Source organism: Miniopterus schreibersii, assembly GCF_964146895.1.
Source record: "Miniopterus schreibersii genome assembly, chromosome: 1".
Taxonomy (NCBI): domain Eukaryota; kingdom Metazoa; phylum Chordata; class Mammalia; order Chiroptera; family Miniopteridae; genus Miniopterus; species Miniopterus schreibersii.
This window is the reverse complement of record NC_138101.1, coordinates 66,385,483-66,529,661: the sequence shown is the minus strand read 5'-3', so window position 1 is coordinate 66,529,661 and position 144,179 is coordinate 66,385,483. Positions and strand designations below refer to the sequence as shown.

Here is a 144,179-nt window from a genome sequence, read left to right as displayed (position 1 = left end):
TTTTGTAATGGAGCAGCATCCTCCTCATGTCACGATATGGACAGAAATTACAGAAGAGCGTGAGGGGCTGCATGTGTTCAGTGTCAGGGCCAGTGGCACCGCTAGTGTGAGTCTGATTCAGCAACAGTGTCCCATAGCTGCACAAGGAGGTTTTGAGGCAGCAACAGCTGTGTTGCCGCAGTAGTGGCATGCACGTGGAGCTCTCCTACTTAGAGAGCTCTGTAGATAAAGGGTTGGACTTAGCACTTCTAGAATGTGGTCTCCTTGGAGTTTGGGCTAACCGACACACGACAATCTGATGTGAGGCATTGCTAAAGATAATATTCCTTAACTGCACCAAACGACAGTTGAAGACATAAAAGCAGTTATTGGGAGTACTTTAATCCTTCTAACTGTGCAGGCAGAGGTTGATGCCTGGAGGAAAGTGCGGAAAGTGGACAATCTGTGTGGAGAACATAGGGGAGCATATAAAGTTTCTGGTTATCACGCACAGGGACTTTGTGGTCACCTGTACCTGGCCTTCTCCTTCCAGAACCAGGCGGGGAATGAACTGGTTGTTCTTCTGAAGGATGGTTGAGTGGCCAGGGCTGGTTACAATCTCTGGATGTGAGCCAGCTCTGTGACAATGAAAAGCACATCCTGGTCCTTTTCAAAAACTTCACCGTAGGGCAGGGACCTAGAATCTGGAAAATGGTTGGCCAGTGTTCTAAGCCCTTTCCTCCTGGCAAGCAGTGTGGAAGTGAAGTTTGTTTTTGCAACTAATATTTATTTACTGAGTGTTCGCTACGTGCTAGTCGTCAGGATCACCATGGCGAGAGACCCAGACTACCTTGATGGAGTTTGTCATTAGCCTAATGAAGAGAAAAAAACTGTAAAACCAAGTCACAAAAATAAGTATGTATTTTCAAGTAGTGATATGAAAGAGATATACTGGATAAGTTGAAGCATTGTTATAGGACAGCCTAATTTAGATTTGGAGGTTGGGGAAGACCATATTTTGAGTAAATGACATTAAACTGAGACTTGAAAGCTGGAGTTGGAATTAGAGGAGAGAGGGAGAAAGGGGGGAGGAGTATCCTGAGCTGAAGGACCAGCAAAGATCTTGTTGGGGGAACTTGGCTCTTTTGAGGAACTGAAAGAAAGCCATGGTGGTTGTCATGTGTGCCTGAGGCAGAGATGGGTATGAGTTGACATTGAAGGTAGGCAGGGGTCCCTCCAGCTTAGGGCTTTGTAGACCATGATGAGTGTTTGTGATTAGATTCTAAAGATAGAGTGTGTTTGCTGGTGACCTGCAGTGGGCAGATGGATTGAGTTATGTACCCCAGCTGCTCACCTGAATGGTAGTGTTTCTCAGCAGTGTGGTTCTTTAACGTGAACAGGGATTGGAGTGTGACCTTGGGTACAATGCCAGAGAAACTGGGTCACATCTCATTACACACTTTGTAGGTTATCAATGAAGGTGATAATGCTTTATCAAGGCTGTGAGAAAGGTATGCAATCATGTGCCTCAAGTGCCATGATCACATGTGCAAAAATCCACAAAGGTAGAGCCAGGGAGCAAGGAGGGTCCCTGCTGAAAAGGGAACTGAGGACAATTGTTCACCCAACAGAACAATCTCCTTGTAAGCTGCTCCCTACAACACTTCAGCTCAAGAAGTAGGAGGGGATTTTAAATACCTCACTCACTGGACCCTTCCTCTAACCTTAAATTTTTTCCCCCTGAATAATTGCTAAGGAAACAGTCACCAAAAAATACCAAGCTGCAAAATCTTTAACATTCCAAAGAATGCCTGTGACACTGCCCACATTTGCAAAGCCTGGGCTAGGATTTTGTTTTAATTAAAATCTTGATAATAATCCCAAGAAGAATGTACCTTATAAGGTGCTTTCTGGAAGTATGTAATTCAACATGTTTTGCATTTCATCTGGGAAGTGATTTATTGTTCTTTTAAATTTGGTGTATGGGAAGCATATATACAATTATGTGTCGAGGAACCAGGAGAAACCTTATGTACTAGTAGAGGAAAGGGCTACCATTTCAAGTTATGTTTTTACGAGTTTAACCATCAAATATTAAAAAAAGAAAATTGTTGGGTAAAAGTTTTATTTATAGACTACCAGATAGATTATATAATCCATTGTTTACAGGTGTATTAAGTCAGAAGAATAGTACGTTCTTGGCTTTAAGTAAATATTACAGATCACAACCATGACTGCTACAGAATGAATCTGAATGGGCTGAAGAGGCAGTGGACTCATTGTTTCAGAAGATTGAGAATAAGAACAAAGCCCAGCTGGGCGTGGCTCAGCGGTTGAGCATCGACCTAGGACCCAGGCGATCGGGGTTCGATTCCTGGTCAGGGCACATGCCCGGGTTGTGGGCTCGATCAATGACTCTCTCATCATTGATGTTTCTCTCTCTCTCTCTCTCTCTCTCTCTCTCTCTCTCTCCTGTCCCCTCTCTGAAATCAATAAAGATATATTAAAAAAAAAAAAAGAATAAGAACAAAAATGTGCTAGAAATGCACAGTATATATGAACTCTGTATACTGTTCAATAGATGACCAACAGCTTCCTGTCCTAAGGCAGTAAATGTGAAGTAATACTTTCCCTATTAATTTGCTTTTGTGTTATTGTTAGAACAATAACTCTGTCTGTCCCACTTGCGTAATCTTAAGAAAAGTGGGAAAATAATGGTAACCTACTTGACAGCTAGAAGTAGGGCAATGAAGAAAAATGATTCTAAAGCCATTGGCAGATGGCCGCTAGGTCCACAGAACTGAACAGTATGAGCGTTGAACAAATATTTTTCAATTTCTATTTGCCACGGGATTGTGAAGTTGGTCTCTAGAGAGTGTAGCCAGATTGTTTTATCCCTGAGCTAGTCTTGGACCATGGAGAATGGATATAGCCTGCTAAACTAGACAGTTAATTTAACCATAAGATGTTACGTACAGAAAACCATTATAGACTCAATGTTACATAAATACTTCATTACTATTACTGATTCGTGATTGCTTATTGAGTCCCATTTTATTTTATTTTAAAATTTTTATACATTGATTTGAGAGAGAGAGGGAGAGAGAGAGAGAGAGAGAGAGAGAGAGAGAGATTTATTGTTCCACTTACTTATGTATTCATTGATTGCTTCTTGTATGTGCCCTGACCGGGAATCAAACCTTCAACTTTGGCATGTAGGGATGATGCTCTAACCAACTGAGCTACTCTGCCAGGGCTTGGGTCCCAATTTAAAAATCCAGATGATTCCATCCTAGAGTACAAGGAAAATGAGACCTTCTCAGCTGTGAAATGGCATGCTCCCAACAGCTGCCTTTATCTGAACACCCTACGTGGGACACAGTGAAAACTGGAGGAAAGGATGTTGACTTGCAATTGTTTCTTTGGATTCTTTGGCAGAGGAACAAACTCACTGCCTAAAATGTTATAAGTTCTTTCCGTGAAGCAATAATAATACCTTTTTGATACAAACCACGATTATTTTAAGGTACTTAATACATTTTATTTGCTGAAAGAGTAGGCCTCATTAACAAATGTTTTTTTTGTGTTGTTTACAGCCTGAAGCATAAGAACATAAACTCTATCTCCTAACTGTGAGAATTAACTTCAATTCATTAATTTTACAAGGCTTAAAAGGATTTAAGACTTTTTAGACTTTAGAAAAAGCACAGTAATGTGATTTCTAGTCTACGGATTAATTTCAATACCTGAGATTATGTTTCCTGCAAGGCTCTATGCTTGGACTTTGGATTGGAGATTTTCCTCAACCTGTACTTTTACATCACCCAGTTCTCTGGAGGTCATTTTATAGATTGCTAGACTCTATTAGAAGGAGAAAAGTTAATTCATTGTTTTACTTCAGGAGCTCTAGTTATTGAGGAGATAAGAATAGAAAACTGAGAAGTTTCTTTTATTTTACTATTTCAGGAGTTTTTACCCACACTTCTTTTTCCCCCTTCATTCTCGATATTATTTCTGCACAACTTTTGCAGTTTGTACTAAGCGATAAAATAATAAAAGTGTAAAGATATGGTCCACGTGTTCCAGGAAGTGTCTCTCTAAAGCAATTAGTAAGAATATCTGGGACTTGGCAGAGCCTACAAATGGGGTTTGCCTCAGCCATGCTTTAATGAGCAAACTGGTATCAGTGGTTTATGTAATACTCTTAGGTTTTCAAACTATTGAACAAGTCTAGCTTTGGCCTGTAATTTACTTCTGGGACTCCAAAGTGGGTTGTCATTCTGGATAAAATAAGCTGTGTAAATAATAGGTAAGGTGGAGACTGCTAGCTGTTTACCAAATTCTGTTCCATCCTTCTAAATTATAACGTTGTAGGTGGGCCGATGGCTTACAAACTGGGAGTGCCATTTCCAAACCCCTTACAGCTAGATATGGCCAGCTTTCTAAGCTCTCCTTAATAGAATATAAATGGAAGTGATGTGTGCCATTTCCAGGTTCAGACCCTGAAAGCCTGCATGTACACCAGTCCATGCTCTTTCCGATTTCTGAGTGCTAAACATGGACCATCCTGAGACCAAGTTCCAACCATGTAGGGTAGAAAAACACCCTAGACAGTAGAGGAAGAAGAAGATTCATTCATTCTTGCAACTAATATTTACTGAGTCTACTCCATGCAAGCAACATTCTAAATGCTGGGGATATATCAGTGAATAGAGATATATTCCCTGCCCCTCTGGAGCTCAGATAGACAATAAAAAATGGTAAAAAAAGTATAATGTATAGTTTGCTAGAAATAAATGCTAAGGAGGAGAATAAGGCCAGGAAAGAAGACTTGAAATGTTGACTGGGTCTTGAGCCATTATAGGAAACTAAATGAGACCAAATAGTGGTCTAGACAAAGTAATGGAAGAAGTAGCTGTTGCATTCTGGGTGTGTGTTGAAAGTGGAGAGCTGAGAGGATGTGCTGAGAGACTGAATATGGGGCGTGAAAGAGAATAAAAAAAAAGTCAAGGAAAACACTCAGATTTTGGCTTGAGGAACTTGAAAAATGGGGTTGCTGTTCATTTAGATTGGGAAGACCGTAGGAGGGTTTGGAGGGAAATATCTGTAACTCAATTTTGGACAAGGCTGTGATGCCCATTATAGTCCAACTGGGGTGTTAAGTGACCAGTAAAAATATGGGTCTGCAGATCAGAAAAGGAATTCAGATTAAGAGTATTCATTTAGAAATCATCAATGTAGATGTTATTTAACATCACAAGAATGGATATAGGTGTTACTTAACACCTAGAGAGTGAGTGATATAGAGAAAAGAAACAATCCAAGGACTGAACCCTCTCCTCTAACCATTAGAGATGGGGTTGATGAGGGAGAACTAGCCCTCCCCAAACTGAGAAGTGAAAAAAAAAAGATAGGAGATGTGTTGTTCTGAAAGGCAAATGAAGTAAGTTAGAAAGATGGAGAGAACTTGGATCCCTGAATGGCTATGTGGAGCAGAGCAACCCACTTATTCACCCTGGGGGACTGTTAAATGAGAGAAAAATAGACTTCATTATTTTTAGTTCACTGAAGTGTTGTTTCTTTGATACAAAATTATAAACTTTTACCCTAACAACAGGTAAATAGCAAATAGTATCACTAGATAAATCTTCAACAGCAAAATTAACATTTATAAAAAGTATCAAGCATTAACTTAGAAGTGTGTGTGTGTGTGTGTGTGTGTGTGTGTGTATACAGGCCCATGTGTATGTATTTGGAAAAGTTTGAATATTTTAATAATTAAAAAAACACATAATTTGGAGTTGACTCTACTACCACTTTTCTGGTCTTAGCCAAAGAAGACTTATTTCTGGATAAACACCTAATAAACACTTCTAGCTTGATTTTCTTGAACACTATCCAAAGGGGAAATTGAGAAATAATTTATTTGAATAATTTATTGTCATTTTTGTGATCTTTGACCTTAGATTTCCCCTGGTTTTGTTATATCAATTCTCTTGACTTTCAAGGGCCAAGAGTTCTACCTCCTCAACCAAGTTCTACTAATACTTCTGCCCGAAGAAAATGAACACAGAAAGATAAACTCTCTTTGATACCCATGAATTTGTTAGGTAGTAGCTTTCAAATGTTGTTTCTGTGACTAGGTATTTTACAATGGGCACATATTTACAAAACAACTAAGTACATGAGGAAACCACTAGAAGATTTTTAGACAAAGTCTATTTGTTGTTATGCCTTTCCTCCCACATCCTGTTATTATCTTTTAATCTAGAGACTATGAGGATCTTTGCCATTATTTTATAGCAGTGTTGATTTTTTACTCCCATAATCTTCTCTTTTGACAAATAATTTCTAGCATGGTTCAAATGTTTTGCAGGATCTGAATGCTATAAAATGCTCCCTTTAAAAAATGACAGAGAATCCAACAACAATAAAAACAAAACAGAGTAAAGTTGCAAATGCAAAGCTGGCCTCATCAAGTGTATAGTAGCAAATCTTGAATAGGGGCCACACATTTAGATCTGGCCAAAAAGGAAAGATCCTAACACAGAGAAATGAAGAGGAGAATAAAAAATACTCTGAGTAGTAGACTGCCAAATTTCTTAACCGTCTATCCAAGAACTGCAGCTCTCTAGAGTTTAAATGACATCACATATCATGAGTCAGAAGACCCGGGTTCCAGTGTCAACCTAAACACACACCAGCTCTGCTCCTTAGGCTTCAGGGAAACACCAACATCAAGGGAGTAAGCAAAACCGAAGGCCATGGTGGGGGCCCATTCAGTCCGAAGGTAAGTGGTATCTATTCAGGTTGCCAAGACTGAAAGGCCAGCAGCATTTCTCAAAGCTCAGCTTGTGTAACCAGAAATGTGAAAGTCAGAAGAGACCAAGGGCAGAAGCTGAGCGCAGTCAAGAAGGAGAGAACATACCAAGGAAATTGTCTAGAATAGGTGTTGCCAGTGACCCTTATGGGCCAGTGGTGGGGTGATCCCTGGGTGGGCATATTCTTTTCACATGAGACAATAAACCTATCCCATTTACACTGATTCTTCCTTCACTTGTACATTTATTCCTTCACTCATTCAACGGACACTTTGATGAGCAAGACAGAACTGGGCACCACACATAAACTGGTAAGCAGAATAGACATGATTTTATTTTATCCTCATGGATTTTACAATATAGTAGAGACCACTGATTTTAATCAAATCATCTATTTAACTTTCACTTACAGACACATATTGCTTAGTATTTTGCCAGTTACGTTGTCCTAAGCACTTTGTAAATATTAACTTACCTAATACTCATAACAACCTATGAGATAGGTACTGTTTTTATTCTTGTTTTATAGATGAGGAAACTGAGAATAAAGAAAACTTGCCCAAGGTCACACAGGTAGTGTGTGTTAGAGCAGGATTTGAATCCAGGTAGCTTGACACCAGGGTCCATGCTCTGGAGCACTTATTTACAAACTCTCATAAGTGTTCTCTAGAAAAAGTATAGGGTGCTATAAAAGGTTTTTTAACTAGGAGAGCTGATCTGATTTAGGGGGAAGAAATGAAATTAGATCAGAAGTTCAAAAAAAAGGTGTTGTCGTTATTGTCAAATACTCCAGGTAGGTCAAGCAATATAAAATTAAAAAACAACAACACACAGGACATTGATTTTTGTAATAGGGAGGTCAGTGGCAAACATAGCAACAGCTTCAGAGGATATGTTGTTTTTAGTTCAAGATTAATTGTTAGAGCCCAAGGAGGAATGGACTGTTTCAGGAGATGGAGTTTTCGTCTGTGTGGAGATTTTCTTCAGAATAGGCTAGAAACCACCTACTATGGCCTTGGCACATAGTATATGCTCAACAAATACATGCTTGTATATGCATATGACTGATAGGGATATTATAGAATGTTGCATGGTTTAACCAGATAAACTTTGAGATCTCTTCCAACCATAAAATTCTACATTTTCACTAATTCTAAATTTGTGATAACACAGTGGATTTGCTTATGCCAAGATTTCCCTTTGCCTTATCAAAATGGCTTTAATATGAATGTAAAATTTGAGAGACTGTTTTAAGGCAAATTGCTTTCAAATCCTGGAAATCCCATTTACATATGATTAGTGTCTTAATCTAGAAAAGAATACTCTGTATCCTTTGTTAAAATTTTTGGCATGATTCTTACAGTAGTTATACATATATTACTATATAAAAGTAATAAAATCATATTTATTTAATTTGCAACCTCAGGCAAATTTTAAAATCTTGCTTAACCACAGTCTTCTCATTCTTAAAATATGAATAAAGAAGTTAATTGTGAGGATTAAGTGAGATAATATATAAAAAATGTGTAGTGTGCTTTAAGGACCTGGTACACATATATAATAGGGTCCAATGAATGTATCATCATCATAATCATTGTTATTACTACTGGTAGTGATGGCAGTAAACACCTTCTATATACAAGTAGGAACTCTTCCGAAGGTGTCAGATGATAAGAACTCCTTCAGACGACTCCTAATTCAAAACGCATCGCAGTCCTCAGGAAACCAAGTTCGAAAAGACTAAACATAAATGCTACAGGTTTCTCAAAAAGAGTGCTTTTTCCTAGGTGGCCTTTGACTAGAGATTTGTTTTAAATCTAAGAAAACTTTTTGTATTTGTAATCAATACCTTGTGACAGTGATATGTACTCTTTAGATTTTCCTCATGAAACATAATTATTAGTTCTCAAAGATCTGTGGTGTTTGACTGACAATGCATAAAACTTCTTCATGTTTGTAAATAGTCTCAGAAAATATTCTCTTATCAGTGTTTCATTTTTGGGGCTATTTCCAGTAATGTTATAGTGAACATTTTTGTATGTAGATTTTTAAAGAATTAAAGATGTTCGTATTTGAGTATCACTGAAAACCATAACCATATGTAAGATTGTAAAGCAAGATATTCTACATTAGCCTTTAAAAAAATCTGTTATGAAGATGGTTATGAACATTTAAAAGATCTGTGGTGTTTGATGGATGATGCATAAAATGCTGTAAAGCCTTTATTAAATAAAATTGTTACTCCAAAATCAATTCGTGTATATAAATCTGAAGGGAGGTTTTTGACCATCTACTTTAAAATCATAATTCTAGTGTTGCCCTGAACCTAGAGCCATCAATCCTCATTTTTTTATTAGTAAATATTTTAATTGTTATTGCCATTTATGTTCTTATACTTCAAATTATGGATTACTTGCAAATCAATCTTGGTGCTTTTAAAGATTTTACTTCATCAGAGATATATGTTGATGTACATACCATTTACAGGAAAATAGGTGGAAGATTTTTTTAAAGACTACTTTTTTAGGAATATGAACTGCAGATATGTTATGAAGTCTTTAATATTCAAATATTTTTGTATCCTCAGAGCCTAATACAGTCCCTGGCACTGTGCAGGCCCTTAGTGAGGGTTTAGTTAAAAATCTTCCTAAGTATTGATTTGGTAAGATGCAGATCTGTGTTATCAGGTCTCCTGCACATTAAAACCATCTTCATGATTTAAAAAAATTCCAGTGCTCAGGCTCTATGGCAAGACAATTAAGTCAGAATCTCAGGCATTTCATATTATTTAAAAGTTTTCTAGCCCTGGCCAGGTAGCTCAGTTGGTTAGAGTGTCATCCCAATATGCCAAGGTTGTGGATTTGACCCTGGTCAGGGCACATACAAGAATCAGCCAAAGAATTCATAGATGGTGAAAGAACAAATCGATGTTTCTCTCTTGCTCTCTCTTACTTCCTCTCTCTCTAAGATCAATGAATAGAATTTTTTAAAAATTAAAAAAAAATTTCCAGATCATTCTAATGTGTACTGGGGCTGAGAACCACGTATGCAGGTCAAATATTTTGGAAGTTTCTTTGAACGTTTACCTGATTACATTTTTTCATTTTGCAGTCATTACATTAATATCTAATAACCTAGGCTTTCCTTGAGACGTAATGTAGGCATTTCCCAATCTTTTATAAGCACCCCCCCAAAAAAGTTTCTCTCCTTCCTTTTCCTTTCCACTTTCATTTAGTACATTTTAAAATCCAACATAAAAAAGATAGAGATCTTGAAGGTAATGGAGTTTTGCTCTCTCAGCCTTTGTTCTACCCACTGAGTTTATTATAACCTTACCCTTTGGTCACTAGTACAGAAATTGGCTCTAGAAACGGTAGTTGGCAAGTACATGTACAGTGCAGTTAGTGAAGGGCCTCTCTTACAAATGCTATTTGGAATCCAACAAATAGTGGCTTTGGGACTTGAAAAATTCAATGAGAGAGTAGAGTTAAATTTTAAAAGCTATTTAAAGTTCCAGGAGTCTTTGCCTTCAAAGGCAAAACAAAGTAAAATGAAAGGGTTTAGAATCATAGTTCTGAGTGTGATGTTTTTAAAAGGACATTCTTTTGTAACTAGTTTAGGGTATAGTTTTGCCTAAGATTATAAACACTGCCTTCTAATCTTTTTTCTTCCATAACCCTAGCTTGTTTTTTAATTCATGGGTAAGTACTACCAGAATTAAAGGCATTTTTGGTGTTCTTTGTAGTAAAACACTGTATTCATACCATGGTAAATAAACAGCCACAAAAATTATCATCCCACTTGTTAGATAAATACATGGATAATTAGAGTGCTTTTAAAAAGAACTATCCCACCCAAGAATATAAACAAGAAAATGTTAATTTAGTACTAAAAATATTCTATCAGTAGAACACAGAATTTTGAGAAAATATTTGAAAAATATTTTTAGAAAATATTTGTTCTGTAGGAATTCGCATTACTGGAAAATCATGAAAAATATCTCACTTCAAACTATAAACAAATACCTTTGTAATAAACTCATCAGATATAAAATAAGGAGAAAAATTATTTTACTAAGGGAAGAGCAAGTCAGCCAAACTAGTTTATTTAGACCACCCAAATTTATTTTCATTGTATTTAGTTAAGTTAGCAAAATAATTATGTTTTAAATTTATTTTTACATTTGATTACATTATCACTCTTTTTTTATTACTATGTATAATTATAATTTCACTATCCAGTAAATAATTGATTTCAAAATGTAAAAGTATATCTCAAATGAAATAACAGTCATAGTTCTTGTTAAGATTATAAAACTTTTAAGTTAACAAGTTAAACTACCTAATTGCTCGATACTTATCCATGGAAATGCTTTGAGGTAAACAAATCTAAAAACTAAACTTTAAGTTAGCCTGTGTACATGAATTTCTGCTTCATTCTATGTTTTTCCTCGTACTTTCAATGTTTGTGTGTAAACTAAATACTTTAAAATTTTGGGAAAGTTAACCAGAAAGCTGTCTGTAATGCATTCAAACTGTTGTTATTGTACATCTATATCGAAAGTATTAAATAAGTAGATTTAGAAAAAGAACAATCACATTACCTGTGAAATTAATAGAAGAGTTCTATTGCCACTGCAGTTTATTATTGGTTTTCTACCCCGGACTATAAATTTTCAGCTTTATTCCTTTTATTTCCTCGGCTGCTCCCTCTCCTCCCCTCTTCTCTCCTTCTTTCCCTTCCTCCCTCCTTTCGTTTCTTCCCTCGCTTTCTTCTTCCATAAAACACGTAGTGAGTGGATGCCATGCGCTGAGTAGTGTGCCAGGTCCCGGACATGAGCAAGACAGACCTAGTCCCCACTTAAAGGCAAACTCATATTCTAAATTGGAAGACTTAGATGAAAAATTGGGAAATTAAATGAGAAATTACAATAGTATTAAATAGTAATAATAACTAGCAGATGTTTACTATGTGTCGCTGCAGTTCTAAACATTTTACTTGTATTTTCTAATTAATCTTAACAACAACCCGGTGAAACTAGTAGCTCTTCTATAGAAGGTGTAACTGAGGCCCTGAGAAAGTTATGTAACTTGGCCGGGGCGCAGAGCAGCAAGTGCTGGGAGGTGCGATTCAAATTCAGGAAGTCTGGCTCCAGAACCTGTAGTTTCAACCACTACACTGGCCCACACACTAGAGAAATTCCTTAATTGAAGAGAAGGGAGGAAATTAAACAGTTTGGTTGGTTTATTTTGACCATAAAAATACAAAGAAATTTTTTTCTGTGCTCTTTATATAAATATAATTTTAATCTAGCTGAGCAGTGACTCTTTCATCTTGATCATGTGGTTACTATGGCTTGTTTTACCAAGGTTTAGTTCATAGTTATCTTTTTATATTTGGGATCCAATTTGGATTGAAAATACGGTACAGTTTTGACTGCAGAACTGGAAGGTGTCTTGGCTGCAAACTAGATTGATCAACTAAACCTTCCAAATGAATGGCTTCTCAAGTGGGTTTGGCAAAGGATATGCGTATAGTGCAGATAAATGCCACGTCTAAGCATTGGTAGTGTTCCCTTAGGAGAGATGGTTAATATTGCACAACTAGCATTTCCCACTCCAATTTTGAGATAAACAAGGAAATCTTTCAGTTTGGGAACTGATGTGCTATCTATAGCTATAGCCTTATCCAGTAGCTCATATTTCAGATTCTAAAGATAGATGATGCACTTACAGTGTGTTTGTGTGTGTGTGTTATAGATGTATCAAATGATTTCTAAGTTTTTTTCATGTGTAAATGTGCCAAACATCCTAGAAGAAAAAAAAGAGAATTCTTTGTATATTTTGGATAACTGTCCTTTATCAGATGTGCTTTTGCAAATATTTTCTCTCAATCTGTTTCTTGTCTTCTCATTCTCTTGACATTTCCTTTCACAGAGTATAAGTTTTTAATTTTTGTGAAGTCCAGATTATCAATTATTTCTTTCATGAATTGCACCTTTGGCATTGTATCTAAAAAGTAATCTCCAGCCCTGGCCAGTGTGGCTCAGTTGGTTGGGCATCATCTTGTGTACCCAAAGGTTGCAGATTCGATTCCTGGTCAGGGCCCATGCTGGGGTTGCAGGCTCGATCCCCTGTAGGGGGCGTGTAGAAGGCAGCCAATAGATGCTTTGCTCTCACATTGATGTTTCTCTCTCTCTCTCTCCCTTCCTCTCTCTCTAAAAATCAATTAAAAAAATCTTCCTTTAAAAAAAGTCATCTCTATACCCAGGGTCAATTAAGTTTTTTCTTATGTTAACTCCTAAGAGTTTTATAGTTTTGCATTTTACATTTAAGTCTATGATCTATTTTTAGTTAATTTTTGTGAAAGGTGTAAGGTCTGTGTCTGATTCATTTTTGCATGTGGATGATCAGTTGTCGAGCACCGTTTGTTGAAAACACTATCTTTGCTCCACTGTCAAAGGTCAGTTGCCTTTACTGACAATATGGAGTCTTCCTATGCATGAATACAATTATCTCTCCATTTATTTAGTTATTCTTTGATATCTTTTATCAGAGTTTTGTAGCTTTCCTCATATAGCTCTTGTACATATTTTGTTAGACGTATATGTATTTCATATTTTAGTTACTAAATGGTAATATGTTTTAAATTTAAAATTCCACTCTTCATTGCTGTATACAGGAGAGCAACTGACTATTGCATATTAACCTTGTATCTTACAACCTTACTGTAATTGCTTACTAGTACTAGGATTTTTTTTTCCAATTCTGCCATAACTTTTACATAGATAATCATGTCATCCCAGCACTGGCTCCCTTGCGGGTGTCTGCACTGGTAAATTGTGATTCTCTGTATCTGCCTGTCTGCCCAGCTTTTAGCACAGTGGTTTGCCCTGTGACTTCAGTTCTCTGAAGAATCTAAGAAGAATCGTTGATTTTTCAGTTTGTTCAGCCTCTTATTTACTGTTAGGACAGAGTGGTGACTTCCAAGCGCCTTACATGCTGGATCAGAAATCTAGGTTTTCTCCCTATTATCTTTTTAAAAATTTTTTGAAATTATTGGGGTGACATTGGTTAATAAAATTATGTAGGTTTCTGGTATACAGCTCTATAATTCATCATCTGTATATTGTATAGGTTGTTCGCCACCCCAGGTCAAGTCTCCTTCCATCACCATCTATCCCCCCATCCCTCTTCTACCTCCCCCCACCCCCTTCCCCTCTGGCAATCACCATACTGTTGTTTGTGTCTATGTATTTTTGGGTTTTTTCGCTTAATCCCTTCACCTTTTCTACCCAGCCCTCAACCTGCCTCCCCTCTGACAGCTGTCAGTCTGTTCTCTGTATCTATGAGTCTGTTTCTATTTTGTTTGTTAGTTTATTTTGTTCATTAGATTCCACATATGAGTGAAATCATATGGTACTTGTCCTTCTCTGACTGGCTAATTTCCCTTCGCATAATGCTCTCCAGGTCCCTCCATGCCGTCACGAAGGGTAGGACTTCCATCTTTTTTCCCGGCTGAGTAGTATTCCATGGTGTAAAAGTACCACAGCTTTTCTATCCACTCATCTACCGATGGGCACTTTGGCAGCTTCTAAGTCTTGGTTATTGTAAATAACGTTGCAATGAACATAGGGGTGCATATATTCTTTCAAATCAGTGTTTTGGTTTCTTTGAATATATCCTCAAAAGTAGAATCACTGTATCATAAGACAGTCCCATTTTTCATTGTTTGAGGTAAGTCCATACTGCTTTCCACAGTGGCTGCATCCATCTGCATTCTCACCCTCAGTGCCTATTATCATTTAATAGTTGATTCTGTCTCATATTCCACTGGAGTGGGCTTTCAGTTGCAAATATTTTAAGATAAATGCATTCCTGTCACTATTAAAACTACATATTCTAATAAACAGCTGCCATTATTTATTAAATTCAATTGATTGCCTCTCCATTGTTAGAGTGATTTTTTAGTACAGACATTTATGCTGGTGAGAAATACTTATATTCAAATGTAAGTACAAAATCACATTGTAAGGCCACACATTATTTTGAAGAATCTGTCACTTTGCCTTCCTATTTCTGTGAACTGTGAATTAGTTAAAAAATAAGAAATTTAAGCAATAAGGTCAGATAAAGTAGTAATTAAATTCTGACATGACTAGAAATGAATGAATCTCCTACCCTCAGGGATTAAAAAAAAAGCATTTTGATACTAGTTGGTTATCTACTAACAAGCTGATTTTGATTCTTTTAGCAGCAGAGGAAACATGGCTACTCAGAAGTTCAATCTTCTGTTTAAAAAATATAAGGTAGGCGTTCAACATATGCTCACACAACCTTTTTAAATGAAACTATTTTTTTTTAAATACTTGCATAAATAATAGTAGAAAAACTCAGAAGTCTCCAAGGAGCATCCAGTGTAAACTATGTTATCCCTGACCCCCCAGCCACATCTTTGTCCAGTGGAACCCACTGTCACGAATTTCCTTATATACTTTTCCAAGGATAGTCTATGAATAATGTATTTCCATAAAGGATGGTGATGATGGTGATCACAAATGGCAACATTTTTGCAAAATACCATTCAAAGCATTCTACATAAATCTATTTAATCTTCCTGCTAGCTGTACGATACGTACTTAACCCTATGATAGTACCTTTTAGAAATAAAGAAATGGAGGAACCGAGAGGTTAAGTAACTTTTCCAAGGTCCCACCTTCTGATTGATCTGGTTAAGCCCTCCTCTTACCTGGAATGCTAACACATCAAAATACAAAGCTGACTTTCATTTACCGAATGGCCATGCTGGTGACCCAGAACGGGTTCAGCTCTAGAGAAAGCCGAGCTCTCCTCATTCCCCCTTGGGGAGAGGACTGACCAGCCTGGCTGAGTCTCCTGTTCCTTCTGGAGCAGTTTTAAAAAGCTACCAGAGTGGGCCATCTAGGAAGATTAAGTGATAATTCCTGAATGAGTTTTATTTAGACGTTATATTTCTGGTTTTTCAAAATAACAAAAGTAATACATGTTTATGGCAATTCAAGTAATGCTGAAGGATGTAAGGAAAAAAAGTTTCTCTTACTGCCCGACCAAATCCTGCTTCCTAAGGATAATCACTACTAAGAGTTTGTTATGGAGTCTTCTAGATCTGTTTCTTATGTATGTACAAACACCTATGCATGTTTTATTACAAATACACACATATAATATTTTCCCACACAGCTGAGCTCTATTTATCTAAAACTTATTTTCCCACTCCCACTAGTGATTTATTGGTGTATCATGCATATCCTTCAAGTCAAACCCAAACAGATCTAACGCAATATTTTTAATGGCCATATAATATGTTATATATAGGTATACCAAAATTTATTCAGCTATTACCCTACTGTGGATGATTTAGGGTAACTCTTATTTTTACTGTTAGGTATCACAGCAAATAGTACATATATGCTTACACATTTCTTTAATTGCTTCTCAAGGATAGATAGCAAGAGATAGATTTGCTAGGTCAGAGGGTTTGTGCATTTTAAGTTTGATAAGTATTATCAGTGCATAAGAGTGCCTATTTGCCCACAGCCTACTATAAAAGATTGGAAAGAATTATAAATGACTAATGACAGAGACACAAATAATTATGGTACTGCAATAGGTTATTTACTATACAGATTTTAATAGGTAGCTTATTGTAGAATACTAAAATGTTAAGTATAAAGGAGGCTTCACAACATGAAATCTTCATAGCATATTACCAAGGATAAAAAGTAGAATGCTTTACATGTAAAATTATATATGCAAAAGGAGGAGAAATAAAGAGTGCATGGAAGAGTGAAAACAGTTTGGGTGGTGGAAGTAGAAATAACTCCCCCCCCCCTTTTTTGTTCTCTGGTATTATTATGTTGTTTGTGCAATAAATACCACCCCCCAAAAAAACAGTAACCTTAAGTAATAAACAGAAAAGGTAAATAAAAAGATAAATACTTCTCAGATTTATTGGCTTGTCTCCATCTAGCCTTGACTTGCTATTTATCCATCAAATAGACAATGACAAATTATATGTGTAAAGAATACTACTCTACTGTAGAAAAGAAAGAACTCTTACCTTTTACGACAGCATGGATGGACCTGGAGAGCATTACGCTAAGTGAAATAAGCCAGTCAGGGATGGACAAATACCATATGATCTCACTCATATGTGGAGTCTAAAGAACAAAATAATTTTTTTTTTTTTGGAGCTGAAACCTGGGATCAAACCAGGGACTGAACAAAATCACTGGCAGATCACATTGTGAAAATTACTGGGATGATGCCGGCCTTATAGATTTAGCATGGTCTCTTGAATTTGAACAAATGTTCATATATTTAAAATTGTCTTTTGCCTAAGAAGGTTATAAAGGGTGTCTTTCATTCCTTTTTTCCCTTCTTAAGTAGTATTTTAAGTTTTAATAATAAAAACAAAGTTCCAAAGATGATAAAGTAGAATTATGATAAGAAATATCTTCGCCAATCCTGAAGCAGGTTTTGCAGGACAAGAAGGCCTTGGCCAGGCACAGAGGAGATGGGCGCAGGTATTCAGGTAATAGCTCGATCCAGAAAATAAAAGCAACCATGGCCCAGGGTATGCATGATTCTAAGAGATCCATCTCACTTGAACAGAGGGTGCCTGTTGTGATGCAATGGAAAATAAGGTTAGATAGGCAGAGGGCAGGGAGAGAAGGGCAGGCATTGAAAGCCAGGCAGAAAAGAATTTGGATTGAATGCATTAAATTGGATTAATTGAAAAGAGGAGACACTCTAAAAGAGTCTCAGCCAAGAATTGAGAAAAAGTGAACGAATGGGGAAGAATGTTCTTATCTAATTCTGGGGTGTGGGGAAGAAGGAGCATGTTCAGTTTGAAAACAAAACAGCATTTTGCCTTACTGCTTTAAATTTTTTTCAGTCACAAGGTTGCTCTATTCCAATCTTCAAATAATATTAAAAGACTACAGGGGAATTTTTTTTTTTAATTTTGGTTTGTTTATCAAATGCTGTCATGGGTTAAAAATTGTTGAGAAATACAGACTACAGGCTAATTTAATTACAATAATGGGATATAACAGAACAGTTATAATTTTTAAAAATGACCTACCTTGCCCTGTGCCCAGTCTCAGCCCTCAATTTCTAACCCTTTCCTTGTGTTTTCTGGTGTTTATCTTTATATATAAGAATTATGTATTTATGCTGCTATACCTTGATATATCCAATTTATACATGATCTATTGACTTTTCATGTTGGTAAATGAGGATTTAGCTGTTTCCCCTCCCTCCAACTTGCCAATAGAATTAAATCACAGATTTGTCTAAACTTTATTCTGTATTTACATGATTTTGACTGTCTACATATATTTCCTTGCTGAATCTAGTAGTGTATGATGATTATGCTTTCTTTCTCTTTTCTTGGAGTTAATAATTGTGTCAATTATTCATTTAGCAGTCTTCTAAGTAAGTTTTCACATGACCCACTACTTGCCAGATAATTTGTGCTGCATTTTGAATTTATTTCCAGGAATCTTTGCTCCTGCTCCTATTTGGACTGGTTGCTTTCTAGCCCCGTGTCATGATTTGTCACTCTATCACTTTCCTTTGCTGTTATCCTGGAAAATCCCCTCACTCCCTCTCTCTGTTGGATTTATTGTTTCTTGAGTCATGTTTTCTTCTTTACTGGTTTTCTCCCAGTCTGAGACTTTGCATGCCTGAAAATGGCTTTGAATCTGCAGAGCATTCCCCGGAGTCATTCAGTTTCTACACAGAAAGACACCTGAGTCTTGTGCCTGGCTGGTTGCAGGTAGGTGTTTGGGGACTTGGATAGAGAAAGAGGGCTGATGAAGGGAGGGGATGTGTTTCTCTGATAAACATTTAGACTTCTACTTAATTCCCCTATTTTCAGCCTGTCAGCTGCCCTGTGCTTTTCTATACCTGCTGTCCTTAAGTCCAGGATCTTTTAGATTCATGTTTAAAAGGAATCAATCCCAAGTCTGAGAGTTCGGGAGGGAATGTCACCAGCTCTGCGAGGTCTGTCTCTTATGTGGACTTTGAAATGATTCTCTTAGTTCCAGAGCCCTGCCTCACACTCCCTTTCTGCAAAACCCAATTCTTGAGCCTTTGCAGAACCTTCCTCATTCTGGAGAAACTTAGGTTCAGCTTCCTCTACTTTCCTAAGTCACCAGCTTTCTAGCCTCCAAAATATATTGATATTTCCTATCCTCTGTGTCTCTTTTCTGGTTTTTTTGTTTGTTTGTCTTTTGCCTTTTAGACCTATATATATTTTTTAAATTAAATTTATTGGGGTGACATTGGTTAATGAAATTATATAGGTTTCTACGGTGTATTATTTGTATATTGTATTGTGTATTGACCACCCCAAGTCAACTCTCCGTCCATCACCATTTATCCCCCTTTACCTTCTTCTGCCTCCCCCCCCACTTCCCTCCAGCAATCACCATACTCTTATCTGTGTCCATGAGTCTTTAGGCCTATATATTTTAAATATTATTATTGTCATTTTAATAGGCATTCAGGAGAGAATGAATAGGATACATCTATTCAAATTCACCATATTGAATCAGAAATCCCTATTTCTATTTAAAATCTTGTGCTAGTAGGGTATTTTTTTTATCTTTCATTATGGAATTTGTTCTTCAAAGATATTTTGACAGAACTATAAGTAATGAATGGAGTCATCCTTCTCCCTTTAAACATGGGTATTACAAAAAGAGTGGCATGACTTATTTTAAAAAATAAATAATACAATAAAAGCAGTAGCACGATCATTCTTTGATCTGCCTTTGAAAACGTGATTTTTAGTTTGTCACAAGTGGTTTTTGATCTTTCTCTTGAAAACCTCTTTCTGTCACGATTGCCGCCTCTTAATCAATTTGTTATGTTGATCCAAATACAGCATTCCTATGTCCCTGTAAGTAGCATCCCTCCCCATATCCTCCAATTCCTTTAAAATTGCATTCCTTAGGAAATTTAGATTAGTTATTATAAATTCTCTGTACAAGTATATTCCTGGAGAGCACAGTGGCTGAGGTAAAGCTATTAAAATAAAAAGTAAAAACAACACCAGGGTTCGGTTATCAATTCTTGTATGCATAACTCTAAGAGTTTTATATTGAATTTCTCTTAAAATCCCCAACATTAATACTACATATACATACCTTCATCTCTGGAACTGCTTGTGCATTTTGTACAGGAAGCAAAGAAAGGGGAAATAATGCATAACACTGTTAATGAATATTTATCACTGATATAAAATAAAGGGAGAGATAGTTGATATATAGTATAAATAATTAATACTTAATAAATTAAATACCAAAGCAAGTAGCCAAAATCACTTCCCATAGTATATAGTGATTTTGGAGCAGTATTTCTGGTATTGAGGTGATAGATTGCTCTGTATACTATCTATATTGAGAGACATTTGTAGTTTGAGATTCCAAACAATAGTTATTATTTGTTTTCTTTACTGAATAACTGTTAGTCAAGTATAAGTATCATCAAATTTGCTCTACTGTTCATTCTTTCTGAGTTTAGTTTCTTGTACAATGGGCTTAAATTAGCTGTGTGTATATACCAATAAAACAGTTAACACTGAAAAATTAAAGTTTTAATCAATCATGGATTGGCTTATAACAGCTCCTTCTATATCTCTTAGAGTAGAGCTATTTTTGCATGAAGTGGCTGCTCAATACATATTTGCTCATGTTTTTGTTGTTGCTTTATTGTTTTTTGTTTGTTTATTTTTACAATTTGCTTAAGGCTTTTGGTATATAAAAAGTAGGTAAATTATAAGGGCATTTGTCCAAACTAGGTGTACATACATCATGTAAGAATTATTTTTTATTTGATGCAAAGAAGGTAGGAAAGGAGTCTCTTATTCAGTACTGGAAAATCATTACTCTGCTAGGCGTGCTTTCATACAGTCTCTGGTCAATCTAGTAAATTATCAGCTCATTTATATCTTCCACTTCCCCCAAACAGTGTCTCCTTCCTCAACATTTTAGGTAAGAGAAAGCTTATATGTAGGCAGGATTCCCTGACTAGTTGTAGCTGCCTCACTCTCAATAGCCCTTTCTGCTTTCACTGACCTTCCTCTAGACCTTCCAACATAAATTATCCATTTTCCCCCCCAAGTCTTACTTCCAAATTATGGAATGCAGCTTGAAAACAATACGCAAAATTCATTGTATGTATTACTATTTGATGATTTCCAACATTAGCTCAATTTTACTCCCTAGATAACTTCCCTACCAATTGACCACAAAGACTATTTGAATTTCTATCACTTTTATCAACCCTACTGCTGTAGGTATACTCCCCTTATCTCTGCCCTGTTAGAGAAAATAACAACAGCAGCTGCCACTTAATGAGCACTTATTGCCAAGCACAACAAAACTACACAGTGGATCTTTTATTCTCTTTTTGTAGGTGAGGAAAGTAAACCTCAGGGAAGAAAATAACATACTCAAGGGCACGCATCTCATACATACCCACAGCTCACCAGCAGCACCTGACTCATGCCTTATCTTTTTCCTTTGTTTTTCCATTTACTATCATTTAAAATATAATATTTGATAAGTACAAAAATATGCGTATAATTGTTAAAGCTAAATAATAAAATGAATGTCCACCATTCCATCATCTAGAACATAAACAGTATTACGTTTTCTTCTCTCTCCCACCCTCTGACCTCCCCTCATTCCCAGAGGTATCCACTGCTTCAGTTTTGTGTTTATCATTCCTTTGCTATCTTTTAGTTTTTTATTCAAAATAATTTAAAGCACAAAAATGCTTAAAGAATATTAAACAAAAACTCCTATATACCCTTCCCCGGATTCAACAATTGTTATCATTTTGCCACATTTGTTTTCTGGTTCTTTTTCCCTATGCATGTTGTTATTGTTATTTCTGAGCCATTTGAGAATAAGTTGCAGATATCATTCCCCCTTGCCTCTAAATACATGAGTATATATATTTTAAAAACAAGGATATTTGCCCTGGCTGGTTTTGCTCAGGGGTTAGAGCATCGGCTCACTGACTGAAGGGTCTGGGTTCAATTCTGGCCAAGGGCATGTACCTCGGTTGCAGGCTCGATCCCTGGCCTTGGTCGGGGCTCGTGCGGGAGGCAACCAGTTGATGTGTCTCTCTCACATCAATGTTTCTCTGTCTCCCTCCTACTCTTTCTGAAAAGCAATGGAAAAAAATCCTCGGGTGAAGATTAAAAACAAACAAAAACAAGAATATTCAATGATCAAAATCAGAAAACTTAACACTGATACATGATTATGTCTAATCTATAGTCCATTTTCAAATTTCACCAGTGTTCTTAATATCTGACTACACCCCCAACACCCCACTTCTGAACCCCCTACATGATCTAATCCAGGATCACATATTACATTTAGTCTGTCTCTTCAGTCTCCCTTCATCTGGAACAGTTCCTCAATTCATCATTGTGTTTCTTGACCTTGACATTTTTTAACATTTCTGGTCAATTATTTTGTTGAATTTCCCTCAATGTGACTTGATGGTTTTCTTCCTGGGATGCTTCTTCACAATTAGATTTAGGTAATAAATTTTGGGCAAAAATATAAGTGAGGTTGTGTCCTTTTCAATCCAACACTCAAGAAACATATCATGGTGATGTCAACTTTGATTACTTGGTTAAGGTAATGTCTTCCAGTTTTATCCACTTGAAAAGTACTATTTTCCCCTTTGTAATTAATAAGTAATTTGTGAAGAGATGCTTTGAGACTATGTAGCCTTCTTGTTCATCAGATTCCAACTCAACAGTTTTGGCATCCATTGACAATTTCATCTGATTCAACTATTACTATCATGTTTGCCAAACGGTGATTTTCTACCTCCATCATTCTTTCTACATGAGGTTCTACTGTAAGAAAGAACTTTTCCTTCTCCTACATTTATTTATTATCAATAGAAACTCATCTATTTATTTAATCTCAGTATGAACTTTCCTTACTGATCACTATTCCCACGTCTGTCATATATCAAGTTTCCATTTGTTTTTGGGTCTTTCTGGGCTTTCTCATTCCATTGGTCACTTGGCCTTCCCTGTGCTGAAACAACACTATTTCAATTATTATGGATTCATATTAGTTTCAATGTTTGGTTGGCCAAGTTCCCTCTTTTTATTGAGGAGTTCCTTGGAAATGCTTGCTTCTCCGTAAAAGTAACAGAATCAGCTGTCATAAAAACCTCCATTGATATTTTGATTGGAATTACATTAGCTCTGTAGTTCAATTTGGGGAGAATTCACTTTTAAAAAAATTGAGCCTTTCTTTCCACAAACATAGCTTATTCTCTACTTACTTAGATCTTCTGAGTATCTTTTAACACTTACAGTTTTTTCTATACCAGCCTTATACATCTTTTATTAAATTAAATTTTAGATATCTTATTTTTGAGCTCTTTAGATAAAATCCCTTTTTAAATTATGTTTTCTATATGCTTGTTATAGAAAGTTTTACTGAGTACTTACCAGATTTTATAGACATGCAACTGAATTCTGCATATTAATCTTATGATAAACTATTTCTAGTAAGTTGTCCTTTAGGTTTTTTATAGACTATCACCATTTGTGGAATAATGAAGTCCTTTGTGTTCCTTTCCAAACTTTTGTCTTTGATTACTTTTCTTATCTTTCAGTACAAGATTAATAAATCGAGTAGGGGAGCCTGCATAGTCATGGGGCTATTATTTCACTATCCAAACCCATCCTGGTCCCCACTAGAGTTTGGCACCATCTGGTGGTAACTGTCCACTCCAGCTCATATATTGATGGGAAAAATTCAAGGTCTGCAGTTTATTGGACGTCAGTGATTCCAGGAAATTCCTAGCTAGACAACACCAGTTTTGTCGGTCCAGTTTGGGAACATTGAATTGGGAGGTTACTGAGCAAACAGGATTCAGACTCCACCTCCCCTCTGGGTTTTGTCTTATTTTCCTCCCCACTGTGTCCTATTTCATTACCCAACCTCAGATTTGGGTGGTAGTTGGGAGTAAATTGTCAGTTCTATCATCTCAGAATGCATGATATCCTGAGTGTATTTTCACAGGATTTTATTGCATTTTTTTGTATATTTTTTCCTCTCCTTCCATTATCACATATGCTTTGAAAGCTCAAGGGTTTGTTTCATTTACAGTCAATGAGTAGGAGAGTTCTTAGTATGAGAGCACTAAAAATATTTCAATTCTAACATGCCACCAAGCTTTCTTTCAGTTACTATCTGCCAAATATATTTTTTGCTTTTACTTTCAACCTTTATATGTTCTTTTGTTTGATTTCCCTCTCTTCTAAATAGTATTTAGTTAGATTTTTAAAATGCAAGTGAACAACTTAATAGGTGAGTTTAGTTCATTTGTATTTATGTATCAAATTTATTTCCATATATCTTTAAAATCTGTTTAATCTGGTTATTGTTTTAAATTCTTCTTTAAATTTTTACATTCTTAGAAAATCCTATTACTTCTTTTTCCAATAAGGTTATTCCTCTTGGTCTTGTTTTGCCTGCTCATCTTTAATTCCATTGTAATTTGAATAATTCCATTGTTTATTTCCATAAATATTCTATTCCTAACCCTCCATTATATGGTAAAATTATAATAGTTATACTAGGTAACATTTATATAGTGCTAACATAGCTGTTACAAACACATATGTGCTAGGCATTCTTTAAAAAAATTAATAATATATTTTATTTAATCCAGTATATTCAAAGTATTATCATTTCAATGGGGAACTCTTTTAGGAACGTTATTTGTATTAACAATTTAACCCTCATTTTACTAATTGACCCCATTTTACAAATTAGGAAACTGCAGCAGTGAAAGGTAAAAAAATTTGACCAAGATCGCATAGGTAGAATTCTGAGGGGATTTGAACTCAAGCTTTTACTATATGCTTTTTAATACTCAGTATGGGGGGGGGGGGATGTATGGGGGCTGAGCAACCAAATATTGTTTTTGGCAAAAGATAATTTTATTTTCGCTTTTTAAAATGTTAGTGTTTTTCAACCTAGTTCACATGGCTTTTGCTTTTTCCTTTAGTTTATTATTTATATCCCTTGTCCATTTGTGCCTTGTAGTACTAAATAATCTTTTGTATTAAAAGCTCTTTGCTTTTAAACACAATAAAATGTCTTTTCAGTTAATAAAATTTTACATTTTACCAGAGATGAAATTCCAGTTAACATTTTAATTTTCTAACGAAAATTAGACAGAAAATTTATACAACAATTCCTTTTTCAAAGAAAACACACTTCTGCTCTCCCTAGTCCTTACTATCAGGAAACCCTCAGCTATTATTTTGTAGTCCATAAGCTCAAATTTCCATATGGAAAACATGTAAAGAAAGAAAAAAAGTATGTATCTTTCTGTTATGTATATCATGTAAAATATCATTTCTGGATCTGTGTGAAATTAAATAAAAATTTATTAGTTTCGGCAAAGAACTAATTCTATTTAAAATGCCACAAACATAAATTTACATAATTCATAAATAAACACAATTTATATGTAATGTTTTTTAAGGAAGCAAGCAAAATACAAAACAAAATTTTAAAGGTAAAAATTAGTGATCATGCAAGGTATACTAAGGTATACTTTATTTTCAAGAACTAAGCACTATAGACTTCCTTTATGGAGAGATTTAAAGTCTTATCTGATTTTTTAAACTAAAAAAATATATATCAAGAAACTAAAGAATCCTCCATTTCCATTTTGAGGCTCTCAGCAATTGCCAAGATAAAACCAAGCCTTAGGAAAGCAGCACAATTTAGGAATGTTGCCATCTAGTGGTCCCCTTTACAACTGGCCCCATAAAATTGGTGTAATCTAAGCAGATTATTCAAAAATATAAACATCTTGACTCCTTGAAATTGGAACCAGAGATCAAGAGGGAGTTTCCTGAGGTAACCAACCAGTTTTTAAAATTAAGGAAAGAAAGGAGGAGTCTACTAACAATACATGTGCATCTACACGTGGGAAAGGTAATGAATGGGGATAGACAGTGGAAAGAGAAAATTATAAATACAATACTCAGGATCCTTTGGAGTAAATAAGACCATGAGGAAAAGGGTGACTCTTTGAAGTGGCAGGAAAATAGTGCAATTGGTCATTGAAAAGTATTGAAGGAGAAATCTTAAAAATATAATGTATTGGGCATTTACGACTCTTGAAGGATTTTTGTTTTAAATAATAAAAGCTACCATTTGTTGAGTATTTAGTGAGTGTTAGATAATGCTTTTCCTGTAATATATATTTGACTTCTAAAATTACTCTGTTAGTTACCCCTATTTAAAGTTGAGGAAACTAAGGTACAAAAAGACTACAAAGCTGGTAAGTGGCAAAACTGATTTGTCTCAACCAAGAGGTGGGCTCCGATATCTGTGCTCTTGATCCATGTGACATACTTCCTTTCAAATTAAGGACAGAACTTAGGTTGGATATATAACATTAGATAGAAAGTTTAATCAATTACCCAAATAATTTTGACCAAATTTTATTATTTTTATTATCTGGATCTGGTATTTGCACTGATAAAGCCATCCAAAACTTGTTTCATTTTCTTTTTTCATCTGTACTATGTTCTAGATAAACTTTAGTACTCAATTTGTCTTTCATATAAAAATATTGTAGTACTCAGTTTTCATTTATAGCATGTGCCTATTAACTTCTTTGTTAGAAGATCAAGACGCCAGCGTGGTGGCCTTCTGCTGAGGGCCATCTTCCTGGTTCATAGCCGGTGTCTTCTCACTGTGCTCAAGCAGTGGAAGGGACTGGGAATCTCTCTCATAAGGCACTAATCCCATTAACGAGGGCCCCACCCTCATGACCTTGCCACCTCCCAAAGCCCTCACCTCTATATATCGTCAACGTTGGGGGTGTAGGGAAAGTGAAAACACTTAGTAGGCTTTCTCACCACCTTCTCACGGCAGAAGGCCGAAGTTATGTGAACATGGTATAGCATAGTCCTAGCAGATGCCCTGTTAGCTGGCTAATGCCTCACCCATTGTTGGCTAAGAGCCACTATTGTCCTGGCTCCTATAAGACTGGCCCAGGACTTTCAGAGGTGTGGTTTGTTGTCCCTCGGTTTTTTGGTTTGTCCCTGGTGTGTGCCTGGGACCACCACCAGGAGAGAGTGTGGGTTTGTCTATCTTGTACGTTTGGCCCGCCACAGCCGAATAATAAAGAAAATGTTTCATCTTCCTTCGGCCCCACACTCTTCTTCGGATTGTCAGGAACTGGAGTGCACCTCCCTGGCCCTGAGTGGCCAGTATAGTTGGCGTAGTCCTTGGCATGACACTCAGCGTGGTCTCCGGCATTACAGAGGGTTACAATTCAGTGTATGAATTTTGGGAAGGACATAAACATTCACAACATAGTAGTTTTGTCTCTGATGTTCCATAGCCCCTTCATTTCTTTCCATTTTTTCCTTTAATATTAACTTTGTGTTTTCTTGGAAAGAATGTTATTTAGTGTGTCTTTTCATATTATCTTGAAATGTGCTCCCATAATTCCAAAGTAAAAACTATTTCTTAAATATTTAAATTCTTATTCTACAAGTCTGCTTTAGTGAATTTCATTTACTAAAATTTCTATATGGAATAATTTCCCAGTGAATATCTAGAAGTCACATCCAATAAATTTAACCAAGAATACAGCTATTAAATAAGGAGTGAAGAGCTCTGATTTAAGATTCTGTGCATCTTGGGTTTCTAGATTACTCAACCTAGAAACGGGGATATCCTAAAATAGAGATTTCTCGCTACTACAACATAGTCACACAACATCTGGGCTTCTCAATGGCCTGTTTGAAATGAACGCATGGGTATCTCAGAACCCTACCTCGCAAAAACTCACACCAGGGTGACCTACTTAACACTCTGGACATTCAGAGAGGAAAGGATTAGGGGTGAGGAGAAGGCTGGGCAGAAGGGAAGGGGAAAGGTGGTGGGGGAGAGAAAGAGAACTGTGTTTAACTGGTGCATTTTACCTTGGGTGGGGTAAATAATTAGTATCCCCAAGCTTGTAAATAACAGGGTAATGTTCCTTGACTGAAATTAGGAACTTGTTTATATGTTAGTAATTTATAATTTCCCAATTGCTATTGATATTTACTGCAGCCCAAACGAGCAGATGTGCTTTTAAATTTGATTTTCCTATTATAAACAAATGGATGTCTCAAGTTCAATCCAATTTTTTCTTAATTCCTTATTGTATGGAAGTATTTTAATTTTGTTTACTGGAAGAAATATGTGCAATTAAATTGGCTTCTCTGTGATTAAATATTTTATAACTTTATTTGATTTTTAATTTTCACTGATAATGTGGTTATTTTAAAAAATAAATGAAGGCCAATGAATGTAGTAAACAGTGAAATTATTTAAGTATTTGTAAATAAATACTTGCTCATGAAAAAGGGGTTCTATGGAAAGTAACCTGACAGGGTGATTTGATCATAAATTCCTAACTGGACAGGTCATGATGGGTCTTCAAGTCCCAGGCATATAACTTTTTAAGTAAAAGGTTTCGTTGCCTTAAGCAAGCTCTGGTCATTGTTTCTGTGCATCTAGGTTAACACACCTTTGAAATGTCTTTTTTCGGAAGCCTAACTACACTCCAGAGAGCACATAATCTTGTCAATCGCCCCGCCACCATTTCCCGCTCACTTTCTCCCACCTTCGTTTAATCTTCCTTACGATCCCTCCTTAATTCCAAATGCATAAAAGAAGCTGCAAACTGTCATTCTGAGGAACATTTTTCTTAGTCTATTGTGATCTTGCTTCCAGGAATATCATCAGTTTAGCTCAAATAAGCTCTTATAATAAAAATTCTTCACACATTTGGATGTTTCTTATGCCTACATCCTCTAAAGTGAGTTATTTCTTAAACAGACATATGTGTTTATAAATAGAATTTAGGCACAATATATTAAGTTTATGCAACATTTTTTTTCCAAAACAGTTCATATATTTTTTGTTTACCTATTGATGCCTAACAAACTACTTGAAAACTTAGTGGCTTAAAACAACGACCACTTGCCCTGGCTGGGTAGTTCAGTTGGTTAGAGCAGTGTCCCAATACGCCCAGGTTTCGGGCACGTGCAAGAATCAACCAATGAATGGATAAATAAGTGGAATAACCAATTGATTTCTCTCTCTCTCTCTCTCTCTCTCTCTCTCTCTCTCTCTCTTCTCTCCCTTGCTCTCTCAAAAATCAATCAATAAAAACAAACAACCATTTTATTATGCCTCCCGATTCTGTGGATTGGGATTTGGCCATGGCTTGTTTATCTCACTGCTGGGGCTGGAATGTCCAGGATGGCTCTTCACTCGGGTGTCTGCCACTTCTGCTAGGATGGATGGAATAATGGGGTTGAGACAGGCTAGGAAGCCAGGACAAGTGGAATGGGGAAACTGAGATAGATAGTTAAATGGCCGACCAGTTTACAGCCATCTAGAAAATCGTAAAATCCTGTCTTCCCTAACCAAAGACACTTAAGAGTAGCTGGGGCACTGTCCTTTCTGGAGCATACCCGAGCCTTTCCCGTCCCTTCGTCTTCCCCCAAGGTGCATTACCTTTACCTTCTTCTCTTTCTCCTAAGCTCCAGGGGCCCTTCTTTTGCCTCTTTAACTTGTTTCCTGAGCCCATTTCTCATACGGCTCACTTTTATTTACCTCTCTAACTTTCTAAATGAATTTTATTACTTTTATTTTTAAAAATATTTTTATTGATTTCAGAAAGAGGAAGGGGGGGGAGAGAGAGAGAGAGAGAGAGAGAGAGAGAGAGACATCAATGATGAGAGAGTCATTGATCGGCTGCCTCCTGCACGCCCCCTGTTGGGGATCGAGCCCACAACCCGGGCATGTGCCCCGACAGGGAATCGAACCTCGATCTCCTGGATGATACATAGGTCAATGCTCAACTGCTAAGTATGTCTGCCGGGAAATAAACTTTCTTTTAGAATTTGAGTTCTTAGCTCTGAATTCTTTTTTTGCTGAACTCAAGAACTGAGGTCCAATACCGCTGGTAACAGTGCTGCTAGGGTCAGATATTTGGGGCTTTGGTTCTCCCTGTAGGCTGGGTTCCTTAGTCTTTTCCATGTAGAATCAGAGCCTCTCTCTCTCTCTCCCTCTCTCTCTCTTTCTCTCTGTCTCTTTCTCTCCCTCTCTTTCCATCTTTTCTTCCCTTCCATTCTCTCTGAAAAGCAATGGAAACAAATATCCTCAGGTGAGGATTAACAACAGCAAAAAAAGCAAAGAAATTATTGCTATAAAAGTAACTTCATAAAAAAGCAACTTCAATGTCTGGGCAGAAAAAAAATATCAGTGATTGGATGCACTCTCCCACTTGAAACAACTAACAAAAAACCAATAAAATAATACTTAAAGCAATGGTTTTAAGACATTGGATACCAGGCAGTACAGGACAGTGATCCCTGAAAAATGGGAAAATAAATAAGTCCTATAATTGCCTTAGCTTACTATCTCTAGAGAGTTTCCAGGCTACAATGCCGGGTGGGGGGAACCCAGGCAGAGACCAGTGGACCCCTGAGTCAAGAAGTTGGAGCTGGGTGTCTGGAATACAAGGTAGAGTTCTTTGCCAAAAGACACATGAAAAGGTGTTTAACATCATTGTTATTAGGCAAGGACAAATTAAAACCATAAAGAGGTACCACTGCATACTACCACAATGACTAAAATTAAAAAGACCAACCATATCAAGTGTTGGCAAGGATATAAAACAACTACAATTCTCATTCACTGCTGGCAGGAATATAAAATTGCAAAAGCATTTGGAAAATGGTTTTGGCAGTTTTCAAAAAATTAAACATATGCCTACCACATGGCCCAGCCATTTCCCTCCTACATACTTACTCCAGGGAAAGGAAAGCATATAGCCACACAAAGACTTATATATAAATGTTCATGGCAGCTTTATTTACAATAGCCCCAAACTGAAATTACCCAAATATCCTTCAACAGATGAATAAACAGATTATGGTATATTCACGTGTTAAGAGTTCAGCTAAGCTACTCAATGGTATCGCTGCTTTGTCATCCGTTTTGTTTGGCCAAGTGCCTCTGGGAACCTTAAACTGACACTAGCCCCCTCATGCAATTGCATGTTCTAGACCAGTGATTTTTCAACTGGTGAGCTTCAAGAATTTAAAAAATGCAATACCTGACTATTTAATTAGGTCACTGATCCCTTTTCCCTTAGATTATATTAAAAAAAAAAAAAATGACAACAGTCAACACAACAATAGCTGTCTGGTGTGAATGAATCAAAATTATACCTATTCTTTTTGTCAGATGGGCAAAAAATATATTTTTTTGCTGCAGAATTTTAGTGATTAAAAGGTTGAAAGTTGCTGCTTTGGGTAATAGCTTGTAGAGTCATAGGCAAATATAAGTTCCTGATATGACTTCTCCAATAGCTCTTGTGATCAGTAGTCTCACCTGCCTCCAAGACTTTCCCTTTGCATGCATTTTAGGTAACACCCCATGGAGCTTACGAAAACCCTGCTCTTTTGAGCTTGATCAATCTGTCCCTACCTTGGGAAATCCCAAAGCACTCCACTTGTGGACCCTAAGAAAGGCATGTGCTCCAGATCCTATCACTCTCTCTGTCTGCACCCTTCCTTGACCTCCCCACGTAGCCCCTCAAAGTGTGCTGTGCACCTCCACCAGGACTGTGAGTAATAAACTGTATTTCACTTTCTCTTGTGGTCTTTTGTTAAATAGCAACACACTATCCAGCATCCTGTGCTCTACTTAGCAAATGTTAATTTAATAAAACCATGACAGGGTAAGATGGAATACTAATCATCAATAAAATGGAATGAACTATTGATATGCACAGAAACATAGATAAATCTCATCATAATTATGCCAAAAGAATCTAGGCAAAAGAATATATGCTGTGTTTACTGCTGCTTCCCATTAGTTACTACTCATTTAACATATAACAATTTTTAATGTTTTACTTTTTTCATTAAAAATATGTTTTTATTGATTGCAGAGAGAGGAAGCGGCAGGGAGAGAGAGAGAGAAACATCAGTGATCAGACGGAGTCATTGATTGGTTGCCTCCGGCACGTCCCCCACGGGGACTGAGCCTGCAGTCCCGGCATGTGCCCTGGCCAGGAATTGAACCGTGACTTTATGGTTCACAGGTCGATGCTCAATCACTGAGCCATGGCAGCTGGACTTAACACAATGTTTTACATATAGTAAGGTCCTTGAAGATATTCTTTGGTTTTGATTAAATTATTATTTTTGGGTATAAATGCCACCTAAATTAAGAACCTAGAATAATTTTAGCACTGGAAGAATCCTTTGAGATAAATTTATCAGATCAACCCCACGTCCATAAGTTACACATTTACCTGAAAACATATAATTAGTAGAAAACCTAGAATTTGAGCAAGTTATTTCCACTTGTTCTGAAGATCTCCTTTTAGTTATGGACAAGCCATAATTTAAAAACATAACAATTTTAGTAGCTTGCCTTATTAAATTCACTTTTTGGGAGATTTTTTTCTAAGGAAAACAGATGACAATAATAACCACAAGGAAATGCTTCAGATGAATTTTGGTAAGTGATGTTTCAGGGATTCTTTCAGGCCTCTCTCTCTTACCTTGTTCTTTGTTCAATTAAATCCCCCTGGTGGAGAAGATATGCCTTCACAGAACTTCATCTCTCTTCTCCACATACGCAAAATGTGGAGAAATAGTACAGACAAGTCCCAGAGATTCAAAGTGAGTAGTAGGAAAGGAATTTTCCTGAATCTGCAGTGATTCCTTGCAGAAGGAAATTCCTGTCTGCTTCCAAGTCATCACACCAATTTCTCTGCGGGTGGGGATTTAACAACAGCCAAGTGTGGAGCGTGAATGACCTCTGGCTTCTGTGGCATTTTAAAAATTCTGTTCATCCCAGACTAACTTCTGAGACGGATACTCCAGTATTACCAAGGTAAGTGACTTACAATATTATCAAGCTTATTTACTTACCTATTACCATCTTACTGAGAATACCTATGTATCTGAAGGGTTAAAATACACTTCGCTCTGGGTTTCCTAATTTTTATAGCTCCTCAGTTTAGCCTAAAATATTTAATTTGCTCTTTTCAATTTTGATGGCTTTTGTAATACACAGTTAAATTGTGAGGGAAGAGTATTTCAGTGCCTAAGCTTACTTAGCTATAGACATCTAGGAATGCCCATTTATTATTTAGAGCAGTAGCTTTGAAAGTATGGTCCTCTCTCACTAATGGCCTGGCCTCATGGTTAAATGAGAAACTAAAAATCCTCAATGGAAATTCTCTCATCCTCCCACCACCGATACAAATAGGCTGGCATCTATGCCCATCTTCCTTTACTTTATTTGCAAGAATTACCTTCTGCCTGGCCACTGCAGCTCAGTAGTTGAGTGTCAGCCCATGCACCCAGAGGTCACTGGTTCGATTCCTGGCCAGGGCACACGCCCGGGTTGCAGGCTCAATCTCCAGTGGGGGGTGTGCAGGAGGCAGCCGATTGAGGTTTCTTTCATCAATGTTTCTATCTCCCTCCCTTTTCTCCCTCTCCCTTCCTCTCTTTCTAAAAAACATATTAAAAAAAAAAAAGAAAAAAAAAAAAGAATGACCTTCCTCCTTTCAAAGGTCCATCTTTACTTGTGTTCTGGATCCAACCCTCAAGAACCTCCATCCATTACCCTCTTGCTCCCTGTTGGATCATTCTCGTCTGCAATTTGTCCTAGCTTCTCCTTTCTTTTTGAAATATTCTATCTTGATTCTGTATTTTCCTGCAGCTATCTCTCATTTCTCTGCTCCATTTTGAAGCCAAACACTTTAAGGGTTGTTCTCACATGCTTATTTCATTTGATCTTTAATTCACCTTTTTAAAAAAAGTTGTTTTGTTTCTTTGCATGTGTGTGTCAAAATTATATATCTAAACAATTTAGAGTCAAATAATTCTGGTTTGAATCAGTGTTCAAATACATTTCATATATTTTAACTGCTTGATATTTCTCTTAAGTTTTATTGTAATCTTTAGTTCTTCCTCATTTCTTTTTTCTTGTCATTAAATTATTGAAGAATCAGATCATTTACGATGGAGTGTTTTTCAGTTTGCATTTGTCCAGTTGCATTTGTGGTGATTTTACATCTTCCTGCTTCCTCTGTAGTAACTGTAAAATGATTAGACCGGAAGGCTTGATTAGAATCAGATCTGATTTTTTTTTGGCATTACTACTTCATCAGGAGTAAAAAGTTCCCATGTTCTTTGTTTTCATACTCGCAGTGATTGAGGGTCATTGTTTTTATCCATTATTTCATTAGAAGTTGTAAAATGGTGATATAATTCTATCTTTCCTTCTTTATTTTAGCTGTACTTCTACCAAGAGAAACTTCCCCGCATCGACTTTTTCATTACCTGACATACAATGAGTGCAGGGAATACAGAGTAAATGCTTAATAATTTCCTTTTATTTATCAGTTTTCAAAATAATGAGTTGATTCACTAACATCCTCCAAGGGTGAGAATGAGTTCTTCTAAATTATCATTATTATGAAATCCCATATTTGATTTGTTTTAATATTTTTTAGTTATTACCCCTCAGTTCTCTGATTGTACCATCTTTGACATGGGAAAGCTTCTTCAAGTTGGCTCCTGAGTCCTTTTGACATAATTTTAGTACTTTTTGATAATTTCCTTGTTTTGGGTTTGACAAGATGTTTCAGGCTCATGCATGACCCATGTCTGGAATCATGAATTTGGATTGATAATAGCAATGTAAACTCATGATATAATTTACCTTAAAAATAGTCTTTCACTAAAAAGCCTAGAAATATGGACTAACTCATAAGCAATGAGCATTCCTAGAGTACAGATTGTGATACCTAAATATAATTTCCCTCTAACAAGAGCCAGCACTCCTTGGAGAAGGGGCTCATTCCAAATATGGTGCTGTATTCTCACCTGAAGCTTAGGATGCCCTTACAAGCTCATTCCTGCAGTGGCAGAATTCAGAATTACATTGAGGTTCAATTCTGTATACATACAGACCTTTGATTAGGAACCCCTTAGAAGCTATAGGGAACCATGGACATTTTAATTGGTCCAATAACAAGACTGAATTTCAATTTTAGAAATACCACTCTAACAGAAACCTCAAGAATGCCATGGGTGGCAGGTGTGTACGGAGCAGCTGCACAGGTGGGAGGATGTCCAGTTAAGGGGCTTAGTTGCGATTCAGGTTGGATGTGGGAAAGGCCTAATTTGAGACAGTGGCAGTCTGGTAAATAAAGAGGGGACTTGACTTATTTCCTAGCTATCAAGAGGCAGCAGCTTCAGGTTTTAGAGATGGGTGTGAGTGGAGAGGCTGTTGGGTTATGGAGGAGCAGAGCTTCAAATAACTATCTTGGTGCCAGGGGGCAAGCTGTGGAGAAGCGCTCAGAATAATGGCCACGGGAGAGGAGATGACTCACGGAGGAAGCTCCCCCATACCCTCTGGCTCATCCCTCTATGAACTAGCCCTGGAATAACTGGGTGAATGTGAAAATGTCATCCATAGGTGGGCATTCAGCCTGAATTTCAGTCCTCCAAGGATTTCCTGAGGAGCTAATAAGACAGGCCCCTTTTCAGCCTGGTGGGTGAGAAGTACTGGACAGAAATCTCCCAATGTGAAGAGAGGTTTCCAAGTGGGTTAACCAAAGATGAGGTTCAGGCTGTAATAAAGAAAAGCCATTTATTTGAGCAAAAGGATTGCAGTCTGAGACTCAGATTCAGGGAGCAACCAAAACTGGTCTGGAGAGAACAAAAAAAGGGCAGATTTTATAAAAGCAAAAACCAGTGTCATTCTTCCATGCAAATGAGGGATAGATTAACCAGGATTGGTTAGTTCCAACATGCAAATAAGGGGGGGGAACTACAAGGAAACAAAGTCCCTGTTTCCATGCAGCAGTTGTTTTAGAATGTTTATGGCTCAGCCTTGAGCAGAGTTTAGCAACAGGTTAGTGACTTAATAGCAGCTCTGAGAACTGAGGCACAAGATGTTCATCAGCCCCAGTGCCTTAATAGCCTCCTGCCTATTTTAAGTGACTCTCTTAGCCATGCTTATTCCATTATATTTTCTCCATTATCATGGGGGAAAGGAGGCATTGTGCACATAACCACTAAGCCCAGGAGATATTAATTCTTGATGTCCAGAGATAGGGCATTGCCTTTGTAAAAATAATTAGGCGTTGAGCAGAATTCTAAAATGAAGAGGAACTTGTGGAAAATAAGTTCAGTGAATCAACCCTTCCCTTGGTAAGTCTGCAAAATCCATTTTTAAATGTGGCTTAGCTAACAAGGGCACAGACTGGGTGGAGACGAGACTGGAGCCGGTTTAGGAGGAAAAGCCAGAAGGGCGGGAGTCCACGTCCACGTCGACTCCCAAAGCTCACGGGCACGAAGGGCCAGTAGCCGTTGCCCAGGAGGCGGGTCCCCGGGACTGGGCCCGGCGCCCCCGAGCTGCGCAGCGCCAGGCTGCTCCCCGACAGAGGCCCGCGCGGCCCACGGTTATTTTCCCCGGCGCGGTTCCTGCTTCAGAATTCAGAGGGAGGAGCGCCGTGGGCGCCGAAGGCCCCGCCTCCCTCGCGCCCCGGTCCCCGCCTTCCGCTGCGCCCCTCCCCGCAGACCTCTGCCCCGGACCTACACCGGAGGCGCCGGGCCCGCGCGGGCAGCCGGAGGCGCGGGCACGAGCGCACGTCGGCGCGCGCGCGGCAGCGCGAGGAGACCCCGCCTCCCGCCCCGCCCCGCCCTCCCCGGCCCTCCCTCTCCGGTCGGCCTCCGGGCGCTGAGCACCCCGGCGCCCGCGCGTGCTCTGCAGCCATGGAGGCACCCGGGAGCCTGTGCAAGAAAGTCAAGCTGAGTAACAACGTGCAGAACTGGGTGAGTCTCGGAGCCTTCGGCTGCGGCTGCTTCCGGAGCCGCTGCCTCCCTTGCTCCTCCTTTGCATCCTCCCTGGAGCGCCGGAGATGGGTACCCGAGGCCGCGGCGCCGCGCGGCTGGGGGGTGGGCGGCGCGGGGCTGGGCGGTGCGGGGGTCCGACCCACCCGGGGTGGAAAGAACGCCCTCGTCCCCAGTGCCTCGGCTCAGAGGAGACCTCGATTTAAAGCCCGTGCGGACGGGGAGAGCTGGCGGCTGCTGCAACCCGCACCCTGGCCGGGGAAGCTGCCTGCATCCCCTGGAGCGGCGTGAAGTGTGCGGAGGCGGCGGAGGCGGGCGTCTTCGGTGTGCGGCTGGCTTTTCTTGGCTCCGCCAGCGCAGTTCGCCCAGGTTTGGGTCCATGTCCAAGTCTTTCCATTACTGAGCTTCAGTGTGAAGAGAGGGTGCCCAACAATGTAGCCATTCAGGAGCTGAGCATTCACAGAACTGAGGCTCTTTGTGGCTCGGTGTTCGGTTGGAATGTCTGACACATTACACGGAGTTTTAAGGCTGGATTCCTGGAGACAGGAAGGTGTGGGAAGACTAATGGTTTATAATAACGTTTAGCAAGGACAGTCAGTTAGCTTTGATGGTCAGATGGTGTGCCCTCACTGAGGTTGCTTCCTTCCGTATTCTTTGATAAGAAACAGTCTTCATCCAAAGTCATCGGTGCCCTTCTGGGTGGGGTGGGGAGGGGGTGTCCAATTTGGCAATCTGGACAGGCGCTGGTTTTAGGATTAGGTGGATATTTTTATTTCACAGTACAACAAAATCATGAGGTAAAAAAGTAGCCTTACAAATCATTACCCTTGGTGAGTCAAGGGGGGAAAAAAAGAAGAAGAAGCCATTTCAGGCAAATGTTCCTTTGCAGGCATTCATTTACCGTATCTGTTGTTGCCAAGGATTCTCACCTGATTCCTTTTTCCTTTTAGTTGCTGCCTTTTCCTTAGGTTTTAAGGGAAGGTGAGTTAGAACACTGGAAGGAGCACTGGACCAGCGGCCTGGTCTCAGGTACCAGCTTTGCCATTTACTAGTGTGTGATCTTGAGGAAAATAACTTCTTTAAACTTCAGCTGACTAAAGAAGGGTGTAGTAGTGTGTACTTTACAGGGTTATTTGAAGAGTAAAGAAGGTAATGAATTTGAAAGTACAGTGAGGCCATTGTCATGAAACTATTGATAGTGCTCCTGTTTGTTACCTTGAGTATTTCCTGGTTTAGGGAAATAGGGGACTCAATTAAGGTATTTAAAGGTAACTTCAGTTACACTATCTGTTGCTCATTTATTTACTTACTCCTTTTGCTAAATAAGTGTATATTCTTTGTAGAGACCTGTGCCAGACATAGAAAATATGAAAAATGAGGGACTCAGTGGTTGCATTCTGGTTGCTCATAGCCTGATTGGGGTTGTAAATTACTCTGCCAGGTGATGAGCTTGTCATTATGACCACAATCAGTGGTGTAAGACAAGTTTTTTTGTTTTTTTTTGCAATTTAGAGGAGAGATTAATTTAGCCTGGGTGTTTTGGGGAGGGCTTATGGAAGAGAAATGTGCTCAAATTTCTGAGGCAGAGGGGAGCTGTTGTGAGTAAGGGCGGGGAATAAGAATTATTATTTTATTCCAAGACCAACTAAGAGTTTGACTACTCTGGAGAGTTTTTGTTGAGTGGAGATAAAATTTGATAGGCTGGGGCTAGGTTACGCAGTTGTTAATGTTTGCCTCCAGAGGCAAGACTTGATTCTGTGGGAGATTTTTGATGAGGCTAGAATTTTTGATTCTCTGGGCCTTGCAAGTCTTTTTTGCCCCAATAGGGAACACCCACCATGTTTCCCTCTCACATACTTAAATCAGTGGATAGACACAAATGTGAAGAACCCATACACCTTTAATGTCCCCATTACATGATAAAAATGGTGTTCCAGGAAGACTGGTTGCTGGAGAAATTAGACATTGTTCCAGATGTGGAAGCCCTGGAAAACAGACAGGGTTATTGCAGGCATTCCTCATTTTATTGTGCTTCACAGATACTGTGTATTCATCAACATGAGGAAATACCCTCCTCCAGCAAAAAGATTATTACTCACTGAAGGCTCAGTTGATGGTTACCATTTTTAGCAATAATGTATTTCTAAGTTAAGGTATGTACTTAAAAAAACACTAAATAGCCTGCAGAATAGTGTAATCATAATTTTTATGTGCACTGGGAAACCAAAAATTTATGTGACTTTATTATGGCGGTCTGGAACCAAACCTGCGATTTCTCTGAAGTGTGCCTGTAAGAGATTTGAAGCATGCCTAGGACATGTCTTTGTTCCACGTGTCGGGGATGCAGTGGTAAAACAGGAAGGGTCCTGCTCTCTTGGATATTACATTCTACCTGGGAGAGAGTTAATTAAAAAGCAAACAAATAAATGAATGAGATAATTTTCCCTTTTACCAATTCTGCCTTTTCTAAACATTTTGTCCCTAATACTGTTGGATGCTTTTCATAGAAGGCCAGCTGCCCATTCTGGATTTTGGGGAAGACTGAGGTGGTACAAAAATGAAACAGGAATGCAGAAATAGGATGCACAACATATTAAAGGCCAAGCAAGAGGACAATATATCCATTCTTTGGAGCATTGGCCTGGTTGTTGTCAGGGAAGGTATTGATCTTCCTATTCTAGAAGCCAGGGAGATGGTGCTGGAATAATTGCCCAAAGAGGAAAAACTGGACTTTTACCAAGAACTTACTCTTAATGTTGACTAACACAGTAATAAGAAGAATGATAACAAGGTCTAGATCTGTGTTGTCCAGTCTGATAACTACTAGTCACCTGTGGCAACTTAAATTTAGTGATAGTTAAATAACGTTAAAAATTCTGTTCCTTATTTCATGAGCCACATTTCAGGTGCTGCATTGCCTCGTAGCTAGCAGCCACTGCATTGGAAAGCACAGTATAGAACATTTTCATAATCTCAGAACGACATTCTATTGTACAGGCAGGTCTAGATAGTTACTTTGAGATGGATGTCAACATTTTTTCTACTTATCTGTGTATTTTTGTACTTACGATTTTATTTTTACTTTCTTTCCAGGGGAAGGAAATTTCAAGAGATAGTGGCTACTATCACGACATTAGGCAATTCTGAGGCCTGGCTTCTGGCAGGTTACCCAGTGCTCTTAGCTTTTCCTTAGAATAGTTGCTTCTCTAAATTTGAAATATGATATAAGTTTCCCCAGCCTGGCTCTAGTACATTGAATTTTAAGGAGTAGTCCTCTACTCCAGTGGTTCTCAACCAAGTAAAATTTTGGCACCCCCAGGGTGTGTTTTGAAACATCTGGAGACATTTTTGGTTGTGTTGTGTGTGTGTGTGTGTGTGTGTGTGTGTGTGTGTGTGTGGTGCTTATGGCATCTAGTGGGTAGAGGCCAGGGATGCTGCTAAACATCCTACAGTGCACAGGACAGCTTCCAGAGCAGATTCCCTGGGCCAGAAAGTTATTATTTGATTTAGAAAAAGGGGGAAAAGTTATGTAAATCTGAAATAAAGAAATAGTAATTTAAAATAAAATCCAATTGATAATAGAATTTCCTTTTCCACCAGCCTGGTAGTTACCATCTCTTGCTCTGAGATGGATCAAATACCCATAGCATGCCAACAGCAAAACTCCAGCCCTGAATTGTTTTAAAAGTGCAGTACTAAGTAATTAGTTCAAATGAAGATAATAGTATTTCTTTTTGGTATTTACCTAAGTGGTGATCATTTTAGTGAAATATCCTTTCCTAAGGATACAGTTCTTTACCAAATACGTTTTCTTAAAATTTATCTTTATTGTTGAAAGTGTTACAGATGCCCCTCTTTTTCCCCCATTGATCCCCTCCCCCCTGCCCCCCTGCCCCCCTGCCCCCCTGCCCCCAGGCCTTCACCACACTATTGTCTGTGTCCGTGGGTTATGCATATATGCATGTAAGTTCCAAATAAGTTTTAAGTGAGTAAAAATAGTGGAAATACTAGACATTATTTTATGGACGGCCGTTTTCTAACTTTAGATGAATGCAGCTGTTATTCAGGTTGCTTTTTCTCATTCTCTCTGGTTTCTTGGATGTTTGCATCCCTCCCCTTTGTCTTTATCTCTGCTTTACATTCACTGTGTTCTTATATGTTCACAGAGTTGTGCAGCCATTATCAATATATAATTTGAGAACATTGTTATCACCCCCAACAGAAACCCTATACCCATTAGCAGTCGTTCCTCATCTTCCTGCTCCCCCTCTCCAGGCCCGAACAACCAGTAATGCACTTTGTGTCTTTGGATTTCCCCATTCTCGGCCCCCCGAAATGGAATCATACAGTACGTGGCCTCTCGTGGGTGTCTTTCACTTAACATAAAGATTTCAAGGTAAATTCACGCCGTAGGATGCATCAGTACTTCGTCCCTTTATATAGTTGAATAATATGCCATCGTGTGGGACATACCACCTGTTGTTTATTCATTTCAGCTCTTTCTACTCTTTGGCTATCACAGGTAATGCTGCTGTGAGCATTTGTGTACAAGTGTTTCTGGGCACTCATGGCTGTAATAGTTAATTTCAACGCCTGAGGTAGATGTTAGTGTGTTTGTGACTGCCCAGCCCCTGAACTCGCTTCATATGCCTGGGGACTGCCCTGCTGTCACCCTGGTAGAGGCAAGGGTCTGTCAGTGTAATGATTTCTTTATCTGTTTGTAGTTGGTGTCTGACCTTGAAATGTTTTGTTCTCTTTTATCCCCTGTATCTAGAAGGGATCAGCCAACGAAACTGAATGAACAGATAGTTCCAGACTCATTTCTGACTTCTAGGAATCTTTTAGGGCTGGGCTCCCCACCTGGGGGTTGTCCAGGGCCCTTTCCATTGAAGATATTGATACTTAAAAAAAAAAATCTATTAAGTAAATATTTAAATATTCTTTAATCTTTAAAACAGAATAGTTGTGGAGACAAAATATATACGCAGAGCATGCATGACAGTTGATGGCAATCAGATAAGCATGCTGGTAACTTAGTTCAGGAGGTTCGGGGTAGGGCCTAAGATTTGCTTCCTGCCATGCAGTCAGTGTTGCTGCTCATGCATTGTAGTCTCAAGGTTTAAGTGGAGCCTTCTCAAGTTCTTTTCTCAGCCTCCAGGAATGTGTGATGTTCAGAAGCTTAATTTCAGTTATCAGTAACTGAACTAAAGGTTTTAGTTATCAATGTGAACTAAGGGTTTCTTCCCATTGTGCATTACCATCTCCTCAGTTTTATCCAAATTATGTCTTGGAACATGAAAGTAATATGCCTGTTACCATTTCAGGGATTCTCTTTGGAGGGAGACCCTGTGTAGCAGTAAGTTTAAGGTAGATTGTGGGATGGGTGATAGAAGTGGAAGTACGGGATTATGCTTGATATTTGGTATTTGCTCTGTGCCTTTACAAATTTCGCTTAAAAATGCAGAGTTCTTTATAAAATCATAATAAAGTCACAAAGCATGAAATTTTTCTAAATGGCATTGAAGGAAAACTTAACTTGCCCCTTAGGGAAGCAGATAAAATAACGAAACAGCTCACGTGGAAGTTAAAGTGGGTCAAAAAGGAGCACAGGGCGACTAGCGTAGGCGATGAGGACAACGGTTTGTAGAATGTGTAACACAGGGACAGCGTGGCTATCAGAGGCACGTGACTCTGGCCTGTTGCTAGGGCAACAGGACTGGTAGCCATTTAGTTGTGAATTCTTTTGAAGTGAATTGTCCCGTTCTGCTAGACTAAGATTTCTGAACGTTAGTCATCTCATTTGCACAGTATACAGAGAAGACAAACCACACTTTAAAATAAATGCCTTGTATCTTACTTTTACTGAGCACTGCGGGCCAGGCCCAAGAAGAAAGGGTGGGTGTTGTGGAAAAACCAAAGAACTGTAACTAAGAGTGCTTGACCTGTCTCCCCAAGCAAGTCAAAATATATACACACAAAAAGACACCTACAAGTATAAAACGATCTATAAATCACAAACAAATGATATTAGTAATAGGTTACAGGGTCTATAACATGCAACTAAGCTGTTGCAGACTGAGACTAGGAATGTAGTCAGAAGGAAATACTAACTTCATTCACTCTTGGTCCTTTGTGAGTCACTCATGTGGTATTTTTCTGGTAGAATTATAGGAAGGATTTGTCTACAAGGGGTGGAAAAGGAAGCGGAGGGGGGAGGGGAGCGAGAAGAAGATTGCATATGGAAGTGGCCTTTGGGTACCTTGTGAAGTTCAGGCATATTCCCACTACCTTGCAGTTCCAGGAGTTTTAGAAAGTGCTTTTTGGTTTACTCTGAAAAACTGAGATGGAGGAGAATGGGGCACATCCTTCTTTTAAAGTTTATTTTTTTATATGAAAAACATCAAGCACACGAAAACAATAAGCCTCCCTATACCCAGACTGCCATATTTGCTGCCAGAATTTTTTTAATGTAGGAACATTCTCTTCTAGTAATTAAAAAATCTCTGCTTATCTGTATTTTCTCTCAGCCATGTCCTCAGTAGTTTATAGCTTGTCACATAATTTTTATACATTCTACTCAATTTACTAAGAAAAGCAGAAGATATGTTATAGGGTTAAAATGAATTAAAATTCATCAGATACTTTTCTTCTTGCCCCAAAGAAGAGTCACTTGGAAAAAAAATCCCCAAACAAAATGGCCCAGTCAAACCCCTTGCGCAGGTGTAGGAGAGTAACTCGTAAGCGCCCTCTTGGTCGCCCCCCCCCCCGCCCTTCAGACTCAGCGCCTTTCTCTCAGGCAGCCTGACTGGGGGCTGAAACGGGAGAGGTGTCTCTGTTTCCGAGAGATGCAGATGTTAGAAACCCTGTTTTTTGTTTTTTGTTTAAGATATTGGAAACGCAGAGCTGGAAAGTTATCTTTGTCTCATCAGCTTATTGGAAAGAAATGGGTCAGGAGACCCGTATTATAATTTTCAGAAGTGATTATTGAACATATACACGCATAATTTTGTTGTAAATACATCTATTAATGAGATGACTGGGGAGGGGGGCGGCTTTTGTGGTGTGCCTGTTAAAAGAATTGTCCAATGGTACCTTTGGTCCCAGAGGATTTTCCACTTGGGGGCAGTGAGTGATTGTAAGACTCAGATGGGCAGAGATGCCTTTCTCCTGTACACTGTGGGTACTGGGAAGGGGGAGGTGTGGAAAGAAGTCCTGAACCTTAGGTACCTCTCAGGCAGACTTTAGAAAAGACTGTCTCTGGAAGTTGAAGAACTGGATGGAAAGATGTTCCTTTACAGAGTCCATGCTTATATACCTACAAGGGTGTTTATTCCTCATTTTGAAAACCTTTGGGCCAAACCACAGCCCTGGGTGGATTCGTCTCACTATTCTATGCCTCAGCCTGTGACTGCAGAAAACATAGTCATAGTGACTGGTCTCGCTTTAAATTTATGATTGTTGACTTCACATGAGTCCTTCAGGCTGCCAACAGTTTTTCTAGATTCCCTGGTCACTTTTCCACTTTGTGCTTAATGGTTCCTCTGGAAGGTGCCTCCCACAGCTGCCATCAAAGGTCTTTAAATGTCCCCCGCCCCCCAATAAACGATGTTGGGACAGATACACGCAGAAAAATGAAACCAGACCACACTCTCACACTACACACAAAAGCAAACCGTCCGAAATGCCCTGGTCTGGTAGCTCAGTTGGTTGGAGCATCATCCTGATACACCAAGGCTGTGGATTTAATCCCTGGTCAGGGCACATACAGCACATAGAAGAGTCAAAACAGTGAATGCATAACTAAGTGGAATAACAAATGGATGTTTCTCTCTCTCGAAAATCAGTCAAAACAAAACAAAACACCCAAGTGGATCAGTGTCCCAGATGTGAGACCTAAAACTTAGACAACTAGAAGAAAACACAGGCAGCAAACTCTCCAGAATTGCTCCCAGCAGTATTTTTTGGATGTGTCTTCTGAGGTAGGGAAACAAAAGAAAAAATAAACAAATGGAACCACATCAAACTAAAAAGTTTTTACACATCAAAGGAAACCATGAACAAAATGAAAAGACAACCCACTGAATGGGAGGGAACACCCACCAGATACATCCAGCAGATAAGGGGTCCATATCCAAAGTATAGGAGGAATTCACACAAGACCAAAACAAACAAACAGTAATCCGAAGGGTCTCGTAAATACTGGTTGAATGAATGGATGAATAAGTGAAAAGTCCAGGCTTTGTAATCTAGTATTTACTAGTTATGGGAGCTTGGACAAGTTATTTAACTTTTCTTAGGTTTAACATCTTCATCTGTAAAATCACAATAGTAAGAGTTTCTGTGTCCTTGGGTGTCTGTCAGGATTAAATTAATTGTGAATGTAAAGCACTAAACACTGCCAGGTACTCCAAAGAAAAAAGCTAACTGTTAGTTTTACTCTTTTGCCTTGCTTTTGTTACATAGGGCTGTGACTACATGTGTGCAAGGAATATGTGTTTATCTTTTAAAAGATTCAAGTGAACAAGGATTCTTTCTTTCTTCCCTCCTTTTTTCAGGGGATGCAGAGAGCAACTAATGTCACCTATCAAGCTCACCATGTCAGCAGGAACAAGAGAGGGCAGGTGGTGGGCACCAGAGGTGGCTTTCGTGGTTGCACAGTTTGGCTAACAGGTATAGTCAAAGAGAAATAAAGCAGCTTATTTCAAAAGCAGTGTTATGAACAGCCTTGAACCAAGAGTAAGCAGATTTAAATTCTGAGCTCTGTTCTTGTACTTGGAATGTTGCAACACGTAACTGACAAAGTTGCTTAATAACCTATTTCCTTTTGGTAATTGTTTTTCTTTATAGAATTGCTGTTAAAATAAAGGGATGCATATTAAAACTACCTTCTAGTTGATAACTACATTACATTCTTTAGACTTTTTCATGAAAATAACACCTGGCTTCTTTCAAGAGGCTAATAATGTAAACCGTATATTGAAGAGAATGAGTGGTAAAGGTAATTTACTTCTGTCATTCAGCTTTTGCGTCTGATTGGTGCTTGTGTTGGTTTTCTCAGAGTCTTTGGGATTACTCATTGCAGGCTGCAGAGAGGGTAAATTCATACAGATTTTGGAGGTAGATTTAAAAATGATGGATACTTCCACTTCTAAGAATTGTGTATTTACTTACTGTGTATTCAGAGTTTAGATAGACCTCATCAAATTGCCTACTTAAATTTTATACCTATTTACTCTCCCACCAACAGTGTCTTTGTCAACATTAGATACTACCAACCCTTAAAAGTTTTGCGGATTGTTAAAAATAACATTTCTGTTTTGGCTTCAATATTGGACAGTTCTGTTTGTTTTTGTAAGAAAGAAGACGGCATTCTCACATCTTTCCATATCCTCATTCTTAAGACTAGATTGCTGTTAAATTGCTACTTTTTCATTTTTCCTGTTTGTAACACTTACATTCCATTCTCAAAGCTTAAATTTCTATAATTGTATTTGAATTCTATAAGTAAATTGATTCAATAATTACCTAGCCATCAGTTCTTTTATTGGCATGCCTACTCATGAACTCTTTCTTTGAGTCAGGTTTTAATTTTCTCTATTTCATTGTTAAGTGGTTTTGGTAAGATGTTTTTCTGCTGGGCTCTGAATTCCCTGAGTTTTTATTTTCAAGGATGTCTGTCTATTATGACAGTTTATCTTGTAAAATATATATTTGCTCCCTGGCTGGTGTTGCTCAGTGGTTAGAGCATAGCCTGTGCACCAAAGGGTCTCGGGTTTGATTTCCAATCAAAGGCACTCCCAGCCCTTGCAGGTTCGATCCCCGCCCCCCCCCCCCCAATCTCCCTGTTGGGGTGCATTCAGGAGGCAACAACAGGTCCATGTGTCTCTCACATCGATGTTTCTCTCTCTCTCTCCCTATCCCTTCCTCCTCCTTCCCTTCTGTTCTCTTTGACAAGCAATGGAAAAAATATACCCTGGTGGGGATTAACAACAGCCACAACAATAATATATGTATATTTGGTTCACACTCTCTTTGTCTGGAATTCTTAAAACATTACTCCATTGTCTTCTGGTATTAAAAGTTGTGTGAGACAAATCTGATTTTCCTCCCCTTATTTTTAGAATTTTTCCTTTTTCATCTGGATGCCTGAAGAATTAATTCTTTTCCTGTATTTTCTTTTAGAAGGTTTGCCTTTCTCATTTAGGCCCTTTATCCATCTGCAGTTGATTTTTGTGTGTGGTGTGAGGGAGGGATCCATTTTTTTTTTTTTCCATATGGACAATCAGTTGTCCCAAGAGCACATGCATATATTGATGAGGATATCCTTTGTCTCTGACCTGCAGTGCCCGCTGTCGTCAGGTTTCCACTGACGTGTGGACTTGTTTTTGGACTCTGATCTGTTCCACTGGTATACTTATTGATTCCCCTGTTGTTACTACACTGTCTTAATTATTATATTTTTATAAATCTTGAAATCTAGTGGAATAAGTCCTCTTACCTTATTCTTTCTTTTTAAGCTTTTTTTTTTTTTAAAGGATTTTCTTTTATTTTGGTTTTTAATTTATTGATTATTTAGAGCAAAGGAGGGAGAGAGAGAGAAAGAGAAAGAAGAAAACATCAGTTTGTTGTTCCACTTATTTATGCATTGATTGGTTGCTTCTTGTATGTGCCCTGACCGGGGATCAGACCTGCAGCCTTGGCCTATGGAATGATGCTCTAACCAGCTGAGCACACTGCCAGGGCTAACTTTATTCATCAGGAATACGACTTTTTTTTTTTTTTTTTTTGTCTCTTTGCATTATTGTATAAAGTTTTAAATTAGTTTAACCAATTCCCCCTAAACCCTGTTGGGATTTAGTTTGGGATTACATTATACGTGAAGCTCAATTTTGTGGAAAATTGATCTTTAGAATGTTGGATATTGGGTCTTCCTTTCCTTGAACGTGGCATATTCCATTTATTTTACCACTAATGATGCTTATAAATACTGCTTATCAGATTTTTTTTGTTACGTGCTTTATGGTCCTGTATGTATTTAGTTTTCATAAATGTCTATTTGAAAAGAGCATTTTCCTGACATGTGCACTATTCTATAATATGTTCATCAGATCAAGCTTGTTAATTATGTTGTTAAATCTTCTATAGCCTTCATTGGTTTTTTTGTTGTTGGAGCTGGAGGCCAAGATTTCTTTGTTTTCTTGCAATTCAGTAGCTTAAGGGATCTGTCAAGGTATTGGGTGGTTTGTATACCATTCTCCTGGAGCACGGTTTGCTTTTTCTCAGATTTTATTTCAGATAAATTTTCTTCTTTTGTATTTTAACATTGGTTGGTATAATAGTATCCGAGGACTGCTGAAGCAAATCACTACGAAGTGGGTGGCTTCACACAACAGAAACGTATCCTCTCATAGTTCTGGAGACTGAAAGTCTGAGGTCAAGGTTGGTTCCTTTTGTACAGTCTGAGGGAGAATCTGTTCCATGCCTCTCTCCTTGCTTATGGAGGTTGCTGGCAACCCTTGGAGTTCCTTGGCTAGTAAATGCATTATTTTATTTAGTTACTTTTACAAGCAAAAGTTTATTTAGAAAGTCACGGAGGTAGAAGAAGTGAGCCATGGAAGAAGTGAGCCAGCTGGGCTGCGTGGACTCAGGAAACAAGTTATAGAGGCAAAAGAAGGGCCCTTGGAGCTTAAAAGAAAGGAAGCAAAATCCCCCTGGGGGAAGGGGAGGGGGGGAAAGTAGAAAAGAGAGAGAGAAAGGGAGAGGGAGAGAGCTCTATTTTAATATATATGCCTTTTTTTGAAACACCTTCTTTTCTCTATGTCTTCATAAGGGCACCAATTATTAGATTTAGGGTCCACCCTAATCCTGTACAACTTCATTTTAATTTAACTAATTATATCTACAAAGACCTTATTTCAAAGTAGGGTCACATTTTGAGGTTCCATGTAGACATGAATTTTGGGAGGACACTATTCAACCCAGTACAGTTGGTTTCTCTTCTTCAGGTATACCATACCTTAGTTTGGGATTGTCTACCTTGTTTTATCTATTGTTTTTCTGTAACTGCCTTAACTTCTTTGCATTTTTGTCCATGTTCACTGTAATCATCTCAGTTGAAACCTTCTGTGTCAGTAATTCAATTTTCAGCAGTGTCCGTTCTTATTTTGTTTCAAATTAAATATATACATAAAGATATACAGATACATGTATGTATAAATATACACTTTTATTATAATTTAGGTTGTCCTTGTGGTATAACAAGTTTAGATGTTCAGGTTTCAGTTTTCTTGTTTTTGGTACTTGTTGCTCAACTGGTAGTTAAAAACAACAACAAAAAACTGAGAATAACCTGTTCATCCCCAGCCTCCATCTCTTTGTTTCAATATTATTGCTGCCTGACAAAGCACCTAAAATCCAGAGGTATAAAACAACCATTTTAATTTGCTTACCATTTTGTGGGTGAGGAATTCAGAAGGGCTCAGTGGCAGTTTTCACTTATTCTTACTTGGTTGAGGTCGTGCTGGTGAGGGTGCAGTCATCTCAGGCTCAACTGTGCTGGGTGTGTGCAGTCTTTCAGTTGATGGTCTCGTCAGCTGGGATTTCAGTGGCTGAGGCAACTGACTCGAACACCTACTGTGATCTCGGGGTACTTAATAGCTGGCTTCTCCCGAATTAAGCGTCCAGAGAGAAGCTGCATAGCCGTTTCTGACCCAGCCTTGGAAGTCACACATTGTTATGTTCAGTACATTCTTTTTTTAAATTCTGGAATGTAAAGTTCTTTTTAATTAAAGTATAGTTGACATACAATGTTATGTTAGTTTCAGGTATACAACATAGATTTGATGTTTATAGACCTTATGAAGTGATCACCACGAGAAGCCTAGTAACCATCTGTGACGATTGTACCAAGTTATTATAATATTATTTACTGTATTTTCTATGTTGTGCTTTGCATCTTCTTGACTTATTTATGTTATAATTATGTTTGTACCTCCTAATCCGCTTCTTTTTCCCCCATCCCCCCACCGCCTAGCCCTCCGGCAGCCATCAGTTTGTTCTCTGTATCTGTGAGTCGGTGTTGTCTGTTCATTTGTTTAGTTTAAAGTTCATTTAGTTTAAATAGCCATTCTGACAGGTGTGAGGTGCTTTCTCATTGTTTCACTGCATTCTTTTGGCCACGAGTGAGTCCCAAGGCCAGCCCGGATTCATGGTCAGGGAATGAGGCTATCCCTCTTGATGTGACAGTGGCAGGGTCACATTGTAGACCACCTTGCAGGATGGGACGTGTCTGTTGTGACCGTCTTTGGAAAATATAACCTGCTATACTCATACAAGTTTTTCATGTATAAAGCAGTTAGCACTGCATCGATCCTCTCAACATATCTCTGCTGTTTTTTTTCAGTTAGCCTTCCATATTACCGTGACTTCTTTTAAGAGCATTGGCACATTAGACTTCAGTATTCTGCCTCTTTCCTCATAGCTACCTTAGTTACGAATGCTATAGTCACACGTTCACCAGGGTGGCAAGTATTAGTGCCTGAAAGTGCTCTTGCCTTCTCCTTGCCTTCTTGTTGGTTAGTGGATCCGCATCATTGGTAGAAGGAAAGTGAGTTGAAACAAGGATGTTCTTTCAAGGTTAATTATGTTATAAATTGGATTTCCAGATACTTTTATCTATCGGAGGTAATGATCCTGGGATATAGAGGTAACTTAATAATATTTCACTTGCTTTTGTCTTTTTTTCTCTTGTCAGAAGTAATTTGGGCATATAACTTTGTTTTAAAATTGACATGCAGCTTTAGAAATAGTGGTAACAAGGACCCAAAGTGAAAGGCTACCCAACCTCGTCTAATATTAAAATTGGTTAAGCTCTCTGAAGTTCATCAGTGATTTCTACGATGCCTTTGGGCATAGGTAGGAGTTATTAAAAACATAAATGCTTCTTACATTTAAACTATAGCTATTTTTCTAGCTTAGAGGTAAATCTTATAGAGAAATATCTGTAAGATTGTTACTGAGAGACTGCTGTGAGTAATGAATGTAATTAAGCCTGTGTTAAAATTCTTTATTACTAAGTAGCTGTCCTTCTAACTTGATGTATGGAATCTCTGTGGACTGTATAATTTCAGGCTTATCTGGAGCAGGGAAGACCACAGTGAGCATGGCTTTGGAGGAGTACTTGGTTTGCCATGGTATTCCATGCTATACTTTGGATGGTGACAACATTCGTCAGGGTCTCAATAAAAACCTTGGCTTTAGTCCTGAAGACAGAGAAGAGAATGTTCGACGCATTGCCGAGGTCGCTAAGCTGTTTGCAGATGCCGGCTTAGTGTGCATCACCAGCTTCATATCGCCTTATACTCAGGTATGCGACTTTGCTAATTACATATATTGGGAACATGGCAAATAGTCTAAACATTAACATGTGCTTTGAGGCTAAGTCCAAATTAAAATAATTAACCTATAACATTTTTATGCTGCGGCTTTTTGAGTAAACTCATTTTTGATAAAACCTGCTATAAACCCCCTCCCCCCAAAGTGTAACCAAAGTCATTGACCTTAAGCCAATGGCCACATTATTTTAAGTTGACTTTTCAAGTCAGTGTGTCTGTAGAAAATAAGGTGTCAGACACCAGGGAAAACCTTGTTTCTTTCTTTCTTTTTTTTTTTTTAAATATATCTTTATTGATTTCAGAGAGAGGAAAGGAGAGGGAGAGAGAGAGACAGAAACATCAATGATGAGAGAGTCATTGATCAAGCCCACAACCAGGCATGTGCCCTGACCGGGAATCGAACCCCGATCGCCTGGATCCCAGGTCGACACTCAACCGCTGAGCCACGCCCAGCCGGGCAAAATCTTGTTTCTTAACATGTGTCCTACCATGTTAACTTCTTTGCTCAAAATTCTTGAGTCTCCTCTCTCATCACACTCCTCTTATTTCAGAGACCATAGCAGCATTGATTCACTCTTTTGTGTTTCTCTGAAAAAAATCATGTTTCGCACTGCCAGATGTTTGCTTCCCCCATCTGAAAGGCACTCGACTCCTCCCTGCTGTCCCTCTCTTGTCAGCATCATTCAGTCCTGTTCATGCTTTGAGACTCCGGTATCTCCTCCTGAGTACCTTTCCTTTCTCAGAACCTCAGGCTTCGTTGGATACCTGTCTTTGGTGGCCTTGGTATTGTACCTTAACACATTGGTTTGTTGTAGATCCCAGTTCCTTGGTCGGTGATGGTAATGGCAGCAGCAGTGGTAGTAATAGCAAAAATATTAGTGATAGCAGCTAACATTTATTGAACAATTACTTTGTCCTGGTAACTGTTTCAAAGTGCTTTTATATGAATTAACTCATTTAGTCTCGTCACCCAATGAGGAAGGTAGAAATGAGGAAACAGGTGTAAATTACCAAGGGCACACACTGTACCTGGTAGAGCAAGGATTTGCACCCAGACAGTGTCCCTGAAACCCATGCTCTTGCTGTCCTTTGCTGCTCCTTGGGGACTGGAACTACATTTTATTTATCTTTGTAATCTTAATGCCAACCCCCACTCCTGGAACACAGTAGATTGTATTTGTTAAATGATACCAAAGCTACTTAGGAAGCCCAGATATCAAAGAACAGGCAAGTTAGTTTAGTGATTAACGGCAGGGGCTTTGGAGTCAGACACAGTGGGCTGAAATGTCAGCTCTGCCTGTTACTGTTATGACTGTGGCCAGTTCACTTAACCTTCCTAAGCTCAGATAATGCCTGACTCCTAGGGTTGCTCTGAAGATTGCATTCAAAGCTCTCAGCACAATGGCCTGGTTTGTAATAACTATTCAGTATGTGTAATACATAATAGCACACTTCTAGTACTGTCATAAACAAATTTGGGTGGCGACTTAGACCTTAAAAACAAAACAAAACAATATGAACTGTAAGATTTATAAATAAGTATCAGGTTGAGTATTAATCCTGTAGGTTCATTAATGGAACCATGGCAGCAGTCCTAAAATGTTCTGTGAGGAGTAGCTACTTTTCTTCCTGAAATGTTGGAATCTGTGTCACTATATCAGTTTAAAGTATATTGGTAATGAAGTGTATAAACAGAATGAGAGGTGTTTAGAGCTCCTGAATCCTTGGATATAAGCCAGTTTCATAGTTACAAAGTAACAGCTATAGTCTTGCATCTTCTGGAAATCTTTGCAACTGTTGGGAAAGGAGAAAGTCAGTAACACCTGATTTGGAGAACTGCATATCTGAAAGTACATCCTGATCTGCTTTTTAGCCCCCTTGTTTCCATAGTGTGGAGCAAACCTTTTGTTGATCCAATCTCTCAAAGCACTAAGAATTAGGTTTGGACTGTGCTTAGGGCTTATCAGAATCTATGATACCATTTGGATTGAATCATATAATATAGGATATTTGCATTTTTCCATGTCACCGCTGAACTTGAGCATCTGCATTCTAAAATAAACCCTGTCATTCCTATTCTTAAGGAGTTGGTATGGTAGGTAGTCTGGTAGGAACATACAGATGTAAATAGTCGTAATAACTTTAGGCAGGTGATTAGGTAAATGCGTATTACATAAAAGGTGTGTGGAAGATTCACAAGGGAGGTACTGGAAATGAGTCATGAAGGATGAATCAGAATATACCAGTTAGACTGGAGGGAGAAGGCTATTTCAAAGAGAGGAGACAGTACAGTATTTGCAAAAGCATGAAAATGTGAGAGCATTTGGTCTTTGGGGGGACCCTATCCAGGTAGTTTGGTAAAACTGCTACGCAGGGTGAATGTGAGGGGAGATGAAGCTAGAGTGCTTTACAGAGGGCAGTGACGAACTCTGGACTGTGCAGGATTTCGCCCCACAGGTAGTTTAACAGTTTGAGATTGTGGTGGGGAATGTTTTCATTGAGTTTGCACCTTGGGAAGGTCACCCTTGAAGCCCGGAATGAGAATGGCCTGGGGGTAGAACACTGGGTAGGAGGCTTTTGCAGTGAATTTGAGCAGTGGCAATGGGAATGGAAAAGATGGGGACATATTGAAGGGCTGTTGAGCCAGTAGCAGCAGCAGGACTTGGTACCTGATTGATTATTGCTTCTAGGGGGTGGAGGATGGTGCTTCCTGAATAAAGATAGTGTGATCGAGCTAGAAAATACTGGATACAAAGGGAGAGGTTGAGTATTTCATTTTAGGTGGGTTAGATTTGAAGTGCTAATGGTGTGTTAAGTAGAGATGATCACTGAGTCATTGGAACGTTGATTCTGGAGCTCAGGAAAGTAGAATGGAGATACAGATTTAGGAATCATTCACTTCATTAGTTGAAACCTAGATAAACTTGAGTATACAGAAGAGTGTATAGAATGAGAGGAGAGCCCCTGATGGAGACTTGGGAACACTTTCATTTACAAGGACAAAACTAGCCTTAGAGCTCTGAAGGGACCTCGTGTAGAGTGAGGTGTTACTTCCATGCCTGCTCTGGCTGAGGTTGAACGTTAGGGAGAGGCCTGATGGCCCCTGCATTTGAGCTGGGCTCTGACTTAGGTTCCTCATAAAATTTAAGTGGAAGTTTCTATGGGGCATCCATTGGTTTCCCTCCTGGAATTCCCCCAATATCTCTGATTGTAAGAATTGTATGCCTTTTTAAATTGTTACGAAGAATGAGGGTGTTAATCGAATAATTTGTTTGATTTTTTTTTGGTTTGAATTTTAAAAATATAAATTAAATTTCATCTTATATGTTTTTTTACTCATCCTTGGTACTCACATTGCACCTTTGATTCCATAAGCACTTTTAATTGTTCTGCACCTGTTTTTTTTCCAAGGATCGCAACAACGCAAGGCAGATTCATGAAGGTGCAAGTTTACCTTTCTTTGAAGTATTTGTTGACGCTCCCCTGCATGTTTGTGAGCAGAGGGATGTCAAAGGGCTCTATAAAAAAGCACGGGCTGGAGAAATTAAAGGTGAGTAACGTCTTCCCCCAGTTTCTCTTTGCTTAGATACTCTATCTTAACATATCTGAGACTGACAATCTTTTTTCTAAGAGATGGGGAGTATTCGAATGTCTTGGAGCTTCTTGAGAAGAGAAAGTGGGCCTTGGTACACTGTTGTAGCTCTCAGGCCTAGCAGCGGTACCTGGCACTGTCTTCACAGTGACTGTCACTGATCAGATTGGAATTCTAATCAGAAGACAGAATTTTAGAGGGTTGGGACTTTGGGGGCTGGTGGAAACCTACTTGATATAATTAGGTGCCTAGCATTAGATGGAATATCAATGGCTAGCTGCTTCCACTTTAGTTCTTTGTTCCATTGATAATGTAGGAAACTTCAGAGCTAGTGGAAAAATGCCTTAATTATAAGCATTTTAAAAAATATCTTTATTGATTTCAGGGAGAGTAAGGGAGAGGGAGAAAGAGATAGAAACACCAATGATGAGAGAGTCATTGATCGGCTGCCTCCTGCACACCCTCCACTGGGGATCGAGCCCAAAACCCGGGCATGTGCCCTGACCAGGAATTGAACCACAATCTCCTGGATCATAGGTCGATGCTTAACTGCTGAGCCACGCCGGCTGGGCTGTTATAAGCATCTTGAGAGCAAGAACAATGTCTTGTTCTTATTTATAGCATAGTGTTTGGAATGATCAGTTATTCATTCTGTCCGCAATTATTGAATTAGATTGAATTAACATATCACTGATTCCATGAAAATATACACACTTTGCTTTTTAAGTTTTATGGTCTGCTCCAAGAGTTTCAACTGTGATGAGCATTTGGACATAGAAGGAGACATTTAGAACCCGTCTGCTGTGGTCTTTGATACCTATCATATTATTTATTTTCTAGACATCCTTTGACATTAGTCCTATTCTATTATTAATAGAAACAGAGGACATGCCAGCGTTAAAAAAAAAAAAATCAAAGATATATTACTTAGTCAGCCTTGTTTAGGAATCAGTGGTTCATGCAGGTAACTTTCGTTTACCTTCCCAGGACGGAGTGAGATAGTCTGGGACTATTGCAGGAGTTCCAGGAGCTCTGAAAAGAAAGGAAAATGCTTGTTATTCTGGGCTTCTCTGTATTTTGGACATGAGAAGGCTTTAGCAGTTGAGTCAAATTCCACCTGCTGTGGGAAGTCTAGGTCCTTGGGCAAGACTGATATCCAGCCGGGCCCCCATGGAGACTCAGTTTCATGTGTTAAGCTGGCACTTGCTTGGCTCAGAATAGGCTGCCCAACCTGAATAATTTATGACAAGGGGAGGGCCACCAGTTTCACCCTTTAACTGCTATGTCACCCCGTCCCTGTTGATGGCTGGCTTTCACTTCAGTTTGTTGTAATAGAGTTTGGCAAAGAGAAGCAAAAGGATGAAGTCTAAATCTTTCACTTATTTTAATGGTAGTTGGTTTTATTGTTTTTGCAAAGATGGATCATTGAGGGAGGTAGATTTGTCTGCCCGACTGGAGTAAGCTACTGGGAGTAGGGACAACACCTTGAACATTTTTCTACTGTTACAATTTAGCACAGTGTATGGCCCAAAGCGTAATATCTGGCAAACACATATTAAATGCTTGTTGGATGGATTCGAAGGGGGAGTGAAAATTGGATGCTCAACACACATTTATCAATGCCTTGTATTTGTTATTTGCAAAGAATATATTTGGTGCTTGGGATGTAAAGGTGAGTAAGACTGCATCCAGAATACCTTGAGTCACTTACAGTTTGCATTCTGTATCTGGGGAGTATGTTTGTATTAGTTTAGTTTTCTTTGTGTTACTTGTTTAATTTCCTGAGTGCTTCTCAATTCCTCTCTGTAGACGTTGATAAAATGTTCCTCAGGTTAAAATATGTATATGTGTGTGCGTGTGTGCACACACTTATTGTAGGCTTGCTATGGTGCTAGAGTTCCTGATTGTAGAGTTGTTTGTTTTTTAAAATTTCTCACCAGATGGCACTAAAAAAGTTCCCTATCAGTGCTGTTTCTGAGCCTTGATGGTACACATTCAAGGATGGATGGGAGTGCATACATTCAGCAGAACTTGGGATTTTTTAGGTCTTTAGGCATTTACTAAACTAAATATATGGCTCTGTCAGCCATTCTTATACCTACATTATTTTCATTATTACTGCTTAAGTAGTTATTATCTACTTAAGTATAAATATTTTTCTTAACATGTATGTGTATTATAATCACTTGCAGGATACATTAGCTTGGAAGAGAATCCCTCGACTTTTAAAATGTTAAGCCAAGTTTTCTAACGTATTGATTGTCAAGCTTTGCTGCTTTACAATTAGCATTACCTGGGGAATTTTTAAAAATCCAGTGCCAAGGCTGTCCCTAGACCAGTGAAATTAGAATCTCATGGGAGTGGGACCCAGTGAATCTAGTGTGTAGCTACATTTGAGAATCAGAGCTTAAGAACTAGCGTTTTAACCAGAATTATTCTTCCCTCACTAATTTTATTGTGACTCACCACTAAATACTGCTGGAAATATTAGTAAAGTAGAAATGTATTCCTGGATTTGGTACTTCAAGTGATACTTAGAAATACGAAATAGAAAAAGAATGAAATAAGAGGGCTGTAGACTTGTAGTGTATATTTTAGAACTCTTTCAAGAACTGTAGCTCTTAATAGTAATGATTTTTTGTTGTTGTTGTTAATCCTCACTTGAGGATATTTTTTCCATTGATTTTTAGAGAGACTGGAAGGGAGAGAGGACATGGGGGGGAGAGATAAAGAGAGAGAGAAACATCAATGTGAGAGAGACACAATTGATTGCTCCCGCACGTGCCCCAACTAGGGCTGGGGATCGAAGCTGCAACCCAGGTGCGTGTCCTTGACCGGCAATTGAACCTGCAGTTTGACGCTCTAAGTACTGAGCACACCAGCCAGGGCAATAGTAATGATTTTAAATTCATGTTTACCCTTCAATCCAAGGATGACCTAAGCATTGCAAGGCAGGCGGGCCTTGAATGACATGCATGGGGGGTGCAGAAATGTAAGACAGGAATTGCATATCTTCAGCTTAGCTAGTCCATTCTGGGGAAACATCATGTATTCTTTCTTTTCTTGGCAGATACATGGGAAAATCTAAATAGTGGTTAATAACTAAATTGATTATATTTGATTGTGGAATATATTTTGTGATATAACAGGATTATCTTCTTGATTTGTGTTTTGCTTAAGCTAATAGTAGTTGATTAGTTTTGCCTGACCACTTAAGCTGGTGGCAGAAGAGGCCTGCAGGGCTTCAGCGTGGCTTGTAGATAATCTTTGTGAATATAATGGACCGACTGATACGTGTCTGTTTCTGCATTGAGAGGAAAAAACCTTGTCAATTTTAGTTTTATTCCCAGGGCTTAGATACTATATTCTGTATTCCTGTGGAAAAATGGGGTGCTCTGATCACATGGTGTTAATTCCTTTCTTTTCACTGGCAGTTTAGGCACTTAAAAAGAAAAAAAGTGGCGGAAGTACAGTTGATCCTCATTAATTGAAAATTCCATATCTGCAGATATCTTACTCAAATTTATTTGTAACCCCCCACATGCGGATTTATGGCACTTTGGTGGTAATTCACGGACACACACAGAGTGGCAAAAATTTTAGTCACCCAGAGCACAAATTCCTAATTGAAATCAAGCAAGGTGACATTTGGCCTCTGTTTCCCCTGTCATACTGTAAAGAAGTGTCCTTTTTGTGGCTTATTTAGTGCCATGGTTTTTTCATTTTTTGTGTGCTTTTTGTTGGTGGTTTTGCTGTTTAAAGTGCCCCCAGGCCCGGTGCTGAATTGTGGTCTAGTGTTCCTAAGTGCAAGAGGGCTGGCATGTACCCTACGGAGAAATGGGTGTTAGATACGCTTCATTCCTGCAAGTGTGAGTTAGATTGCTGTTGGCCATCATTTCAGTGTTAATGAGTGAACAATATATATTAAGTAAGGTGCTTTAGACAGAACGACACATAAAACAGTTATATATTAATCAGTTGACAAAAGTTTCTTTGACAGAGGCCCATAGGGACCTAACTCCGTGATTCCTCTGTGAGCAGTGCTTCAGTGTTCACTGATTTAGTGTTTACTGCAACTTCACTGAACACAACTACTGTGCGTAACGACAATCGACTGTATGTGTGTAAAGAAGAAACAAAAGTTTAATTAGAAATCTTCCCCCAAGAAAGGAGTTTCAATACTTTAACCCTTTACCTTAGAGGGGCCAAATAAATATTAACTTCAGCATAGCAGAGACTTGCACTGATGAAAACAAGTGTAATTTATTTTTAATTTCCGCCTTCCTTTATTATCTGGTACCTTTTATAGGTTTCACTGGGATTGATTCAGAATATGAAAAACCAGAAGCCCCAGAATTGGTGCTGAAAACGGACTCCTGTGATGTAAATGACTGTGTCCAGCAAGTTGTGGAACTTCTGCAGGAACGGGTAAGGAAAGGCCAGACAGGGAATTTCCAGAGACTAATTCTGTTTATTGTATAAACATGTCCTCCAAAAAAAAGGTGGTAATATGGAGGAATATCTGTATTTTTAAATTCTTTATAGTGCTAACAGTTTCCTGTGTGTGTACATTGCTGTGTTGGGGGGATATGATGTATGTACAACATGTGAAATATCTCACCAATATCGCTCAACCCACAGGAGGCTTGAGAGCCAGTAATCTTTTATTTTACCAGTAATTTTACCACACAAGTACCTAACAGAGAGAATTCAGCCTCAGTTTATTCAGGTTTACAACTTGGCGTTATTATATTTTTTTCAGTTAAGGCACCTACGGTAGTACTGTGGGAGCCAACCTCTGCTTTGAACCTGGGAGGCCTTGGAGGGGGAGATTTCTGCGTCCTTACGTGCGTTAGCAGATCCCTGGTTTGTATCAGCTCAGGATCTTGGGCCAAGAGTTTCCTCTACCTCCCTCCCTCGGGCAGGCCATCTTTGCTTCTACCCCTCCCCCAGGAACAGTGGGCCCTGGGAGGCTTTCCTGCCCTTCCCTGTCAGCTTCAGGCTTGTGTTACGTGAACCAGGGGTACAAGGAGATGGGAAACTTTGAGGCCTGTGCACCACTGAGGAGAGCTGGCTCTCGAGCCCCCAGACCTGCCCCTGGTCTTTCTTCTGAGCACCTGCTCTAGGCCTGACTGTGAGTGCAGAACCCCTCTATCTGGGCTCCCAGTTACACTAACTAACCTGTCACAGAGTTTTAAAAACATCTTAGCTGTTTCTTCCTTTCTGCCTTCGTTGCAGTTTCCTTTTCCTCCCATGCTCTACTAAAGGGAACAGTTCATGTGTCTTGTCTTGGTGGGACTTGTCGCTCTTTGGGAGCAGTTCACGTCACTGCTGTAGCACCTTGGCTCTGGTATGGGCTCAGGGAGGTAGATGATTTCATGGATTAGCTGGCCTTTCCTTGTTACCTGATGTTCTGTTGTAGAATCTGTTCCATTTTCAGCACATTGTCTATTATTCTGCTTTTTGCTGTTGGGGTTGTTTATAGTTTTTAAAAATAAATTTGTATGAAAAGCATACATATTAATTCCATGTTATTTTTGTGGAAACTATGTTTCCAGTTCCTTTTCATCTTGATTGTATTTTTGTTTGCATTTTTTATACGTTGAATCTGTCTTTTTTTAGCTTGAGATTTGTCATATCTGTGTTAGAAAGTTTACATAATTTCATTTTCTATTAGTTTAGATTTTCTTCTTATATCTAATTAGTGATTCTTAAGTTTTTTTAATAAAACCTAAGAAATTATACTCATAGATACTCATATATAATTAGGGGGGAGTCATGAGTCTCTGAAGCCATTTTATGGATTACAGATAATTCCAGATAGTTCAGATATTTTATAAGAGATTATTAAACTTAATGTGTGATGGGTACCACAGGTCTCTCCCTCCTTCCCTTTTTTCTTTCCTTCAATTGCTAACCACTTCTTTGGACCCTACTTAAAATTGCATTCTGTAGAAGCTTTTTTTTTTTTTTTTTTTTTTTTGTAGGAGGCACATGATTTTGTTATTATTATTTTTTTAAATTTATTTTGAGAAAATTCTTTGTAAGTCTAAAAATAGCACAGAGAATTCCCGTATCTCCTTCACCCAGCTCCTCTTTATGAACTGTATTACGTGACCATAGAACATTTCTGAAGATTAAGAAATTAACCTTGGGTATAATACTGTAAACTAAAGCAAAGATTTATTTGGATTTCACAAGTTTTTCCTCTGAAGTACTTTCCTGTTCCAAGATTCAATCGATCCCACACTGTATGTAAATTGATTTTTAACCATGATTCTGTAAGATGAAAATACAGACTCATGATATCTATAAGGCATAAGACTTTGGATTTTTTTTTCTTTAGGGTTAAAAATTGAGAGTAAATGGCCACTGTACAATTTGAGGCTCCTACTGCTCGTGTTCTCTTTACCTGGTCACCCAACCTCCATTTTTGTATGCCATTTATTGCATCCTGTATTGTTTGCACAATTATCTTTCTAAAGTGTAGGCTAACATATATATATATATGTATGTGTGTGTGTGTGTGTGTATAAATTTTTATTTTTTAAACTCTAAAACATTTATTGATTTTTTTTTTCATTGTTTATAGAATTAAGGTGATTTGTGTTCAGGCTTTTCCAAAGCCTGGTTCCAAGCTGCATATTTTATTGTTGTCCTATGTATTCCATTCCGGTATTTCCTCCCTCCCTTCCTTCCACGCCATTGCTTACCTTAGTTTATGTTTTGTGGCCTTTTTTTTTTAATCCTCACCTGAGGATATTTTTTCCTTTGCTTTTCAGAGAGATTGGAAGGGGGAAGAGAGAGAGAGACGAAGGGAGGGAGAGAGAGAAAAAGAAACATTGATGTGAGAGAGGCACGTAGATCGGTTGCCTCCCGAACGTGCCCGGACCAGGGCCTGAGACTGAGCCTGCAGCCGAGGTACGTGCCCTTGACCAGAATTGAACCTGAGACCCTTCAGTCCGAGGGCCAACGCTCTGACCACTGAGCCACACCGGCTAGGGCAAGAACTTAACTCTTATTTATATCAGTTAGCCTATGATAAAATTGGTTTCCTTATACATTCTTTTGCTTAAAGTCGTTGAACCTATTGACGACTTTAAATGAGGACTTACTTATAATCACCTCTAACTTGAATTACTATGGTAGTTTCTCAAGTGGTCTTTGCTGGGTACATATATCTGTTGTTTAATTTTATTCATACAATAAACCTATGAAGTATTTCACAGATCCTAAGTAACTGGTGATGAACCTATGGCATTCTATACCTAGGATTCCAGGTGTATAAATCCCTAGGATTCATTTTCATATACCATTGGCTTTTACTTTTAAGAATGTTCTTATTCTACCTTAAGTGCAATGTAATTAAATCTACAACCAGCAAGGGTTTCTGGTTATATTAGTTTTAGACAGAGAATTTTTCTTTTGAAAAATTATTTGTTTTTAAATTAAAGCTGGGTGATGACAAAAGAAGAAATGCAAATGCCTCCTTAATGCAGTTGTCTTCTTCTGTTACCACCCTCCTTTGGGGAAAAGATATCACTTCCTATTAGCATGTGTTTCTGTATTGTACGTGGCTCATACTGTTAGTCAATTTAACAAATATTTAGTGCCATACACACTGGGCATTACTGTAAACACGGGTCGTGGCAGTGAATTAAACAGTAAAAAATTCCTTTCTCATGGACCTTAATTTTTAGTTTTTATCACCATTATTTGTAGTTTCAGATGAGAATGATAATATATAAATTCATTAATTTTTTTTTTTATAACGTGATGTGGAATTTAAAAATCCTGTTGAAGGAAGACTACACATACACACACATAATGACTCCTTCTGTTCTGGAATGTATCCACTGGTTTTTCTCAACAAAGTTGAATCTTAAATGAGCATTAGGGCACATGGGAGACCTGTGAGCGCCTGGCGTTCAGCTCAGAGTTTACGGTTAGTTGGTGATCGAGGAGTACGTCTGCCTGCTGCACCCTTCCTGCAAGGTGACTCTCCATAACAGACTTCTCCCTGGTGGTCTGGGTGGCAGATGCGTCCGCTTCATTGTCATCACAAAGGCATTTGTGACCGTTTTCCAAAGGTGGGTTATGCGGGCTCATGGAGTGGAGTTCAGATACAGGTTGGGAGGTGAAGAGGTTGAATGTGTGGAGTGCAGAGGTGTTTTAAAGCAAGGAAGAATAACCAGTCATTGTAGCTTTCTGGTGTGTGCGTTGAGTGGGGATGTGAAGACTAGAGGTTCTACGTTACCCCTGTTGTGTGTAAGAATAGTAACTGTGTGCTAGAAGCAATTGTCATTGGCAAAGGTGGAAACCATCAACAGGAACTCCCATTTGTTGAATTCTTACCATGTACAAGGCCCTGTATTAGGCACTACAATAGCAATATTGCGTTTAATTTGTATTAAAACTCTGGGAAGTAGTTATAATTATTCTCATTTAACTGATAAGGAAACTGATTCAGGGAGGGGAGGTGGTTTGTCCCAGGGTAGTTCAGTCGGGTTGCGTAGGATTGGAGTGCAGTCTGATAGATTCTGCAGTCCACACCCTGTCTTTCTACTGCACTGCCTTTCCTAATATCTACATGCTTTCAGTTTCTAGTTTATTTCTGAAATGTGAATCTTTTCTTTAACTCTTTTTCACATTCCTTTGCCATTTGTTCCCTAAGTGTAGTTGGCATTAAGAAATTGAGAAGAATGGGCATTTCATTGACTTAATGTTTTTAGAATACTTTTAAAATACTTCAGAGCAGATCAATGACAATACTGTCTGGGCTGGAAAGAATGTTTATTATGTAAAGAAATAAACTGCCATGCCTGTCCTTGGTTAGTGTGGAATGTCTGTTCTATGTAGTGTGAAATAGGAAAAGTGTTTGTAGGTCACTGGTCATTAAACTCAATCTCCAGCCCTCTACCCACAACCGTCTGGGGGTGGAGCTCAAAGTTCCAACCCTCTAATGACTTGGTCTTTTTGGACTGAGCCCCTCAGCTTGGATCAATGATTTTCAACCTATTTCACCTCATGGCACTCATAAACTAATTACTAAACTTCTGTGGCACACCCAAAAATACATTTTTTGCCGTCTGACAAAAAAAAGATATAATTTTGATTCATTCACACTGGATGGCTGTTGTCATTTTTTTATTTGACCGTCGAAGGGAAAAGAGATCACTGCCCTGTCTAAATAGTCAGGTGTTACATGTTTTAAAAATTCTTGCAGCTCGCCGGTTGAAAATTGCTGGCCTGAATCAGTGATGGAAGGAGACTTGACGTGGGGTGGTAAACACACAATACAATATACAGATGATGGGTCGTAGAATTGTATACCTGAAACCTGTATAATGTTATTAACCAATGTAACCCCAATAAATTTAATTAAATAAAGAAAGAAAATTCCTGGCCTAGGGTCATCTCATTAATGTACCAAAGACAACTTACCACTCAGGAGATTCTAGAGGTTTCAAGAGCTTTATGCCAGGAAATGGGCACAAATATCAAATACATATTTCCCATTGTATACAGTTTTTTATAAGAGCAAAGAGAGGAGTATGTTTTGGGACTTCTAGAGAATGCAGGTGTGTGAGAAGTGCTGTCTCCATGGTAACAAACAAATGGAAGTTTTTCTGTCTGGTGTTTGGTATTACTTTGGAGAGACTCTTCTGAAATGAATTCTACCAGGAATTGTTTCGTTAATCTTCTTTACTGAGAAATGGCATTGGTTTCATTGATCAATAAAAGTATGTTTTTAGGTTGCTGTATGATGGGTATTTTCGGAGGATGGGTATTTTGGTTACCACAATATCCTCTGTCATCTCTGCGTTGTCTTTCCTTCTGACCTGTGCCATGTAACAGGATAGGTTAATGTGGTCATTTATGTAAAGACTGAATTTCTCAGTATTTTGCCACAGCATCTTTATTTCTTATTGTGCTTCAGGTGGCATATATTTATTCAAGAATGTGGAAGACACTGAAAAATATTGAGGATTTTGAATCAAAAATTTTTTTCCTAACCCTTGAATGGTCACTAGATGGCCTGCTGGTATTGCATTTTAACTTGGTGTGTTACGCCATAAGGAAGTAGGCTTCTTGCTGCTGGTTTTAATCTAAAGTGATATTTTAAATACTGTTTTTAAATCTACCAGGAACTCTAGATTTACTAGTGCTATAAATTATTTAAAGGTATGTCTCTTTACGGAATGGCGGTTTAGTGCTCTAAGTGGATTTTATACTGTACATAAAAACCAGACTTCGCAGCTCAGTTTTTAAGTGTTGCCAGAATGTCGTTTGGTGTTCATGCCTTGGATGCATGTAGTTTAGATAATAGGCATTTAATATTTACATAAAAATACGAATGTGCTCTAATGTTCAAAATCTGTTGAGCAGATTTGGCTCAAGAAAAAAGTATACAAAATACTTAAAGGAAAAACTTAAAATACGGAATCACTATGTTTATTAACATGGTCAGAGTTCTTTAGGAAGATTAAAGAGAAGGCAAGAGCTACTTTGTATTTTCAGGTAGTAAATACAGTGAAATGTTGTTTTTCTGCCTTCCAGTTTCCAGGTGAAAACAAACAATTGTCTCTGAACAAAGATACGGATACGGCGTATGTTAGATCTTAGATTGCATGTAGTCAGGCAAGCAAAATGTTTTGAGTACTCATGTTACATTTTAAAATTAATGTTTAAACATTTATAATATCTAAACCTACCTCATTGATAGCATGTAAATTATGTCCTGACCCCCTAGTCAGGGGGACTCCTAAGAGCACCCCTAGACCCTCTTTACCCCGAAATGCTGGGTGACCGTGGACCTCTGAAGATCAGATGAGGGATTTAGGTATACAAACACTTGCTCCTAGCCTGGCGTATGATCTGTTTTTGTTTTAAAGTAAATTCCCTGAAGTAAAGGGTTTTATATGTACAATTCGAAGAACACAGTGTTTTCCAATAGCTCTGGAAATCCTGATGAATCCCAAATAAAATGGAAAGCTCGTGTGGCAGGGATGTCATTTTATTGTCCAGATACCTTGTCTCACTTGGAGGTGGTTTTGTTCCTTTTAGAAGTTCAGTAGTGGTTTTGGAAACTGAAAAGATTTGTTGTCATTGTCACTAGAATATGCTAGAAACTGGCTATGTCTGCATTTAAAAAATTCTTTTTGTAATCCTAATACTTCTCTCTACACTTAGAATCTCCATAGAACTGGCTTCCTGACTGGTGCTGTTACATTTGTGTTAACTGCAAAAAACGTTCACTTTATGAATCTTTTTAGATGAGGGAAACAGTAGCAACCTTTTGAACTTTTATCTTGGCATTGGTTAGTCATCAAAAGAATTTTGTATCTAAGTTGTGAAGCTAAAATTTATTTTAAAATAATGCTGGATATGAATTTTGAAAAGGGAAGAATTTTGTGAAATGCTTGTAATGAAAAAATTATTTTGACTCAAAAATAGGAAAAAATGCTCTTTCTTGAAAACAAAGTGATGATAGCATCTATGTCTGTACATATAAAGCAGGACATTACTAAAAATGCATTGATGCTAAAGCTATGGCTTTATTAGTGCACAAAACATTAAAAAATAATTTGGTTGGGCTAACAGTATAAATGCTACCCTTTCATGTACAAAGTAATTCTGTTGGAGACACTTGGATTTGTTCACAAATTATTTATATATTTGCTTTTTAACTCTGGGTATGGTTAGAAGGAAACTCTAGACACGATGTGTGGAAATATTTGTTAGTTCTCAGTTCCTACTTTGAACAGCCGTCAGAGGGAGTTGATTTATTCACCCGAGTGACCCCTCCGGGGCTGTGGCGTTCCAGAGGGGGGTGAGTCCAGGGCGGGGTAAGGGGCACAGGCCCAGGCCCGTGGGGCGTTGCAGTGAGCAGTCGTGTGCTGCTCTCTTCATCAGTATTTGTTTACTGAATCTAGTGATGCCGGTTTAGGAAACCAGCTGAAAATGCCCTGTTGCGTCCAATGAAGATCGAAAGATTAGTCTGTTGGATGCTATCCTCTGACCCTCCAAGTTTGTTGACAATTCTCAGTGGTAAATGTGGAGGAGGGGGAGAGGAAGCAGCCCCCAGCACAGCATAAAAAAGGTATTCCATCCTTATAGTCATACCTATTTCAGAGATGGCAAAGAAAGCTTTTCGCAGTTGTCCTTTCATTGAAGTTGAGAACGAAATTCTTCCCTTCCCTGGAGTCCCTATGTCATTTGTTCCCAGACTGGATTCGAATGTCTAAGGGGTCTTAGAGTGGTAGAAGTGGAAGTTTTCATTTTATTTGTAATGATGGGATTTGAAAAAGTTGGTTGAAAATCGTTCATATAGAAATGTTTAGGCCTAACTGAAATGTTGTTATCCTTACTTTTTGTCCAGAACTTGATCAACACAGAAATATCACATGCTGACCAGAAACCCTGGGAATAAATGTTTAATAAACTCATGAAAATAAACTAAGAACAACTTGTGTGTCAAAATGTTTCATAGCTTGGTTTTCATGGGAGAAACAGTAATGGTGTTTTTTGTTTGTTTGTTTTTTGAGGAGAATAGTATTGGGATCTCAGTTCCAACACTTAACAATTAATAACTGTACACCTTGGAAAATAACCTACTTTCTGTGGCTTCAGTTCTCTCTTCTATGAAATGGGAAACAATAGAATTGTACTGAGGACTCTGTGAGTTATTATGTGTCGAGTGCTTAGAACTGTTTGTGGCATGTAGCAATCAAACTATAATTACTATTGAGTATTTATTGTGTGCTAACTGCAGTGGAAGACAGTATAGCAGGGATTTGGGACAAGTTGATAACCTTTCTTATGAGCCTCAGCGTCCTCATCTGTAAAAGGAAGATAGCAGTAGTTTCTTCTACCTTCATAGGTAGAATTGCAAAGAAATTAAATGAATTAATTCATAAGAAGCTCTTAGGACAATGCAGGTATTATAGAACACATTCAGGAAATATTAGCCCTGCAGTTCAGTCATTTAATTGTCACAACAGTCCTGAAATAAAGAAATCAATAAATATTTTTTAAACCACTGAGAAGGAGACAGGTTCAGAGATGTTAGGTAACCTGTTCAAGGTTGCAGTGTTAGAATCTGAACTCAGCTCTTAGGTGCAAACATCAGAAATAACTGACCCGTAGACCCCTGTGGCTTTCTTGTACCTTCTTTTAATTTTTAAGATGGTGTGTCCCTAATGTTTTGTGATTAATGTAAATATTTAAGTCTGTTTTGTCATACTCTTCCTCACAAAACTCCTAGTGAATGTCAGACTTTTTGTGTAACTTAAGTAAATTTTAGCTTTTGTTCCTAGTTTGGAGGATTTTAATTCTTTATTTTGCAGCTGGAAGAATGTGTATGTCTCAAGACATCTATGAGAGCTTCACAGATCCAAGAAGCTAAGTGAACATATAAGGGGTGTGTGTAGTTTACTTAATGCACATTATGTTATTCTTCCAGGAAAAGTTGATTCTGAATTTTTATTTTCTAGTTGATGAAGTAATAGGTTTTGTACAGATCGCTGAAAGTACTCCTTGCCCTATAATGTGCCTATGGGCGAAAAACAGTTGGAAGATTATACAAAAATGATAATGATAACCATGTACAGGGTGATGTGTTTTTCTCATTTCCAAATTCTCTTTACTGCTATTTTTACTTTAAAAATGTATCAAGTGTATTAAAATACATGTATTAATGTATTAAATGTAATAAATGTATTAAAATAATTCCTGGAGTTAGAAGGCACAGAATGTAGACTACGTTAAGTTAATCTGTTTCTCTTGTTAGAGATAAAGAAGAGTCTTTTCTATATGTGATTTTCTCTTCAGGTGCACAATGAAACGACCTCCTCAGCCAAAGTTAAGACATGTCCTCTTTACCTTGGGTTCATTGGAAATAATCTGCCTCATTCATAAAAGTTGTGTAGTATTTTTATCTCCAAAGAGTGGAAGCCGGTGGAAGCTGTCTTTCTTCCTTCGCCAGTGTTCTTTAATGCCCCGATGTAGTCTTTGCCTTCAGTAGAGACAGTAAATACCTTCAGCTGCGGGTGCTTGCTGGACACTTAGTTGCAAAGAGGGTCTGGAAGTTTTGCGAAGTGTCCTGTGCTGTGCAGGGTTTGTGCTTCGCACACACACTTTCCAACTTTCCTCCTTTGAGCAGTGGGGCAGGCACTCAAGGGACTGAGGGGCCTCCAGAAAGTGCCCTTCATATCTGCACTCCGGGAGCAGTCCAACTGGTGGAGCTTGGTATGGCAGCAAGCGGTGTTTCTTTCTTTCTTTTTATTTTTTAAAAATAAGTCTTCATTGATTTCAGAGAGAGGTAGGGAGAGGGAGAGAGATAGAAACATCAATGATGAGAGTCATTGATAGGTTGCCTCCTGCACACCCCCAACTGGGGCTTGAGCCCGCAACCCGGGCATGTGCCCTGACCGGGAATCGAACCCGGAGTGCCTGGATCCTAGGTCGACGCTCAATCGCTGAGCCACGCCGGCCAGGCTCAATTCTTCTTAATACTGAATAATATCCCATTGTCCGGATGTGCCGCAGTTTAGTCCACCTGCTGAAGGACTTCTCGGTCGTTTCTGGTTTTGACAGTTGTGAATAAGGGTGCTATCAACATCCGTGTGCAGGCTTTTGTAAGGACATAAGTTTTGAACTTATTTTGGTAAGTAGCAAGGAGCACGATAGCTGGATTGTGTGATAAGAGGATATTTAGTTTTGTAAGGAACCACCAGATTGTCTTCCGAAGTGTCTACCATTTTGCGTTCCCACCAGCAGTGAGAGTCGGTGTTGCTCTGTCTCCTCGCCAGTTTTTGTTGTTAGTGTTTTCGATTTTGGCCATTCTAGGCCTGTAGTGGTACCTCATTGTTGTTTTAAATTGCATTTCCCTGATGACATATGATGTAGGCTATTGTTTCATATACTTGTTACCTGTATATCTTCTTTGGTGAGGTGTCTGTTCTGACCTTTGTCCCATTTTTTTAATCAGGTTTTCTTGTTGAGTTTTAAGAGTTCTTTGTATATTTTGGATAACACTTTGCAAATATTTTTTCCTACTCTATGGCTTGTCTTCCCATTCTCTTGGGAGTTACTTTATTTTGAATAACAAAGTATTGCTTGGATGAGATACATGTGTATGAAAAGCTTTTGGTCAGTGCCAGTTTTATATGCTTATCGAGGTTACTTGATAGATTTGGCTTAAAAAACTTAAACTAAATTAAATACATTTAGTAATTATTCCTAGGAGTGTGGCAAATGTAGATTGATACAAGCCTTGTATCGATCCCATGTGAGTGGCTGTGTTGTGGTAATTACAGATATTTTCTTCTAGGATAAATGAGGATAAGGGCTGTCCCAATGTTGTATAAATGAGTACTTGGAGTTTGCATAAAATTTCCAGGTTACATTTCACGTGGGATCAAAAGTACTGTTTATCAAACCTGCAGTGGTGGGAGTAAGGCTGGCATACTCTGGAGCACTGTGTCTTGTCATTGAAAAGGTGGCTTAAGGGACATAATTTTATGACATGTTAAAGACAATAATGGTTATGTTTAGAGTATTTTTTTGTTTGCTTACAAATTCTTTTTATCATTACCTCTTTGAGGTCACATCTGCTCTGCAGTTGCCTGGTTTTGACATATGTGGTACAACTTAGGAATTTCTCTCTCACTAGATAATGGGACATTATGCATAGTGACTTCTTGTATGGGGAATTTTATCTGCTTGAGAGTAGACCACCTGACATTTGCAAAATTGACTGGGGAGGGACAGCATTCAAAACCCTCTTTTATGCTTTTTTTTAAAGGTCTTATTTTGAAATTTTAATTTTCCTCATTAAGATACCCTTTGAAGAACTCTAAAATTCAAGTTTATTGTACTTTTGTTTTTGTATAGGATATTGTACCTGTAGATGCCTCTTATGAAGTAAAAGAACTGTATGTGCCAGAGAATAAACTTCATTTGGCAAAAACAGATGCAGAAACACTACCAGCATTGGAAATTAATAAAGTAAGTGCTTAGTTGCTTCTCATACCAAGTAATTTAGCCTTATGTATAGTCAGTAGCCTATAAAATTTGTGGTTTTATGGTTGCATTTGAAGGCATGATTGGTTGTGATGTGTATCACAATTTCCAGGGTGGGAAATGTGTTTAATTTGTGAAATTACCATATTCCAAAATTACCATGGCTTTGATTTTCTTTTCATCATAATATTTATTTATTTTTAAATATCAGAGAACAAAGATTATGTAAGATTATTAGGCTTATCAGAAGACCTGGGTTCTAAAAGATTAAGAAATACTAATCTGTAATAATTAATTGACAATAATTAATTTTAAAAATGAACATTTTTTCCTTTTAAACATGTTTCCCAATTCTCTTCCAAAACCCTGACTCTTCCTTCCTTATATTGTTAAGGATGTTTCTGTTGTATATCTTAGCTCTAATGATATCATTAGTTATTTTCCCAACAAAAAACTGCTTAAACTAAATATGATGAAAATGGAGATTATAATTTATCAGTTTCAAATCTTGGAGAATTTTAAGTTGTATCATTAGGTATACTCTAAAAACAGAGATTAAGGAATAAGAACTTGGATTAGAGGTAGAATTTCCCAGTCTTTCTTTTAGTGTAGTAAAAATCCGACACACCCAGGAAAGTGCCAAATCTGAAAGTAAGGAGAAAGGGAAAACAACAACAACCCAAACTTCTGAGCTTGGAGAAAGAGTTTTCAAATTTCTGGTAGGAGTAGATGATCCGATGTGCTTTGCATGATTGGGTCTCTGACCAGAAGCCAGTGCGTGCTGGGAGTACAGACACGTCGGAGGTGAGAGCGAGCCACTCAGGAGGCTGATGGCTACAGAGGAATGCTGGGTTTTGTCACTGATGACTTTGCATAGAAATATAACACACATGCACAGAAGAAAAATGACAGTGAATGAATATGAATCCAGATCAGTCAGACTGGACAACCCAGAAAGACAGTGGCCTTTTCTAAATGTAAACTTTTCGTCAATACAGTGGTTTATTCTCTGCACAGCAGTATGAAAAATTAATTAAAAACTCCAGGCTAAGTCAGATAATGTATTAGCTTGAGCTGCCATAACAAATACATAGACTGAATGTCTTAAACAGCAAAAGTTTAGTTTGTTAGATTTTAGGAGGTTAGAAACTTCAAGATCTAGGTGCTAGCTGATTTGGTCCCTTGTGAGCCTATCTTCCTGGCTCGAGGACATCACCTTCTTACCTTATCCTCGCAGGACAGAGAGAGGTAGCTCTGGTGTCTCTTCCTCCTCTTATTCGGGCAGCCAGCCTATTTAATCAGGACGCACCCTTATGACCTCATTTCCATCACTTCTTCATAGGCCCTATCTCAGAATAAACTCACATTGGGGGTTAGGGCTTCGACATGATTTTTAGGGGAACACAGACATTTAGTCCACAATAGATACCATCTAGAATTGGATTCTAATATAGACAAAGGTGTAGGAAAAATTAATAGGATGAAAATTTGAAATGAAACAATTTGGTGCATGAATATAATTTTTCCTGTGAATTGAAGAAGAGGAATTTGATTTTTCAGTGAATTGGTTAACCTACTTTGGAAATAAATAGTTAGCAACATTTTAGTGTACACGAGTTGGGCAGGTGCTTCATCTTTTCTCCTTTGGGAACCACTGTTACATGTGTACAGCACCCAGTTAAAAATGAGCATCCCAGTTTACATTAATGGTACATAGATCATCATTTTTTTAACATGCTAATGGGATATACTAGAAATCTTTGTAAAATGAAGTCTACTCTGTCATTAGGGAAGGACTATTTTTGGTAGGTATTTTTATCTGAAGTTTGTTTTAGTTTAGGACAGTGGTTGTCCAAGTGTAGTTTTCAGACATCATCGTTAGCATTTTTGGGAGCCTGTAAAAAATACAAATTCTTGGTCCCTACAGCAAACTGACTGAATCTGAAATGGGGAGTGGAGCCGTCTTCATTTTAACGAGCCCTCCAGTAGTTTTTTTTATACATATTAACGTTTAAGAACCACTGGTTTAGGAGGTGCTACCCTTATTGGAAATGCTTGCAAGCCTAATGTTGTTTAAACTTACTAGGAGAAATAAGTATTTTTCTTGTGCCCTTATTTATTAGATATGTATAATCTGTAGTTATTTTAGAGATGTTTGTTTCCATCACTTCAGAACTAAAGGCGATTGCTGCTTTTGTTCACAAGCACATGACACAGGAAAATTTCCTTTCTCATTTACTAGGTGGATATGCAATGGGTGCAGGTTTTGGCAGAAGGTTGGGCCACTCCACTGAATGGCTTTATGAGAGAGAGGGAGTACTTGCAGTGTCTTCATTTTGATTGTCTTCTGGATGGTAAGACTTTTTACATACTACAGAACATTGAGTGTGGAAGAGATATTCACAGTTGCCGGGGTTCGTCACTATAGAAAGTCGTGGGTCCATCTTAAGGTGCATTTTAAGACTAAGTTATATCAATACTGGACATTTTCAGTGTGTAGTGAGATCTGTTTTCCATTTTTGTTTCCCCAATTGTGACTTATTGCAGGGGGAGAAGGAAAACCTGAGGATTAGGGATGAAATGAATTTCAAAAGCACATAGTTTCCCTATGCCATATCCACCTGATCATTTTTGTCTGCCCGAAAAGTGCACATACTTACTTCAGTTCAGTTTGGCTACACTGAAGCCCATGCTTACCTAAGCCAGGCATTCCAGCAGGGCGTCAGGGAGGCCAAGTTAAGGAGTCCTGGAATAGGTGGTCAAAAGAATGGTTCTTTCTGTTCTTTTAAAACACTCAAAAAAAAAATTTGCCCAAGAAATTGATGCTCTGTATATTGTAATTACAATCCAGCTATCTTAAACTTTGTATACTGTTGGTGAGATTAATTTGCCACCTTAAAGAAAATACTGTTGTTCAATGTCACAGAACCCTACTAAATGGCTACATGTCCTTCTGTATTATGACTTCTTTTAACTGGGGAGTGAAGTAGATATTAGAAGATGTAATTTCTAATCATTCTTCTTGAGAAATTTTATCACAAGAACATAAAGATTAAATATTGCTTTTTTATTTTCTTCCTTGGGACTAATGGTAAAGTCTTTGTGCACTGTGTTTTAAGTAATGATGTAGTCTTGGGTTTGGTGCACATTTACCTACTAATTTTCCATTTTGAACTGTACCTAGTGGTGGTAATTTTAAATCAGCCAAGCAGCCCTGCCGGGCGTGGCTCAGCAGTTGAGCATCGACCTAGGATCCAGGTGATCAGGGTTTGATTCCCGGTCAGGGCACATGCCCAGGTTGCGGGCTCGATCAATGACTCTCTCGTTGTTGATGTTTCTAACTCTCTCTCTCCCTCTCCTTTCATCTCTCTGAAATCAATAAAGATATATTTAAAAATAAATAAATAAATAAATAAATAAATAAATAAATAAATAAATACATAAAACAGCCAAGCAATTATCAAAGAAGTCATGCCATGATTTCCCAAAAATGTCTGGTTTGTATTTGGTATGTAAATAAGATCCCACATAAGACTCTGAGAGTGTGTTTTATTTTTCTAATCTGTGCACGATGAGAAAAAAGGTCGTTTAGAGCTTGAGAGGTTGGGAACTGAGACTGTGCCTTTAGTCTCTGTGGGACATATTTTGGGTTAAATGGAGCACTGATTACCTACTGCCTTTGTTTCTTGGCCAGTGATAGCTGATTGATTCAATTCTGATTTAAAACCAAGAAACAAGAAAACTTTTGGGGTGTTTTTGTCTTCCTGTCTCAGGGATACCCACGTATACTCAAGTATTAACCAACTTGCCACTCAAAAGGTAGTTATCAGCAAGCATTTAAATTTCTCCTGAAGAGGCCCTGGACCTTAGTTCTTTGTCTTAGTCATATTTTGGAGGTGTTCTATATATTCTTGGTTAGACTTAACCAGTTGATTTTTCCTTGTTAAACAGTTTCTTTTACGTCTGTGAGTCTATGCCATAGTTTTTCCCCCCCAAAATAGTCTCATGAATTGTTGTGAGTATTGCTACACACATTGTTGATTTTCTTAACTTTTGCTTTTTTTTGTTAGCCTCTGTCCCGTGTTCCGTCTCCTGCTTTTCTGTGCCAGGCACCAGTTGAATCCTGTCAGTGTCCACTGAACTGAGAGGTGTATATTAGAGCCTGTTGAGTAATCCAAGCTGTGTGTTCTTTTGTGCCCTGCAGGGGGTGTCATTAACTTGTCAGTGCCTATAGTTCTGTCAGCTTCTCATGAAGATAAAGAGAGGCTGGACGGCTGTACCGCATTCGCTCTGATGTATGAGGGCCGCCGCGTGGCTATTCTTCGAAACCCGGAGTTTTTTGAGCACAGGAAGGAGGAGCGTTGTGCCCGACAGTGGGGAACGACATGCAAGAACCACCCCTACATCAAGGTCCTTTACAAACATTGCTGCATTTTATCTTGATTTACAAATAATGTTTGCGCTGGAAATGTGGGCATTACCTGTGTATCAACTATTCCATTGGAATTGTTAATATTTTGCAGAATCAAGACTGGATCTTAGATTAGTGTGATGAGCATATGGTCTTGTCACTTGGTTCAGGTAAATATTTGTTCAACAGCTACTTAAGCATCTGTACACTAGGCACTGAGCTAGGTGCTGGTGCTGGAACATAGGGCTGATGAACACCTAAGCACAGGCCTTGTACACTCGGAGCTCCTGCCTTTAGGTGGTGGAGCACACGTTAATCATGTACGTACAGGTAGGATGAGAGGTGCTTTTGCCTAGTCTGGGTTTGTAATTGAGCATTGTGTCTCTGGTATGGAAGCAGTGAAATATAACTAGTCTTCCCAAAGGACCGGTCCCCTTTCTTCATCTCAGGTGAACTGTCCCCCTCCTCAGAGAAGCCTTCCCTGCCTCCTTTTTCTTCAGTGCTGCTCACTGTACTCCCTAGGTACTGGGCTCCATTGCCCTGTTTATTTTCTCTTTAACATTCGGTACCAGCTGGTATTTCCCTGCTCTCTCCTCTGTCTCCCCCACTGTACGGTAAGCCCCGTCAGAGAAAGGTCTCTCTCTCGTTTTCTGTTATGCTTTCCAATGCCCAGTGTAGGCCCTGGCACATACCAGTTACTCGGTAAAGGCTTATTGAATGAGTGGTTTGATAGATGGGGATGGATGACTTCCAGTGAGGAAGACCAGGCAGAAAGTGACTGCGGCAGTTAAGGTACGTCGTTAGCACATAAACTGAAGCAGTCGTGGGAGAAGGGTGAGCTTGAGCTGCTCGGTGAGAGTGGTCATGCCCTGGAAAAATTAATTCTCCCCTTCCCAGAGCAGGGAAAGAGAATGAGAGAAGTTGTAAGAAACTTGAGGTGGTGTGGAGAACGGAAGGCAGGACTTTGTACCCAACTCTATCATCATTACCTTAATTGCTCAAAAGTTTAGGATTGGAGAGCACAAAATAGGGGGTGACCCAGGGTTACAAATTCTTCTGTTAAATCAACATACGACAACAACGAAAAGAATGTTTTTGTTACGTAAAAAGTCATAATTATTCGTGCTGGTTTTGTGTGCCTTTCTTTTGTAAATGTAATAGTTGTTTCATAAGTCCTGCGAGAAATTATAAAATATATTCTAATTCTGTAGCGTTTCCAATCCCAGTTCATTTGTTAAGCTAAATGGGTTTACCATTGACCTTGAGATGAAAGTAGAAGTTTACAAGGATAGTTAGCTTTTATGAGGGGAATGTTTTTATTTTCTCTTGGTCTCTGTTTAAAACAATTATTTTCTTTTTCTCCCCACTAGATGGTTATGGAACAAGGAGATTGGCTGATTGGAGGAGATCTTCAGGTCTTGGACCGAATTTATTGGAATGATGGCCTTGATCAGTATCGTCTTACTCCTACTGAGCTAAAGCAGAAGTTTAAAGATATGAACGCTGGTACGACATGGACCTAATTATCTAATGTGGGATTACTTGGGGCGTCTGCTTGATGGGAAAAGTTCTAGAAGATTTTTTCCCAACACTTAATGTAAAACAGAATGAGGAGTCAAGGTAAATTGTAGGCCATTGGAACATGTAAGGAAAGGTGTGTTTGATCTAACGTTAGTTTGTATACTGTGTGGAAGATGGATGCTTGTAACAAATAGACCTTTTACTTGGTTATTATAAAACTCACCTGTTAAAGCTGAATGGAACTGTGGAAGAGAAGTTTTTTGAAGAGCTCACTCATATCAATGTGCTTTAAATCTCAGATTGTCTTGTATGAGTGGAACGTATCACTGCAGAAAGTAACAGAGCAGCAGAACTTTTATCATATTTGCTGTTCATTCAGCAGATGTTCGCTGCTCATCTTTATGTGTGAGAGTACCAAGTGCTGAGATCCATACGTGAACAGTACAGGAGCTTGCAGTGGAAAAGAGAGAGACGTTAAATAAATAGCAGAAAAGGTTGTTGAGGGGTAGGTTAATAATGATTTTAAATTTCTGGATTAGGGTGAAATGGAGCAGTAAGAGCAGAGAGCCTATAGATGCTGTTCCTTATAATATTGTTTTAAATATGATAAACTACTCCAGGACAGTTTTTTTATGCCAGAGATCTGCTGTTTGCAGGTCTTACACAGAGGTAGGTAAATGCTGTGTTTACACTGTTGGCCCATATTCTTTCTCTCCCTACAGTCACAAGTTCAAGGTGCCATGTGTGAAGCAACAGTGTTCATTGTAGTTGGGAGGTTTTTTTCAGATCTGAAAAATTCGAGGCATCTTACAATCGTGCTACTAATTAATTCTCACCCTCTACAGAAATATTTAAGCCCTGAGCTTCAGTGTTCTTTTTAAAAAAATACAGGCAGAGATGGCTGGGAAAAATCAGGTGTATATGGTTGCTTTTTAAGGAAATAGCTGGCCACCAAGCCATTTTTGTTAACCGGAAGCTTCCCGGCCTAGTGACTGTAGGAATCAGGGCGAGAGCACCCATTTAGCTGGTTTGTGTTCAGCTTCTATGACCCTGGCAGTCATCCGGAGTCCTGTGCACAGGTCCCTGCTTCACATCTAGTAATTATGTGATTATGGGAAATTGCTATCATTTCTAAAGCTCAGTTCCCTTCGTTGTAAAAGTGAGGTGATGGTACCTAATGTATAGGATTTTATTCTAAAAAGTGAAATGAGAGAAGATGCTTAAGGCACTGTGGACAGTACCTGGTACATAGTATGAGTTTAAGGTCATAATTTCTGTTATGTAAGTGAAGCTAGTCTTAATCTGTATTTGTGTGAAGGTTAGCAAAAGAGTGTCTGTTTATTTTTAAGCTTTATTGTAGTTTGCTGTAGTTTGGAAATGATAAGATCAAGAACTGGAGGCCACACACACGTTCTTCGGAGCCCCACAGTTCCCAGCCTGCCTCCTTCATCCACATTTCCTGCTCTGTTCCTGTAGGCTATTGAGCGTAGGATTTCTCTTCCCAACTTGACTCCTTTCCTCTGAATTTGAAGCAATTATTTGGCTTAAATGACTTGTGTAGGAATTTCTCTGAAAGCTACACTTGGTGCTTGCTTGTACAATAGCTTATTTATCTTGCTTGTTGCTAACATTTTTTGGGCCCGGTCACAGGGTAAGTCAGTGATGGTGCCTCATTCTCTTGTCAGTACATGATTTAAGGGTCACTGTTTAAGTCAGTTCTGTCCACTGAGATGTAAGGTTTTCCTTCCTGACAAGAAACTGGCTTAGAATGAAAAGTCCTCTTCTCCCATCCTTCTGTTCCAAGCAGGAAGTGCTTTGGATGCAGTCATGTGAAGGGACAGTGTCCAGAGCTCTGATAGTCATTTCATGTCATGAGAACCCAGGTGAATCTTAAACCGTTTGAGTTTCTGATCCAACCCTGGACTCCTCTATCTCTGGATTTCTTACTCAAAGACCTAATGCATGTTTGAATTATTTCAGGCACTTCTAATTGAGTCTGATTTGCAACCAGAAGCATCCAAGATATATATGTATGTGTGTATATATGTAACGTGTAGACGTCTCTCTTTTTTCTGGAAAGAAAAAAGGAACAGGTTTAATGGAGGACTTGCTGAGATGACCTCATTTCCTTTCATTTCTTTTCCAAAATTCGAATTCATATTTAAAATTTGTGTGAGTAAATTAATTGTTGGCACTGTTGAGGAGTCTTATCAGGGAATTATCATTCATAATTAGAGACTATAATATTACATCTGTTTTACACTCTTCTTAGTCAGCCAAACGTTTTAAATCAGTTAGAGAATTTATTGCATAATGAGTGATTGCGACTTTGTTTAGAGTAGCTTAGGTCCAGTTATTAGTCTTATATTAGACAGCAGAGATCGTGGAGTGTTATTTTGTTTACTTTTCCATTTTAGACTAAGGCAAATAAGCAACAGACTGAGGAGTTCGCTTTGTAGCTCTTGTTCACTGTTAGGAAGCCAATAATAAGTCATCTGCTCATGTGGATGAAACATAGTTCAAGGGGGAGAGAACAGGGAACACTTATTTTTTCTTTTCCCTAGGGTTTTTTCCTTACCTCTCTCTTGCTCCTTCCCTCCTGTTGGAGGAAGAACTTGGATCACCCCTGTGGGCTGTTCTCTTTTCACATTGATACGAGCAGTTTTGCTCTGCCGGCCATTCTGTAGCTGGAAGGGTTGAGAGGTCTTTCATACCCACACCAGTGGTTGCAAGGTGGTGCGGTTCCAGATGGCTGCTTCTTTGAATCACTGGTGGTTGATCACTATCTTGGGAAGAAAGAATGAATTTCACTTAAGCCAAGTAAGAGCCAGTAAGTATTTATTACACACAGAACACTGGTGTCCTGCCAGGTTACAAAGGAAAAAGTTGACATAATTCCTTTGAGGCTGGTATGTGGTAGCACAGTGTTGAATAAATCTAAGAAAGCTTTGTAGAGCTGTTGAACTAAAAAGGTTTTTGAATGAATGGATAGAGACATTGGACCGATATCTTAGGCAAAGTTGGGAGTGATGCGTGAGAAAGCTGGGACTGAAGCAGATGGTCTGTCTGTGAGGCACTAGGCTTTCTTGACTGTAAATAGCAGTGAGCTGGAGATAGTGTGATCTGAGGTTGGGGGAGGAGTGGCTGTCCGTCAGGTCAGAGCACCCTCCGATGAGGTTCTGAACATGATTTAACAAGGTGAGTGTTTAAAGAAGGTGGTCAGGGTTAAGGGAACCCATAGGAATGTTGTGACATCCAGGGATTAGCAGTTCTGGGTAGTGTTACCAGTCCTGAGAGGGCGTGGGAAGGAAACTGTTTCTGAAGCCTAGTAAGAGGAGCTGTAGCCGTGAGAAGGGCTGCAGGGGCAGAAGCTAGTTGTAGGGGATGGAGCCACAGCCAGAATCAATCCTGAGGCAGGGTGCTAATGGTGCAGGAGCTCCTGCAAATTCTGTCGCCCTCCATCTTCTGGTTGCCTGCTAATGTCTCTCACCTTGTAGGCACACACACACCCGTCCCCCCACATGCACACACATGCACGCACGCACACACAAACATGCACATACAGGCACAAGACAGAGAATCGATGGGAAGTAGCACAGAGCCCAGTTGGCAAGAAGCTTTACATTCCCCATTATTTTTTATTTTAATTTGAAAGCATTTCTAGTCTTATGACTGAAAAACATTTCATTGCTGCATACTTTGGGGTGTAAGAGTACCTGTTTGTGAAGAATTCTAATGGATATTTACCCAAGTGGCCTCTCTGTGTCTTACTGAATTTTCCCCTCAAAAGCAGTTTAAGTAAAAGAAATACTGGTAGTTTATGACAGTTCAGAGAGAGGCAGGGAGATCAAAGTCTTTCTTCCAGTTCTCTTCAGAGAACTCCTAGAGAAACAGACATTAAATGTCATGTGCTCACACACACTGTCTCTAACAACTCGAGAATTATTGTCAGTACTCTCTCGTTTAGCTTTTCTGTTGATTTAGGGGAAGCAGAAATACCCATTTTTAGAGCTTTGGGGTAGATAATGTGGCAGATATTAAAGCTTGAGTCGGACTGGAAGAGGAGACTTGTTAATTACTGCTGTATGTAGGACAGAGAGTTTCACAGAGAAGAAGTTGAAAGCTGGGAAGCAGGAAGATGTTGTAATTCTGGGTTCAGTGGTTGGGATGCATACCAGGGCTCCGACTGTGGGCTGGGAGCGAAGCACAGTTCTGAGGAATCGGGGGAAGGGTGGCGAGGAGCTAGGAGCGCTTCTTGCTTATCGCCTTATTTGTTGTGCAAAACAGTCCTGCCTGGTGCAGTGAAGTCGTCCGTGGGCACTCAGCCCAGAAATTGCAGAGCAGGGTTCATCCCAGGTTCTTTGCATGGTGCCCCACAGTGTCGGATGCCACAGTATTAGATTAGGCGACCCGTGTCCCACGCTCTCCAGGGAGTCTGCTCACCCTCTCCCTACCATCAGGAAATGCTGGGGGCCGCAGTTTGCTTGCCCGCCGCACATCCGCACTTGCTCAGAAGAACCTTCTCCACTTTCTTCTTCCCCTTCCACCTGCTGGAAGGAAAGAGTCAGGTCGTGCGTGTTTCCATAATGTGTTGGCTCCTAGTCTAGATGGTGTCCAATCCAGAGGAAGTGGGGACGACCTATACTACTGGCTGTTTCTTTATGTGGAATGAAATATAGCAAAAGGAATGGGTTTGGGGGGCTAGACTTGTGTTTGGCTTGCGATGTGACTAATAGTGAAGGTGGAAGAAATGAGGGAGGGGTGCGGGGCAGTAATGAGCAGTAATATTGAAATGATTTTGATAATGTCTCTAAACTGCTGATTTGGAAGGTCAGGACTCAGAGAGGCAACTAACAGGAGCCATCTGTATGTGCAGAGTAATTGGATCCAGGTGAAGGGTGAGTTTCCTGAGGAGTATGTAGGGAAAGAATGTCATCGGACCCAGCAGTGAACCCTGTTGCTCTGAGAGGACTACAAGATGTCAGAAACCGGAGATTACACCAGAATGGCCAAACAGAATATAAAATGTCATACATATCTGATTAGAACGGTGTAAAAATGCATGCATGAGGAGAACACCTAGACTATGCAAAAAACCCAAACCAGCTATATTCGGATAGTGCATTTGTGGGTGATGTTTCTAAATTTTCTTCAGTGTTTCATGTTTTTACTTTAAAAAGTAAAGAGACAGCTTGCTTGGGCGTGGCTCAGCAGTTGAGCATCCACCTGGGATCCAGGAGATCTCAGTTCGATTCCTAGTCAGGGGATGTGCTGGGGGTTGCCGGCTCGATCCCCAGTCGGGGGGGGGGGGGGGTACAGAAGGCAGCGGATCAATGACGACTCATCATTGATGTTTCTATCTCCCTCTCTCCCTCTCCTTTCCTCTCTCTGATATCAATAAAGATATTTTTTTTTAAAAAAGTAAAGATACAGATAAAATAGAAAAGGTTGGTGCCATGGTTAGCAGGCCCGAGTCTATGGGGAAAGTGGAGTAATTTTTTTTTAATGCTAGGAGCAGTGGAGAGGTCAGGAACATTTAAAATAGGAAAGTGCCTTTGGGTTTGGCAGGAGTTGCATGCTGAGGGACAGAGCAGGAAGGAATGGGTCCAGCCCTGTGCATTTCTTCCGTCACTTCATCCTCACACAGTCACCGGCCGTGTCTTCTGAAAACACCTAGATCTCATCATGTCCTGTTCCGTTAAAGGAGGTATAGTATTCCTTTGCACATGTGCTTATTTTCTGGTTAGTGAATGTTTGCTTCTCACTGGATTGTGAGCTTCTGGGGGCACGGCCCGTTTCCCAGCTGCCTCAGGACAGCACGTCTAAAGTGGACTTTTCATCTTGCCCCGGATGGCTTTCCCCCTGCTCCTGCCCCTGTGGCAGCTGTGGCGGCAGGACACGGGCGGAAGACCAGTGAGTGGACACGTCTTGTGCAGAGGCGGCGAAGGGTGGATGCGCACTGGAGTGAAGAAGGGAGAGCTGCGGGTGAACTGTAGGGGCACGCGCTTCATTGCCTGCGGAGGGCGGGGCGAGGAAGGGGCCTAGGCCTCTGGGCTGAGCAGTGGTGCTGTGCCCCCAGAGGGTGTGGAGGAGGACCAGCGAGGTGCAGGAGGCTGGGAGGGGGCCAGTCCGAGGTGTGTATGGGGCGCTAAGAGGCAGTGGGGAGATGGTCTGGAGCGCAGGGTAGGGTTTTGTCAGCAGACGCACATTTACTAGTCCAGTTGCTAACTCAGACTAGTGACCTCAGGCGGCTGGGAGCAAGGCAGGGAGAGTGCTGAGGGGCAGGGCAGTGCCTGTCTTTGCTGTCGTCACGGTGGGACCCGTTCAGCAGTGTGTAGGTTGTCTTTTAGAGGAGCCTGTCCGGGTCCTGGGGGAGGAATAGATTTTAGTGGGTGGAGAGAATGGAAGAGTTGGTGGAAGCTTTATATGGAAACGTGGGAACATGTGTCTCAGCAATAGTCATCTTCTGTTTTGCTGTCTCTTCACTCTACCCACTTACTTTCTGCTCTCCCCCGTCAGCCCTGCACGGTCCTGTTAGACTAGTTTTCTGTAAGACACTACTGGTTAACTCACGAATCCTGTTGTGTACACTGTGTCCTTCCTAACCTGGCATTCAGTATTCTACATGGTCATCTTGTGCCAGGTTTTAAATCCATCTTTGGCACAATGGATGATCCTGTGTTCCTCAGACACACCTCTGCTCTTCTGCATCCACACTTTGGTTCACATCAGCTGGCTTGGTTGGAATGCTGATTTTTATCAGCCACATTTCATTTGTCTTTCAGAGGTCGGCAAACTCCAGCCTGCAGGCCAAATCTGTTCCACCTCTGGTTTTTGTAAATAAAGTTTTATTGGAAAACTGCCGCATTCACTTGTTTTTGAGTCTGTGGCTGTTTTTGCGGCACCATTGATGAGTTGCTCAGAAACCCCACATGACCTGCAAAGCCTAAAGTATTCACTCTGGCTCTTGAAGGAAACGGTCTGCTTTTTATTCACGGCTTTGGCAGCTTTGCAGTGTGCTTTCTATAAGTCAAGATTATGGAATACCTGGCTCTCAGGAATGGGTACAGAGGGCTAGAAAGCAATGGAAATCCTAAATGTTAATATTAAATTGCAGTCATCTTGCGGATCATCTCCCATTTTCAAACGTATCGAAACCATCATTTTAGGTAAAGCAGTCTTAAACTAAGCCATAAGGAATTATAAGTGAGAAGGCAAGTATTTTACACTGATTATGGTGTGACAGTGGGGGAAATCACTGTTCTTTAGAAAGTGGGGGTGAGAATATGAGACAGTAGTGAAAGTTGTTGTATCAGAGGCCCCAGGATTGCAGTGGCCCATTACTCTTTTATTCTTGATGGAAAATTGGTGGAAGAAAATTTAATAGTGCTGCATATTGGGTTATGTTAGTTGGGACAGTACCCTGGGAATGTAGCCTGCAACGGACCAGGTGCTCCCATTACAGTGTTCATTCACGGAAGTTCTCTAGCGGAGAAACCAGATGGTCGGGGTGAAGGTACAGCCTGGAATGACAGGCCCTTAAAGCCATTCGTGTAATTCATTGATAAATAGTTACAAGGAATTGAAAAGACCAGAAATTTAAGAAAGGCCTGACTCTGTTGGCAAGAAAGGAATGGGCAGACAGATCAAATGATCATTGGATTTCTGAGTACAACTGATAGTAAGGAAAGAATTCTATCTGGAAGAAGTTTTGGCAGCAAAATCCTTTATCTGTTTCTAATGTGAACTTTTAATAAGTCATCCATCTTAACTTTATCTGTTAAATGTCCAGTGTGGAGCTAGATTAATTCTTTTTGGAAAGAAAGCCTAGGAAGATAAATTATTAAAATCTGTGAAATATGTGTATTTGAGACAGAATTTATTTTTTATGTTTCCTTTTGCACACCCTGTCATATAAAGAATCCTGCTAAATGGCTATTTTACAAAATCAGATTTGACCTGATTGAAGTCTAGGAATGTAGTCATCATACACCTGAGATGTATTAACCAAGGGTCATGTTCAAAGATAGACTCCTGTTCCTGATTAAAGAGAACACAGGCTGTGTCCAGCATGGAGCTATCACTCCCTCACCTTGGAAACGCTTGGTGGGAGTAGAGTTCATGCTGCTGTGGACCTTGAGCCACCAGTGGAACAGTGGGTTCACTTTCCTGACGGGAATTTTTAGGGGTGTGTGCGTGTGTTTAAGGAATGAATTGTCTTAAGGAACTTCGATTTATTGAGTGACTCCACTGTGCATCTCACCATGCTCTGTATTTTATATTATTTAATCTTCATAACAGTAACCTTAGTGTCATCCCCATTTCAAAGCTGTAGAAAGTGAAGATAGCTAGCAACTGGTAGTTCTAGGATTTGAAACCATTAATATTCTTTTTCAAAGCATTGCTCCTTCTCTTTTAAAACTTGTTATTATGGGAAATTTCAAGCATCTACTACTTATATCTGTAAGTAGAGATAATAGTATAATGAACCCTGTGCACCGCTGAGCCAGCTTCAGTAGTTACCACTCTTGGCTGCTTGTTTCACCTGTACCCCTCCCCAACCTGCATGTTATTCTAAAGCAAATCTCAAACCCCATGTCATTTCACCTAAATATTTCAGTACGTATTTCTTAAAGGTAAGGACTTTTAAAAGCATAGCCACGATACCACTATTGCACCTACATAATAATAATAGCTTCTTATATTATCCAATAACCAGTCAGTGTTCAAGTTTCTAATTTTAAAATAGTCACTTTTTTTTTACAGTTTGAATTGGATCTGAATTAAGATCTACATAGTGTAATTGGTTCATATGTTTCTTGTCATAATTTTTTACTTTGTGTTTTAACTTTTTATTTTGAAGTAATATTAAATTTCAAGAAAAATGGCAAGACTAGTACCAAGAACTCCCATATATTTTTAACCCAGATTCCATAACTGTTAACATTATATTTTATTTGCTCTTTCAGTCTGTTTGAAAGTTGAAGACATGATGTCTCATTACTCCTTAGTATTTCCTAAACATAAGGACAGTTCCTACCTAACCACACTGTGCTCATCACACTCAGGAAAATAACATCAATGTACTGTCTAATCTGCATACTCCATTCAAATTATGCCATTGTCCTAAAAATGTTCTTTATAGCAAAACCAGCAACAACAACCTCTTCTCTTTGCCGTCTTTCCTTTCTGGTTCAGGATCTCATTCTCTTTCAGTCTGGAGCAGACGGGCCTTTGTTGTGTCTTTTATAAGTCATTTGTTTTGTGACTGCCTGTCAGCTTGGCTACTCTGCTGTTTTCCCATGATTAGATTCAGTAGATAGATTCATCTTACCCATGTTTGATCAGGAATACTGTAGGAAGCAATACTGAGTTCTCAGTGCGTCATGTTTGGTGGCTCACAGTTTTGATTTGTCCTGTTACAGATGAGGTTAACTTTTTTTAGCGTTAACTTTTATCACTGAAGATAGTGTTTGCCAGGTTTTCCTGCCGTAAAGTTAACAAATTATTTTGTACTTACAAGTATTTTGGGGCAGAGATTTTTAGACCATAAATATTCTGTTGTCATCAAACTTTTACCTGGTAGTTTTAGCAAACTACAAATACTGCCAAATGGTGAATTTCTAATTCCTTCATTCCTTTTACATTTATTAGTTGATGTTCCACCATAAGGTAGAATTTATTAGTTGACTTTCCACCATAAGGTAGAATTTCCACCTTCTCTCCCATTGGATATTCATTTATTTTATTCTTCAGGAACTCAAGGATTCCTGTTTTGCTTAGTGGCTTCTGATCCATCACTATTACTTGCTTTGATGTTTAGCTTGTTCTGGGTGCGCCAAACTGGTTGCTTTGTCCTTTTGACGTGTCCCCATCATTCTCTGAGCACTCCTTTTCTTTAGGACACAAAAGGTGTGTCAGCTCATGTTGTACAGTAGGTCTTCAGATAACTTCAGGGTCATTTCATTGTAACGATGAGATGTAGGAACTTAACTCTCGTTTAAGCCAATTAGCCTATGTTAACATTGGTTTCATGATATGTCGTTTTACGATGTTACGTGAGGCCTTACAGTGCTTTCCTTGCCTCAGTCCTGGAATTGGCCATTTTGCCAAGGATCCCTGATTTATTTAAGTGGGGAATGGTAAATGCCATTCTAAATAGAATACAAAATTTGGCTATAGTTTGGCTCATTGCCACTGCAGAGTTGTTGCTTGTAGGACCTTTCAGTGGACAGAACTAATAAATACGCATAAACTCATACACATTTATATCTGTCCCTGTGTCTGTCTATCTAAACAGCTGAAAACCATGAAGTCACACTGCTTTCAATTATAATCCAATACCAAGTGTGTTTTCCGCTCTGTGTTTATGCCTTCCTTCCACTATGGTAAGAATCCTGGCTTCTGTTTTTATCCTCAGTGCACTTATTTGATGTACCTCCCTACGTGTAAGCAGTGCCCCAGGCACACGGCTGTCTTCTATGCCTCGGCCTGTTGACCTGAACCATGAAAGTGTCTCCTTGGTCCTGGTGCTGCAGGCTTGTGCTGGGCCAGCATCTTTCCTCCCTGTGGTACAAGCCTGGACCACCCCTCCTCTTCCCCACCCCAGACCTTCCCATCAGTGCAGCAACTCACATCAACCCAGGAGCATTAATGCTTAGTGAGTGTCTCTCTCACGATTCAAGGCAGTTTATAAAGAATGGGGAGCATAAAGGGAAGGAAGGACGGGTGAGAGAACTAAGCCGAATGTGTGAGAGATTTAGGCCAGAATCAGTATGCCAGGTTAAGTTCAGGCAGTAATTCCCTAAATGGAGGGATATTAATATTCATATTAATGTCAGGAGAATGGCAGTCATTCTCCATATCTTCTTTTTTGAAGAACTGGAGTATATTAGAGTCACAAAGTAAAATTGCTTCTTGGTCTTGGGAGCAGGAGTTATAGAGTTCTACTTGATGGTCAGAAGAACATTTTGGAATCTTTTTATATCATATAGAAAACAAAATTTGAAGTGAATTCAGAGGGATAGAAATGCTTTTAGGTCTGTACCCCTCCTCCCATCTCCTAAAACGGAGTCATTTGAAATGCTCATATATTTGTATCACGATTTTCTTGTTCTTTGTACCTTATGTCGTATCAGTTATTTCTTGGGTGAAAACCAGCCTTGTTCATGTATAAAAGGCAACTTGAGGAACTTCAAAGCATCACGCTGTAAATCTTGGAGTATCAGAGGATGTGACAAAAAACCCTGGTCAAGTAGGTGCCACAGTTTTCCTTCTGGGCCTTTGTCATGGGATAAAAAAGGGTTCAAATTGAGAACAGATTGAAGAAAATGTCGTACTATTTGGCTTAAAATCATTCGGGGCGGAGAAGATGTTCCTCTCTCTGAGTCAAGCTGGATTAGCGTGGCACAGTGCTGTACCAGATGTTGTGAAGGAGATATAATATAGAGCTTCTCTAAGTGGGTTGTCAGTCTGTTCTGTGAGATTGCTCTGTGACCCCAAAGAACCATGCCTTCTAAGAAAGGTCTCCTAATAGGAAGTAAGGGTTGTAAGCTGGAGATACAGAGTTAATTAATCTAGCAATTTTCATCGTTTGGGTAATAGCAGTGGCCCTTGTAAGGGATGTTGGTGTTGCTCAGCTGTAATCCAAAATCTCAACCTAGCATCATAAAGCCAGATAGAGTGCCAAGAATTATAAATTTCCCTACCTTACTGTCTTCTTTTAATAAAGCAGTATCTTCAGTCCTACAGAGGAAGAATATATATCCATGTAAGCAGCTGAACCAGGATACTAGGACCCAGAAGTCTGATTGTTATTCTCAAGTTTCCCGTGAATGCAGAAAGTAATTGTTATAAACCCACCACTGTTACGTTACACATTCTCAAGCATGTGGGCTTTGTAGAGGAAAAATGCAGTAGAAGTATAGGTCATGTTGGCCTGGTCAAAGCAGTACATGTTTCTCACAAGTTTCTGATTTCAGTGATGAACGTTTGCTTAATCCTAAGCATCACGCTTCAAGAATTGTTTATCCTTTGCAGGGTAATCTGTTGGAAATATGCTACTCTGAACTCTACAAATTCTTTTTTTCAGATGCTGTCTTTGCATTTCAATTACGCAACCCAGTGCACAATGGACATGCTCTATTAATGCAGGACACCCACAAACAACTGCTAGAGAGGGGCTACCGGCGCCCTGTCCTCCTCCTGCACCCTCTTGGTGGCTGGACCAAGGATGACGATGTTCCTTTGATGTGGCGTATGAAGCAGCATGCTGCAGTGCTGGAGGAAGGCGTCCTGAACCCCGAAACAACGGTGGTGGCCATTTTCCCGTCTCCCATGATGTATGCTGGACCCACTGAGGTAGATGGCTTTTCAGATTTTCACTGCAGCAGTGTTAAAACTGCTCTTATTAACACAGCTTGTGCCAGCAACAGGCCTGTCTGATCTGTAGGGCTATTGCTCACGTTGGATGTGCCCAGAGTACTCTCCTGCTCTGCCAGGGATGTTCTCTAGGGGTGGGAAAGGGCAGGCGGGAGGGGCATGCTTTTCTTGCTTTTCTTGCAGTCCTTGGTCCCAGTTGTGGAGCAAGTTTTCTGCAGACGGTGTGGTGATCTTGGGAAGGTGTGATACAGGTGCCTCTTGTAACTGCTAGCCATGTTACAGACACAGCTCAGACAATGCTGATCTATCTCTTGGACAAAGTCCTGAGTCACTCTTTCCAGGAAACAGATTTGTTCTGATTTTTTCTTCTGAATTTTGGAAGGGCCAAAGGTATTTTAGTAGGAGGAAAAGCATGGTATCTTAAAACATTCAGGGGACATTCTGCATCTGTTCTCTCAGAGTCAGGAAGTTAAAATCTCTTGATATTGGGTAGGAAAGGGTTCTGCAGTTCTACTTAGGGGTCAGAAAGGATATTTTGAGATCTTTTTATAACTTTGTATAAAGAGGACTTATTTTGGTTTTTGCTTCAAGGCAGAGTAGGCTTTCAAAACATACTTGTTGAATGAATGAGTGTAAGTCAATGAATGACCTAAAACACAGCGCGGGAAATTCCTAGCCAGCTTCTTGTTGAGTGTTCAAGATAAAGAGTAGAACGCATTTATTACTGCATTCTTTTTCATCTCCATCTTGAAGGGAGATGAATTTACTTAGATTTATCTGGTAGGAAAACCCTTTTGGAAAGGATTAAATAATTTAGTTGTATATACCCTGTGATGTCTTCCTCAAAAAAAAAAAAGGAAATCCAAGCATGTTTGGCTATTCTTTGGGATCAAGCTTAAAAATTTTATTGGAGCTTAGTTGTAGGGTTGTATACTCTTTTACCTCTTGCCAAGAAAAACAGGCAAACAAAAAACTACAATCACAGCAAGCTGAAAGATTAAAATTATTTAACTCTCCTCTTGGATCCAACCAAAGTAATGCAGGTAAACCTCTCACATTCTTCCTTCTTTGTTGGTATAAAATATTCAGGAGTATTGGGTAGTGGTTGACCTTTGAGTGCCCTGGAGACCACCATGACCTTTAGTTTTTAAATCTCAAAGAGGAGCTAAATTGTTTTGGAAATAAAGGAACAATTTTGTTATAATAATTCCCCAACCTCTCCTTTGATGCTGTCTCCATTATCTTCATCTCCATCATCATCATCTAAAGAGAATCGTTTGGATGAATGGTTTTCAATGAGGAAATGACCCAGATGAGTTTAGTGTCAGAAATGGGTATATGATAAGTAACCTTACTAAAAGCCAAATAGGAAAGTGAAGGAACTTACCTTCCCTCTTCAGAGCCTCTTTGTCTTCTTTGTGTTTCTTATTGTCTGTCTTAAAGGGAAAGAGATAGGACATAAAAGGTGGGAATGAGGGGACAGATAAATAATAAATGCAGACAGCTGTAATGAATCCTTTCTTGAGAGAACACCACAAAGGGTGAAGCCTGCTGTTTTACCTACATTAGAAAGATTCTTATGTTTTCTGATTTCAGAGCAGGCTGTATTTCTACAGGAAGACTTAAAGGTGCAGCTACCTAAAGGTACCTTTGGGGTGATTGCATTTTGGCTTACCTGAGAGTCTTCCTCCTTGCAAGGCAAAGGTGACTAGTTGATAAGCTTGCTGCAGGAGGCTTCAGGTTGGACTCCCATTGTTGCCCACAAGAGCATGGCAGGGAAAACAATAGAAGACCATTGTTGCTGAGGCCAGGCATGGATGTGGGCCTGGTTTTCCACCAGTTGGTTTTCCACCTTAGGTTAGCCATTTCTGGGCTATGTTAAGTGCCCAGTGAATGATTATTTAAGGGATGCCCAGGAGGTGGGACTGAATGTTCTTTAAAGTTCTGCCCCATTCAGATCATTTTCTATTTTGTCTTATTTTCTTTTAACTTCTTATTGAAGTATAATGCACATCAGAAAAGGCACACATTTCATAGATTTACAATACAGTGAATTTTCCCCATTTCATCACAGTCATACAATTAGCACCCCAAGTTTTTAAAAAATACTATTACACCACCCTGGAAGTTCTCTTCCTTCCTGCTCCTATTCATTACCTGACCTTCCCCCAGGAGCCATCACTGCCCTCACCTTTCACATCATGAATCCAGTTTGCTTGGGTTGCGGTCTGGATACTCTGGGAAACGCTCTGAGAGGGAGATTAGGATTCGGGAAATTTATTAAGGAGAGTCCTTGGGGTCAGTGTTTGTGGGAGGAAAGGAAAGGAAGGGAGCAGGGCTGGGCAGCGGCATTCCGTCTTAGTGGAAGCCTACTTGATCCCGTGTGGAGCTCTGGCAAGGCCTTCAGAGATGTTCCAAGTTACGTAAGAAACAGGCAGCTATACCCCGCGTTGACCGGTGACTGGCTGCTCAGGGAAGGGTGGGCTTTGCTCTGCTGCTCTTTGAGAGGCAGTTTCTAAAGAGGGTGGACAGCTGCTGGGATGACCTGTCCTTCCCAAGGGGGATCTGGGCCTCGCAGCACAGCATCCCGTCCCGCCTCTTCTAACACTTTTTATAACCAGAATTATATACTCTCTTGTGTCTGGCTTCTTTCACTTCACATCTTGTTTGTGAAACTTGCCCCTATTGCTGTGTGTAGTTAGTTGCAGGTTGGTCATTCTCAGTACTGTGGAGTGTTCCCTGTGATGGGCAGTTTCTAGTTTTTTGCTGTCTTATTAAGAGTAGTGCCGGTCTGAAGTTTTAGTGCATGCCTTTTAGTGGGCGTTTCTGTGGTATACCTGGGAGTAGAATTGCTGGGCCTTGGGATTACATTCATTCAGCTTTAGTGGATGCTGTCCGTCAGTTTTCCAGTGGGCGGTACTGTCTTACCCTCCCATCAACAGTGTCTTTCTTCACCTATACTTTTTCATTTTAGCCATTTCTGTCCTCTAACCCAGACTGGTTATTTAACCAAGCATTTTGTAATACGTTTACTATTTCTAAACCAATTTAAAAAATGTTTTCATTGAACCAGTTTCACTGAAGAGGAAACGGAGCATAGTAAATGAGTTGTACTTATATACAATGATTGAGAAATAGAGTATAAGCATAGCCCATTTTTACTGCACTCTTACTCTATGTGCCAGGCAGTATTTCATGTGCTTTACATGTATTAGCTAACGTAATCCTTAGAACAACACCAAGGGGAGGTACTATTACTATTCTCAGTTTAAAGGTGAAGCAACTGAGATAGAGAGGTGAAGAAACTGAGAGATGCAAGAAGTTGTTCTATGGATAGTCTGGCCCCATAGCCATGTATTTAACTTCCACAGAATGTTTTTAATCTTATTGTGTAATAGTAAAACATTTAAAAAATATGTGGTCACATATTTTTTGAAAACAGCGTGGAAATAAATTATTAAAATCTTCTGTAGGTGTTCCAAAGTAGTGAGTTAGGATGGCCCTAGCTGACATGCTTAGAGGTAGACTCCCTAGTACAGTGGCTTTCACTTATTTTGTGATTATTATAGCCTGGCGTTGCGGGTTCTGATGTTCTTCATGTAATCTCTACAGGCGTACCTCGGAGATACCGTGAGACCACCACAATTTAATCTCTCAATAAAGCAAGCCACATGAATATTTTTGTTTCCCAGTGCATATAAAAGTTATGTTTACACTATGCTGTGGTTTATTAAATGTACAATAGCATTATGTCTAAAAAAACCCAATGTATGTAACTTAATTAAAAAGTACTTTATTGCTAAAAATGCTAACCATCATCTGATCTTATTGGAAAATGGCGCTGATAGACTTGCTCAACATAGGGTTGTCACAAACCTTCAGTTTGTAAAAAACACACCAAACAACCCACAGTATCTGTGAAGCACAGTCAAAGAAAGTGCAAGAAGACGAGGTATGCCTATATTTTTGCTTTTTGTGCTCTTATAGCCCCCTCTGGGTATTAGTAATATCTGACTGGTTTTGTTGTGAGGAGTGAATGGATAATGTAAATCACTGAACACATTGCCCAGCTCGTGATAGTACATGGTAATTAATATCAGCTGCCTTAGAAACAATAGCAAAGCACTCTGCTCGAGTTCTCAGCATCCCTAGGGCTCTGTACCATCAAGGGAGCTGCCTGTGCCTCAAGGCTGCCTGTCAGTCAGTGGGAAGTCCCAGGATTTTGGTTTTGACAGAGCCTGCAATGACCTTCTCCTTAACAAACTTCATGTCAGGGCATGTACGTCCTCTGATTCGGAATGTCCTTTGGTGTTTCACAGTATATAAAAAATATGAAAGTCACTAATAAATAATGAAAGGAAAATGCAAATAACTACTCTTCGAATGCCTTTGTATGTGTCACACATTGAACAGATTCTTTGCATACATTGTATAACCCCATCCCCACAGCAGCTCAGTAAGATAGGTGGTTTGTTTTTTTTTAAATATATGTTTTTATTGATTTTAGAGAGAGAGCAAGGGAGAAGGGGAGAGAGAAAAACATCATGAGAGAGAAACATCACTCAGCTGCCTCCTGCATGCCCCTCACTGGGGATTGAGCCCACAACCTGGCTTGTGCTCCAACTGGGAAATCCAAGTGGCAACCTCTCGGTGCACGGGATGATGCTCCACCAACTGAGCCACACTTGCCAGGGTGTGAGATAGGTTTATTCCCATTTACAGATGAGGTTAATGAGTCAGAGGGGCCATGTAACTGTGGTCTGTCAGAAAATCAGAGCAGGACAGTAGTTAGAATGGTGAAACTAGATTTTATTCAGGATCTATTGTAATAGAGGAAAAGAGACTGCAGGATAGAACTGGGCTCATTTCTGAATATGGCATGGACAGGCAACTGTGGAGGATTATACCCAAGAAGGGGGTGGGGGTTAGGGATGGAAAACTACTGAGAGGAAACATTGGAACTAAAGAGTCAAGGGGTGATTCTGGTTAAACAGACCTAGCAGGATTCTTGCTGAAAGCAGTCCAGTCTCATCAAATATCACTTGGGGGATGGTGGGAGATGAAGAATTCTCGGTGGACTGACTTAGCAAGATTTTTGCTACAGCTGGGCAGTGCGGGCCCTACAAGATGCACACTGAACTTTGGGGCCTTGAAGGCTTCAAAGAGCTTGACTAGAGTTAGGTCAAGGAGCGAGTCTTTGTCAGATCCTACAACCAGCAAGACACGGGTGGGATGGAAACTCAGGCCTGTGTGTTCTTTTCACCAGTGATCCTGGCTGTCTGGAAGCCTCTAAGGGGTCTGTGTCTTGGCAGTTGATAGGAAGGGAAAGCATCTGGGTGCCTGCTCAGAGTCCTCAGTTTTTTAGAGGTAAATAGGTACCTTAAAGTTGTACCTGTCTATTGGTCTCTGTCTAGAGTGTCAGTTACGAGCCTAGAGGTGCTGTTCTTATCAGGAAGCATCAGATCTGGTGCGTGAGCAAAAGGCATAATTTAACTTCTGAACTTTTAAAGAAGGAACTGTAGAAATTCTAGTAAACATCTTCATATTTTAAACCATTAAGCATTTTAATGCTTATCACCTGGCAGGATTTAAACTCTGAGATTGAGTGGTTTATGAAAACTATCCATTTCTTTTTCTCAAGCGCCTCACTCGTTCGACTTACTTGGCTTATTCACAGCCTTAAGTGAATTTTTTTTGTAATAAACAAAAAAGACACCACTCATTTGTGTAGCTTTTCCAGTGACATCAGGAAAAAGCCTGCCAGTAATGCTTATTTGCCAACTAATAATAATAAAATAAAAACAGTGACTCTTTAATCATTTTCTGTAGGTCGTTTAGAAGGCATTGGTACCAGATTTGTTTCCCTCGCACAAATGCTTCTCAGAACAGTGAGCAGCTGTCAAGCCTGTTTGGCTATCACCAGGATGTCACTGATTTTCCAGTCTGTAAAGATTTAATGGCTTGATTCCTAAATTGCATTTTAGGAATTGGGTGGGTGGGGGTCAGCAGGTGGAAGGAGAGTTGCTTTTCTGATGCTAAAAAGGTGTTACATAGGCACATTCATATTTCTGTGAGGTACCGATTGACTGTAGAAGTTGTGTTCTTCAACTGGGATAACTTTTCTGGGAAGCGATTTGGTAACTTATAGCTGAGGTCTTAAAATTGCATGCTTTTTGGCCCGTCTTTCTCTTCTTAAGGAAATAATCAGATCTCTTAATGTATTTACATCTCAGTCCCCAATTTTCCTTTTCTCTGTGTCCATACAACCCCCTGTGGTGGTCTCATCCAGTTTCCTGCTTTAGATAGCTCTATGCTGATGATACTCAAAATATCTATGTGTAATTCATACCTCTTTTCTCAACTCCAAACCCATATATATCCAACCACCTTGAATGCCTAACATATAGCTCAAATTTAACATGCCTAAAATGTTAATTGCTTCATTTTATCCCTCCTAATCTGCTTTATCTTTAGCTTCCCCCAGCTCAGGGAATCACAGTTCCTTCAGGGACCTAGGAATCATCATTCTCTCTCATAACCCGTGCCTGGTTTGTCCACAAAAATGCCGTTCCTTCCACTCTCAAAGTATATCTAGACTTCCACTTCTGGTCATGGTGGAGTAGTGGATACTGGGCTTGCCCTCTTGCTGAAAACAATTATAAAATTGATTAAAGAGTGTGAAACGCCTGTTTGAAGCATTGGAAAACAGACCATGCGCAGGAATGTAATCCCGAGAGGTGGGAAGCACACACAGTGGAGCCCATGTTTCTGGGCCTGCGGTAGGTTCCTGACCACAGCACAGATGTAGGAATCCAGGTGAAACATGGTGCTCCTGCTGAGTGGAGGAGGCAGAGCCTGGATTTGGGGGCTGCTGGAGCAGCCGAGACCTGCAGAGTGCTTACTGGAGAGGAGGTCGAGGCACAGAGTAGAGGCACCAGAAGGCCATGAGGATGCTCCCCAGGGTTCCTTGACTGCATTTGTGCAGGGCAGGACTCAGCGAGGCCCGAAGGAGAGTGGCTGTAGTAATTTAGAGTGCAGTGAGGATGCTAGAGGTTGGGGTATATAGTGTTGGAAGATGATTTTCCAGTCCATCTCAAGTGGAGTGACCTTGTTAACATCCCAGGCATTGAACTGAGACACCAGAAAAACATGCCTTAAGAGTAAAGGCCAACCCTGGCTGGTGTGGCTCAGTTAGCTAAGCATCGTCCCATGTACTGAAAGGTGGCCAGTTGGATTCCAGGTCAGGGGACATGTCCGGTTGCAGGCTTGATCCCCGGTAGGGGACGTGCAGGAGACAGCTGGTCGATGTTTTTTTCTTTTCCTCTCTCTCTAAAAATTAAAAAAAAAAAAAAATTAAAAAGGGGGCAGTGCTAAAAAAAAGAGTAAAGACAACCCTTTACTGTATACCCTAGACAGTGTATTTGTCTGGGTCCCATTAGGAGGTGGGAATTGCACAGAATTTGAATAGGGGAAATCTAAAGAATTATTAAACTTCAGTAGGGGAATAACTAAAAATGTAAAGTGACCTCTAAAGGGTACCCTGGGGTTGAGGGAGATTACCAAAGGAAGGACAAACTTGTAAAAGGGATCCCTTCCCTAAGGGTTGGCCCCAGACCTCATTGAAAAAGGTAGGGTTTTATCCCAGTGGACGATGGAGAAATTCAGTGGGTTGCCTGGACCACAACTGATTCACAGAAGCCGGAAAGCAGGACACAACCCTCTGCACAGGCTAACTGAGGCTGACAGACTGGTGCCCAGAAGGGGTCAGGGTGAGCACACTTGTGCCAGAGAAGTGCACAGTGTGTCATGCCCGTGTTGAGAAGGGTGCAGGAAACAGCCCTCTGGGCACAGGTGAGCTCAGGCTGGTGGGTGGGGAACAGAAGGGAATCAGGGAGCTCTGCTGGTGGGAGGCTTGGGGTGCACCAGTGTTTGCATTAGGAGGACTGCGGCGAGGTGGTCACTGGTTCAGGCTAGGGCTTTGAGGTTGTGAAGGATTATGTACTTTGGGCTTGCTCATGGACCAGAATGCCACCAGTTATCTCCATACGCAGGCACCACTGACACCCTCTTCCTTCTACAGTGTCCCTATGATGCCCTCTACTGATAAAACTTAAAGAGAAATGCTTCAAGAGTTCAATCCATTATCTCAGGTACTGAAGGGCGAATTTGGAGTTGAGAGGCAGTAGATTGATAGATGGCATAAGAAGTTAGACCTGCCCTGGCTGGTGTAGCTTAGTTGGAGTGTTGTCCCATACACCGAAAAGTGGTGGGTCAGTCCCTGTCTGGGCATGTACGGGAGGCAACCAATCCATGTTTCTCTCTCACATCGATGTTTCTCTCTCCCCCTCTCCCTTCGTCTCTCTAAACCGATAAAAAGCGTATCTTCTGCTGAGGATTTAAAGAAAAAAAGGTAGACCTGCCCAACAAGGCTTGCAACCAAGTTGCAGAAAGACAAGAAGAGGCGCCAGTAAATTACCTCCTTAAAACAAACCATCCACAGGTCCAGCATACAGCAATAAATTACTGGAAATAGGAAGAAACAGGAAAGTGTGATTTATAATGCAGAATAAAAACTGTCACTGAAAACATACCTTGAGATGATGCTGATGTTAGAATTACCAAATAAGAGCATTAAAACCTTTTAGAGAAAAATAGGGTCTATGGATGGGGAGTCTCAGAAAAAAATGGAAACTAAGAAAAACCAACTGGAAAGTCAGGGACTGAAAAAGTATCTGAAATGAAAACACTTATTGGATGGACTTAAAATCGGACTAGATTTGGCAGAAGAAATGGTCAGTGAGCTAGAAGCCAGACTAATAGAAATTACTAGGAAAAAAAGAAAGAAAATCGGTGGGGAAAGTGAACAGAGTCTCAGTGACGATGGACAATATCAAGCCATCAAACACATGTAATTGGAGCTCTGAGAGGAGGAGAGAGCTCCTGAGAAGAAAAGGTTTTGAAAAAATGGTCAAAAGTTTTCCGAAATGGGTGAAAAACATCAACCTAAAAATTCAAGACCCCTCCAATCTTAGAAAAAATAAATTCAAAGGAAATCACACTTAAACACATAGTACTCAGTCTTCTGGAAATGAATGATATAAAGAGGAACCTGGAAAGCAGAGTGATGGGGAGGGAGAGCTGAAGAGGGAACATTAGGGAAATCATAGGAATGATGTCTAACTTCTCAGGAGCAATGCAAACTGCAAGCAGTAGATTAGGAACATTAAGAAAAACAAGCAAAAAAATAAAAAAATAAATCTGTTAATCTTCAATTCTGTTTTCCAGTAAAAATAAAGGCGGTGTAAGGACGTTTCTGATGAGTGAGAGTGGAGAATTTTATTACGAAGGAAAGCTTTTCAGAAATCTTCCAGCAGACTTCCCAAGAGGCCCCGTTATTTGCTCAGGTGCCCACACTATACGGGCTTCGTGGCAAGGAAGGCTGGGAGCGTAGGGACCTGGCATTTTCACCCTTGATGAAGTTTCTGTCACCCAGGCAAAGAGAAATCAGTTGTTGTGAGGCATCCAGCAGTGTTTGCCACATGTGAATTAAATTACTTTTATAATCAGAAAAAAAGTGGCAAAGCTATTTGTTGTTTGGTACATAGATGCAAGAAAAGCATAAAATAAGCCATTAGTTGTTACCTTGGCCATTGACCGATTCTTGGAAGGCTTTGTAGAAAGCTTTTGGACATCACCTTGTGTTTCTTCAGTATGTGTTCAGCATTCAGACATCAGGCTGGCCACTCACTGGGTATAAAGAGATAAGTAATACTTCTTGACCTCAGTCTGTGGGAGAGATAGACAGGCAGCTCTTACTGGTTTTCAGTGACCATCTTCTATGCAGTGTGTCATCTTTTTCATAGAGCAAATAGATTTTCTTTAGAAACACTGGTTAGGAAGCAATTAATTCAGATGGGATTGTCAGGAAATGTTTTTCAGTAACAGCAGCAATGCTTGTCCTTTATTGAGGGTCAGGTGCTGTCCAGAGTGCTCTCAAACCTCCCATCCATCTTATGTGTTAAGTCTTATCCTCATTTTTATAAATTCGGAAACAGGCTTACATAAGGAAATTGCCTAAGGGCATGCAGTTAGTAAGGGGCAAAATCAGGATGCAAATCTAGGGCAGCCTGACTCCAAAGCCTGTGCTTAACTGGATACAGCGATGGCTCTGGACTGCCTTGCATTCTCTTGATTAAAGCATATTACCTTTTCAGTAGGTTATAAGTTAACTCATACCAGGTATTCTTGGAAGAGTTAAATGTGTTTGGCTTATTCACGCCTGTTACAATTTTAAAAGTATTCTCAGGGAAACCATTCACTAAAATGTAAATTAAAATAATTCAGGTCACCTGCAGGAGAATGTTGACTCTTTGTTTGGTGTATTTACCTTTAATTTACTCAAGTAGTCCCTAGAAGTCCAAGAGCAATTTGATTGACTGGTAATTTTACAAGACAGATTTAGAAGTGGCCACTGCCACTAACCACATGCTCTGTGACCCTGTAAGGTGCTAATTTTTCTGGGTTTCAGTTTCCTCTCGATGTAAGAGGGTGGGAGGTGGTTGGATTAAATGATCTGAGCTTCCATTATATGAAAATTAAGCCATACTTGCCCAGTTTGTGGACCTTCTGGTACTTGAATGATTTAAATTTCTAGACGTACATACTTAATGAGCAAAAGTAAGTTCACTTGAATTCAGAGAACTTAGACTGCCCTTTTAGTTCAACGCTGTGTTGAACTAATTAATTTGCATGAGGCAGAAAAGATTTTTCATTTAAGTCAAGTTGCAAAGTGGTTAACCGATAATATAATTCTGACCTCTAGATAAAAATTCTGAGTCTGAACTAGCAAAGGCCTTTTGTGTGACTGCTGTGAAGGGGCAGAGGGGAGTGAGCAGAATTTTCGTGAAGGGCAGACTCTGAGGGTGGGTAGAGAAAGAAGCGGCACACGTGGGGAACAAAGGTCGGTGAGCATCACGCTTTGCCATTTTGTTCAGACAGAATTATTGCAGCTCAGTGCATGCAGAATTAACACTATAGCAGAAAAGGGTGTAGTTACAGGATGTTGGGGGTCCTCTCAGTTCAGCTGGCAAATGGGGAGAGAACTAAGATGGCACTCAGGAGGCTCCTTAAGTTCCACAGTTGGAAGTGGCACACGTCACGTTGGTTCCCCTTCCTTGGGCCAGCACTCAGCCACGTGGCCGCACGTCACGTTGGCTCCCCTTCCTTGGGCCAGCACTCAGCCACGTGGCCACACCGCAAGGGAGGCTGGGAATTGTATTTAAGTTTGTGCCCAGGAAGGATAGTATAAGGTATAGACACAGGTGTATAGAAAACTGAGTGAAAAAAATCAAGACAGTTATTAACTCTTAGAAAAACAAACAGTTGTACAAGAAGGGGAATAAAATAAAGATAACAGCTAACATTTGCTGTGTATTACTCTGTACTAGGTACTGTTTGTTCTTTGTCCTTACATGTTTCATATATTAGTTTACTTAAAACATCTGTTTTTACTATAGGTGAATATTGATTTCAGCAAAAGCATATCAGTGTATCTTTTGGATAAATGGGATAGGGAATGAGAGTGGAGTAAAAGCCAAACATCATGTTTTATAATAGGAAAAACAATGTGGAAATAATGTCTACAGTTTATAATGTCTGAAATTAAATAGTCACAACACGGCAGTGTGTGAATGTCATTTGGAAATAAAGAGGTAGATCTCAGTAGTAACAATTGAAAAAAGGAACTCTGCAGCGTGACCAGTTCAGGTGTGGGGTGCTGGCCCTCATGCTAGTCAACTTTCTAAACATGTCTATAAATATATAAGTACCTGTTATAAGAGAAACTGTCAGGAGAGAGAAAATGAAAACGATGTGTAGTATTCATTATGTAGGCCTTATTTTCATTTGGAATAGAGATGGTTTTGTAAAAATCACTAAATAATGGAGCCTTACATGGAAAGAAAGGGAGCTAAAGACAGATTTCTAGACCTGGGTTTGCTCCATACTTTATTGGGCAAGTCACTTAAACTTTGGGTTTACTTCAAATTTTAATGAGTATGGTGATCTCGTACAGTTACTTTAACTTCTAAATTCTAGGTGTTAGACTGATTTTTGTTTCTAAACAATGTCTTAATGTGAAAGTATAGGCTTCAAAGCTGGTTTTGGATGCAGCCAGATGCTGTATTTAATTCTTACCTAATATCTTGGGTTGTAGTCACTTAGCTACGTGATTTTCTCAGTACCAGTTTATATAAGTAGTCAAATAATTTAGATCATTTTCATCCAGTAGTTTTTTTAACCTATGAAAGAATAACATAGAAAAAGTACGTAAGTCACAGTGCACATGCAGCTTAATGAACTTGTACAGTGAGTACAGCCTGGTTGCCAGCACCTGGCTCAGATAAAGGAACAGAACGTTACCAGGGACTCTTAGAACCGACATCAAGGTGGGTTAGGTACCAGCTCTTGTTTCCAAAATTGGTCAAAGGGTACAGACTTTCAGTTATAAACTGAATAAGTTCTGAGAACCTAACGTACATCAGGGTGACTATCGCTAATAATACTGTGCTGTGTACTTGAAATTTGCCAAGAGAATAGATCTTAAGTGTTTTCACCACACACAGAAAGGTAACTGTGAGGTAATGGATATGTTAGTTAATTTGATTGTGGTAAATATTTTGCTGTTATACATATATCAAGTCATTGTGTTGTATACTTTAAATATATACAATTTTATTTGTCAGTTTATCTGTCAATAAAGCTACAAAAACCACCGACCATTGCCATTATCCCAGAAGCCCCTTGCTGTTGCTTCCCTCAAAGGATCAACCACTGCCCTGATTTCTAACCCAGATTAGATTTTGAACTATTTATAAACGATCTCTTATAGTTGTGTAAAATCATACATATAGACACAAACATACTCACATATTTCCTATAAGTAAAAAAATATAAATACGTATGTATAAACACCTGTACTACACATTTATACTTTTAGATTTTATTTTTGAGGAGGAGGGGTTGCCCATTCTCATCTGGCTTCCCAAGGTTACTACATGTAAGTTTGTTGAGATTTCCTGCTGATAGATATGGATTGTATGGGGAATATATGCATTTATTATTCACTTACTCCTTCTAAGGACTGGTCGTAAAAGCATAGTGATCTAATTGAAAGCTGTTGTTCCAGGTCCAGTGGCACTGCAGAGCTCGGATGGTGGCAGGAGCCAATTTCTACATTGTTGGACGGGACCCCGCTGGCATGCCTCATCCAGAAACGGGGAAGGACCTGTACGAGCCAACTCACGGCGCCAAAGTGCTGACAATGGCCCCTGGCCTAATCACTTTGGAAATAGTTCCCTTTCGAGTTGCAGCTTACAACAAAAAAAAGAAGCGCATGGACTACTATGACTCTGAGCAGTAAGTTTTACATTCTCTGCACAGATCTATGAAATTCCTTGTGGTCTGAGCTGCTCCAGGGCTTTCATGTGTGTTCTTATCTTTTTTTTTCTTTTTTTTTTTTTCTTAAATATATCTTTATTGATTTCAGAGACACTAAGGGAGAAGGGGAGAGAGAGAGAGAAACATCAGTGATGAGAGAGTCATCATTGATCAGCTGCCTCCTGCATGCCCCTGACTCGGGATCGAGCCCGCAACCCGGGCATGTGCCCTGACCAGGAATCGAACCTCAATCTCCTGAATCCTAGGTCGATGCTCAAGCACTGAGCCAGGCCCAGCCAGGCTTGTTCTCATCTTTACAACAACTTTACCGAAGACAAGCTTCATCAAACCCATTTCAGAGGAAGGCAGACCAAGGAAACCAATGTCTCGATATTCCAGAAGTTAGAAATAAAAATTGAATCTGGTTTTGTGGTTCATGATTACAGGAATTTTGTCATGAAGTGTTTAAAGGCAATATTGACATTTCTGTGTTCCCCATATCTACTGTTTCTTACTGAGCATACAGAAGTGGCCCAAGGGCTTAGTGATGATCATTACTCTGCCAAGCCCACGGAATCTCTGCAGTGAGAAAGAGTTTAATATTCTTGCATCACTATGTGACAGGCACTATCCTAATTATTTTACAGATATTAAATTAACCTTTCCCTGTAGCAATCTTATGGGGTAGGTAGGTGCTGATGTTATCCCAGTATATAGATTAGCAGTAAGCTGAGGTGGTATTGTAGGTCAAATCATTGTAAAAGGTCAAGTAATTGCAAAAGAGCCAGTAAATGGCAGCCCAGCAGTTGAACCCACGCATGGTGGCTCCGTAGCTGGTGCTCTTGACCAGTAAGAGTGCAACTTCTTTCTTCAGAGATCTTGGGAGGAGCAAGATCTAACAGGCTTTTAATACACATTATTGGTAGTATTAAGAATGGATTTATCTGCCTTTGACTGAAGAAATTGTGTTAATTTCTGTCTGTAGATATCAGTAGGCACTACACTATAATTTAGAGTGGCATGGTGAGGCTTTAGGATCAGAACTCATGGGTTCTAGCCCACCCTTGCTGTGTGACGTGCCTGAGAGTCCTGCAGGATCTTTGGCCTTGTTTCTTTGTCTCTAGAATGATGGCCATGGACAAGGTGATTCCCTCCTAGCCCCAAATCTGCGGTTCTTTCCATGACCTACAGCACCTATTTTTATGTCTTAGTTTGTGCTTGTACATATGAATTGTTTTCTTGATTGCCGCTTATTGAGTATAATTACATCTGCTAATATAGTATACCTGCTTTTTTAGTACCAATTACAATTCATGTTCAGCAGATAGAACCGGTAATTATTTTTTATTTATGTTTTATCAGTGTCACCTCCACTGACAGGCACTAATTGAAAATTGACTGTAGTAACCTTTAATCTGAGAGCTCTGTGTTTTTTTTTCCATGGTAGTTTGCAGTTGACTCTGTGTTCAGGGATGATCTTTACCCAACCCTGACCCTGTGTCTTCATTTGGTGTGGCCCATTTTGTAACAGTAGGGACAAAAAAGAAGAAGGAACCTTTTAGAAAATTAAAACATTCTCTTGTTTCTAAGAGGTACATAAATATGTCATTTAATTTCTTTGAGATAAATAAGTTGTCTGGGTAAAGAAAGACAATTATCAGAGGTGTTTGTTGGCTTCTCATTTAATGACAGTTCTGGAGAAAGTGCACAATTTTAGGTGATAGCAGGCTTTTCTGAGTGATGAACTGTAGCTAAAATACAGGAAAATCTTGAGTCAATGAAGTGAAAAGGTGATATAACTAGTGTGGGCAGGCATAAGAGAACTAAGTGTTCCTGTGGCCTTGGTGAGGAATTCAAGACCAGAGCAATTCTAGACTGTTAATTTCTGAACATCTGAAATGTGGCCCAGGTACCAGTATACCTCTGAACCACACCATAAGAAGAATTTGCAATAAACCAGAACATTTTTATCCATGTACAAAATCAGGTTTTGCCAACACCTAGAAATAGTTCTGAATTGTGGCATGTTTAGTCTTGTTGTGGCCTAAAAATGTATGTGTGTGTGCATGTGTGTGTGTGTGTGTGTGTGTGTGTGTGTGTGTGTGTGTGTGTGTATATATATATATATATATATATATATAGGTTGGGGCAAAAGTAGGTTTATAATTTGTATGGGAAATAATACAATAATAAATAATAATGCAAGAATAAACTCACTCACTCACTGTAAATGTACTTTTGCCCACCCTGTATATACTAACATATATATATTTGCACACTCTTTGATTTCACTGTCAAAAACAAAAGGCAGCTATAAAACTGGCATACTAAGAGTTATAAAGACTATTTCTACCGAAGAGATGCTTTAGAAGCTTTCAAAAAAGAATTTTAAGAAAAATAAAAGCAATTATAGTAAACCTTGAACTGTATTACCACAAAAGGTGATTGAAAATGAAAATATAAATTAAATATTAAGGAAAGTAAAAAAATTCAAATATAATTCTGTCCTTTTGTGGTTAAAATTATGCCGGGTCACCAACAGAGAATCTAACTTAGAGTAGTTCCCCCTTAACTGTAGTTTCCCTTTCCGTGGTTTCAATTACCCTGCTGTCAACTTTGGTCTGAAAACATTAAAGGTAAAATTTCAGAAATAAACAGTTCACAAATTTTAAATTGCACACCATCCTGAGTCATGTGATGAAATTTCACACCCTCTCATCCGCCCTGCCAGGGGATGTTCATCTTCCCTATGTGCAGCATATCTATGCTGTATCTGTTCCCTGCCTGTTAGTCACTCAGTAGCCGTCGCAGTTATCTGATTGACTGTTGCATTATCACAGTGCTTGTGGTCAAGGAGCCCTTATTTTACTTAATAATGGCTCCAAAATGCAAGAGTGGTGATACTGGCAATTCAGATACGTCAAAGAGAAGCTGTAGGGTGCTTCCTTTGAGTGAAAACGTGAGTACAGTGCAGTAATATAACTTCAGAGAGACCACATTTGCATAACTTTTATTACAGTATATTCTATTTTATTAGTTATGTTTGTTAATCTCTTGCTGAGCCTAATTTATAAATTAAATTTTATCGTATGTATGTGTGTATAGGAAAAAACATGGTATACATAGGGTTCGGTATTATCTGAGGTTTCAGGCATCTACTTGGGGGTCTTGAATGTCTATCCCTCTGATAAGGGGGGAACTACAGTACTTATTCTGGGGAGAAGCTGACTTTGGAAATTCTTTTGAAAGCTCCCCAGCATCGCCTTTCTTCAAGTTTATAAAACATAGTGTCAGAGATGGAGTGCTGGGCCAGGCAACTCTGCTTCTCACCCAGCATGCAATTTATTTGTTTCATTGTATACGAGATGTTTTGAAAGTAATGATCAGTCACTTATGGAGCAAGGAGATAAAAATAGAATTATTGAACCTAGTGGCCAAATACATAAAACTCAGGTGTGTTTCCATTATTACGAGTTAAGGAAACTAAAGAGAGATGGAGCTTTTCTTTTACATGTTCCTTGTGCCGCTCTGTTTCATTACTGTGGCTTCTTTGCATGATCAGCTGATTTAATCATACGCAGGACCCTAGGACCCATCTGTATGTAGTTAGTTGACTGATGTGCTGGGAGGCCCTTGATAACTTTCATGTTTCCTGTGTAGTATTGCTTTAAGTCTCTCTTTTAATCATTCAAAAGCTAAATAATTACATCAGTTCTCATAAGATTTTCCAATGATGAATTCTATATTAGTTGCACGAGTGGCTCATTTTCTTGGAATTTTTTTGAGTTAGCAAATCTTAATAAATTGTAACGGGAAACTTTAAAACTGCCTTAGTTTTCTAAATTTTTATATTGTGTTCAAATATAATTAAGTTGATGGGAGTATGTTGGAAAGTGGTTAAAATTTTGCGGAAAGGCAATAGTCTTTGATGTAGTGAGAAAACAGTTATTAATTATGCACATATGAGGTTGGCTTAGGTTTGATTAATGGGCATTACTCAATGCCAACTTTTATGTAATTAATGATTTTATAGCTTTTGATTTGACTAAATACCAGTGTAAGACAAGGCTTAGGGAGGAAAAACCAGCTTCATAAAGATTTCAGGCAAGATATTATTGATAAGAATTATGATAAAAATCATCTGTTTATACTTAGGAAGTTAAGTAGGCTCATATTAGCTATAATAGTGACTCAAGGAAATTTAGTTTTGGAACTGCAAGATTAAAGCCCATTCTTTCAGATATTACAAACTTTTAGAGACTTTTTTTTGGTAGTTTTTTCCCCCTTTATGTAGTAAATTTTCTTTGTATTTTGGGTAAATGTAAGATTATGATTCACATTATTGAAATAGCAACTAACAAAAAGAGAGTAGACATGAGTGAGAGTGCCTTGTAGAAGGTAAATGAAGGGACAGGTGGATGTAAATGTTTGCTGTTCAGTTATTTCCACATTATCAATAGAGTATTTCTTTCATATTTTTTAATGTTGGAGTATACCTGAAATCATGTACTATTAGTGTCATTTAAAAAACCATTCTAATTGTAGGTATCCTTCCAGGCGTTTTCATATATTCTTCCCTTCTTTGATATACTTTCCATAGAAGAACTCATCTATTCTAGTGGTTTCTGTACGGTGACTCTTAAAGCTATATACACGTCAGTGTTTCCAAGTTGCTAATTGTGTTAGCGTTCTATGCTGGTAACACATTACCACAAATTTAGTGGCTTTAAAACAGTATTCGCTTACTACCTTACAGTTCTTTAGGTCAGAACTCTGGGTGGGCTAGACTAGAGTCTGGCCAGACTCGGCTCTTATCTGAAAGTTTTAGAAAAAGAATCCACTTTCAAGATGACCCTTGTTTGCAGAATTCAGTTTCTTACAGTTTTGGGGCTTAAGGTCCCTGTTTTCTGACTGTTGGCTGGGGATTACTGTCTGCTCCTAGAAGCTACTTTAAGGTCCTTCCCTGTGGGCCCCTCCATCTCAGCCTAGAACCTCCCTTATGGGGAATCCTTCATGCTTCACATCTCCCTGATGTCCCCTTCTGCTGTAGGCCAAGAAAATTCTTTGCTTTTTAAATTAGGTTAAACCCACTCAGATAATTTCACTCTTTTACGTCAGTACATTAGTAACTAATTGTGTCTGCAAGATCCTTTTGCCATATGATGACATATCATAGCAGTAATGCCATGGGGTGGAGATCCTGAGGGCCATCTTAAAACTCTGTCTGCCCCACTAATGGGCATTTCTGCTTAGATTTCTTGATATTACTTAAAATACCCAGAAACAACTTTCCCTTTCTCTCCATCTATGTTCAAATCCTAAATTTTCTTAGTTACTTGTTCTTCCCATTGTATAGAATCTTTTTTTTTTTTTTTTTTAATTTATCTTTATTGATTTCAGAGAGAGGGAGAGACAGACATAGAAACATCAATGATGAGGGAGAGTCATTGATCGGCTGCCTCCTGCACGCCCCCGACTGGGGATCGAGCCCGCAACTCGAGCATGTGCCCTGACTGGGAATCGAACCTCGATCTCCTGGATCCTAGGTTGACGCTCAATCGCTGAGCCACACCCAGCCGGGCAATATATATTTTTTTTTAAAAAGAAGGGGGTAATATCATCCTGGACAAAGGGACAAACATATGCAAAGGTCCTGAGGTGAGAAGACTCATGGAGTGTTTGGAAAGAAGGTCAGGTTGGAGTAGAACAGAGGGAAAGGGATGAGATGCACAGGGACCAGATAAGGCAGTTCTTTGAAATGTAGAAACTGGAATAGATTTTTATTGATTTATTTATATTAATTTTTTTTTTCCAATTACAGTTTACAGTTAATATTATTTTGTATTGATTTCAGGTGTACTAATCAGTGGTTAGATAATCATATACTTTACAAAGTGTTCTCCCTGTATTTCCAGTACCCAACTGGTATCATACATAGTTATTACAATATTGATTTTTAAATGATAGTGTTAATAGTGTGCATTAGATATTAGGAAGTTCAGGTTTTGGGTAATTAGGTAAGTTAGATTATACAGATTGATTCTCCCAAGAAATTAACTAAAAATGTTGGATAAATGAAACATTTTCATAAAAGTATTGTGGTGCTGATAAGATGATTATAAGAACTGTAAGGCCAAATGATTAAGTAAAGGGTGGAATTCACGTAAGCTGAGCACTGAAGCTGCTTTTGTCCTGGTGAACCTAACTAACTTGAGCATTGATTTTCATGGTCCTGACTTAGGTGGGAGTCCAACAGGAGATAGTACTATTAAGCTGGGACTACTTCCACCTACGTATAAGGAGGAACCTGAAGTGAACCCAGTCCACTCCCTTACCCCAGGAGAATGTGAGTTGAGCACTGAGCTTTAGGCTCAAAAGGTCAAACTCTGCTCCAGTGGGCCAAACACATATGATCTGGGTGGTATCAAAACAAAACTGATAAACAGCCAGAAAGTCCTCATGCCACACAGTGAGTTTTAGGTGGGTCTTGACTAGGCACACCTCAAAGTATTCAGCAGAAGCAAACAAAATCCTCCTGGGGTGCTACACCTTTGTCTTAGGACTCAACTTATTTCAGTAAACAGTTACACAGGCTTACTGCACAATTTCAGCCAAAAATGATAAAGTACACAAGGAAACAGAGCACCAAAGCCAGAAAAAAATGGAAGCAGACCAGCACAAACTTCATGTAATAGAATTACCAGACATTAATTGCAAAAATACCTGTGCTTTCAGTGTTTATAAAAACAAAGACAAGTTTGAAACTATCTACATGACACATAAACATATAGAAACACCCTAGCAATATAGAAAAGAGAAAGATGGGAGGGGAGGTCAGTATTGTCAACAAATTTCCAAGACCCTGGAGTTTAAATTGAGAGGTCTATTTTCAAATACAAGGATTGCAAGCCCGGGCGATGCAGCTTCCAGTACAAACAGAGTGCATTCTGGAGAGGGAGAGGTAGGGCAGGATATTTAAAGGCAAAAACCACAGGAAGCTGACCTTTAAGGGGATTGGTTGCTAAGGGAAGAAGCAAAGCTGTGGGTATACACTATGCATTTGCTGGGTGGATAGGGCAACCAGGCTTTCCAGTGTTTGCTAGTTTAGGATCAGCAGGTGGGGTCGTGAGATATGACCAAGGGTTGGTATTGTAAGGTCAGCAGAGGGTGTCACAAGACACTGGCCACTGCCTGGCTTTTCCTTGGAGCTTGCAAAACAAATTTGTAAAACGAGTAATGGTGAAACAGGGAGTGCAGTTTGTCCGAATTCAAACTGCAAAGCTGCTTAGTCACTCAAGCAGAGCCAGAGAGCAAATTGCAAAAAGGGCCCAGATACTTGGTCACAGAACTGTTATATTAAAATCCTCACTGTGAAGGTATGTGTTAGTTCAGGCAAGAGTTAGGGGTAGCTTAGATTTGCATAGGTTGTGACAGGGATTGGAAGATATGGATTAACTCAAAACATCTTTAGGAGACACAGTCCTTAGGACTTAAAGTATAATTGCTATGTTAAATGAAGGCTGATTTTTTTTTTTCTTACTAAATATATAAATCTAATATCTTCCCTCATGTCCCCTCTCCACCCCCCATATTTCAAGACAGACAACAACAACAAAACATTTTAGTTCAGTGTTCTCTAGAATTCCAGAGGTGGGCAGGGGGTTTTAATGGAAAGAATTAGTAGGTATAAAAGTACAATGGAATCAGTGTAGTGATTGTGTTTCTAACAACATCATTGTGTACAAGGTACATTTTAAGCTTTCTGTAACAATACTTTGATTCTGAAAGTGTTCTGATGGATTCTGATTTTACATTTTATAAATGTAAAGTTCAAAAACAAAAGATTTTTTGCAATTTGCTCCCTTCATTAAGAGTCATTTATCAACCAACAGATAACGATCATTTTCTCTCTAGTTTTTATGGAAGACTTCCTTTGATCAGCAATGAAATAGATGGCATGGAAATGTACATTATTTGTCTTTACCCTTTCATAGACCCCTCTTTGGGAAACAGTCTAGAGAAGCAAGAAGTGCATGTTTTCTAGAAATAAAATAAAAGTAATCTTTTTTCTCTGATGGTTAGTTAACATTGGGCATGAATGATAGGACATCTTGAGGAGATGTGGTATTTTCATTATAAAGCCCAGCAATACCCATGTGCCGCTTTTCATCAGTCATAACATCTGTAAGATAGACGGTAGGGGGAGGGGAGAGGGACATGCATTGAGAAGTAGCCAACAGCGTAAGACCCCCTGTTGAACCCTTTGAGCTGGCATAGACGACACGGATTTATTGCTTTGGGGCCAGGGAAGCCCAAGTAGCCTTGAGCCAGAGCAGGTCAAAGGTCCACTCCTCCTCTCTCTATCCCCAAACCCTGACTACTCTTGTTGCATGAATGGACATGCCTATCAGCACTAGAAGAAAGTAGGAGCAGCAAATGAGACAGTTCTCGGGAAACTGTTTCCCTTAGTGCGCAGGGCAGAGTGGTCGGGGTCTCCCAGCAGAGCAGTTCAAGGTGCTCGTAATACTCCAGCTGGTAGAAGGAAGCTAGGTCTCCCTGACGTGTGCTCACTCTTAAGACCTTAGTTCCTGGGAAGCTCCTTCTTCGTGGTGAGGGGGATGCCCTGATTTCATGCATTCTTCTGTGAATAAAGGGTGAATGGGACAGGTTCCCCAGTGGTCAACCAATAAAAATATGTTTTTAAAAAAAGTAAAAGCATTTAAATGGAGAAAAATAGCTCTCATGTCATCATCCGTTTTCGTGTGCTTTGCTTGTAGTTTTCTGTGCACTCATTTAACAATAGATGAGCGTAACTGAGTGTGTAACAGTATAATTTTGTTCTTGCTTTTTATGTACTTCTCATGAGCATCTTTCCATGCTATTAGAAGTTCTCTGTACACATTTCAGTGGCTCCTTACTGTCAGTCCTGGTTCTGTCCTGTGCCACAAGTCCTGATGGGGTGTGTGCACTGAATGACGACAGGGATGAATGATGACACTGGGAAGGTCCCCCTTGTGCTCCCAATGAGAGTGACTGGAGAGGTTTCCACTTATGTCCTTAGGTATTACTGAGGGCAGGTGGCATCTGCCTGTCCCACCTCTTCCCACCCCTTCCCCTTGCAAACATAGGGTATCATTTCTGTACCTATATTTTCAAATGCTGCACTATTCATTGAGATCCGGCTGTGGTCTCTCCTGAGTGTGGAGCTGTGCTGCATCCAGTCACTGCTCTTGTGAAGTTTCAGGAGGAAATAGCCACAAGTCATATGTCTCATGCATTGATTTTTTTCCATTCTGTTATGCCAGTCAGCAGGTTTTCTCAGCCTTGGCTCTGTTGACATTTGGAGCCACATAATTCTTTGTTTTGGTGGCCTATCCTGTTCAGTGTAGGATGTTGGCCTTGGGGAGGGAGAGCTAAGGTAGCAAAATCACTTCTGTTGAGAACCATTGGTTTGTAACAATATTGGTATATTTGAGTACCTTATGCTCTTCTTAATTATTTCATCATTATTGACAAATCAAAGATAAGCGTTCCTTTTTTTTCCTCAGAGACTTTTTACTTTGCTCTTTGGAGCTGACCTGTGTGTTTTGAGAGTACTAGAAATCTTGGTTTCTAGATAAATGAGAGTAGTCACATATGTCGCAATAGTAGAAAGCACATAACAAAACAAAGATCCTATGATAAATAGAAAGGAAATAGTTTTGTTATTTTAAAAAATATATCTTTATTGATTTCGGAGAGAGGAAGGAGAGGGGGAGAGAGAGAGAAACATCAATGATGAGAGAGTCATTGATCAGCTGCCTCCTGCACGCCCCCTTCTGGGGATGGAGCCCGCAACCCGGGCAATGTGCCCTGACCAGGAATTGAACTGAGATCTCCTGGATCAGAGGCCCATGCTCAACTGCTGAGCCACGCCCGGCTGGGTAGAAATAGTTTAATATAGTTAGACCAATGTCCTTGTTATCTAGAATTCAGTACTTGGGTTCACTTAATTTTTCTGGTTAACTTGTAAATAATTAAGCTGTTCGGGCTACTACTTTTTTAAAGCCCTTTGGAAATGTATTATTTCTGTCTATATAACCTCCTGCCTTAGTTGAAGGCCTTGAACAGGAAGCAGTGTCCAAGCATGTCAGCGTGCTGTTCACAACAGCCCAGGAGGTCTGCTGAGGGGGAGCTCAGCCATATGCTCAATCCTAGACAATTTTATCTGGTGATGGGCATCTGAGAGCTTCTAGGATTAGTTTCCTGAAAATTGAGATCCATTCTTGAGTAACCAGAGGCTTCTTTCAGAAGCAGATGAGAAATGATGTACCCTTTTCTAGTTGAAAGCACAGAAACCCAAAATTTTGCCCAAGAGATTTGTGGATCCTTTTGAAACCTGTCCATTGGCACTGAGTTAAAAGTCACTGTTCTCAAGCTCAGAGATACAGAAAACAGATTGGAGGTTGCCAGAGGCAGGGGGAATGGGTGAATTTTGTCAAAGCCTATAGACTTCTTATTATAAAATAAGTCATGAGGATGTAATGTCCAGCATGGTGACTATAGCTAATAATACTGTATTGTATGTTTGAAAGTTGCTAAGCAAGTAGATCTTAAAAGTTCTCATCACAAGACAAAACATTTGGTTTTGGTAACTGTGTGTGACGACGAATGTTAACTAGATGTATTGCGGTGATAATTTCCCAGTACAAATATCTAGTCATTATGTTGTACACCTGAAAATAACGCAGTTATATGTTAATTACTCCTCAGTAAAGAAAACAAGCCAACAACAAAATCCTGTTCTTCTACACTGTGGTAGATTATAGATTTCATGACCTTTTATGGTAAAAAAAAATTGAGCCGATTGCAGTGAATTCAGGAAACCCTGGCAATTTGATAATTTGACTAAATGTCTGATAGAAGCTGTTCTCTAACTTGTATTCATGAGACTGGGATGCTGGGGGGAAAACGTGGTGAATTAAGGATTTGGGTTCATTAGGTTTTAGTGATTAAATGTTTTTATTTTCTGGTAATTAAATTCCAGTTGGTCTTTGGTTTGGAAATAAAAGTTGTTAAATTTGTCATGTATATGTCAACCAGTGCTTTTTAGTTTTTGGAAAGAAAGCTATAAATAGCTATTTATCTGGTTGTGAAAAGATGATTTTAAACCTCATTCCTAAGAATTCTTAGTTTTTTGATGTGCACTGTATTATATATAAGCATCATTCAAGTTGGATGAAAAGTTAAATAGACTCCAATAGTTAATTAGATTCACTTACAAGTTACCATCATTATGTTTAGTTATATTAGAGAAGAAATTTTCCTTTACTTCTCTGATTGTTTATTGTCTAGTTAGCATTTCTTAAAAAGCTGGGCTAATGGAATATGAACTGTCAGAAGGTGCACTTGAAGAGCCATCTGCTCACCCCAGCCCTTGTCCATGTGGACAGCTTGTGCTGGTGGCCCTGATGGCCACATATGTGGACTGAAAGACAGCAGATGGTTGTAAAGATTTAAAATCTCCAACAAGAGGCCAAGAGTTGTTGTACGTTGGAGTCAAGATGCTGGCCACATGCGGTTAGTGTGTCCCATGTGGGATAAGATGCTAGTCCCACAGGGTCCCATGTAGTCTGCTAGATGGACTGGTTTTCCCCCTTCCTGCTGTTTAAACATGCCCCCTCCCCCCTTTTTTTAAGAACAGGCATTTTGTCAGCTGTGGATTATAAGAATCTATGACCAAGTGGTTTTGAGAAGGAAAAAACCAAAACATACTTGTGTTTCTTTTTCCAGGTTCCATGGGAGTTTGGTTAACTAGTAAAATTAGATGGCCTAATTTGAATTGCTTTGTAGTCAAAGCCTAACGTCCTTTATTCAGTAGCCTTTTCTGCTTCCTGATTACTTCAGATCCCTGATTACTCACAGGTGCAGTTCAGACCTAATTTTAGGTCACCCCTGGAATGCCTCGGTTTCTGCTTGATTTAATTATTTCTGTACAGTGATGTTCATTTAAATATATAATTGTAAACACTGTGATTCAATTAAAGATAGTGACTCTTGTGTCGAGTCCTTGCACCTGACTTCTGATAAAAAGCAGAATCCTTATGTGACAGATAGAAATACAATTATGAGGCAGAAGGAAAGAAATGTGTTTTCTGTAGCCAGGGTGGGGTGCAACCACCACCATGTGGGAGCAGAGACTCCAGTTTCATGTGATGAAGAAATGCTTGTGGCATGCGGGGCAGATGGAGTGTGAAATAGCGTCAGGAAAAGAGGTACCCAGGGACCTCGCTTTTAAAATGCAGTTTCGGAAGGAATGCAAGCAAACTTGTGGATTTGAGACAGCTTGGCATTCTGGGGAAAGAAAAGACTTTAATTGGGCTGGTTTTTTTTCCCTTTAATCAAAACGCCAGGACAGAATCACTCTGCAGCTGCTGCGCTCTTGTGTCTTTCTCCTTGCCCTCGACAACAGTCACTTTATGCATGTGACACAGGTTTTCTTTTTTGAAACCAGAATTTAAAATTTGCATGGCCAGAGAGCCCTAGGGTCATAATTTTCCTTAATGAAGCTTATTTAGGGAGCTGATCAGGGAACCTCCTAAGGAACTGAAACATTCAATCGAGGTTTTGTCAGATGATTCTCAGGTAAGCTAACCAATTTTACGTCAGGCTGGAGCAGGGATTTTGAGATACAACTGGAAGGATATCTGGACCCCTCAGCTCCCTTGACTTTGTGCTGAGGCTCAGCTTTGCTAACCTGCCGGGTGCAGTCTGGTCAGTTGGAGATTGGTTGACTGTGGCGATGGATTGATTCTGTTATCAGTTCAGGCCCACACAGCTTCTTGTTATCCTCAGAAGCCAACCTGATGTCGTTGTTGAAATATGAACCGCCTCACCTGCTTTTAACTCCACATCATCACTGTCTTCACTTTTGCCCCTCCTGGTCTAAGCCCCGTGCCCTGTGTTCTTTACTGCAGAGCTTCTCCGTCTTTCCTTTCTCTCCTGTTCCCTCACGGCTGGTTTGCACCCTCCTTCTAAAATTAGCTCTGAACTTCATTCTTGCCATTACTTTGTTCTATCTATACACTTACGGAGACTTCCCTTTTCCTGGGGGGAAAAAAAAATCAAAAAATCACATCTCTTCTCTGCTGTGTGTCTCTGCCATTTCACCATTTCACCTGTTTTCTTCAACATCCACTAACACTCTTAAAGAAAATTTAAATTCTTATTTATAAATCCAGTGATTGGTGTGTTTTTTCCCCCCTTCCTTCACAAACACCTTCCTTAACCCCTCTGCAGCCTTAACATTTTTAAATTTCTCTTTTTCCATGACTTTCATATAATCATCTGGGTTTTCTTCCTATTTCTTTGACAAATACTTTCCCTTTTGCTGAGCTGACCTGTTTTTTCAAACTCAGTTTTCATTTTGGTGTTGATAAACGTACAAATTACGTTTCTCAGCCCAACCTTTTCTGAATTTTTTTGAAATCTCTGGTCGTCTTGTTTTTTTTCTAGGCCTATGTCACACGCAGTCAATTTCTTTTCCTCACTTTAAGTCGTAGTCATTTATATAGTCATTCATGTAAGAGAAAGATGACTGTGGCCTGGCCGGTGTGGCTCGGCTGAGCATCGTCCCACGCACCTAAAGGTCTCAGGTTCGATTCCCGGTCAGGGCACATTCTCGGGTTCCGTTGTTGGAGGGAAGTGGGTGACTTACCAGTAGGCAGTATGTGTCACAGCCATAGGTGCCTTGTGCTTACTGGGGCAAGGGCTTTTGTGTGCTTTTTGTAGGTGTCAAGATGAAAAGAACTGACACTACCTTTGTGATATCTTATCAATGGAATAATAGTAACTATCTGCTACCTCCTGGCTGTAGCTATTACGAAATTCCAGTTTTTCTCTTAATGTTTCAGTATGCATTTAGCCTCTTGGATTCAACCTTCCTAAAAAGCTTTTAATCTGTGCTAGCTACATTAGATTTAATTCTCTCTTTTTTTAAGTTCCTGCTTCTAAACTAGTAGTTGCCAGGGACTGGGGAGCAGGGAGTCAGATGGGTATGGGATAGTCCTGCTTTTGGAACTGTTCTGGATCTTAACTGCGGTGCCTAAATGAACCCGCATGTGCGATGACACTGCACAGAACTAAATAAACACCCTGAGGAATGAACATGAGTAACGCTAGGAAGATTTGAGTAGGGATGGTAGATCGTTTCTGTGCTGATACCTGATTATGGTATAAAGCTGTAGTTTTGCAAGATGTTACCATTGGAGGAAACTGGCTAAAGGATGCATGGGCTTTTGCTGTATTAGTTCTTAAATTGCACGTGAATCTACAATGATCTCAGTAAAAATGTCAATTAAAATATTTTTGCTAGTTCTGAAATTGAGTAATTTTTGATAGTGTGGTATTTTTGCTCAGTGATAAATTTGAAATCAGCTTGATGTTCACAAGTACATTTTATCCATTTTTTAAATAAGTTTGTCTACTGTGAACAGAAGGGACGAATGCTTTTTAATATTTTCCTATAACGAAGTTTTTAAAATGTGAAATAATTTTCTTTTCTCTCTCTCAGCCATGAAGACTTTGAGTTTATTTCAGGAACACGAATGCGCAAACTTGCTCGAGATGGCCAGAAACCTCCTGAGGGTTTCATGGCTCCCAAGGCCTGGACTGTGCTGGTGGAATACTACAAATCCCTGGAGAAGGCGTAAGCTGCTAATCCGTCCCTCCACCTTCGACATTCGCTGAGTAACCAGAGGGGACCACATAGTTATTGTTGGCATTTCTTTGTGGTGGTGTCTGACTTGGATGCACTTCCTAAAAACAATCCATTTTCCTTAACTCGTGCCAGTGAGTTCTGTTTTGAACTAGTGTAACACACTGCTGGTTTTAATGTATCTTTCCCACTTATTATAGTTAATATTCCTCTAATACAATTTTAAAATCTTGTCTTTTTATATTATATTTATGCTTCTGTCTCATGATTTTTTCAAGCTGTTGTATTAATTGTAACCAATAGTATATACATTGAATCTCATTTTTTCATCCCTTGAAAAAGGGAAAAAAATTCACTAAACAGTAAACTCGGCTAGACCTTGTTTTGGGAATTTTACAAAACATCTGTAGCAATTAGATTTTTTTCCTACATTGAAAATATAAACTGCTTTCTTCCTTACTTCCGAGCAGCTATTGATTTATTATCTGTTATAATCTAAAGTATTCCTATGATATGTGTAAGCCCTGAATGAACTTTCTTTATTCAATAAAATTAAGCCTTTTGACTTATTTACATGATACCTTTATTGTTTTGTTTACACATACTCTATCCTTTTTGTGAAGCTTCTGGTGGAGGAGGGAAAATACAGCTATCTTTTATTACTGGAATCTAATAATTAGTTTCTAACACTGTGTTTCATAGTGAACTTTTAAGTGGGAAAATAATAATGCATTCTTAGCCTGTCCAAAAACTGAACCTGTTTTCTCAAATAACTCTCCAGTATTCTTAAACAACTAAGACGGTGGTTCCTATAATAGAAAACGATACAAGGGTAGGGGGATGTCAATTAGTCCATTTTGGAGTCGGGGGAGGCAACACACCAAGTTTGCTCTTATAGAATATTCTCCAGTTGAATATTTAAGTGAAGATGTTTATTTAGTATCTGGACATACAGTTTTGGTTGAGATGTCAGCTTTCTTGATTTGCAGTCATACTTTCTAATGTGAAATAACCTTGCATGATTTGACCTTAAAAATTCAGCATTATAAAGAGATGGCAGATTATACATGGATATAGTGTATTATCATTTAAAGCAGAAGGGAGTAAGATACTACTAGGTATGGAATACTATGCAGCTGTAAAAAAGAAGTATCTCTTACCCTTTGAGACAACATGGAGGGACCTGGAGAGTATTATGCTAAGCGAAATAAGCCAGGCAGAGAAAGACAAGTATTACATGATCTCACTTATATGTGGAATCTAATGAACAAAATAAACTGACGAACAAAATAGATCCAGAGACATTGAAGCATGCAACAGACTGAGGTATTTCAGAGGGAAGAGGGGTGAGGGGCGGGAAGAGATTAACCAAAGAACTTTAATGCACATATGCATAGCCCATTGACAGACAATAGTGCAGGGAAGGCCTGGGGAGGGGGTCAGGGGGTAGAAAAGGGGGACATCTGTAATACTTTCAACAATAAAGATAAATTTTTTAAAAAGATATTAAAAGTTTAAAAAATAACTACCTTAAACATAAAACAAAAGAAATAGAAGGAAAAATTTTTTTAAAAGTAAAAATGGGTAGATAGAGGAAACCAATTAGTGAGAAAATTGATAAACAGAAGAGAAATGGAGACCATGAGTAGATATTTTCTAGTGGATAGATAATAGATTCACTATGGGTACTGAAGAAAGCATTAGCAGCTGATTGAGAGGACATGGATGGATATGTTGATGGGAAAAATTAGAGGTAATCATTGATACTACTTTCTTGAACACCACATAATCTAGATCTCTCTGTTTAGGGAAAACTCCTTTATATAAGCCTGCAAAGGTTGAAGGCATCATAGATTCTTCCTCTCCGGCCACAGACAGTTGAGATGTGATAGCACCTCAACTCACCTAATTCAGAAACTCCCACCTGCCATGTTGAATGTGTAGGAAGTGATGCAGAGATGTGAGTCAGAATAAGTCGTGGTTTCATGGTGACAGTGACAGAGTCAAGATCCTAGTGAGTGTCCAGTGGAGGTGGCAGCCAAGCACCCAATGACTTCTACCAGCCCACAGGTTGGGCCTCCTATGCAGAAGTAGTATCCTTTCTAGAATATCCCAGTGTCGTGACCTTGGCATAGTCCTCTCCCACCAACCTCCTTTCATTCCTATTTTCTAAGCCTCATTCTCTTGTATTTTCCATCCATCCTGTAAAATACCCAACAGCCTTCCCATTAATTCCTTTGTTATCTAAATTATCTGGAGTTTCTATTGTTTGCTACTAAGTACCCTGATTGTAACTGGTGGGATATGAAAAAAATGTATTTCACCTAAAAACTGTGCTACTGCTAAATTTCAAGATGATTTTTCCAGTCAGCAGCATTAAAAGTTTAAAATATAGAAAGTAAAAAAATTTAAAAAAGACCTGGCAGTCAGAAATTTTAGTGTCCTTTCAAAACTATAAAAATATACTCATGAAATCGAGATTAACAGTATTTGGGTTATGATGGAAACATGATTCTAGGCCTCTGTGCCCTTGGGATTGGCCACCCCACTTGTGTGTTCCAGAGATATGGGGGAGCAAATGCGAGCACCCAGTGACTTCCACCAGCCCACAGGTTGGTGTGTGTGTCTTTAATCTGCCAATCTGATATGCAGAAATTGTTTTTCCTCTTCCCAGTTCATAAAAATGAGTCCAGACCAATCTTTAAAATGTTCAACCCTTATATCAAACCTCTTTTGCCAAGTGGGCTTGGAAATCTCAGTGCCATTTTAATCCATCCATCAGCTGGAAGAATGGATGGAAAAATAATAATATCTTTTTTGAAGGAAGGAGGAAAAGAAAAGTGCAATCATCTTGGCAGAAATATAATGTTTTAAATCTGTCAAATCTCTATTCTATGATAATCAAGACCACATATTTGCATTTTATTGCCATTCAAGAGGGGAGCAATTAGGGTCTATCTCTTGGAAGTCAGCATTCAATTACTTTATCAGGAAAAATTCGGAAGTCATGCTTCTCATGTGTGGTACATTTTTATTAGCACGTATGTATGCATGGGTGGGTTAGCTTACAAAGTAAAGTATTTGCCCACTGGGACTCTTACGTGTGGGGTGTATTTCTTAGAGGGCCTCCAATCCAATTTGGTTATATTTCGGCTTGATTCCATTCCCTACTCCACAAAGTCTTGTTCTGAATGTAATTATATATAAATTGTGCAAAAAAACATCTTGCCCACCCACCTCCCAGTCTTTTCTGGGCCGAGATAAAAGCTGGCCTCAGTTGAGGACTGTAACTGAGCTGAGAGGTGTGTGACGACTAAAGCAGACGTGTGTGAAGATTAAAGCCCCTTTTTCCTGGCGTCCTGCTTTCCCAGATTCCCAAGGAAACTGGCCCCAGAATTTAGGGCCTAGATTTGAGGAACTGAAATAGGCAACATGGAAAATTTCGCTCTGGACCCTTATCTCTGGAGGTGTGCCAGCACTGAGCACTCATCATGATCTGCCTTTGTTAAGAAAAGGAAAATGCCTCCACTGAAATGGGCTAGAACGCCCACCCTTCTCTGCTGTCCCCCAACAGCTCTGGCTGAGCCTCCCTGAGAAGTGTCTGTTTTCTCCCAGAGCTTTGCTCCTACTGCCAAAGAGAACTTAGGTGTCTGTTGAAAGCAAACACGCACTGCTGAGGCCTCACTGCACAGTCAGATCCCCACGAAAAACAACCGAGTTTGAGCGATTGAAAGGAAATCCTGGGCCGTGTCTGACAGCCGGGCCCACCGCCTGGCCACCTGTGTCTGCCCTCAAGGACTTTCAACCTCAGCCTGCGGCTGTGCTGTTTTGTGCCAACTATGGGCATAATATATTTTGTATAGATAGGTACGTACGTAGGAATTTGACTTTCGAGATGTGGGAAAATTCCAATGATCAGCCACTAAAGAAATTGGAGTAAAAAGTAAATTAAAAGTTTAGTTATCTAGATGTTTTGGCTTGAGCAGAGGCACACGCTTATGGGAGAGGATAGTCTTGAGGTTAAGTACTCAAGCTCTGAAGTCAAACTTGAGCAGTTCCTTGTCGGATGTGTGACCTTCAGCTTCTTGAGGCCATGATTTCCTTACCTGGAGTGAAGGTTATAGTCGGGAATTTGTGTAGAGCGCTGCTTTAGTAGAAGTAGTAGTAGTATTTATTTAAAGATACAGTCCTTTGACCAAGAAACACAGTGATACCAACATTTATGAAACTAGACCTTATAAGCTTTGCTTCGTAATACCATTCTCTAGCCCAGCGATTTTCAACCTGTGTGCTGCAAACATGCAATACCTGAGGCACTGACAATTTTTTATTTGACAATCTTTTCCCTTAGATTGTCAAATAAAAAAATGACAACAGCCAACACAACAACAGCTGTCTGGTCTGAATGAATAAAAATTATACTTTTTTTTTTTTGGTCAGACCGGCAAAAATATATTTTTTGGTGTGCTGCAGAATTTTAGTAACTAGTTTCTGTGCTGTGAGATGGAAAAGGTTGAAAATCGCTGCTCTAGGCTACTGAGCAAAGTTGCTGAATACAGATACATGTTAGTTAGAAACCTAAAGGCGTTCAAAGCACAATATTCAGCCACCAACTGTTCAGCCACAATTTTTTCCTCCACTTTTTCCTTGTGTCCAACTTCTGTGTTTCCTAAATTTTAAAAAAGACTATATTTTTGCAAAGAAAAAAAAATACTCAGAAAAATTTGCATATTTCGCTACAGCAAGCACAGACTAATTCAAGTGCAAAAGAAAAATCATTGGAAAAATGATGGTGTTTTGGGAAAGTGGAATCAAGCGGAAGATACACCTTAAAATATGAGGTGTTGAAAATAGGGATTAGAAAGATTGTTTATTCTCAACATTAAGTTTCATAAAGAAGATCTACTTTAATAAATGTGGTCATTAGTTATGTTAAAGCTTAATTTTATAAGTGTTACAGTTTTTATATAAAAGCTGAGCTCAGTTTGTTGATACTGCTGATTAAAGCATAAAATCTTAAACATTTAATTTTAGAACTGGAACTGTAAGTGGTACTTCATGCATTCGCAATTTATTTGTATCTTCTGGGACTATAACAGGTATTAAGTTATTAGGGAAATGAAATACAGATATAATGTTTCCCAGAGTTTTCCACACAGGGTTTATTCTTTTTTTCCTTGCTCGTATAATCAAAAGATCTCATAGCTAAGAGTAGGCTGATCAATAAAGAATAGCATAAAATTTAAATTTATCTTGAATAAATATATTCAAAATCTTAATAATAGCTAACCTTTACAGAATGCTTACTATTTTCTTTGCTGGACACTGCTAAGTGCTTTACATGTATTATTTTGTTTAATGCTTATAACAATAAGTGGCATAGTAAGGAATATTAAGAAATGAGAAGGAAAAGACAAAAAAATTTAAAGTGAGAATTGAAATAAGAATTAAGAGTATAATGTTTTAGAAGAGAAATTAAAATTTAACTTTGATAAAGAGGTTGGGTATGTGATAAATGTGCAAAAATCAAAATCTCTGTATTAATAATGACTGACCACAAAAGAAAATGCCTCTCGGAGGAGGTCATCGAGGGAATGTGAGCTGTGAGCGGGACCTGGGCACCCAGAGGCTCCTCACCCGCCTCGCCCCACCCCCAGGCCACCTGTCCTTAGAGTGCACACTCTGCCCCCCACCCGCCCCCGTGCCCACAGTGGGAGCTGTTCGGGAGGCAGCCTTGAGACAGCGCTGTGTTGTTGAGACCATCGGGACTGTGTTCGTGGCTGAACCACATCAAGGCTTCTAAATAAACTTAGCATTCTGGCAGGAAGGTGTGGCGATCTCCTTGTTTTTCAGCAGCCAAGACAAGCCTCGTCTGTAAGTCCCCTTGATGACTGAACCGCCACCTACCGTCTGCAGTGGCTGCCTCTTTTTTCAGTCCTTCCTTGCCCTCCATGTATGACGGCTGGCTCCAGATTTCACTGGGGAAACTTCCGAGTTACGTCCCAGTAATGATGGCCATCCAACCTGTAAAATGCTTAGGAACAAAATCAAGAAGAAAAGAAACAGGGTCTGCTTCAATACAACACAATTTTATGAAAGAACATAAATCAAGGTCTAAAAAAATATGGAACAGTGCACCAGGGTCCTGGGGGAAAAGACTTGATATCATACAAGTGTCCATCTTCCTAAAATTAATAAATGTTTGAAGCAATTAAAACCTCAATGCATGTTTTGGGGGGAGAATTAGTTCAAGAAAATTTTAAGTTTGTTTGGAATAAAAAAAACCAAAAAATAGGCAAGAAAATTATAAGAAAAGGAAGGGGAAATTTAACTTATCAGCTGATCCAGACTCATGAAAAATAAGTGGTGGTTGTTTTAAACCTCTGAGCTTGGGGGTGCTTGGTTATACAGCAATAACTAATTAATACAGGGATTACAGCTCATGTATCCTAACTCGGTTATACTCAGCAGCTGACAATGGCTGGGGAAATCTGGGTTGTGGTAAAGGTAAAGGAAAATAAAGGAATCTGGAGTAGGAGCTAGAAGCTTTGGGGCTAAAGGATCAATACTAGAATCAATTAGAATAGTAGTGGCAAGATATGAAACACAATCAGGCAAAAGTGTATATGAAAAATACAGTATGCATTGGTTTGGTTTTATAGCAGGCCTGTCCCCCTGGGTCTCATAGTGCCCCATGCCGGAGCAGACTGTGGCCTTGAACCATTGCCTGCCTTTCAAGCACCGAAATAGGTTACACAGTGGGGAAATAAATACAATACAATACAATATAATACAACACAACACAACACAACACAACACAATAAAATAGAGTGCTGAGTTACGGAACTATAAAATAGAATATATCCTTGATGAAATAAGAAAAAACCAGATAAGCAGAATTCTCTAGACCCAGAGTTGGCAGACTCTTACCTGGCTTGCTGCCTGTTTTTGTAAATAAGTTGCATTGGAACATAGCCACACACATTGGTCTACGCATTCTTTCTGGCTGCTTTTGTTCTCCAACAGCAGAGTTCATCCTTGAGACAGAGACCCTATGGCCCGAAAAGCTGGAAATATTTATTATCAGGACCTTTGTAGGAAAAGTGCGCTGACCTTTGCTCTAGACCAGTGATTTTCAACCTTTTTCATATTGAAGCACACGTAAACTCATTATTAAATTCTGTAGCACATCAGAGATATATTTTTTACCAATCTGACAAAAAAAGGTATAGTTTTGATAGACAGCAATTGCTGTTGTCATTTTTCAGTTTGAAAATCTAAGGGAAAAGAGATAGTGCCTCTGACTGACTAGTCAGGTATTGCGTGTTTCAAAGACCCTTAGGTCCTGGCCGGATAGCTCAGTTGGTTAGAGCATCGCCCTGATATGCCAGGGTTGCGTGTTTGATACCCAGTAAGTGGGACAACAAATCAATGTCTCTCTCTCTCTCCCCTCTTCCTCTCTCTCTCAAACAATTAAATTTTTTTTTTTTAATTAAAAAAATCCTTGCCCAGCCGGGTGTGGCTCAGAGGTTGAGCGTCGACCTAGGATCCAGGGGGTCGGGGTTCGATTCCCGGTCAGGGCACATGCCCGGGTTGCGGGCTCGATCCCCAGTCGGGGGCGTGCAGGAGGCAGCCGATCAATGACTCTCTCATCACTGATGTTTCTGTCTCTCTCTCTCCCTCCTCTCCTTTCCTCTCTCTGAAATCAATAAAGATATATTTTAAAAAAGTAAAATAAAATAAAATAAATTCTTGTAGAACACTGGTTGAAAATCGCTTCTCTAGACTGGCAATGACTTCTTCAGCGTGGAGTTTCCACATCAGAGTTACTACCAGAGGATTGGGGAATGGAGCAATACACACAATATTTAGTCTTTATATCTCACCCTTCTATTCCCTTCTCTTACTTGGAAGGGAGAGGGAGAGGAGGGGGAGATGGCAAAGGGAAAGAGATCCACAAACTTCAGTGAATTTAAGCCATGAAGTCAAAGACCAGGGTGGTAAATATTCAATTGCCTCCTATGATGAGAGTCAGATTGGATGTCCCAATAATTCAATTGAGCGTCCGTTATCCATTCTGATTTGATCTGGGGCTATGTTGACTGAACTCTTTACTGAATAGATCAGAGTTTTTAGCATCATGTTGATCCAGCAACATTTCTTCTGGTAATGGGAACTAAAAATTTATGAATATAAAGAATTATATTTTTAAAGTAGGTACAATGCAGAAAATAAAAATAAATATAAATTTTAATAGACAATCATTCCAATAGTAGCTTTTTCATGTCTACACTTAAAGTTAGCATCCAGGAAATTACAGATTCACAAAGGTTGGTGACTGGAATGTCAAGTTTATCAGCCAAAACAGCAAATGTATGGTGCTGACAGGTCCTCATGTATGTAGTCAGGGTACATGAGCTAAGGTTCCTACGAGAATAGACACCTTTGCATTTCCTAACTTTCATGTTTTAATTTGTAATCTGTGCATTGTATTTAAACATTTTTCTTTGAGCTGACTTTTCTTTTAAAGAATGAGAACAGAAGAAAAATTTTCATCTCCCAATCTCTGAGGACAATCACCATAGACCATGTAACAGCTGCATTGGGCATCTAACGTTTTTTTATGATTTTTGATCTTTGAAATAATAGGGGAGATATTTGGTTCTTTTTATTCATATCTCTAACGGGTTAGAAGTATTATGCCCCAAGTCTGCATAAAAACTTTTCTCTTATTGCCAGAAATAAACAAACGAGAACAAAGAACTTCAGTAAAGAAAAGAACTTATATGTTTATAAACATAACCCATGGACACAGTGGCCTGGGGAAGGCCTGGGGGCGGGGTGGATGCGGGGTGGAGGGGATCAGTGGGGGTAAAAAGGGGTTATCTGTAATATTTTCAACAATAAAGATAAACTTAAAAAGTAAAAAATAAAAGTAAATAATCCTGATTTAAAAAGAAAGGAAAAGAAAATATAGTATAGCTAAGAGACAAAATTGAAAACTCAGTTTTGAGTGATTAAAATTACATTAAATGGAAACTTTTAAAAGGCAGTCTTTTTAGAAAAAGGTCTGGAGTGATGACTTCTACTGTGATAACTCTGAAAGAGACCAGAGGTAATATGGTAAAAGCAAAGAGCTCCTCTTACTTGGGAGTTGGAGGTATTATGTTAAATGAGAATTTAAAAAAATGTGAAAGTATGTTCCAGAACTTTCCATTTATATTTGCTTCCTTCCCTTCCAAGATAGCACTATGAATTGTCTAATCTTCATTCCACCTTCTTTATGGACAGGGTGCTGACGATGCTGAGGTTGGGAATGTGCCAGCCTTTAGGGGATAGGTCATGAAGCTCTCAGACTGATCATGACAGGATGTTTCCAGCTTTCCCAGCCTCCCTGGGAGCTATCCCTGACCATGGGACCAATTCAAGCCAAGGAGACCTAAGAGGAATTCTTTTGGGATGAGGCTTTGCTTTCCTCCTAAAAGAGAGGAGACACAGCTAGCCGCACCATAGTTCCTTTTTGTTTTTGTCTGGTAGGCAAAAGAATGTTTCCTTGACAAACTTTGTAAACGGTATTTAGCAATCTTTTTTCTTTTTTTTTAGTTTTTTTTTTTTTCTTTTGAAAAATGTCTAAAGAAATGTTTTTCAAATTGTGGTCTTGACCCATCTGTATTAAAGTCACCTGCGTTACTATCTCTGGGTTGAAGCCAGGAATATGCATTTTAAATATGTGCTTCATGCCATTCTTATGCACCCTAAGGTTTGATATCTGGTGGCAAAAAAGCTGAGATGGATAGTCCTTTTGAATAGGTTTGTTTCAAAGCTATAATATGTTTTGATTTGGCTATGCATTCCAATTAAGACTTTAATAGGCTTTGGACTAAATTATCTGCTCCTTTGGACATTTTGAGAAATATTTTAGTTGAGAGTAACTGCCATGTTTTCAGCTACAGCCAGAGAAGAAAGAAGGCTAGTCCTCTCCTCAGCAGACTTTTGTAAGTCTTTTCTCCTTTGCTAAGATGTCAAAACATATTTGCTTTCCTGTAAATAATTCTCAGAGCTTCCTGAAACCCTAAAGGCCCATATAATCTTTTTAAGGAACAAAACAAGACTATCACTAAGTAACAATAAGAATATTTTTTAATATGTGTTGGGTTGTTTGTTTTTTTTATCAGGTGTTTCCATTTCACCTCCATCTCCAGGAATTGACAAACACTCGCTAGATAGCCCAGCCTCTTTAGCTGCTCTTTATGTTTGCTCTTGATATAAGCCTAGGAAGCAAGAAAAAGTCTGATATTACCTTCCCCATTTTCTATAAGACAGAAGCATAGAGGCCTTAGGGAAGACTCATGCAATCAATTTCATAATGCTTAAGTTCCTAAGACAGATGGAGGGTGAGTCTGGGAGGGATCCATTAGCAAAGTATTCTTGATTTTCTCAAAGTATGATCTTGATTTTTAAGCTCATAAACTGACAGTGTCCTTGATTGTATACCATGGCTGGTTATGATTAGACAGCTTATTTCAATAAGACTCTGAGCCAAATGCTCTATTTCCCTGACAGGAGTCAAGGCCAGTGTGTCCTTGCGAAAGTCACTTCACTTTTCAGAGCTTCAGTTTTGTCACTTATAAAATGAGGGTCTCACAGGTTTGGGTTTGGTGAGATATTTGAAAGCAGCTGGCACATGGTAAGGGATTCATAAATGCTAATTCTGAACTTTACGGAGGTCCTCCCATGCATTCTCATCAGAGCTTCCATCCCTCTCTCAGGTAGCACTGGCGGGGGAATGGGGATGAGGTTCATGGCTACAGGGGGACCAGATGCTGGTGTAAGTGCTACAGCTGGCCCTCCAGCCCTGTGTGCGGCACACGGTAGGCAGCTTGTGCTGTGGCCCGTAGGGTTCCATATATTTACATTTATAGCCTTAAATATCGCCCAGTTTTAGCTGAGCTTTTCTGTCTTGGGGGGGTGTGGTGGGTAGGGTGTAACATGAACAGGCTTAGAGTCATAACCCAATGGGCGCGTCTGGGGCCAGGGGCCGGGCTGGGCTCTGTGGCCCCGCATGCATGAACGCTGACCGGCCGAGTGGCCTGCGCTTCTGGCGAGCGGGCCGTGGAGCACGTCAAGGCTCTGAGGCTCCGCTTTGTTCTCTCCTCCAAGTGTCTCAGATCCACTCGCCAGCAGAGATCTGAGCAAGAGAGGCTGGTCTCCTGCCTGGAGCTGTCGCATCAGCTTTGTCTTACTGTATTTCTATGTTCATCCGTGGTCCTGCGTCCAGGACTACACACAGGGAAGAAATAATTGCAAAGAAAGCCTTCAGTTTCTCTTTTACACAACACAGAGGGGCAGGAGGGAGCAGCTGGCAACAGATGGGGCTGTTTCTTCTACTGTCTTTTGTTTCTTTCTGTTAATCTTCACCCGAGAAAATTTTTTCCATTGATTTTTTTTTTTTTTTTTAGAGAGTGTAAGGAAGGGAGGGGGAGGGGGAGAGAGGGAAACATTGATATAAAAGAGACGCATCGATTGGTTGCCTCCCACACTCACCCCGACCAGGCCTGGGGAGCGAACCTGCAACCCAGGTACATGCCCTTGATCGGGAAGCGAACCCACAACCCTTTGTCTTCAGGCCAATGCTCTAACCACTGAGCAGCCGGCCAGGGCTATTTCTACTGTCTTTGTTGTTAAATTTTATTGAAGTTTGAGAAGAGAAAGTTTGTTCTAACTCCTTTCTATTTAACTAAGCTGCCTTTCCCCAGCCTTTCAGATACTCAGGCCTAGTCCCTTGCTCTCTGGAATCGTGTTCATGTAGGCAGGGTTTAAAACCAGGGGTATATGGGTAGGTGCCATAGATTTCATGAACCCCCCGAAGTTATATGGAAAAAATTGCACATGTGCACATGTGTGTGTGCTTTTCTCTGGTTTTCAGAAGATTCTTACAGGCATCTGTGTCCTCTCCACAAAATATTGAGAATCACTGGTTACCATGATATCTGCCCAAATGCTGCTTTTTTTTTTTTTTTTTTAAAGAGGGATTTAGCTACTGTTATTCTTATTTATAGCCAATCGTATTTGTGTAACCCTACATAGAGATATGGTATAATTTAATGAATTTCAGAATTTTGAATTAAGAATAGGATCGAATCCTGGCTCCCCTTCTTCCTACTGTGTGACATAGGCCAAGTTACTTAAGTGCCATGTGCCTCTATTATTTCACTTGACTAGGGAATGATAATTCCTTTCTATATTATAGGTTCGTGGAGGCTTTGAAGAGGTCAAGCTTTTGAAATTACAACATGTTGCACAGGCAAATACAAATAAGTCTTAAGTCAGAATTGTATTAAAGGTCTTCCCAAACTGGGCAGGGGTCTATTAAAAGAAATTAAATTATCAGATAAAACACAAAGAAAAGAAATCAGCTATAACCTCACTCCCCAAACTCACTTTGAACATTTTATTGTCTTTCAAGTCGTTTCCATGGATTGAATTTTTAAAAAATACAGTTGTAATTATGCTATTTTTATAGTTAGAAAACACAATTTCTTTCAGCCATTTCTCTTATTGTTGGATTTTAGGTTGCATTAATTTCCAAAGCATTAATAAATTTATAGTGAATGTCATTAGGAATAAGACATTTTATAGAGATTATGGCTATAATGTAGATTTCCAAAAGTGGAATTTGAGCACCAGAGAGTATTAGTCTTTTTTAAATGCTCCTGACACATAATTGGATCCACAAATTATTTCTTCCCAAGTTTTCATTATGCAATGAAACACACTTACAGAAAAGTGCACCCACCCACGAGCACAGTTCATTCTCATCTCGTTATTACAGAGCAAACACCAGCTTACTTACACTGCCAGTGTTCCAGAAATGCCCTTCATGTCCCTTAGTCATTTATTCCTTTCTCCACAAAGGAAACCACAATCTTTTTTGGAGAAGTCACTTCCTTGCTTTTATTTATAGTTTTATCACAGAAGCAAACATCCCTAAATCCTAAACTCTAGGATTTAGGGATGTTTTTGCCTGCTCTTCAAACTTTATACATACGCTGTCACACAATATGTATTCTTTGGTCTGGATTCTGACGCTCGGTCTTAGGTTTGTGAGACTCAGCCCTGTTGTCACATGCAGCTGGTAAGTTCATTTTCATTGCCATAAGTCTCCCCATCTGTGCTCTATCCCTCATCACGTTACAATACCTGAAGGGATAGTATATTTTTATATTTTTTTTATAAAGAAAGGAAGGAAACAAAAATTTGAGTATCTACTTTAGTTTAGACACCACAAATCTGAATGTTTGTGGAAGAAGAAAGCAAGTGTGTTATGTGCGTATGCTTCAGTTTTTATATGTGGCTTGTTCAAGGAGGGAAATAACTAATATATAACATATAGAAGATAACCTATGTTCCAAATACTTGCTCCTTAAGTTTGAAAATACAAGATCATACAGGTGTCTGTGTGTGTTTACTTGCATATTTATGAAAACTTGTTTCTCCCATGGAGAGAAAAATATATGTTCGTTTCATAGAGTAGATTGTCAGCCCCTTCTAAAGTGTGATGGATGTTTCTATATTTAGATGCCTTAATGTGCTCATTGGACAAGTAGAAATTCACTTTGTTTTATTGCAAACTGAGATCAACAGTTATAATCTTTCCTTCCCACAAACGGATAATGGGAGATAAGATTATTGATAAAATCCATTACTTTATATATATTTGATTTAAGAACAGAGAATCACGACCTTTTTCGTTTATAAAGTACAGAGAGATTTTGAAGCAAATGTCTGCCTTGTCCTCTGCATGTCCTAAGCAGATCCAACTTTATGTGCTGATTCATTTAAAAACAGACGTTCCTTCAGCTCATATGCTTCCAAATGGAGACACGATGGATTTTAAGTAACAGCAGCTCTTCTACTATCATTCTCTGTATCTATGAAGTATGATCTTTTTGTGTCTTTGACAGCATCAAGGTCTAAATCAGAAGTTTCACCAAACAAGGTCCCAGCAACTTTGAGCATATTTAGTGACAACCTCTGAAAGCTGTCCATGTTTGTGTGTTCATTCTTGACTCCAAGGGGGGAAGATCAGGATTTTTCGTTTATTAACAGTATTTTAACAATTCACACAATCTCAGTACTTGCCTAACAGGCGGCAAATATTTAGAAGTTGTTACTCTAGGCTACTGAGTCCTGGCAGCCAGCATCTTTGCAAATAACATTTTTTTACAGCATCTACAATCTTCCATAGAAGTTTTGGCAACATTACAAAGGCCTGCTCGCCACCAAGGTGCTTGCTGACACTGAAAGGAAAAGTGAGCGATCCCCTGACTTTGTTTATTCATCGACGTTCATGATTCTAATGAAATCAAGTCCCCAAAATGAGGAAGCAATTAAAATTTGCTAATTTCCAGGGTGTAAGAAAGGAAATGGATACTTTGCTTGTATTCCATAGGACAGGGGGATCAGTAAATCTTCACTGCCACATGAAATATTGAAGTAAAATTGTACATAACCTTCTTAACATCCAAAATACATTTCTGAAGCTTAGATCTCTGTGCAACAAATGCCTAATTGGAGCTCATTCCCCATTACTTTAAATAAGAAATGTAAGTATGATATTGTAGGGGAAGAAAACTGTTTTCTTCTTCTCTTCTAGGTTTTTTGACTTGTCTAATAATCAAATAAATATAAAACATTAACAGGAGAAAAACAAATTTAATCTTCAATGTACAGGAACTCATAAAAATATGAGACTCAAAGATGTATAAAATCTATGCCCTAAATCTTTAAAAAACTAATAAAAGATCTAGGGAGAGTAGGAGTCACCAACATCAGACACAGTCCCTCTGTGACCACGATGGAACAAGATGGAAACAGAACCACTTGGGAATCATGTCCTTCATACAAGAACATTTTCCAAACTGAAAAATACCCAAATATCTCTCTCTCTTAGTTATTATGAGAGGCTGCTACTTATTTACAATACAACTTGCCTTTCACTCTCTTCTTCTCATTTTCTATATAAGAATTTTTAAGAATCCCACACATAACATTATATCTGTTTTCTGACAGCATCCGATCCTAAGCAAAGTCCCACTTTCTTAAACTCTTCTCAGAATCACTTAACAAAAGCCCAAATCCTGTAAGTCCCATCTCATATCCTCTTAATAAAAAAGCCCATGTTCTCCATGGTGAATATTCTCTCTTATTAAAATGAGTCAATAATGCCAACACACTACAGATGCCTTTGTGATGGTTTTTGGCTGGAGGCCTTTGCCAGCACTTTTGCTCTAGGTCTGCAAATATTAAGGGAAGTCTTGCCTGAAATGTAGATTCTAGTTCAGCTTCCCCTCTAGCTGGAGATGTGACTGCTTCCTCACTAGTTACCAAGGACCAAATACATCTCTAAGGTCATGATCGATTCTCTCCAGACAGCACCAAAGAAAAGGAAATTCCTTCTGTTAAAATAACTTGAACCTTCCTTGGCCAGTGTGGCTCAGTTGGTTGGCGTTGTCCTTATACAACTGGCAGTTTGATTCCTGGTCAGGGCACATGCCTGGGTTGTGTGCTCAGTCTCAGGTAGGGGGTGTGAAGAAGGCAACAGATGGATGTTTTTCTTTCACATTGATGTTTCTCTCTCTTCCTCTATCTCTAAAAATCAGTTAAAATATTTAAAAAAATAACTTCAACCCTGAGGATGATTGCATGGAGACAATGTACCTGTGTGACCAGAAGGGTGTAAATTTCATTTCGAGTTCCCTGGTTCCAAGGTGTTCTGTCTACGTGACAGTGGTTCCTCATTTGAGAGAGAAAGTCTTCTTGTGGGGGTATGTACAGAGGAAGGACAATCAGAACCGCATCTGGCTTCTCCAGCCTTTGCTGTGAGACAGCCTTTGCCTGGAATGGATGTTCTTACTTAAATATTTTTGCTATATTGTATTCTTTTCCTGCAATAAACTGCAGATTTATTATCATAAAACTTCAGCTTTGTTCCTTGTGAAATAATAAAGCTGGTGGTTTAATTATTCACGAAAGAATTCAATAAATATTTATTAAGCACCAATTACGTGCTAGTCACTATTATGTTATAGTTGCTGAGAACATAGCAGCGAACAAATGAAGAAAAATCCCTGGGTTCATGGCACTTACACGCTATGGAGCATTCTGACTCCTTGCTGTGCTTGGTTTATATTAATGGAGTGTTTATGTTAGATGCAAATGACTCTTTTTTTAGTCATTTTGGGTGGGTAACACCAACTAAATGAAGAGCTTTTTGATGACCAGTCTTACTCCATTCCATCCCTCTGTGACCACCCCTTACTGAAGATGGGGGAAGAGAATTTAAGTTTCAAAACAGACAAAGTCAAGGCCTAAATTCTCTGAATGTTGGTCTATTTTATGTAGTTTAGAGGTATTCATTATCAGCAATATGTATTGATACACAAATTAATTATTCAGTTAAAAAATGGGTTTCAAATTAAATATTCACATTTATTACTAACATCTTGTTGGCACTACCTAAGGAAATTAGAATTTTTCTTTGTAGTTAGAAAGATAATCTTAATTCTTGCACTGGTAGGGTTATTACAAAATCTAAAATAATAAAATCCAAATTTAATTCAATATCAAAAATTTGTATTGAATGCCTTCCTTTTTTTTTTTTTAATATATATCTTTATTGATTTCAGAGAGAGGAAAGGAGAGGGAGAGAGAGAGATAGAAACATCAATGATGAGAGAGTCATTGATCGAGCCCGCAACCCGGGCATGTGCCCTGACCGGGAATCGAACCCCAATCGCCTGGATCCTAGGTCGACGCTCAACAGCTGAGCCAAGCCTGGCCGGGCTGTATTGAATGCCTTCTATGGGAAAAGATAGTATCTTTCTCTTATGAAGGTTGAAAGGCATTGCAAACACTAAACATTAGTGGGCATTTTCAAGATAACGCCTAGATTTGATCAATGAATTGCAAGCATATATATATCTTACTATATATATAAAGCAACATTTTTAGTAATGACTCATCTATAATAATGTCTGCAATGTGGTTTCCATTATAACTTTAAGTCTCATCTGCTAGTAACTTTCTCCAAATTTAATCTTTTGGGTTGAAATTTTCCATGCCTTGTTTAAGCTCAAAGGTATTTAAAAATTATTTTTTAAAGTTGCAGGGCAATTCCTTTGGCTATCATATATGCTTCTTCTAATTTCAATGTAGGCAAGAGAAAAAAAAAAAAAGGCAAGGTTTGAATATACGAGTATGGTATTTGTGTGTTGAACTAGAACCACAAAAAGGCCTTTATAGCCTGGATGTAAGATCATTTTATTGAGCTTGTTTTCCTAAGAAACTGGAGCAGGCTCACTGCTCTCTGGTATGCCTTTGTGGTCACAGGAACTATTTCTTCACCTGATCCCTAGAGTTTAGACTCCCATGGCATTTAAATAGGTATGTTTAGCCGATTCTTGCGATATTTGCACACAATGCCTTGTCTCTCCAAAGCTCTTGGGATGGGAGTTCAGGCCTCCATCAGGCCCACTCCAGAGTTCCCTGCTCCATGTAGCAAACATGTTATTTAGAAAACCAAAAGTGGCTTCTCGTCAGAAAATATGGATGATTAAATCTTTTGGGGGTTATATCAAGAAAGCTGTCTCTTTGGTTTGTCACGTTGCCAAACCTGGAACTGCTCTGCTGACATTATTTTTGTCCTAGGATATCTATAAATGAAGCTATAAGTACACCTTCCCCGTTCAGAAATAAAGAATAAGCATGCAGGCCTCACAGAGGCCTTTGGCGGTTGAGGCTTATTGGTGCGTGAGGATACACAGCATTCTTGAGGACAAAAAAATGAGGGGGCGCCCCGGCACGCATTCCTCTTGGGCCAGCACAAAATAAAAGGAAATACCCTGTGTCTTACATTTTCATGTGTCTTGAATCTTCAGCTCACACTTGATTTAAATTTATTCTCATCTTAAATGTCATTAGAAAATCATCACTTTTGAAATTGTGTAGCTTGATTTTTACCTTAAAAAACATCGACTTGCCCAAGGGCATTTAAAAAGATGACATCTTAAGCATCCCCTTTCTACAGCCGTGCCCGCGTGAGTCTCTACGCATAACCGGTTTACGTGCCTAACCGTCTATCTTCCCTCTCATGTAGACGTATACATCTACATCCGTGTAGATTCAAAATTTTCCACAAGGAACAAAAGGAATCTCATAATGAAAAGCAACATTTTCTCTGGATTCAGGCCAAGGTACCGGATCCTTGTTCCTTTCCAGTTGATTTATCTTAATGATGCCCTGTCAGGCAAAAGCCTTTATGAATTCTGCATAATGTCCAGTTCAATTATAGCGGCATGCTCGCCTCGGCTTTGCAAGGCTAAGCTTGAGATGATTTTCCCCTCTAAGAATCTCTCCCGTAGTCAGTGATAAAATGAGACCAGTTATTGCTGGAAGAAAGCAATTAACAAGAAGTTTTTTTTTCTTTTCTTTCTTTTAGACTTATGCTTAAAATTAATTCTGGATGTGTTTTACCAACACTGTTTTTTATTTGAACCTAGTTTTTCATTTCTCTCTACAGTTCAGTTAGATGTAGGTCTTAGAACTATGCTTTGAATTAGCTTTATGTGTAAGACAACAGGATTCATTGTCAAAACATCCTCTCAGTCTCATCCTTCCCCAGAGAAGCATGGACGGGCCTCTGGGTTGCTCTGTAATAGTGCTGTCTGATAGAACTTTCTGGGATAATGAAAATGTTTCATAATTGGCTCTGTGCAGTATGGTAACTATCAGCCACTTGTGACTGTTGAGCTTTGAAGGTGTGGCTAGTGTTACTGAGAAACTGAATTTTAAATATTACTTTAATTAACTCAAACTTAAGTAGCTACTCATGGCTATCGGCTACTCTTACAGGCCTATAGAATTTAACTCTCAAAAACGGCACCGAGGTTTGGCAAAATCCTATTCTTGTAACAAATCATACCAAAGGTAGTGCTTAAAACAATCATTTATTATCTCTCATGATTCAGTGGGTTGACTGCTCAGCTAGACAATTCTCACTTGAGGTTTCCCATGTGGTTTTGGTCCTATCTCAGTGGCAACTTTTCCTAAGTTCATCCCATAGAAAATGTGAAGGCTAATGTCTCTACTTTCCTTCTCTACCTGACCAATAAAGTATTCAATTGCCTAACCTGAGGCTAAAAAATGACCAGAGCAAAGAATTTTGTGCTTTTGGTAGAAGTTTTGATGATGTTAAAACTGAACTAAGATGTGAGGAGAAACTTAGTGATTTTACTTTAACTCAGGACTCAACTTCATATAGGAGCAAACACGATTGACTACAGTCATTTTCATGGTTCTAAGATGATTAAGAACAGCAAATTCTGGCTAAAAGTCCTCTTCACATTGTATGTGTGTAAGTGCTGTTTTTATCTGTGAATATGTAATTGTTTTATTTTTTTGTTTTGTTAATGCAGCCTTAGTGGTTGGGGTTTTCTTTTTAGTAAACCTTTTTTCCCTCAGCCACATTCAGTATCAAATTGATCTTTTCTTAAAAAAATTAATAATTCGATGTTAACAGAAACTCACCAGCTTCTGTAAGTGCATAAGCGTGGTGTATTTTTGGCTTTCTCATGTTGCCCTATGGACAAGTTTGCTCATTTGATTTGTTTCATTATACACTCAAAACATTTCTTCAATTTAACATCAACTTTCTTCAACTTTCAAACATCTGTATGGATATCCTGTCATCAGCCAGCTTCCACCTGCTTTGTCTAAGAAAATTACGTTCAGGTGAACATTGCTTTTTTCCTTGAAGGCTGACTGCATTCCATGACTGCTGTTAATAATTTGGGCTTGCTGAATGTTAATCGATGATGTTCACAGGACACTGGGCCATGGCTTGGGTCTAGGTCTCTGAGTCATACGGAGGGTCAGTAATTCAGTTTAGTCTTGGGATTGCTCCCACACCCAGCTGCCACACGGTCAGATGGCCTCCCAGCGGACCTTCTGGTACTGCTTTTACTTGGTTTCCTGCTCTTTGTTTCTTAGATATTCATGGCAGAGAGTGTGTCTTGGGTAATTGAATTCAGCAAGGCTTTAAGATCCATATTGCAGAAGGAAGTGTGGCTGTGTAAGACTTCCTTGGTGCACACAGCACTGATCAAAGGAGTGTGCCTCTCAGCACTGTTTGGGGTCCAGGTTAAGGGGTGACCAGTGATTCTTTGTTCCATCCGCTTCTTTCTTTTACCCTGCTGTCACTTCCATTCTGATCCCACAGGAAGTTTCATTTTTCTAGTCCATTAGGCTTGGCACTGGTCTGCTTCAGTTCCATTTGCTCTGACAGCTGGCCCTCATCATTATCCAAAGCCATGGCTTCCAGTACCTGGCAGGGCCTTCTTAGCACAGAGAGAATGAAATGAATAATGTGTGTGGTTTGGGAACTGGAGATATTTGGCAAATGGGGAAATCAGTACCTGGGAACTAAAATGCAATTTGTCATTCCCGTACCTCAGGATTGCAGCTTCTCTCCATCCTCAAAACCACCATCTTAGTCCAGACCATCGGCAACTTATCCGCTCTTCCTGCCCTCCTCCCCACAGTGATCATTAGAAAATGTGTATCTGATCGCATCACTCTCCTGCTCCCATGACTTCCCGCTGCCTTTAGCATAAAATCAAATATCCTTACCTTGGTTGGAGCAGTGTCTGCCTGTCCAGACTCATCGCTCACCATCCCTCACACAACACTCAGCTCCAGCCACACTAAATATTTGCAAGTGACTTGAACAGACATTATCTTTGCTACTCAGGGCTTTTGCTCATGTACACGTTCCCCTTTCCTGGGAAACTCTTCTTCCCACTCTGTTAGCTAACTCCAGCACTTTTGTCTTAGTAAGCCTTGGTTTGGGTATCACTTCCTCCAGGAATCGTCTTCTCTGTCTCCACAGACCGGGTTAGGCCCACTGTTGTATGTACCCTTCTGTCATCTTCATCAGACTCACTGCACTCAAGTCATTGACTCTGCATTTATGTTCCCCTAGAGCCGGCAACTTAGGAACGCTTTCACCATGGTGTCCTCAGAACATAATGTAGTGTCTGGACCAGAATAGGCACTCACCAGTTAATAAAAAAATTGAATAAGTTTCACATAATAGAAACATCTCTGATAAAACCTTATTGTTGGGCATGACTCTCAAGCAACTGTAGTGTCAATAACTATCCACCTGAAACAATTCTGGAACAAGAGATTTTGTTTGTGTTGAAAGAGTTATCATACCTCCTGCCTTTGGGCTCAATGCTATGAAACACATTTTAAAAGTTTACAGTGGCGACGTGGCCTGGGATATTTTTAGATAGCCTTGATAACTAGGAATAAAGAAGGTCATAAGTCAAAAGTGACAAAGAGAAAATAATTCTTCTTTTTGGGAAGCCTTGACCCTCTTTTCACTTCCCTGGACCCCGCGATGTGCATATTGTTCCTGGCCAGCCCCAGCTTCATGTGAAAGGGCTTCATCAGCTCTTAACAAACCATATGGTAAAAACATCTACACATATTTCTCCGGATACCTTCAGGCGCTGCTAAGCAGCTGGTATTAATGAATAAGAACGGCCAGTGAAATCGTGGTATGTTGTTGCTAGGAAGGAACAGTTTATAGCCAGGAGAATTATAGATTACTAGGCAAGAACACACAGAAACAGAAGGGATGTGTGATTTCTGCATTTCATCTAGATGTGGCCACCTGTACTGCTTAAGGCAATGCAATGCTGGGCTGATTAGCAAGTATTAATTCTGTTCCTACTGATGGTGGTCCTGGGAGATGGGACCAATACCTTCAATACTTATCAGCATTATTCAGAGCCAATGTCCCTAACTGAAGTCACTGGGGAGGCTATGAAAAGAGTCCCTGGTTAAACAAGGACATTTTGTAATGTTGTTTCTCTAGTTTTTCCATCTTTTCTTGAAAAAAAGTATTTGTTTCCTCCCGCTATATACATTAAAAATTTTATTACATCGAGACCCAAATCCTACTATAACCTTTTAAGAGACTCAGTTCCTACCATAATGCAGATATAGGAATTTCCCCGTCTTCATGGGATCCTTTTCAGCTTCATACAAACTTTGATGCAAAACTCAACCCTTTCACCAGGTTCCACAAAATAGATAGATGATAGATAGATAGATAGATAGATAGATAGATAGATAGATAGATAGATAGATATAGATAGATAGATAGATAGATAGATAGATAGATAGATAGATAGATAGATAGATAGATGATAGATAATCCAAGTATCCTTTTTGGTAGTTTTGTGTTATTTTGCATTTCACCCTGCAACAACCTGGTTATCGTAGCTCCAACGTTTCCTTCAGGGCCCTGGCCTCCAGCTCCAACTCCTCCCCCGCCCTCTGCCCAGTGCTGTGCCCAGTTCCCTGGACTCTTCTCCGTCTCCTCTACATTACTCACACAGCAGGGCCCCTTTTTAGCAGGAAGCCTTTGCTGACTTTGACCCACAGTCTTTCCAGAGTTTTCTTTATAGCGCAGGTTGCTGACCAACAATAGATATGATAAAATTTCTCTAATCCTTGCACTGTAATATGTTGGAACTGGAGTCTCTTCCTTCTCTGTCTCCATTTCTTTCCTTTTCTTCTATCTCCCATTTGCTGCCAGTTTGTTTTTATTTATTATTTGGCTTGAATGATTTCAGGCTTCAGAAATAATAAAATAAATTCCCTAAGAGGAATCTGAGTGTGAAGCTTTTCCTTCTTAGTACAATTCTTTTGTGTAGTTGGCAAAAATTATAGAGTAAAGCAGTTATACTCAAAATACTTAAGCTGGCCCTGTACGCACATGGGTGTGGGAGTGTTCCCCATGCACATAGCTGGCAAGAGTTTCACCTTCTTCCTTGGAACCTAGACTATTCTAGGATATTACAAAAAGATTATCTAAATAGACAGAAAGACAGGAACCAAGCCCATTCTCAGAGTTTGGACAGATATAAATTCCGCAGGGCAGCTTTCAAGCCAAGTCCTGAGTGTCACTGCAAGGAACTTGTTATCCTACGTGGGTGGAAAAGAGAGTTATCTTGGATTTTGAATGGAAGCTATTAAGAATGTTATAAATATTTTAGTTTTTATTATTACTGTTAATATAAAGTATAATACAAGAATTTTTGGACACACAAGCAAGGCAGAATCCAGAAAGTTAGAGGGGTGTGTGGAAGCTGAGATCAAATTGGGTGATGGGGTTATGGAAAGTAGATATTGGTCTAAACAGCTGAGGGTTGAGGTTTTGATATTTGCTGAGGAAAAGAAGTCTAGGTTGAAGGTCCTATGGGAATGAGAGCTAGAGTTGAGTATACTAAATATATAATAAAAACAGCCAAAATTGAATGACTACCTACTGTATACCATGAAACTGAAGCACTATAAACCTTTTAAAACTCTTAATATGTTAACGTACATACCTAAGAATTATGAAGTATATATTATTACCTTTTTTTTTCTTTTTTTTTTACTTTTTAAATTTATCTTTATTGTTGAGAGTATTACAGGTATACTATTTCCCCCCGCAACTGACACCCTCCACTTCACTCCCACCCCCTCCCCAGGCCTTCACCCCATTATTGACTGAGTCCATGGGTTATGCCTATATGCATACAACTTCTTTGGTTAATCTCTTCCCACCCTCCACACCCCTTCCCTCTTTCCTCTGAAATATGATCGTCTGTTGCATGTGTCAATGTCTCTGGATCTATTTAGTTCACCAGATTCTCTTGTTCGTTAGCTTCTTCTTAAAGAAGACCCTTCAACATTTACTGTAGTGCTGGTCTGGTGGTGATGAACTCCTTTAGCTTTTCCTTATCTGTGAAGCTCTTTATTTGACCTTCAATTCTAAATGATAGCTTTGCTGGGTAGAGCACTCTTGGTTGTAGTTCCATGTTTTTCATCACTTTGAATATTTCTTGCCACTCCCTTCTGGCCTGCAAGGTTTCTGTTGAGAAATCAGCTGGCAGTCGTATGGGTGCTCCCTTATAAATTGCTTTCTCTTGCTTTTAAGATTCTCTCTTTGTCTTTAACCTTTGGCATTTTAATTATGATGTGTCTTGCTGTGGGCCTCTTTGGGTTCCTCTTGTTTGGGACCCTCTGTGCTTCCTGGAATTGAAAGTCGATTTCTTTCCCCAGGTAGGGGAAGTTTTCTGTAATTATTTTTTCAAATAGGTTTTCAATTCCTTGGTCTCTTTCTGCCTCTTCTGGCACCCCAATAATACAAATGTTGGGCCTCTTGAAGTTGTCCCAGAGGCTCCTTACATATTTCTGGATTCTTTTTTCTTTTTGCTCTTCTGGTTGGGTGTTTTTTGTTTCCTCGTGTTCCAAATTGCTGATTTAATTCTCAGTGTCCTCTTCTAGAGATTTCTTCTGTTGTTTCCTTTGTGACATGTTTCTTTGCCTCCACATTTTGGCTGCTTCCAGGTGTTTGTTTCTATGTATTAGGTAGAGCCGCTATGTCTCCTGGAATCTGTAGAGTGGCTTTGTGTAGTAGGTGTCCTGGAGGGTCCAGTGGCTCAGCCTCCCCAGTCACCTGAGCTGGGCCTTCTAGGTGCTCCCCTGTGTGGGCTGTGTGCACTGTCTTGTTGTAGTTGAGCCTTGGTTGCTGCTGGCATCCCTGGGAGGAACTGACTCCCAGGCCAATCAGCTGTGAGGACCAGCTGCAACTACAGCCAAAGAGCTGCTGTGCTGGAAACACCCCTATGGAGCAGGATTTACGTCAGTGGGGCTTTGGTGTTCACCAAGTGCGCCCCTTGAGTGTGTCACTCGTGGATGTGGTAGGGTTGTAATCCAGTGTGGTAGATTCTGATCACCAGGTCCACTGTCTCTGGGGCCTCCCGGGAGGTGCAAAGTCAACCTCTGCCAGTGCCCTGCCCAGGGCCACCCAGCATGAGCTACACAGCAAACCGTAGTTGGCTGCTACTTGTGCTGGGCTTGTTGTTGTCCAGGAGAGGCCAAGCTCTGAGCCAATGCAGCTGCCGCTAGTGCAGGCCTGGGGCCACTTATCAAGCTGTATGGGGCCCGCTGCTGCTTGTCTGAGAGATTTTAGGAAAGTCCTAAGCATGAGGCTCGAGAGGCCACTTGCACAGAAAAGCCCCTGGAAATGGCCTGGATGAGCTGCAGGTGGGGAGGGGCGGGGCCTCCGGGAATCACGGGGCGGGGCCAAAGGTGAGAGTCAGGTGCTGGCGATTCAAATCTGGTGCCTGCCAGCGGGCTGTGTGCGGGGACGACTCGCCACAGGAGCAACAGCCTCTGCCAGCCCTTCTGCCTGGGAGGAAGCCGCCCCTCCAGCTCTCGCCCGACTTCAGGCAGGTTAGTTCCTCCCCGCGTGTCCCGGGTCCTTTCAGGCTGCTGCCCGGCGCTGGGCTCAGAGGGAGCGTCCGAGTGAGTCCGTGCCGGGCCCTTTAGAGGAGCTGCTGGGGCTCCCGCAGCCTCCGCGACCCTCAGGGACAGTCCCCGCTGGTTTCACAGCCCAGAGTTGTGGGAACGTCTCTTCCCAGCCTGGAGCCCTGGGCTGGGGGCCTGCTGTGGGGCTGGGACCCCCTCCCTCCTCCCTCCTTCCTCCTCCCTCCTCCGGGAAAACTCCACCGCCGAGATTCCCTCCCGGGTTTCAACCACAGCACCAGGTGTGGGCCCGCGGCCGCGTCTCTGCGATCCAGCCCCGATCCGCCTGCGTCTGGGCCCCTCCTACTGCTCTCGGTGCTTCTTCAGCTCCCTGGTTGTGGGGCTTCTGTGCAGCCAGATCTCAGGAGGCTCTGAGTGATGGAGGTTCTGTATTTTAGTTGTAATTTTGATGTGGTTGCGGAAGGCGGCGGGTGCAGCTGTTACCTACGCCGCCATCTTGTTTTTCCTATTACCTTTTAAAGCCAGGAGTCATTAAAGGATAATTTGTAAGGAAGTTCTCCATGGGAGAGTTAAGTATCATACTAGACAAGCTTCAAGGGAGAACTAATGAGTTATAAGATTTATTTGAGAATATTAAATAGCAGAGACAAAAAATTAGAAAATTAAAATGAAAAAATGTAAATGAAAAATTATGCAAATACAAATAAAAAGTAAGAGACATGGAAGCCAGAATGAGAGAGTCTAATACACATATAACATGGGTTCCAAAAGATTCAAAGAGATAATGGAGAATATTGGTTGGCTTTAGGATAGTGATGACCACCAAACCCAGACCTCTCTACAAGCTTTCTTCCAAAACTGTAAAATAAACAAAAAAGCCAAGGGAGCCATACATGCTCCATGCCTTGGCATTTTTAAAAGAGAATAAAATAAGAGAAAATAATTTAAAGAAGAAAAGAGAAGGGCCAATAAAAAGTGATTAGATTGAAAGACAATGAAAATCCAAATCCAGTGTAATTGAAGTCATGGGGAAAAAGCACCATTATCAGAATCAAAAGACAAGGGATACGTTGTGAAAAAACTACCTTTGATATGTATCACAGATGAAGTGGTGACAACCCTAATATATTAGAAAAGTTAACACCCTGGCTGGGTGATTCAGTTGGTTGGAGCATCGACCTGTACACCAAACAGGTTGTGGGTTCAATTCCCCGTCAGGGCACATACCTGGGTTTCGGGTTTGATCCTCAGTCGGGGCTTGTATGGGAAGCAACCAATAGATGTTTCTTTCTCTCTCTCTCTCTCTCTCTCTCTCGTTCTTTTCCTTATTTCCTTTCTCTCTAAAATTAATAAACATATCCTCAGGTGAGGATAAAAAATTAATACTTGAGGAGAAAGAGACCCACTATTCAGTTGAAAAATGAGCAAAAGACATGAACTGACAATCCACAAAAAAGATATAAAACGCTCTTAAACACACAAAAATATGTTCAACTCTAGTTGTAATGACAGAATG

At 39.5% G+C, this 144,179-nt stretch overlaps 1 protein-coding gene across 3 annotated transcripts; it reads left to right on the top strand.

The window, feature by feature from the left end:
- The first annotated feature begins 36,656 nt into the window (after positions 1-36,656).
- PAPSS1 (3'-phosphoadenosine 5'-phosphosulfate synthase 1) lies at positions 36,657-117,840 on the top strand. Of its 3 annotated transcripts, none has more exons than XM_081144402.1 (12): positions 36,657-36,797; positions 45,371-45,485; positions 50,945-51,180; positions 54,620-54,758; positions 59,110-59,228; positions 70,698-70,811; positions 73,069-73,180; positions 75,031-75,236; positions 76,608-76,743; positions 88,850-89,118; positions 102,326-102,555; positions 117,128-117,840. In XM_081144402.1, exons 1-12 carry the CDS (start codon positions 36,738-36,740, stop codon positions 117,264-117,266), a joined length of 1,875 nt encoding a protein of 624 aa, XP_081000528.1. In that variant the 5' UTR covers positions 36,657-36,737; the 3' UTR covers positions 117,267-117,840. The 3 variants fall into 3 exon arrangements, with proteins under 3 accessions (XP_081000528.1, XP_081000527.1, XP_081000526.1); XM_081144401.1 differs by lacking the exon at positions 36,657-36,797 and adding an exon at positions 36,902-37,184; XM_081144400.1 differs by lacking the exon at positions 36,657-36,797 and adding an exon at positions 41,117-41,163.
- The last annotated feature ends 26,339 nt before the right edge of the window (positions 117,841-144,179 follow it).

Coding starts and splice junctions, on each gene's coding strand:
- PAPSS1 (XM_081144402.1), top strand. CDS start 36,738: ATGGAGGCACCCGGGAGCCTGTGCAAGAAAGTCAAGCTGAGTAACAAC. Junction 59,229..70,697: donor TGGAACTTCTGCAGGAACGG/GTAAGGAAAGGC, acceptor GTTTTTGTATAG/GATATTGTACCTGTAGATGC. Junction 76,744..88,849: donor GTTTAAAGATATGAACGCTG/GTACGACATGGA, acceptor TCTTTTTTTCAG/ATGCTGTCTTTGCATTTCAA.